At 42.8% G+C, this 115,256-nt stretch overlaps 1 protein-coding gene, 7 non-coding genes and 7 pseudogenes across 8 annotated transcripts; 4 read left to right on the forward strand and 11 right to left on the reverse strand.

Annotated features, from left to right (window-relative positions):
• Positions 1 to 15,055: 15,055 nt before the first annotated feature.
• Positions 15,056 to 28,106, forward strand: LOC117404695 (zona pellucida sperm-binding protein 3-like). Its single transcript, XM_034007606.3, has 10 exons — positions 15,056 to 15,160; positions 15,820 to 15,998; positions 18,730 to 18,836; positions 19,311 to 19,402; positions 19,807 to 19,987; positions 23,243 to 23,351; positions 25,828 to 25,919; positions 26,584 to 26,672; positions 27,130 to 27,219; positions 27,909 to 28,106. Exons 1-10 carry the CDS (start codon positions 15,097 to 15,099, stop codon positions 28,067 to 28,069), a joined length of 1,164 nt encoding a protein of 387 aa, XP_033863497.2. The 5' UTR covers positions 15,056 to 15,096; the 3' UTR covers positions 28,070 to 28,106.
• A 16,054-nt stretch (positions 28,107 to 44,160) lies between these two features.
• Positions 44,161 to 44,339, forward strand: LOC117414659 (U2 spliceosomal RNA; annotated as a pseudogene).
• Positions 44,340 to 45,662: 1,323 nt separating this feature from the next.
• Positions 45,663 to 45,853, reverse strand: LOC117414461 (U2 spliceosomal RNA). The gene has a single exon (XR_004546244.3). It is a non-coding gene; the product is annotated as a U2 spliceosomal RNA (small nuclear RNA).
• Positions 45,854 to 49,608: 3,755 nt separating this feature from the next.
• Positions 49,609 to 49,793, forward strand: LOC117414698 (U2 spliceosomal RNA). Its single transcript, XR_004546285.1, has one exon. It is a non-coding gene; the product is annotated as a U2 spliceosomal RNA (small nuclear RNA).
• Positions 49,794 to 56,991: 7,198 nt separating this feature from the next.
• Positions 56,992 to 57,097, reverse strand: LOC117414819 (U2 spliceosomal RNA; annotated as a pseudogene).
• Positions 57,098 to 57,607: 510 nt separating this feature from the next.
• Positions 57,608 to 57,806, reverse strand: LOC117414649 (U2 spliceosomal RNA). The gene has a single exon (XR_009330006.1). It is a non-coding gene; the product is annotated as a U2 spliceosomal RNA (small nuclear RNA).
• Positions 57,807 to 63,297: 5,491 nt separating this feature from the next.
• LOC117414704 (U2 spliceosomal RNA) lies at positions 63,298 to 63,468 on the reverse strand (annotated as a pseudogene).
• A 7,039-nt stretch (positions 63,469 to 70,507) lies between these two features.
• Positions 70,508 to 70,698, forward strand: LOC117414449 (U2 spliceosomal RNA). The gene has a single exon (XR_004546240.2). It is a non-coding gene; the product is annotated as a U2 spliceosomal RNA (small nuclear RNA).
• A 1,387-nt stretch (positions 70,699 to 72,085) lies between these two features.
• LOC117414679 (U2 spliceosomal RNA) lies at positions 72,086 to 72,265 on the reverse strand (annotated as a pseudogene).
• Positions 72,266 to 77,956: 5,691 nt separating this feature from the next.
• On the reverse strand, positions 77,957 to 78,136 carry LOC131738527 (U2 spliceosomal RNA; annotated as a pseudogene).
• A 5,690-nt stretch (positions 78,137 to 83,826) lies between these two features.
• Positions 83,827 to 84,011, reverse strand: LOC117414645 (U2 spliceosomal RNA). Its single transcript, XR_004546274.3, has one exon. It is a non-coding gene; the product is annotated as a U2 spliceosomal RNA (small nuclear RNA).
• Positions 84,012 to 91,446: 7,435 nt separating this feature from the next.
• On the reverse strand, positions 91,447 to 91,626 carry LOC131738528 (U2 spliceosomal RNA; annotated as a pseudogene).
• A 5,691-nt stretch (positions 91,627 to 97,317) lies between these two features.
• Positions 97,318 to 97,502, reverse strand: LOC131738520 (U2 spliceosomal RNA). The gene has a single exon (XR_009330003.1). It is a non-coding gene; the product is annotated as a U2 spliceosomal RNA (small nuclear RNA).
• Positions 97,503 to 104,855: 7,353 nt separating this feature from the next.
• On the reverse strand, positions 104,856 to 105,035 carry LOC131738529 (U2 spliceosomal RNA; annotated as a pseudogene).
• Positions 105,036 to 110,726: 5,691 nt separating this feature from the next.
• On the reverse strand, positions 110,727 to 110,911 carry LOC131738521 (U2 spliceosomal RNA). The gene has a single exon (XR_009330004.1). It is a non-coding gene; the product is annotated as a U2 spliceosomal RNA (small nuclear RNA).
• Positions 110,912 to 115,256: the final 4,345 nt, after the last annotated feature.

Below are 115,256 nucleotides of genomic sequence, written 5' to 3' on the forward strand. Positions count from 1 at the left end.
ACCTGTCTTTTTACAAAGCAAGGGCTGCATTAAAAAAACTAAATAATAACAAAATATACTTATCAATTGTTTATCCTAGTGTAAGCAGAAATATAAAGCTGAACAACATATAGCAGCAACGCGTGTTTATGGTAATAGATGTTTTAGTTGTATCATTTAAGAGAATTGGTAATACTGCATAAGCCTTGTTGCTTTTACTAGGGGAACTTAGGCTGGGACCAAATCAAAACTTTGCCAACCCGCTAATCGCACTTCACAAAACTGTATTTAATAGCGTTTTCTTTTTTTTTTTTGTAAGCATCTTATTTCTTCTACTCATAAAAAGAAAACTCTATTAAATACAGTTTAGCGGGTTGGCGGGTTGTCAAAGTTTTGATTTGGTCCGGGCCTTGGTCTAAAAAGTAAAGTTGTTTACTTACTGCATTGTTTGACAGGACGTTACTTCCTGTTTTGCTGTTGTGGTCGACACTGGAGACAGACACACAAGATGGCAATGTAAACAAGGTTGAACTGTTGTTGCAGGGGACTGTAGAATTTATTTCGGGTTAAATAAAACCTATTTCATTGATTAACGATGCACCAGAGTCCGACACAAGTTATGTATATAAATGTACACAAAATCTCAGACTCATCGTCGGTTGTACATCGAATTAAAAATCCAGTGTTTTGTGAAAAAACGACTTGCAAGTCCACTCATTTCAGAACCACATTCAACAACAGCTTGTCTTGTTTGAAATCCAGCAGTTTTTCAGTGGCAGTTTTCATAGTTCAAAACACAACTTGCAATACTGAGGTAAGCATATCTTGTTCTGTTCAAAATTAAATCCTGGGTACAATTTCCTCCACTTACAATTCCAACTTAAAGTTGAGCACAATGCTGTCATTCTGTGATTCTTGAAATGTGTATTTTGACAACTATAAGAGTTAAGTCACATTGGGTAAGGGCTTCTGGTATGAACTAAATAATAATTCAACAGGAATTAACAAGTTCTGTACTCGGTCTCCGTAAGTACACATAATTATAATTAAAAAAACAACATTTTGAAAAAAGAAGACTGAGGAGGGGCGGGCGTTAAAATAACACACACACACAATATGCTATGTTGGGTAAGGGCCTCGTCCCTATACTGTAGCATTTTGCTTACTATCGTGTGTGAGGTAATAATATTACCGTAATTATTATATATATATATATATATATATATATATATATATATATATATATACACACACACACATTATAATAATAATTTAAGAAAATGGCCACTGTAGGCTAAAAACGGGGGTCACAGATTACTGTACTGTGCAAGTTATTTGCTATGGAGATGTGCTCTCCAGTAATAACATTATGTGTGTCTGTAAAACAAACAAAAAATCCCAGTGAAAGGCTTTCACAGAAGTCACGTTTAGAGAGAATTCTGCATTTGGAGACGATTAAAAAAAAAAAAAACAACTTCAATGCGTTTCTAAAACTCAGATGTAGAAGACTAGTGACCCCCTTTTTATCACCAGCTACCCAATTTAATTTAAGAAAACTCGATATCCCATATGGCGCTGCGGTGGTCAAGTTAAGGTCATAAACGTATTAGCTGTGATCATGAGCAAATGAAAAATAAAAGTTTAATCAAACTTTAGGTAGTCAAATGCTGGCGATCAAATAATGTAGTGCCACATAGTAGTACAACTGTTGAACCTGAAATTGACACGTGGCTGTAAAATACGTGCATTATTAAATGTGAAAAGAAAACGTTTATGGTTAGCTTTTCTTCTGTTCTACTTCTACCATAATTTACACTGTGTACTGTTTCACATGTTAACTTTATTTCCTGGTATGTGTGGTTTAGTTCATCTTACATACAAAGCTTAACATGACCAATGGAATAGTCCAATCAATTATATATTTTTATACAAATATTGCAAGTCACTTTTTACAGCAGTTATTTGATGCATTTGTAAAGTATTGTTCCCTTCAACCTTTTGTTTTATTATTATTGTTATTCCAAATCCTTGCACAGACTCCACATAAGTAAACAGAACATTCAAATACATGGTCTATTAATGACAAGTCTATGTATAAATGTATAATGTATTTAAAATGTCAAGGGCGTAGGTTTGGTTTGAACATTGGTGGGGACACAATTTTTTAGGGGGGCGGAGTCACGGTCGCTAGGGGGGTTCAATGCATGCCCCCCCCCCCCCCGGGAAGAAATTTTTTAGGAGACAGCTGTTAAATGGTAACTTCTGGTGGCTTGAAATGAATGCTGGACATGAATCGAGGACAATCTGATTGACATGAAGTTGGCTGGTATACACTTAAAACACTATGATAAAGTGTCCCTCCTGTAAGCTGGTTTGACATGCCTGCTATAGAATTACTAATAACCTGAATTATAACCTATCCCAGCCTTACTGTAAGCTACCAATACCCCTGCCACTACAAGCATGAGCACATGCACGCTTACGTGCTCTGCCTGCCACTCCTGTGTCTGTGCTGCTGCTCGTACCTTGGTGCATTGCTTCATTCACCTGATAAAATAATAAATTGATGCATGCCATATAGAGAGAAAATATATGGCTATGCTAACTTTATTTGCTGAGTATTACTATACAGCATTAGCCTACTATCATATCACAATGTGCCTCAAACAATAATATATCTCAAAACTGAGTCTAACACTTTCACTGTTATAATCACTAAGCCATTACAGACCTCACCTGCGACCCTGTTGCTCCACCTGCCTCTGTACTGCTTTTACCAGGCTGCACTGCTCCACTCGCCTGATAAAATGATAAATTGATGCATGCTGTTTAGAGAGAAAGTATGACTCTGCTAACTTCATTAGTAAATTATTTTTTCATTTGCTATGAGAATCATTATCAATTGTGTTTATTACTTTAATAACATCTTCCTACTTACACTTTGACTTTTTGTAAAAAAAACTTCCTTATGTCCATCTTTCTTTGGTTGCTATTATGCTATCTCTTTGGTTGCTATTATGCTTTAGTCACCTAAAGCCAAATTGAAGTGATTAGCTAACGTTAGTTGGATGACGATATCAAAACTTGCTCACTCACACTCACACTCACACTCACACTCACACTCACACTCACACTCACACTCACACTCACACTCACACTCACACTCACACTCACACTCACACTCACACTCTCTCTCTCTCTCTCTCTCTCACACACACACACACACACACACACATAATGATTTAGCTGTGAAACAAGCTAGCTAGCCACCAAGGACGTGGGGTTAGCAGCTAGCAATGGGTCGCTAACGTAATAGGTAGGTAGGTAGGTCGGTAGGTTTATTCACTCAAACTATGTTGCTGACGAGCTGATAATACCTTCAGCCCCGACACCTGCCTTTCATTCAGTCAGTAGCTCACACTCCTATCAGACTGACCAGCAAGCGGCAACATCAGATGAGCGTCTTTCCAGAGTCCAGCCTAAGCCAGCGGGTCTCAACCTTTTTTTACTCACGCCCCACTGAAATGTATTTGTATATCTGTCGTCCGTCCTCCCCCCCGTTTAATTTGACTTTTTAATAGATATATTTTTATTACTGCCTATATAATATAGTGCATTTATTTAGCCACCTGGATAGTCACACTGTCCATTCAATCAAATACATATGTTCGTGTTCGCTTTTTACACACACGATACAAAAATATCAAGCAAGGAATAAGTTAGTTACAAAGGGAGGAAGGAGGAGGATAGAAATAATGTGACAACGCATTAACCAACAAACACAAACTAAGTATCGAATTTAACTGATTATATTTATTCTTATTTTTTAAAATAAATGTGAAAATTGTGGCACAATATACACCGTTTAAGAATGACTAGAATTTTTTTTTATTTTAAACCCGGAGATTTACCTTTCACTCCCGAGTCCTTGTGCACTTTCGCACTTCAATGAAAACAACACACTCTGCTGGTTCCTGACCTCAGCCACGCACTGAGTCCGTGTTACAGTGATGCATTATGGAAGGGCCTAAGCCAATCAAATTAGCGTTTTTTTTTTGTTAGTTTTTTTGGAGGAGGGAGGAGTAACGAGGGGGGGGGGGGGGGCGTGAGAGAGTTAACCCTTTGTGGAGCAGATAAAATGACTTGACAAAAGTCATCAGTTTCAGTTTTATCAAAATTATTGGTAGGGACAATTCAACGGTCACTTGACAAGTTGTCCCTACTGTCCCTAGCTAAATCTACGCCGGTGTAAAATGTGATCATACTTGGAAATGTTTGCTTTAATAATAGAGGATGTTGCAAATACTAAGATGGTTTGCAAACCTAAAACTTACACAGAGAAACCTCAATGGAAACAAATGATGCAATTTCCATTGCATATGTATACAGATATTTTAACTCAGCATTCCAGTAAAAAAAAGGAAATTAAAAACATAAAACTACGTTTTAAGTGACAGTAAGAGCTGACAAAGCCGAAAAAGATGTGAAATTGTCAGGTAAGACCACCACTGCGCGCTTACTTCACCCATGTTCTGACAAAGCTTTCAGCACACACTGCTTAACTGGTACAGTAGGTGGGTTCACTTCAGACAACATACAGTGCCGTGAAAAAGTTTTTGCCCCCGTCTGATTTTCTGCATTTTTGCACATTTTTCACATTGTATTTGGTCAGATTTTTTTGTGGGTTGTAGTAATATATAGAGGGAGTCTGAGAGAAAAAATGACACCAAAGTTTGGTGCTTCTTTCATTTGTTTGGTGTGCAAGGTAATCAAACATGCAATCTTCAGGTGTGAAAAAGTTATTCCCCCCTAGTTAACTCAACCCAATTAAAGGGATAATTAGGGTCAGCTGTTTGAGTACTTTGGTTAACAACCAGGCCTGATTTGGGGCAGCCCTGCCCAATATAAATCTGACTAACTATGGCCCTTACCATCAGAGTGAAGTTGTCAGCACACAGGTTCTAGAGGCACATCATGCCACGAACAAAAGAAATTCCTGAAGACCTCTGGAAAAAAGTTGTTGATGCCTACCAGTCTGGAAAGGGTTACAAAGCCATTTCTAAGGCTCTGGGGCTCCACCGAACCACAGTCAGAGCCATATTGTCCAAATGGAGAAAGTTTGGGACAGTAGTGAATCTTCCCAGGAGTGGCTGTCCTGCCAAAATCTCTCCAAGAGCGAGGCATAAAATCATCCAGGAAGTCACAAAGAACCCAAGAACCCCTGGGCCTCTCACTCACTTTCTGGATGAACTCGACTATCTACTCTCCTCCCTCCCCTCCCTGTCTACCCCGACTGTCCTGTTGGGTGACTTCAACATCCATCTCTCCAACCCCAGCCACTCTGCTGGATTCCTCCCTCTCCTGCACTCCTTCGACTTCTGTCTCTCTCCGTCCCCTCCTACCCACAAAGCTGGCCGTCAACTGGACCTCACCTTCTCCAGGGCCTGCTGCCCCTCCACCCTCTCTGTCACCCCCCTGGACCTCTCTGATCACTATTTCATCTCTTTTTCTCTGTCTCTCCCCCCTCTCCCTGCTCCTCCTACCCCCACTGTCACCTCTCGCCGTAACCTCCGCTCTCTCTCCCCCTCTGTCCTTGCCTCCACTGCTCTCTCTCACCTCCCTCCTATCGACTCCTTTTCACAACTCTCCGTAGACTCTGCTACCTCCACCCTCTTCTCCTCACTCACCTCCTCCCTCGACTCCCTCTGTCCCCTCACCTCCCGTCCTGCTCGCCCCTCCCCTCCCCATCCCTGGCTCTCCTCTGCGCTCCGCTCGGCAAGAATCACACTGCGATCTGCTGAAAAGAAATGGAAGAGAACCAAACTCCCTGCTGCCCTAGACCTTTACCGCACTCTCCTCTCCTCCTTCTCCTCTACTCTCTCCTCTGCTAAATGTGCTTATTTCCAATCTGTAATCCAAGCCTCCACTAACAACCCACGTAAACTATTCTCTACCTTCTCCTCCCTCCTTAACCCTCCTCTATCTCCCCTGATGACTTTGCCTCCTTCTTCTCTTCTAAAATTTCAGATATCCGCAAACTCTTTAACACCTCTCCCTCCCCCGCACCCCCTCCCGCTCCAACTCCTACACCCACTGCAACCCCTACTAACTCACCCTCCTTCTCCACCTTCTTGCCCCTCTCAGACTCTGACCTCTCCTCCCTGCTCCAGGGTCACAAACCCACCACGTGTGCCTTGGACCCCCTCCCCACTCACCTCTTTCAAGCTGCTGCTCCTGCTCTACTCCCCTTCATCTCCTCCCTCCTCAACACCTCTCTACTTTCTGGTATCTTCCCCTCTGCCTTAAAAAAAGCCTCTATCACTCCCCTCCTCAAAAAACCTACCCTCGACCCCACCTCCCTCCAGAGCTACCGTCCTGTCTCCCTCCTACCCTTCCTCTCCAAAACCCTCGAGCGGACTGTACACCGCCAGCTCTCTGCTTTCCTGTCCAACCACTCTCTGCTTGACCCTCTCCAATCTGGCTTCCGCTCTGCTCACTCTACTGAAACCGTCCTCCTGTCTGTCACCAACTCACTTAAATGTGCCCGAGCTGCCTCTCTCTCCTCTGTCCTAATTCTCCTCGACCTCTCTGCTGCCTTTGACACTGTTGATCACTCTATTCTACTATCATCTCTTGCTGACCTGGGGATCTCTGGCACTGCTCTGGCCTGGTTCTCCTCCTACCTCTCCAACCGCACTTACCAGGTAACCTGGCGTGGAGCAACCTCCACACCTCACCCTCTCTTAACTGGAGTCCCCCAAGGGTCAGTTTTGGGTCCTCTCCTAATCTCTCTCTACACCCGCTCCCTGGGCCCCCTCATCGCATCCTATGGTTTCTCATACCATTTCTATGCTGATGATGCTCAGATTTTCCTCTCCTTCCCCACCTCTGACTCCACCATCTCCTCCCGTATCTCTACCTGTCTGTCTGCTATTTCCTCCTGGATGCACTCGCATCACCTCAAACTCAACCTCTCTAAATCTGACCTCCTTTTCTTTCCCTCCTCCTCCCCCTCCTCTGATCTCTCCATCTCTGTTCCTCTGGAATCTACCACACTCTCTCCCTCTTCCTCAGCTAAGAACCTTGGAGTCACCCTGGACCCCTGCCTCTCTTATTCCCAGCACATCTCCACTCTGGCACGCACTTGCCGATTCTTCCTGAGCAACATCCGAAGAATCCGACCCTTCCTCACCAACTATGCTACCCAGCTCCTGGTCCAGGCCCTGGTACTCTCCCGCCTAGACTACTGCAACTCCCTCCTGGCTGGCCTCCCTGCGTCCGCCACCCGTCCGCTCCAGCTCATCCAGAACTCCGCTGCCCGCCTGGTGTTCTCTCTGCCTCGCTTCGCCCACGCTACTCCACTACTCCGCTCGCTCCACTGGCTCCCGATCACCGCTCGCATCCAGTTCAAGACTCTTGTACTAGCCTACAGATGCCTTGACCAGTCTGCACCCAGCTACCTCCAGACCCTCATCTCTCCCTACACCCCCACTCGACCTCTCCGCTCCGCCTGCACTAGAAGACTAGCTCTACCACCGCTACGCTCCCCTGCCTCCAAAGCCCGCTCCTTCTCCACCCTTGCTCCGCAGTGGTGGAATGACCTTCCTACAGATGTCAGGACTGCCCAGTCCCTGACCACATTCCGGCGCCTCCTTAAGACTCACCTCTTCAAAGAGCACCTGTAGAACTCCTCTGTTTGTATCCTGGGACACTATCACCCTTCATGTAAATGTGCTTTATTTTGCTCTTCTCAGCCCCTATTTTACTGCATTTACTCCTGTACTTCAGAATACTGTAATCTGCCAAGTTTTTAACCTGTAGTACTTTGTATTTAATCACATCCTGATGTAACTATCACTATTTAATCATATCCTGATGTAACTATCACTATTACCTGCTGTATTATTGAATTGTGGTTTGTCAAACTTGTACTTTACTTGAACAAAAATTATTGTATTTCTTGCTCTTATTGTATTACTTGTATTGTAACGCTTGAAATGTTTTTGCCTACGATTGTAAGTCGCCCTGGATAAGGGCGTCTGCTAAGAAATAAATAATAATAATAAGAAGAAGAACAACATCCAGGGATCTGCAGGCCTCTCTCGCCTCAGCTAAGGTGTTCATGACTCCACCATCAGAAAGACACTGGACAAAAATGGGATTGATGGCAGAGTAGCAAGGCGGAAACCATTGCTCACTAAGAAGAACATGAATGCTCATCTCAAGTTTGCCAAAAAGCACTTGGATGATTCTCAAGAGTTCTGAACAATATTCTATTGACAGATGAGTCAAAAGTGGAACTTTTTGGCCAACATGGGCCCTGTTATGTCTGGCGAAAACCAAACACTGCATTCCACAGTAAGAACCTCATACCAACGGTCAAACATGGTGGTGGTAGTGTCATGGTTTGGGGATGCTTTGCTGCATCAGGACCTGGATGCCTTACCATCATTGAAGGAACCATGAATTCTGCTCTGTATCAGAGAATTCTACAGGAGAATGTCAGGCCATCCGTCCGTGAGCTGAAGCTGAAGCGCAGGTGGGTCATGCAGCAAGACAATGATCTGAAACACACAAGCAAGTCTACATCAGAATGGATGAAGAACAATAAATTTAAAGTTTTGGAATGGCCTAGTCAAAGTCCAGACCTAAACCCCATTGAGATGTTGTGGCAGGACCTAAAACGAGCAGTTCATGCTCGAAAACCCACAAATGTCACTGAGTTGAAGCAGTTCTCCATGGAGGAGTGGGCCAGAAATCCTCCACGGAGCTGTGAGAGACTAATCAATAACTACAGGAAGCGTTTGGTTGCAGTTATTGCTGCTAAAGGTGGCGTAACCAGTTATTGAGTCTAAGGGGGCGATTACTTTTTCACACGGGGGTACTGAGTGTTGCATAACTTTCTTTAATAAATAAATGAAATATGTATCAAATTTCTGTGTTATTTGTTCATTCCAGGTCCCTTTAATCTAATATTAGGTTTTGGTTGAAGATCTGATAACATTCAGTGTCAAAAAAATGCAGAAAATCAGACAGGGGTCAAATACTTTTTCACGGCACTGTAGGTAGTCACCACCACTGGGCAGGTCAGTGGGTTGCTGAGGATTCAAAAGTTCTCTGAAACAGCCTAATACAGTAGATATCCTTTACAAGTTTTGAAGAGTCACTGTCCTTTGTGATTAAAACCAAAACAACTGTAGTAATGACTGCTGACTGACATTTGTTTTATCTCTTAATTTTTGTAAGTAATCCAGTGAAACTGTGTACTGTTCATTATGAACAACATTACACAACTATGTGTAATTTCCAATACAAAGATGACCATTCTATGGCAACCTACATACATGTTCAAGGTGTGTCCATTTCTGCTAAACCAACAAACAAAAAACAACTACTGCAAACATGAGTCTCTTCAGTTAAAAATCTCAAATAATTCAACAGCTTTGATTCGGCCAATTGTCCCTCTTAAAGAAACTATAGAAGCTTTATAAAAAGCACTAAATGATAGACTAGATAAATCAATACCAACAGCAGAAGTGCTGAACATTATTATTATTATTTATTTCTTAGCAGACGCCCTTATCCAGGGCAACTTACAATTGTTACAAGATATCACATTATTTTTACATACAATTACCCATTTATACAGTTGGGTTTTTTACTGGAGCAATCTAGGTAAAGTTCCTTGCCCAAGGGTACAGCAGCAGTGTCCCCCACCTGTGATTGAACCCACAACCCTCTGGTTAAGAGTTCAAAGCCCTAACCACTACTCCACACTGCTGCATGATCAATGTAGTTTTAGAAAACAGTTATTTTACATTTGTTGATAAGAATTACAAACAAAATGATGGTACAGCAATAGGATCTAAATTAGGAATGCATTTTTCCAGTACATGCATGGGGAAATGGGAAGAACAATTACTTAAAACACTGGAAAGAGAACCTTTTATTATTATTGATTTCTTAGCAGGTGCTCTTATCGAGGGCAACTTACAATTGTTACAAGACACCACATTATTTTTACATACAATTACATTATTATAATTTTTTTTTTTTTTTTTTTTGTACATACAATTGCCCATTTATACAGTTGGGTTTTTACTGGTGCAATCTAGGTAAAGTACCTTGCTCAAGGGTACAGCAGCAGTGTCCCCCAACCTGGGATTGAACATATGACCCTCCGGTCAAGAGTCCAGAGCCCTAACCACTACTCCACACTGCTGCCCTATATAGCAGATATGAGTTTGTAATGGAGGCTTGTCTCCTCTGATGAAAATAACGACCTGTCCAATTAAAACCCGTGCTCAGAGTGCGTTCTGCCGGGTTGTTGATAAGCAGTCAGCGCACCGGCCCCGCCCATCTCACCAGCCCGCCTTGGGACCCGCCATTACAATAGATATATAATTATATATATATATAATTTTTATTTATTTTTTACTTTAAAATTTTGAGGAGACAATCCTCCAGACCCTCCACTTATAAATACTTATTTGTATCTATAAGTTATATTCTTCTTGTCCTTTTATAGAGACAGTTTGCTTTAAAAAATGGTCACAAAATTTCAAAAAGAGTATTAGAAAAAAGATTTAGCTACCTATATTGTGTTGTAGTTTTTATCAATCATCTCCAGGCTTTATAAGCAGATAACTCACCTTTGTAACATGAATAGGATATGCAGGTTTTCTTCAGACAGTAAAAATCTGTTCCTAGCTGTGCCCCTGATGGTTCTCGGTCCTTCCAGTCCAGGTCTTTGTTTCAACCAGACTGTAAATGAATGACTGGTCCTTCTTATAAATCATTCAGGACCTCATTGGAAGTGAGGGCTACTGCTCTATAGGAATCAGCACTGAGTGTGAGGGTCCAGTGATCATTTTATAAAGGAAACATGTTTATGTGCCAACCTAAGGGGATGTCATCATGCGTTACTATGAGAATGAATGTGTGCCAAAGCAGATGTGTGCTTGTATTGAAATTCTCTGGAGACACAGCTACCATTTCATATAAATATATTTACATAAGAAAGGCAATAACTTACTTTAACTTAGTGATCCTTTGCTTCATAATATCCATGGAGTAACACCCTAAGGACGGCCAATAGAACCAAACTTAATGCAAGTAGCGTTCAGTTTGGTACCTAAATGCCAATCAATGAAATAGAATGCTTCAATAATGCTTTATGTGTGGTGTTTCTTTGCCTACAAGACTGACAGTGATTGGTATGTATAGGGTTTATTGTATCTCAATATAAAATAAACGTGGTTATCCTGCGTCAGTATATAGCGGTATTAACAATGTCTCTGCTAGCTGTCCGTGCATCTATTTATGGAGAGTGCTTGTGCTGGGTGATATTTCTGGTTTTGCTGCGCTGAAAAATGAATCCATTACAGAATAGCAAATTGATATTATTGTTAAAACTACAAGAAAACCGATGTTTAGCTTAGCAGTTAGAGACATCGTGTTTATTTAGACAAAAGCTCTAAAATTTTGTCAATAGTTATTGATGAAGAAAAAAAGGTAAAATCCCATGACATCGCAATATGGAAATTATTATCGATATCAAACAATATCGACATCAAAATATGTCGATATTGGTGCTCATCACTACAATTTATCCTCCACTATTAACACCGACTTATTTGTATTATATTTTCATGCAGTAGTATCTTAAGAACAAGACAAGGTAACAGTCATTATTATTAACACGTGTAACCATAGATATTCTTCCTCTTCTTACGTTTTCTAACAAAGATCAATTCAATATCAACATGTTTCTTTATTGCAAGAATGCGGGAAATACAACATGTTGCTAATCCTGCTGTGGAAGTGATGCGTCAGTCACCGGAAGATACTGGTGATTCCAGACTTGGAGAAGCCTGGAGACGGGGTTTGTAGCATTCTGTGGCCCCACAGTACATACAACACTGTATGTTAACTGCTTGAGCGGTTCGAAGCACGTTATTACTGTAAGTTAAGCATTAGGAAAACAAAATAAATAGCCATATTGCTATAATGTGTCAAGAAAGCAGGAAATACATCATGTTGTTAATGCTGCTGTGTGTAGGGTGTGTATGCATTGCTATGAGCTGCAGCCCCAATCACACACACCCTCTCCAGGATTGAATATGCATTGCTATGAGCTGCAGCCCCAATCACACACACCCTCTCCAGGATTGAATATGCATTGCTATGAGCTGCAGCCCCAGTCAATCAATCATAAATCATATATTTTTTCTATAGCGCCCCATATACATAATAAAATGTCTTAAGGCGTTTCTCAAAATCTACTTAATAACAAGAAAATATCTAACTATAATTAGGGTTGCTACTTTTCCATTGTAATTGGTAAAGTTCGTTAAACGTTGAATTCCCCCCAAAATATGAGTTTGACTGAAATAAATTTATATACGATAAACGTCGGTAAAACCACTCGCTGTTTTTTTTATTTTCTTACCAAAAATAATCATTAAAAATGATCTCTAGTTGGTGTAGTTTTTATACTTGCTGTCCCATCTCTGTTCCGCTCTGAATGGCTGGGGGTCGCTGTCAGTCATCTCAGTGGTCTGTTAGTACTATAGTTTCACCCTTTTCTGACAGATCTCGTTGACTGAAGCAGTGGTAGAATGCTCTCATTTGTTTAAATGACTGTCAATCATCAAGACCTGCACCGACTGTACACTTTCATTTGCAGGCTACAGCGCCTGTCATTCAAAGCGCCTACTTTGAAATTAGCAGGTTAAGGTGTACCTTATCTTTTGCTTTAGATATACAGTGACAGTTACTAGTTTGATTTGAAAATGGGGGCGCAAGAGAAAAACAATGAATATTGTGCAGAATACCCTGCCAATGGCTGAAGTCTCCGCGGCAGGACGAAGCAGGCCTGTCAGCCTTGCCTTCCAGTGACTCGGAGTCCAGCTGTGCTGAAGCAGGAGTGGGGTGGAGCTCAGACTCCGAATAATAAGTGCAAGTTAGTTTTGTTCAACTATCTAATGTTTTGTTTCATGTTGAATATGATAAAGGGGTTTTACTAAATGAGGCGTTTTTCAATGGCATAAAAAGGTTTTTTTTAAAACATAACGGTCGATTTCACCCATGCTCTGCTTGAATTGAAAAATAAAGATTAAAAAACCCTGTGAATTCTTTCTAAAATAAACATTCATATTAATCGTCGATTTGGCAGAATGAAAAACAAATCGAATAGTAGCAAGCCTAATTATAAGCCAGGTCGAACAAAAATGTCTTCAGTCTAATTTTAAACAAAGAGATAGTGGGAACACTCCTGATGTCTCTGGGAAGAGAGCTCCAAAGTTAAGGAATAAGACATGGAAAGGCTCGATTTGGGACATAACGCTGTGTAAGTTCAGACAAATAGTCTCTTCCTCTTTAGTTCAGACCGACTCCAGTTCAGTCTCTTCTTGTTTAATGCAGACAGACTCCAGTCCAGTCCATCCCTCTTTGATCTAAACAGGCTTCATCTTTGAACCAAGATAAGCCAGTTTCTATGTGTTACTTTGTTTTTCACTGGAACTATTTTCTTGTGCTTAATGTTTTTTTTTACTGTTATTGGTAACTTGGTACATCTTGAGGGCCAGAGTTGAGTACCACTGCTCTAGGGCAGGGGTCTCCAACCCTGGTCCTGGAGAGCCCCTATCCTGCAGGTTTTATAGATGTCTTTACATCATCAATGGCTAAAGATCTGGAACACCTGTTAATCTTGATTATTAAGTCAATAATTGGTTTAATTAAGTAACTGAGAGATTGGTTGAAACAAAAACCAGCAGCCACAGTAGCTCTCCAGGACTAGGGTTGGAGACCCCTGCTCTAGGGGATGGGTTCACGTGATATAACCACTTCGCGTCATGCCTTTTACCGCTTTAAGTGTGCAGTTATATGCCAACCCATCCTGTCGTGACTTAATACTTCAGTGGAACCCCATTCGTACACATACAGTACATAGGCTACTGTGCAGTTCTAAAGATAACCACTAGAGGGCAGTGACACTACAGTTATGCTGCACTGGAGTTAGCGAGAACAACTTTTTAATTTGTATTGCTTATTATGTTACAAGTTTAATAAAGATACGGGTTAAATATCATATGTAATGAATATGTTTTCAATGCGTAAAACACTTTACGTGATTTATGTGGATCGCTTTACATATTAGGCTATATACCAAAAAAAAAAAAAAAAAAAAAAAAAGGAATAAGGAAAAAAATAATGAATTACGCCAACCGGGAATCGAACCAGTGTCACAAGAATAGTAAATAGTAATGCTAATGCATTCATTAGAGTCAACGGCACCCGTGGTTTCTGATACACAAGTTAATGTAACGCACCCCATCGTGCATTCGGGACATTTCAGTGGTGATAACAGGCACACGGGGCATTAACACCAGTGGTATTAAGATGGTTAGATTACAATACCAGGGAGGGCAATAAGACTCCTGTTGCATAGCAGTGTCACCCATTCCAGGCTTTACTACGAGCTTGATTAGCCCCAGATAACAAGCTCAGGTGTGTTTTTATTAAACTCACAGTAAAACCAGTAATGGATCAAACTGCTATGAAATGCGTCTTTATTTTTTTTATCCCCCTGTAATTGTGATAGAGAAATCGAATTTTCTTTTTATTACAAAGCTTTCTCACCCAAAAACCACACATCCAAACACTGGATATTTACAGATTTTTAAGCATAATCATTTAGCATATTGGATTTTTTTTAATTTAAAAAAAGAAAAGTTTTTATTGCATATGTTATTAAATTGAAAGAATCAAAATAAAACGTCTAAATTATTATTATTATTATTATTATTATTATTATTATTATTATTATTATTATTATTATTATTAATTGTGAAAAAAATGTGTTTAGGAATACAATTAATATGATAACTCAACACCGGGAAAGACTTGGGAGTCGTTTGCAATTGAGCTTATTAAGTTTCTTTTAGCATTTCTGAAACTGACTTTTCAAACATGCAAGTGACTTTAGTAGTATATGGCCGGTTAAAACTCGTGTTGAATGGAGATTCCCCCTGTTCGGTTTAATTAATTTCAATTTGACCCTCTATAAAAACGCCCAGGTGTGTTCGTTCTATATCGCATCTGTGGTTTTCTAAAATGGCGCTATTGAAAGGCGTTCTGCTGTCCCTTTGCTGTTTCCTCTCCACCAGCGCACAGGACGGTAAGCTATCTTTTTATAGTGCGGGGTTCGCAATGCTCACCTACTGCTAACGTTTCATTAATTTGTTCTGCAGTTTCTTTGTTTGAAAATACTTGCTTTCGATATTAACTTTGATATATAACCTGTTTGTATGTGTCTGGATAACTTAGTAAAATAGTTTTATCCTTTAGCTGCGTGAAAACTTAATAAACTTGAGTATAGCTGACTTAATTATCTTGTGAGCCAATTTTTACGGTGGGGGTGCTGAAAGCCTGTATGGTGGAAGCCATGCGTTCGGTTGCTATTATGTTGATAACATGAATTGACGCCTGTTTAAGCACCACCCACAGTTAGCTGTATTGTGACGAACTGCTTTTCTTTTAAGGGGCATTTTAGTAAGTGTTCTACTATATACACACTTGCTTATACTGTCTTCAACTACTAATCAACACTCTCGTTTTATTGCCTCTGTGTGATTTATAAAATATCCTGCCCATATCCTGTTCAAAAGCAATGTAAAAAGGTGAAGTACTCTGCACATGCAGATCATGAGATTCACAAAACTACCAGGATTTTTCATTGCACCCCTGTACTTCAAGCCTGCCCAGGGTGTGCTGCGGTGCCTGATTTGTTTAGAATCCTGGTAACTCATCCATTTCAGTAACTTCTTTTCTCTCCAGCCGTGACTGTGAACTGTGGAGATGACATGATCACTGTTGGTGTTGAGCTTAACTTCTTTGGCTTGCCACTGGACCCCAACAGGCTCTCTCTGGGCAGCTGCCCCGTGTCCAGTGTGCAGGAGTCAAACCGCATAGCCTTCTTCAGCTATGGGAAACTTGACTGCAGGTTTATGCGTATGGTAAGTGTAACGCAGAGTATGTAATGTAAAACAAGCTAATGAATGTAATGTATGCTTGGGTTAGTTAATAACTGTAATTGATTACTAACTTACTGTATATCTCTACCTGAAACAAACACATCAACAAACACAAGTGTAGAAATCAGTTATCAAAAGTGCCCAGCCATTTCAAGTAGAGTTATCACACATGCCAAGTTTCAAGAAACCATTGGGGCAACCTTGCCCAGCACATAGTAGCACAACTGTAAAAGGGGTGCGGGGCGGGGTCAAATTTGCCTGTATTGTTTCTATTAACTTGGCTTGTGTTCAGGCATAATAAAAGCCAAGCTGGAAGAAACAATTGGGGCAACCTTGGCCCCATCGCTTTTACAGTTGTGCCTATTTGCTTTATGCTGGGCAAAGTTGCCCCAATGATTTCTTGAGACTTGGCTTGTGTTTTTGATATTTCCTCTTTAAATGGTTGGGCACTTTTTTGATAACTTGGCTTCTGGTGTGTGTCTTTGTGTGTGTGTGTTTTTTTTTTTCCCCCAATGGTAAAGTGTAATGGCAAAAGCATTTGGATGCAAAGTTATGCTATTCGTTGTGTGTGGTACAAAATACGTATATATAACCCGTGTGTGGGAATCTAACCCAAGACATGCTTGCATTGCAGACAATGTAGCTTTCAGCCACCAAGTTTGTCCTTCCACTTCAACATTTGCAAGTGTAGCAGTAAAGTTTAGTTTAATGAGTAACAAAACAAACAAGATTTTGTAAATTTATGTATTATCCTGATTTTTGTATTAAACTTTTCATCTGATTTTGCAAACTATCAAGCTTGATCTGTTCCTCTTTATTATATTAATTTTCATGTTTAGAAAGTAGGGAGATAGTGTTAAATTCTCATATGTATTTGAAACTAGAGGATTCCTGTCTAGGGGCTGGAATTCACGGCACCAAAGTAACCCAATATTTAGTCTTGGCACTTTTCAGTGGATATTCTCTCCGGTTGCACTTGGCTTCTCATTCAAGTTCCCCAGGCTCATGCACCCCTGTATATAACTTCCCACCGCTGTCCGGCTCATCAACCAGTTGCATCCATGCTCTGCAACTGCAAAACATTCTCCCCATTTATTCATGCACTCCCCCTTGCAACAAAGCAATTCTCTGGGTTGTTCCAATATATTTAATTTGAAAGTTAAAAATACAAAAGCATGACAACCTATGTACAAAAATCTTTACTAATATACAATTGAACAAGAACTGTTGCCTATTTTCATTTCATAGTTACATGGCAGTGTATCTGGTGAAGAAATATATAGATAGAGAAATGTCTATTGAATTTATGTATTTCTATATTGTGTATTTGTTCATTTACCTTATATATATATATTATATAAAAATACACACTATCCTTCACCATTACCTGATTCTCAGAAATGAATGTTCCTTTTTGTCCAATGGGGACCACAAATGGCGTTTCTCTCCAACCAGTAGAGAGGAAACTGTACTTCCTTGATCCAATAGGGATCTCAATGAATGTTAACCAGGTAACCAAAATTTCAGTTTCTGATCGTCTGCTTGAAAAATCTTCTATTTAACGGTCCCAAGCATCTCGGCTAGCTGACTTCATCTTTCAAAATACTCTGTTTTCTCAACTAATTGTGTGGCAGTAAGACAACTTGCAAACTCTAGGTTCAAAGCCCACATGTACCACTTTTTTTTTTTATATATATAAAGGTGTGTGGCTTTTTTTTTTTTTTTTTTCTTTAGGCAAATGTTCCATTTTAAAACTATAATCATTAATATAAATTAGTGCATTTATATTAATGTCCTTTCCATGTTGACAAAACAAATTGTCATTAAACTCTCATGTCCTGTAATGTGGAGAAGTGCCTGGGATCTGCAAAAACACCTTATTTCTCTTGCTGTATGACAAGTATTGACTTTTTTTTTGTTCTACAAATTGGTGAAATGGTGCTTTTGGCTGACTTACTTTTGCTGCACCGATACCCTGAATGCATAAACTATCCTTGCTGTATAGTCTGTCGGTTCTCGTGCTTCGCTGATAACTTGGCGCAAGGAACTACTGTTCCCCCTCTAGCTATTTGTAGCGTTCTGGTCAACTGCAAAAATACTTCAAATTGCAGCCCAGGGTAGGAAGACTAATTTCAGCGCTTTCGTGCACGTTTATTAAACTGGAACAACTGCTTTTACACAAAGCCAAACTACCATCTCTGTGCATAAAACAAACGCTACAGCCCTTGGATAGTGTGTGTTATGGCTTGGATAAATTAAATGCTGTGATTGGCTTGGCTGAGTGTTTAGGCAGTACATACCAGCAAATTTGTACCTTAAAATGTTTTGCGCTAGCGGAAGATTACATAGTTAACAGTTTTACAAAGATATATATTTTAACCATTTAGAACCACAACCCACTCCAGGGTATGCTGTGAGACATTATCTTGCTGTTTGTGTTACTTGCATAGACTTCAATTACTTTTGTATAACAGCATGTAGCTTTTTTTTTTTTTTTTTTTTTTTTTTTTTTTGGGGGGGGGGGGGGGTTAATGCTGCTAACCATTGTCAAGCCTTTTGTCTCTTTCTGCATTTTATCTTCAAGGTACGTGTATCCCACAAATAAAACGATGTTTGCATGAAGGGGGATGAGGGGTGGAAACTTTGTATCAAACACTTGGCTTATGCACATCGCCAACAAATTAGAGTGAATTAATTTTTTTAACTTATTCAGATCACTTCCAATATCAGTTACATGAATAACATGGTTTATGAGCCCACGCAAAGAGACGGCTTCTATCAAACTCCATTTGTTGCCCCTGTTCTGTGCATCTACAACAAGTGAGTATTAAGAGATCTCTGGCTGTCAACCCGTTAAGTGCCGTAGTCTACGTTTTGAGGACCGGCTACTTTTTGTAATGTTTGGCGCATTTAACTAGCATCTACCCATTTTAATTCTAACTATTGTGATAACTTGCTCTAATTAACTGCAAAAGTTGTTTAACAATTCTGTAAATAAATTTAGCCATTTATGGCATAATAAACCTTTTGAAGCCTGAAAATTGAGTAATTCTTGCTATTCCTACCCACAGTAATTAATTTTTTTCCCCCTATATTTTTTTCCCCCTACCTGTCTTGATGTATGTATAGACTAGTGACCATCTTTTCTGTCTCTAGAGCTCCCTCATACCCACTTGTATTTAATAGTTGACAATTAAGTATTAATTTGAGCAATGTGCTGCTAGACCTTGACACAAACCATAAGACTACTTGAATTCCTCAGCTGTTGTAAGCTTTCCTCTCCCTCCCCAACAGACCCTCTGCTTGGCTGCCCCCTGTCTTCAGCCCAGCCCTCGGAGATGCGGCTGGGATGGGAAAATTGGAATTCTCCATGAAAATCATGAATGGTGAGTGGCTTTCCAACCGCCCCCCCCTTTTATCTGCTAATTAACCAGTAATTAGCAAGTTGGTTTGACCTGGTACTAAAACCATGCTGTTTCGGATCTGCACCTAAATTGTGCAATGTTATTTGATCTTCTATCAAATGATGGCATTGGACTTAAAACTGTAACACAATATAAATATATTGGTTTATGGCTTGGTTCTTCTGGTTTTCCTTAATTCTCTTCGTGAACCAATTAATAGCTTTTATTTATTATTTCTCCAGGTCTTTGGCCGTTGATTTAGGACTCTGACGACTTGCAGATTGGCTCTCCAGGGGTTGACCACCCCTTCCTTGGCACTTGCATAGCAAGTGTGACTGGCCTTTTGCATTCAATATCTGGACTGACTTGTCGCCTGTTTGTTTCAGATGATTTCTCTGCCCCCCGTGTCTCCAACCTCTTCTTTCTGGGGTCCCCCATTCAAATCTCTGCCTCTGTGAATCCGCAGTCCCACATGCCGCTCATTCTCTACATGGAAGAGTGCCTGGCAGCTTCTACAGCTGAGCTGAGCGCTTCATCACAAACCTACCCCCTCATCACCAACCACGGGTACGGTACATCGGTAAAGGGATGAATAAGCCATAGGTGGCTGAAGTTGGCCCTTCCACTCCTGGTCAGACATAATAACTAAGAGGTCAGAGAGCAATTGACAAACTCAGACCACAACATGGTCTCCATTTTGAAGTGATTTTTAAAACCCAAAAAGCACTGACTAAAGCTAAGGTTTACAATTTTAGAAAAGCAAACTATGAAGGTATGAAACAGAAACTAACAAGTAGATTGGAGCAAAATAGAGACAACATCCACAGAAAAAGGATGGCTGTTTTTTAAAAATGTAGTACTAGAGGCACAAAACAATTGCATCCCAGAAGTAGGCTAATCTAAAACAAAATGGCCAAAAGTTTAAAAAAAAAAAAAAAAAAAAAAAAAAAAAAAACGGCAAAAAGGCACCTTGCAGAGCATTTAAAACTGACCAAAAACAAAGTGCACAGAGTATCTGGAACTGCAAACACAAGTCAAAAAGGAAGTTAGAAAGGCCAGAGAGATAGAAATCAATATTAAGGGGGCTAAAACCAATTCCAAAATGTTTTTCCAATATTATAACAGCAAGAGAACACAGAGGAGGTTAAATGTCTGACACAAATGGCAAAATCATAGACGGGGGGGGGGGGGGGGAAATAGCAAATATATTAAATGACTTTTACAGGAGGACACGGACAACAGGTGAGGATGCAACATCGACAAAGTATAATTCCAACGCATACGACATGGTTTCTTTAGATTTACAGAAAGCTTTTCACAAAGTCCAGTATAAAAGATTAATTCTCAAACTGAACACAGTAGGGATTCAAGGAAATGCATGCACATGGATTAGGGAGTGGTTAACATGTAGAAAACGAAGTACTGATTAGAGAAGTAACCTCAAAATGGAGCGAGGTAACCAGTGGAGTACCACAGGGATCAGTATTAGGTCCTCTGCCATTCCTAATCTACATTAATGATTTAGATTCTGGTATTGTAAGCACACTTGTTAAATTTGCAGACGACACAAAAATAGGAGTGGAAAACACTGTTGCAGCAGCAAAGGTCATTCAAAATGACAGCATTCAGAACTGGGCCAACACATGGCAAATGACATTTAAGAGAAGTGTAAAGTACTGCATGCAGGCAATAAAAATGTGCATTGTCAATATCATATGGGAGATACTGAAATTGAAGAAGGGATCTATGAAAGACCTAGGAGTTCATGTTTACTCAGAAATGTCTTCATCTAGACAATGTGGGGAAGCTATAAAAAAAAAAAAAAACAAGATGCTCGGATATATTGTGAGAAGTGTTGAATTTAAATCAAGGGAAGTAATGGTAAAACCTTACAATGGATTAATAAGACTTCACCTAGAATATTGTGTTCAGTTCTGGTCACCTTGTTACAAAAAGGATATTGCTGCTCTAGAAAGAGTGCAAAGAGGAGCAACCAGAATTATCCCAGGTTTAAAAGGCATATCGTATGCAGACAGGCTAAAAATTGAATCTATTCAGTCTTGAACAAAGACTACGAGGTGATCTGATTTCAAGCATTCAAAATTCTAAAAGGTATAGACAATGTCAATCCAGGGGAGTTTTTTGACCTGAAAAGAAACAAGGACCAGGGATCACAAATGGAAATTAGATAAAGGGGCATTCAGAACAGAAAATAGGAGGCCCTTTTTTACAGAGAGAATTGTGAGGGTCTGGAACCAACTCCCCAGTAATGTTGTTGAAGTTGACACCCTGGGATCCTTCAAGAAGCTGCTTGAGATTCTGGGATTGTGAGGTGTAAGTAATAATGGAATGTCCAGACAGCAATTTACGTGCAACCAAATATTTTGTTTTATTAATATTAGTTCCACGATAAATGAAAAAAAGAATGGCGTGAGGGAGGGGGTGCTGGAATAGATAACAAAAAGGGTTTGTAATCTCCTCGGTCCTCTTCACGATATCCCCGGACATAGATGGGATAAAAATAGAAAAAAAACATTATTGCGTATTCCAACACCGTGCAAAAATAAACTAACCAATCCAATGTTTAGTGTCTCCCTCGGGGCCCAGTAACCCCGCATTTGCTTTCAAGGACCAACCCCGAGCACAGTAGCACGTTTCCTTTAGTATGCAAAGCCCCGCCCTTGTAGTCAGTGGAACACCAATCCCAAACTGACATGTGTCCTTACAACTCCCTTGACTCCAGTGGCCGGAATTTACATACTTGCACTTCCGCCCCTCATAAAGATGACTTTCTTCATGGTCACAAGACCTTGGTAAGGGAAGTCCCAAGTTAGCTTGATGCCTTCTACTGACAGGAGGCTGAATTACAGACCAAAACCCCTTTGACTCATCACAGGGATCAATAAGCTACTAACAACCAAATCAGTAAGATGGGCTGACTGGCCTCCTCTTGTTTGTAAACTTTCTTATGGTCTGTTCCAGGCCCCTGTCCTAAATTGTGTAACTGAATCCATTAAACTTCCATCTAGACCCTGATGCAGTGTACCCTTAAAGGTACAAGGGATGTGTGGTTGTTGGGGGTTGTGTGTGGGGTTTTTTTTTTGTTATTTGTTATGAGGTGCATGAAAGTGGATCTGATCTTCCAAATTTAATTTCCACCTTTTGTAATACTTGAGTCGCACACAAATGTTAACTGTTTGACAGCTGTTTAGTTCCTTGTGTACTTGGATTATAGAATTACCTGTTAAACCTGGAGTTAAATTGTCTTCCAGAACTGTGATTGGACTTCCCTGGGCTAGACTCGGATGTGTCGAATGCTCTAAGCTGGGCTGTCCAGGGAATTGCTCTATAGATCAGTGGTGGGTAATCAAGGTCCTGGTGGGCTATGATTGCAGCCCAGGTTTAACGGGTAATGAGAATGAACTACTTTAGGGTCTGGATGGAGGTTGAATGAAACCATTTGGAACAGGGCTCAATCAAATCCCCAGTGCTTGAGTCACCAGCTCGTGTCAAACTCTGTGAAGCAAGGAATGGCTCAAACCTGCTGTGCAGTGGGAGTCTTCCCATTGCTGCATTGTAACTGCACTTTTTTTTTTTTTAATTACTATTGTACTGGAATTGCATTGTAGGGATGGGAATAAAACTCCTATTGCATAGGAGTTTCACTTCTTCCAGGTTGTACTATGTGCTTGATTAGCTCCAGTGTATAGGTAACAAGCTCGGGTGCATTGTATTGAACTCCAGAAATCGGCAGTGGATGAAACTGCTGTGCAGCGGGGGTATTATTGCTTCCATGACTTCCTGATCACCATTTTGTTGCAGATGCTTTGTAGATGGCCGGACTGCCAATTCCAGATTCCTGCCCAGAATCCAGACATCTGAGATTCGCGTTTCTATACAAGCATTCAAATTCACGCAAGACGACTCAGCCGTGAGTATTGAGCAGACTCCCCATGACATTAGGCACCCTGACCTGAGGACCCCTAACCAAAATGAATACTTGGTGAGGCTGTTTGTACTGATGGAAGTACTACTGCTTTTTTCAGTGTTTTTTGGTATCGCTTCTCTGTTTGAGAAACTGCTCTGTAATTAACATACTCTGAACCATGTGAATGGTATGATTTATGTAGGGGGAAGAAAACATACAAGAACTTCCAGACCGTGGCAGAAATCCTATCCATGCTGTTTTGGCTTGACAACAGATGTTAAAGTGCATTCATGTAATTGGCTAGTCTCCTTACAATCTCCCTGTCTTGCATACAATTCTGTCTGCAGAAATGTGTGATCAGTTTTGTGCAGTGCTGTCAGCTGGGTGGGTTTTCATTCTGTTTTGTGGGAGAGATGCTAGATGGGTTTTTTTTTTTTTTAATGAAATTTCTTTACATCTAAAATGGCAATTGTCAATCATGGCAGAGATCCTTTTTAGACAACATTGAATTAGAGTAAGGCCACACACAGCCCACTGCCCTGTTGGGTATTCACCAATAGGAGTTATTTATTTTGTGGGGGAGGGGGTGAAATGGACCAAGAAAAGTAAACCTCTTGAGTGATTTAATAAGAGACCCCCCTTGGCTCCGCCAAGAGGAAGATGCTGAAGTTGTGGTTAAAATATAAATACGTTCCTTCCTGGAACGGGAAGCAGTCTGTGGGGTAGTTTTATTTTTATTTTTTTATTTTTTTTTTAAATCGTGAGGATTTGTCTATTGGAGTGTGAGCCACACACTTGCTCTGACAGTAGCTGGCATTTAATCTGCTACACCCTTACGAACACGTCAGTTGCATTCTGGCTTTCTTGTCACTACAGATAGGTGGTTGTCAGCTGTGTTTTGCCAGTTTTTAAATGACATGGTTCCTCCAGTCTGTTTGTCTTGGTCTAAACACATTGAACTTGCAGTTTTCATTCGTCTTCGGCCAGTTCCTCTAGTTTTGTAAACTATTAACATGATTATTATTTAAATGTATTACGGTGATGGGAGTCTGAAACGTAACTCCTGATTTTGAACATGGAGCAGTCCGGTCACCCAATGAATAAATGTAAGCAGACTGATATGATTGCAGATTAAAAGCACTTGATAAGGCGTTGTTAGTGAGACCAGACCATGAGAGGGTGTGATGTAATAGTAAAAACCAGTTGCAGGGTTTTGCTGTGAAACTAAATGGGCATTTTTAATCGTCCAAGTCCTTGCTTGTTTTAAAAGCAGAATGAACAAGAAAATGAGTGCACAATTTAAGTGTAATACAATAAATTATTTACAAAAATGCACATTGTCTAAAGTTTAATAAATATTAGTCTCAATGTTGCACACGTTTGCATTCAGTTTCTATGTTCTACACTAAGCAACCTGTAAATTAAAACCATTATTTTACTACCACATTTCTCGGTTATAATAAAGACCTACAAATGGCTTAACGGGGATCAATTTAATTCTTAAAGGAGAATAAGTCTGGGGAAACTACAAAAAACAGCCACCCTAAAACTAATTACATTTGTGAGACTTCTTGGCCAGGTGTTCTTGCAAATGGAGAATTTGTTCTCGATAGTTTTACTTGATTTGTATTTCGGGTGAATGTTTTAGTAATTTAGACAACGCAATAAAGTACAACTGCAAATTCATGTAGTTGCTATTTGTTTACAATGGAGAACAGAGGTGATTTGACATCATAACTTGCTCCTGATTGGGCAGGTTTTTGTAAACGGTTGACATCCCTGATTTTGTGTTAAGGCAGGAGAAATGCACTTGAAGAAAATAAGATTAAGATGTGGCACCTGTGTAATAGGTTTAGATTTGTAACTTTTTTTTTTCTCTTCATAACCATTTTATATGCTGTATCTAATGCTAGAAAATTCATTCTGTAGTTTACACACATTTGACTGAAATTCAAAGCAGTTAAATCACAGCTCAAACTCTGTGTAGGTTAAAGGCTCTATAATCTGACTGCAGATGAACCCGGCTCTCGCATTGTGGGGAAGACTCTCGCTTGTGGTGCATGGGGCTGCAGGTTCATGCCCAGCCTCTGCCCTGTTGCATAGGGAAGGGTAAATATAAATGCGAAGCCAACCTTTTTGGCTAAACCAATTCACGGGGAACTCTTGGAACCATACTGAAAATAACAGACTTCAGTTTACTAAGTGTGCTCTAGTAGTTTTTATCTTCATTCAAGGTTGCAGGCTTGTTAACACCAATCTGCTGCATTTTGACTACTACAGGTTGTCCTGGCTATGTTTCCAAATCCATAAATCAAGTGGGAGACTTGAAAATTGGCAAATGACCCCAGCGCCATGTCTTGATCAGCGCTGGGTAGAAAAATGGCTATACAGTTCTCTAGTGGTGCTCGGATGCATACTACAATGCTTTGCCTGCCCCAACCCTGTTGCACGTGCTAAACTTGATCTCTTTGCTCCTCAGGTGTTTATACACTGTCAGATTCTAGCTTGGGACCCAGCTCAGCTTCAGGACCCCACAAAGAAAGCTTGTTCCTTCAACATGCAGACCAAAAAGTATGGACTCTGCCCTCTTCTACTCAACCTAGCATGTCCTCGCTATTCAATGATTGCCAGTACTAGCACCCTATAGACCCTTCAGATTAGTATAATATGGAACAGCCTCTCCAATTCTGTTCTCTTTTTGAATCTATTCCAACACATTTTGTCATTGATTTAGTCTGCTGGTCAATTTAAAATCTTCAAATTAAAGCAGTTGAACAATTGACTCAAATTCCAATTCCTTCAAAGGAATTGACCCCAACCCCGTACATGTCTGATTCTTCCATGACTGCATTTTATTGCAAGCTTCTAATCGTGGAGTTTGTTTTCGATATAATTACCATGCTTGTGAATACCCAATTGAGCCAATTTTGGTGTGTTGAACATACTTTTGTCAAGAGAAAGTTTGAAAACCAACAGTGGTGGTACTTGTAGGCTCATTTGTTGTAATGTAACTATACTTTTCATTTCTATTTAAACCTTCAGGTGTCCTGGTACAGAGTATCCACTTAGCTTTATTTTCTTCTGTATTGTACATTTATCTAATTTTATTTCTTCTAAAACTACAATTCTTTGGGTCTTCATGTTGGTGTTTTGTAAAGTCTTGAACATTATCTATGTACAAACAGCCTGGCAAGGATGTTCTTTAGCACATATTGAATCTTGTTTCTGGTTCTAGCTGGGAGCTGCTGGATAACCCTGACCAAAGCACATCGGTGTGTGGCTGCTGCAATTCAGTGTGCACCGCGAGGAGGAGGAGAGACACGGGTAACTGACTAGCAGGCTTCTCCCTAAAGTTAGATTTCCAGTGGTGTATGGGGTTTTTATTTTTGTAATGAAAAGGAGAATTACATTCAAATTAAGTAAATATTATGCTTCCTAGCTTGTGCCAAATTTATGTGCTTTTTGTTGCATTTTAAAGTTATGTAAATGTCCAGCTTGCTTGGATTAATCCTGTTCGGCCAACATTCATCTACAAAGCTGGTGTTTTGAAAGAAACTCCGAACCAGGTGCAAATCCTTGTACAAGATACATTTTTGCAGGGATGGAAGTAAAGGGGGAGGGGGTAAAAGATAGCAGTGCAATCCATGCCAGGCTTTTACTGTTTAGTAATAAGCTCCTGAGCTTGTTCCCTACACAGTGGCTAATCGAGCTTGTAGTAATAATGAATGGGTGAAACTGCCATGCAATGGTAGTCTTATTTCCGTCTCCCCCTCTTGTGCAGATGATGGACTGAGACGCACTGCTGTGCTGGGACCTCTGAGGATAGCTTCCAGAGAGCAGTCTACTAACTGTGATGATCCCCTGGACCAGGGTAAGTGATTGACCCCATTCTGTCAGTACTGGGCAGGTCTTAATCCTGCATCCTGTCAACATAAGAACAGGCTGTTCTGCCCATCTAAACTTGTCCGGTTCCTAGTGGCTGATTTGATCTTGGACCCTTATCAAGTAGTGTCCTTCTACGATTCTGCCTCGAGACTAGGTAACCCACTCTATACCCTCCTGCACTCTTGCCCTACATGTATATATTGTAATGGGAATTCTGCAGCAACTTGGACTTCTGCATGTAACACATAATGTATATGCATTTTGCAGCATATACAGTGTGCACATTTATTAGAACACCAAGATTTGCCATTTGTATCCTTTTTATATTGCTGTCTGCATGGTGGTTTTTTTTTTTTAAAAACAAAAGCCACTCCTGTGTGTTACACCACTTTGTACTTTTAATTGAGCATCTTAAGTGACTTGTAAAGTCGTGCATTATACCAGTTTGTGGCAGTGTTCCTTTTCTCTGTACTAAATTAAATTGCATGCATTTTGAGTGTCCATTAAAGTAATCCATTTATATTTAGGTTTTTTTTTGATAATTCAGAGATTTGTTTGACTTCATATGCATAGCATCAACTACAGAAGCAATGGGGTATTGTAATAAATTTGCACACTACTGCAGTAATCTTTAAATATGACTTACTTTTAGCATGATCTCCCTTGTTCCCACAGATGAGGACCTGAGCCTGGCTCTGCTGCTCATTGTCGCCACCCTGCTGGTGATGGCTGTGCTGGGGGCTCTGTCTCTGGGGTACTACTTCTGTGTGTGGAAAAGTGGAAGAGCCGGCCCCAAGACCAACTACGACCTGCTCGTCTCTCCACAGAAATCCTGACTGTTGTAATGTGAAGAAATAAATATTTCAAAGCTCATTCTTGGGTTATTTCAATCTGGTAGTCTAATCAGTGGTGTAGTCACACCAGAATTGTTCCAGTATTTTCTGTAGGCGGTGGTGTAGTCACACCGGTACATAGGAGTTAAGTCGCAAGACTCTTCTCCCACAGAACTGTCATTTTACAGTAGTCCTCTTGATGCAATGGAAACTGCATTAGGAACTTGTATAATGAATTTCATCTTAAAGGTTAAATTCTGACTAAGACAACAGTAACAGTGCATCGACTAATACTTGCAGGCAGAAGTTGCCTGTAAGCCCACCCATTGGCACCAGCACATCTGCTCTACAACACATTCACAAACTTCCTCTGCGTCGCTGTGTGAAGAGCTGTTAAAGCGGCAGCAAAGTGTTCTAGGATTGACCTAACGTTCCGGTAAGAAATAGGTGCACAACAATTTGTCCCTGATATTATGTACTTGGATAGTAGCAAGTAGGTAGCAAAATGGTGCTGTAGCTGTATTTTATAGGTGAAATAAAATCACTTGCCTACTGTTCATTTTAATCAAGACCAAGTTACCACATAATATTAAAATAACAAAGTTTCTTAGGACCACCTTCTATTGAATGAAGTGATTTTTATATGATTTGCCTTGTATAGTCATTTTGTAGATGTATATTTACATTTCCCTTTTTAAATTTACAGCTTGTTTTTTTTTTTTTTTTTTTAAAAAGGTAGCAGGCGATCTGATTCTATGCTTAAGTACTATATTTTAAAATGCAACGGTGCAATATGCATACTCACTCCTTTTCATATCTTCAGTGTGAATTTTTTTAAAATGTATTTTTGTCTTCTCTCCCCCTCCCCCAAAACACCAATGCTAAAAATGAACACAAAATAGGTAGATAATTATTACTTTCTCATTCTTGCAGGGGGGAGTTTAAATAAATAAATAGCGGCTCCCAGAGTTGAGCCAAATTTATAAAACATGAAAGTCAATGTAATTTATGCAAATTATTTATTCTGTTTTAGTTACAGTAATTAATTCATAATTGTACCTTATTGTATTTTGAGTTATGCTGTACTTTAAAAACGACTGAGTTATTGTTTATACTCGGGAGGCTGTGTGGTCCAGTGGTTAAAGAAAAGGGCTTGTAACCAGAAGGTCTCCGGTTCAAATCTCCTCAGCCACTGACTCATTGTGTGACTCATTGCAAGTCACTTAACCTCCTTGTGCTCCATCTTTCGGGTGAGATGTAATTGTAAGTGACTCTGCAGCTGATGCATCGTTCACGCACCCTAGTCTGTAAGTCGCCTCGGATAAAGGCGTCTGCTAAATAAACAAAATAATAATAATACTCTATCCGACTGAGTTGAATCTCCCGGCTCTTTCAGAAATGAAAACTGATTTAATTTAAACACACCGTATTTGTGTGCAATCACAGCCAGCGGCCAGATCAGCAACAGAGAACCTTTTCTTTCGTGGGTCATGGAGGATCCATCCACTTTGTATATTTTCCGTATTCAATGGAGCTTTGTCGTTTATCCTCTATACACCATTTTATATTAAACAATGTGCCATAGACACACAAAGAGATATTGTAAGTACACAGCAATAATAATGGTATATAAGTTAGACATTTTATCCAGTAGACAGTGGGTTTACTGAAACTTAAATTTTATTGTTTAAAAACAAGGCTTTTAAAGAGTGTGGGTTTTTTTTTTTCCTTCCTAACCCCAAGTATCTGGAAATCTGCCCCTTGCAACCACCAAACATGTTACAAACCCGGTGCCATATGGATATGTGTACATGTGAAGTAACAAATATGAACATGTATTCATGACTGCCATTTTGTTTCTCTACTGTTCTGTGCTAGAGGAGTATCTCTTGCATTCTCTGGTATAAAAATTCTCTGTTTAACCTGCAATTGTAATAATTGTAAGTCGCCCTGGATAAGGGTGTCTGCTAAGAAATAAATAATCCAGCTAAACTGATCAAAAGAATAATTAAGTAATCAACGTGTAACATTCTGCCTAATTAGAAAACACCCCCTAAACGAGGGATAATTATTGCCATTCTAGAAACTGATGCATTTAAAGAAAAAGCTTGCCTTGAGACTTGCTGTTTTAGAACAAATAGATCTGCCAACAAACTTAAAGCATTTCTTTGAGAGATTGCACGCATCAATGTCCACCTGGTGTGCTGCACACTGATGGGTATAACTTATTTTGAAAGCCATAACGTTAGAATTCATCAAACGTATTATAAAGTTGCAGAATTAATAAATGCATACAGAGCACTGGCATAAGAGCTGCACAGCACAGATGGCAGAAAAAACTTTTTGAAAAATTGATGAGTTTCTACAACCCTGATCAATGCAGAATAAAACCATGTTTTATTTAACCAGCTCGCAAGTTTCTGAAGACAGTAAGGATTTTAGACCCACACCATGCCTGTAATTTGGATAAAGAACCACTCCTGTTAGATTGCATTCCAGAGTTTGATACTCACTGTAAATCAGAAATGGAGGGATATCAGTTATATGCAGAAGAAAATTGTAGTGGAATTTCTTTGACCAAATTTTGGAGAAGTGCAGAAGAACTATTTCCCAATTTAGCAAGAAAGGCTAAAATATTTATCAGCTGTTACATTTTCACAGAGCAACACCAACCCATGAAAGAAGACCGGCTTAACCAACTGACGGTTCTTAAGTTTAACAGCAAAATATAATGAACTGAGACTGCAGGAAAGACAAAAAAACAAAACAAATAACACTTATGGGTGTCTTATGAACAACTTTTATTTTTTGTATTTTTTTTTTTTTTACATTATATTTAGGCCACCTGAGTTTTTGTCTTTTTAACTAACAGAAAAAAAAAACTTTTGTTTTGGTTTGGGTCTGGTGGGGGGAGGGGAGGGGATGTCCCTGGCTCTCTTTTTTTGTATTCAGGCTCTGCTCTTTCAATTTACCATCACAGAAAATAGATTTTGCACTGACAATGTCTCTTATACAGATGATATTCAAACATTTTCAAAGAATGCCCAAGCAACCACTGGAACAAAGGAACTGTGAATTGAATAGTGAAATAAGAACTCAAATAATAGCTCTTTGCAAAGAAATGTGCATCAAAGGAATATTGCAGAGCAGTGCAATTGAAACTGAAACACTACAGTTTAACCCCTCTTGAGTCAATGCACCCAAGGAAGACTTCTGGAAGGCCGGACTGTGTTATTTGCTCGTCAAAGGAGGATATCGGAAAGTGGTTTACATGGAAAAAATGCAGCCAAAAAAAACCTAATATGACCCCTACAAAAATGACAAAGAAACTGGAGCTTGCAATAAAACAGACTGGGTACAAATGTACAGGATAATGTTATTTAGCTAGATAGAAACATACATTGGGTTTACAGGGTAATCTAGCATTAGAAACAGTCCTTCTTGCATGTGCATTCAATTCATGAGAAGTGTTGAAACAATCAGAAATAGCTATTCCCCTAAAAACACAGCCCTACTTTCCACAGTCTCCTTGGGTGTCCTGGTTAACCCATTATGTTCCCCATAATGCTGCAATGTCTGTTGCACTGCACCCAAAGATTGTTCATGAAAAGTAGATCTGATCCCTTTATTCTTTGTTTTGGGTCGATACATTAATAAAACACTGGTCTGGAGCTGTGGGAAGAGTTATAGGAGGAGTCATATAGCCATATCCCAGATAATACTGGGGTGGGTCTGTATTTATCGTAGAGTGCTAATGGCTCTTCCTGAGTAGAACAGAAAGGGCTTTGCATATGAACAGCAGAGCTCATTGCTGAGAGAGGTTGTTAAGGGCTGTCACCCAAAGACTCTATTTTAGTTTCCTTATTGAAGAAAACAAAGGGGATGACACAAGGATGAGAGCCTTGTTTATTACACCATTATTTAAGAATACTAAATATAATATGTATATATAAATTACTTGTTTTATTCAATGTGAAATATATTTGAAATTAGAAGAATATCACATTTTATGAAAAGGTTTGTATTCTTTTGGGGAAAATATATATAATGTGTAATTGACATGAAATGCATATATGTGGGACACATGTAATTGGGTGTTTTATCATTTTTGTTTTTTAGGAAAAGGTTACTGAAGATAAACAGAGTGATTCTGCAGTCAAATATATAAGATGAAATGCGCATGCATTAAAGAGGCAGCCCCTGATCTCAAACCTGTCCACATTAAAGAAGAGGCCTCTGATCAGGAACCTGTCCAGATTAAAGAAGAGGCCCCTGATCTCAAACCTGTCCACATTAAAGAGGAGGCCTCTGATCCGGAACCTGTCCACATTAAAGAGGAGGCCTCTGATCCGGAACCTGTCCACATTAAAGAGGAGGCCCCTGATCTCAAACCTGTCCACATTAAAGAGGAGGCCTCTGATCAGGAACCTGTCCACATTAAAGAGGATGCCTCTGATCCGGAACCTGTCCACATTAAAGAGGAGGCCTCTGATCAGGAACCTGTCCACATTAAAGAGGAGGCCTCTGATCCAGAACCTATCCACAGTAAAGAAGAGGCCCCTGATCTCAAACCTGTCCACATTAAAGAGGAGGCCTCTGATCAGGAACCTGTCCACATTAAAGAAGAGGCCCCTGATCTCAAACCTGTCCACATTAAAGAGGAGGCCTCTGATCCGGAACATGTCCACATTAAAGAGGAGGCCCCTGATCCGGAACCTGTCCACATCAAAGAGGAGGCCTCTGATCAGGAACCTGTCCACATTAAAGAGGAGATCCCTGATCTGGAACCTGTCCACATTAAAGAGGAGACCCTTGAACTGGAACCTGTCCACTTTAACAAGGAGGTTCTTGAACTGATATCTATCCATGTTAAAGAGCAGCTTACTGAACTAAGCTCTGTCTTTCCTAAAGATAGAGTTAACCATTCTAAATGGTTTAATGAACCCGGACACACAGAGAAGCACCATCTAATTCACACAGGAGACAAACCATATTGCTGTACTAAAAGAAGTAAGATCTCCAAGGAGTAGGGCCCATTGACAAAACGCAATCACGTTCACAGAAGGGGCAAAACACATAACTGCACTGAATGTGGGAAGATTTTCAACCTGTTAGGAGACCTTAAGCGACATCAGAGAATTCACACAGGTGAGAAACCACATCACTGTATTGAATGTGGGAAGAATTTCAGTCGGTTTCAACACCTTAAACAACACCAAGTAATTCACATGGGAGAGAAATCCTATCACTGTACTGAATGTAAACAGTCGGTTAGGGAACCTTAAACGACACCAGCTGATTCACACAGGAGAGAAACCATATCAATGCTTTGAATGTGGGAAAAGTTTCATGCATTTAGCTGGTCTTAAAAAACACCAGCATATGCACACAGGAGAAAAACCTTATCATTGTACCAACTGTGGGAAGCATTTCCTTCACTCAGGAGACTTGAAAAGACACCAGTGAGTTCACACAGGAGAGAAACCGTATCACTCCAGTGAATGTGGAAAGAGTTTCAAGGAGATTGGCGCACTAAAAACACACCAGCAAATTCACACTGGTGAGAAGCCATATCATTGTACTGAATGTGGAAGTAGATTCAGGCATTTAGGAGGACTAAAGAAACACCAACGCATTCACAAAGGAGAGAAATGAAATCTCTGTACTGAAAATAGGAAGTGCTTTAACCAGATGGACAATTGTAATCACACCAGCAAATTAATAATGAAGAGAAATCATATTTCAAGTGATTTTAATGTGGAAAGTGTTTAACCTTTTCCAATAAACTGTAAATTCACTTTGGATGGCTGCATAAATAAATAGATACATTGCCGCTCACTGGCTGAAGACCTTTTACATAGATGTAAATATATATTTTGAAAACATGTGATGTAATACTATAGTTATACACATCTTTTTTAAGTAAATAGAAATTTCTATCAGCAAACTGTTTTTGGAAGAAATTATGTATCTAATTTTCTGAAAGAAAAGCAGACTTTTCTATAAATCTCTTTATATATATACATCAATGTATAGATCATTTGTATTTTTTTTTGCAAAGAACAAAGTTGATTTATTACTGCAGAATTAATTGGCTAATAAAAAGGAAACACTGAGATAATGTGATACTATTTTATCTATATTAATATTTTAGTTTCACTACATTGTTTTACTGTTTGATTTATATTTCTTCACTGGGAGAAGTATCTGTATTCTTACACAATTAAAAAAAAAAAAAAAAAATATTCTTGAGTTTTTATTGGCCCAAGAGTCAAAAAGTATGCATTCATTTTGTCATTTGACACTTCATTGAATACAGTAATGGTATTGTATTGGGAAACATTATTTTCAAGAACAGTTGGGTTGGGTTGGAGATTCTCACCTCCCTCACAAAACTCAGTGGCAGGTTGCCATCTGACATGCATTTTGAGAGCTTCATTTCTGCCTGGTGTTCCCTCTTCAACCGTGGCAAGCAGTGCATAACTTAGGTTGCCCCCATGCTCAAAAAAATCTGCACAATAATCTATATAATCTGCACAATAATGATGGAGTTCTTTGAAGCGAATGTGTCTCCATGTCAAATGTGTATCAAACAAATCTATGCATTTTTCCTACTGTATCATCATCTTGTTACATTTTCACTAGGTCAAAATCTGGCTTATCTGTATGAAGCTGTGTTCCTGTCTCAAGTTTTTCATTAGCTGCCTGCTGTCTCGTAATTACATTTATCTCAACTGTTTTTACTGTAGGACATTCCCAAAAATCACCAGTTAGAACTCCTTCTTTTGCTAAAGAATCAGCTAAAAAATGTCCCATTGTATCCGTTCCCTGCTTTGCAGAAGGACTTTGCACCCTTTCCCAGTAGATATTCAGACCATATTCTGAAACTAAGTGATCTTTGTGTTTTGAGGTTTCCATACAGCTTTCCAAACATGACAGAAAGATCTCTTTAACATAGTTAGAGTCTGTATAAATAACCAAGTTTTGCAAATGATATTCAATAGCACTTTGTATTGCAACCATAACTGCAGCTAATTCAGCATATTGGTTTATTTTAGTTCCAATTTGTAGTTTTACTACGTCACGTGGTACATTATCTTGTTACTTCTTTAGTTTTTTAAGGTATTTATTTATATGGAAGCTTCACCTATTGAAACAGAGGTCTAGGGGTTCCTGTTAGACGATAAAACAAATACATGCAACACAATAAATATATGTGTGCATCAAATGTAGTCAGCAGCCTACAAAAAAAGAACATAAATAAGACTCATCTATGTGTTAATGTGGACTAAAGGAAAAACAATGGCAAGAGGCTGTAAGCAATTACCAAATAAGAACATAAGAAAGTTTACAAACGAGAGGAGGCTATTCGGCCCGTCTTGCTCATTTGGTTGTTAGTAGCTTATTGATCCCAGAATCTCATCAAGCAGTTTCTTGAAGGATCCCAGGGTGTCAGCTTCAACAACATTACTGGGGAGTTGGTTCCAGACCCTCACAATTCTCTGTCTAGAAAAGACTGAACAGATTCAATTCTTTTAGCCTGTCTCCATACAACATGCCTATTAAACCTGGGATAATTCTGGTCGCTGTTCTTTGCACTCTTTTTAGAGCAGCAATATCCTTTTTGTAACAAGGTGATCAGAACTGAACACAATATTCTAGGTGAGGTCTTACTAATGCATTGTAAGGTTTTAACATTACTTCCCTTGATTTAAATTCAACATTTTTCACAATATATCTGAGCATCTTGTTGGTCTTTTTTATAGCTTCCCCACATTGTCTAGATGAAGACATTTCTGAGTCAACATAAACTCCTAGGTCTTTTTCATAGATTCCTTCTTCAATTTCAGGATCTCCCATATGATATTTATAATGCACATTTTAATTGCCTGCACGCAGTACCTTACACTTTTCTCTATTAAATGGCATTGTGTCTGCCCAGTTCTGAATGCTGTCTAGATCATTTTGAATGACCTTTGCTGCTGCAACAGTGTTTGCCACTCCTACTATTTTTGTGTCATCTGCAAATTTAACGAGTTTGCTTACTATGCCAGAATCTAAATCATTAATGTAGATTAGGAATAGCAGAGGACCTAATACTGATCCCTGTGGTACACCACTGGTTACCTCACTCCATTTTGAGGTTTCTCCTCTAATCAGTACTTTCTGTTTTCTACCTGTTAACCACTCCCTAATCCATGTGCATGCATTTCCTTGAATCCCTACTGTGTTCAGTTTGAGAATTAATCTTTTATGCGGGACTTTGTGAAAAACTTTCTGGATATCTAAATAAACCATCAAGCAGGTTAGTTAGACACGATCTCCCTTTCCTAAAACCATGCTGACTGTCCGTAAGTTTACATATAATAGAAATCAGGCTTATTTGTTTGTAGTTACCTGGTTCAGTTTTGTCTCCCTTTTTGTGGATTGGTATTACGTTTGCTATTCTCCAGTCTGTCGGTACAACCCTGTGTCAAGAGACTGTTGCATGATCTTGGTTAGCGGTTTGTAAATAACTTCTTTCATTTCTTTGAGTACTATTGGGAGGATCTCATCCGGCCCAGGGGACTTGTTTATTTTAAGAGCTCCTAGTCCCTTTAACACTTCTACCTCTGTTGTGCTAAAGTTATTTAAAACTGGATAGGAAAAAGGTTGACATGTGGGGCATGTTGTCCGTATCCTCCTTTGTAAAAACTTGTGAAAAATAATCATTTAATATATTTGTTATTTCTTTTCTTTGTTTATGATTTTGCCATTTGTGTCTCTTAGACATTTAACCTCCTCTTTGAATGTTCTCTTGCTGTTATAATATTGGAAAAACATTTTGGAATTTGTTTTAGCCCCCTTAGCAATGTTCATTTCTATCTCTCTCTTGGCCTTTCTAACTTCCTTTTTGACTTGTGTTTGCAGTTCCAAGTACTCTTTCTGTGTACTTTGTTTTTGGTCCCTTTTAAACACTCTGTAAAGTGCCTTTTTTTGCTGAATATTTTTTTAATTGATCTATTAAACCACTTTGGCCATTTTGTTTAGCTATAGATTGGTCTACTTTTGGGATGTAATTGTTTTGCGCCTCTCGTACTACATTTTTAAAAAACAGCCATTCTTTTTCTGTGGATGTTTTTTCTATTTTACTCCAATCTACTTCTGTTAGTCTCTGTTTCATACCTTTATAGTTTGCTTTTCTAAAATTGTAAACCTTAGCTTTAGTCATTACTTTTGGGGTTTTAAAAATCACTTCAAATGAGACCATGTTGTGGTCTGAGTTTGCCAATGGCTCTCTGACCTCTGTTTTATTTATTCTGTCTTCGTTATTTGAAAAGACTAAATCAAGGCATGCCTCCCCTCTAGTCGATGCCTTGACAAATTGCGTTAGGAAGCAGTCATTTGTGATTTCCACCATTTTAGTTTCGTCCGTCGTACTCCCCACTGGGTTTTCCCATTTTATATGGGGGAAGTTGAAATCCCCCATTAGTATGGCTTCTCCTTTGCTACACGCATTTCTAATGTCATTGTATAACAGATTAGTTTGCTCAGCTTCTGAATTTGGCGGTCTATAACATGCTCCTATTATTATGCCCTTTGAATTTTTGTCAATTATTCTGACCCATATTGATTCGGCGTTGTTTTCTTTTTCCAGATTTAACACCTGGGCTTCAAGACTATTTCTTATGTATAGCGCTACACCTCCGCCTCTTCTGTCCTGCCTGTCTTTCCTATACAGTGTGTACCCACTAATATTATATTTGTCTCTGTCACTCTCAGACAACCAAGTTTCTGTAACACCTATCACATCGTAGTTACTTGTTAGTGCAGTAGCTTCAAGTTCTAACAGTTGGTTTCTGAGACTTCTAGCATTTAGATAAATACATTTAATGGCTGTCTTACCTGAGTTGTTGCCCTTGTTTTGATGTGGTCTCCCTTCTGTTTTTTGTTTTCTCCCCCCTTCCTTTCTAGTTTAAATGCTTCTGAACATCCTCAAGGATCCTTTCTCCGAGTAGATTGGTTCCCTTTTTGTTTAAGTGCAGTCTGTCCCGCCTATATAGATAGTCCTTGTTGTAGAATGTGCTCCAATGTTCAAGAAAGGTGAAGCCTTCCTGTGTGCACCACGATTTCAGCCATGCATTCTGATTTTTTTATTTCCAGCTGTCCGTATGCTTCTTTGCAAGGTGCTGGCAGTATACCAGAAAATAACACACTTTTGGTCTTGTCTTTTAATTTCCTTCCTAGCTCTCTGAATTTGTTTTGCAGGGATCTTGGCCTGTCTCTTCCAATGTTGTTTGTACCGATGTGGACGACTACTACCGGGTCGTCTCCTGTTCGTTCTAGGAGCCTGTCCACGTTCTCAGTGATGTGACAGAGGCTCCTGGAAGGCACTGATCATATCTGTAGAAGAAAAGTACCCTGCTTTTGTACTTCTTCCAGACTGTTTGGTGTGCAACTCGCATTTCCTGGCTCTTTGTGAAGCTCCTGATTTTGACCAATAACAGGCCAAAATCTGAAACTTTAAAGTAATTAGGATGTTAAAAACAACATTATATTTTACAGGTAATTAGATTTGTATATATTCTATTAACCATTACTATTTTTCATGCACATAATGTCAAAACATTATTTTACATAGTTCATCAGTTTGCATGCAATTATGTAATATCAGAAAAATGACCTTATCTGTGCTTTCAATCCGAGTTCACCAAAACTGTCCTCTCCCCTATGACTGTTGTAACCGCGTAATCTTCCCCATGAGCACCATTTTTGGGAAAGATATCTTTTTTTTCAATTATTCGTGCAGCAATGACAGAAATATTATGATTAGGGCTTCTGATTTTCGTTTTTAACCAATAAAACACGTGTGACAGGCATGGCAGAAGCAGGAACTTAAAAACAATGACACCAAATACTGCAGTTGCAAAGAAAGACGCGGCTGGCCATCGTTTTATTTACATACAAAAATAAATAAAAAGGTTTTAACAAAAAGACTTGCTCACAGAGCGAAAACAAAACAGTAAACAAAAATAATCACAAACACAAAGTATAATAAGTAATACAGGTCAGGCTGGGCTGTAGCCTTCATTGTTCCTGTATCTTTTTTAGTTACGTTTTTCTCGCTCCTCGCTCTCTACTCTTGCTCCTCATACACCCACCACAAGTGCTGAGAGCTGCGAAAATGCGGCTGGGGGAGCTGGTCTCCTGACCTCCCCCCCTTTCTTCATGGCCGGCAGCTCCCCTTCATGGGGCTCCGGCCAAAGTGTAGCGACCCCAGGCGAAGCAGAGCCCCTGGCGACCCCAGGCGAAGCAGGACCCTCGACGACCCCAGGCGAAGCAGGACCTTCGACGACTCCAAGCGACAGCAGCAGCAGACCCTCGGGAGGCGACGGCGGCAGCAGCGGACCCTCGGGAGGCGACAGCGGCAGCAGCGGACCCTCGGGAGGCGACGCCGGCAGCAGCGGACCCTCCGGAGGTGAACTCGGGAGGGGAGCCCCTGGCCATGGAGGCGGCAGCGGGAGCTCCACTTCTCCCTCGTACCCTGTACCCTGTGCGGAGCAACAGGCAGTCCCAGGCGATGCGGAGCAACAGGCAGCCCCAGGCGATGCGGAGCAACAGGCAGCCCCAGGCGATCCAGGCGTGGCATCCCTGAGCGGAGCGGGCTTGGCATCCTTGGGCGGTGCGAGGCAGGCATCCTTGGGCGGTGCGAGGCAGGCATCCTTGGGCGGTGCGAGGCTGGCATCCCCGGGCGATGGCGAACTGGCATCCCCGGGCGATGCACGACAGGGCTGCAGCGGTCCCTCAGGAGGCGATTGCAGGAGGGGAGCCAGGACCATCGGTGGTGCTCGGGTTGGCCCTCTTCTCAGCCGCTGCGACCCGGCGGTTTTCCCCCTTGCTCTGCTCAGCACTGTGCTGTGGACCGCCAGCCTCCTGTTCCGGTCCATCCTGTCGTGAAGGGAGAGGCAGCTCCTGCTCCTCTCCCTCAGGTGGTGGTGGTGGAGGCAGAGGCAGTTCCTGCTCCTCTCCCTCAGGTGGTGGTGGTGGAGGCAGAGGCAGATCCTGCTGCTCTGCCCCTGGCAAAGGCGGCAGGGGCTCCTCCCCCTCTGGCTGCGAAGGCGACAGGGGCTCCTCCCCTTCTGGCTGCGAAGGCGACAGGGACTCCTCCCCTTCTGGCTGTGAAGGTGGTAGGGATTCCTCCCCTTCTGGCTGTGAAGGCGGCAGGGGCTCCTCCCCTTCTGGCTGCAGCGGGGAAACCAGCAGGCATGCTCCCTCTGCTGGTGGCAGCGATGGAGGCAGAGCCAGCAGGCATGCTCCCTCTGCTGGTGGCGGCGATGGAGGCGGAACCAGCAGGTACTCTACCTCTGCTGGTGGAGGTGGGAGCGGCAAGTACTCTCCCTCTGCTGGCGGATACCTGGGCTGTGGACGTTCGTCCTTCCCCCTCTTGGGCTGTGGACGCACCGACTCCCCCCTCTCAGGCGCAGGACGTGGCCGGGTCTGGTCCACTGCCCAGAACCACTGCAGCGTCCCCCACCAGACCCTGGTTCCACGCCTCTTCATACTGGGGGTCCCCGTAAGGGCAGTCCTCCCGGACGTGCCCAAACTCGCCACAGGAGCCGCACATGGGAGCCCCTTCCATCCTCCACTGCTCCTGTTCGGCTGCCCAGTCCGGGGGGCCAAACTGAGTTGGCACCCGGGACCACCACCTCTTATTCAGCTGCTGCTGCTGTTGTTGCAGCTCTTCCTCCTTTTTCCTCCCATCTTTCCTCCTCTTCCTCCAAAAAGTTATATAAAAAAAATGAAAAAAAACAAAACTGCAGTATCCTACTCTGCCTGCATCCAGGAGGCACTGGAGATCCCATGCAGGACACCACGTGTGGCAGGCTGGCTGGGCGGTGACGTCACGGCAGAAGCAGGAACTTAAAAACACTGACACCAAATACTGCAGTTGCAAAGAAAGACGCGGCTGGCCGCCGTTTTATTTACATACAAAAATAAATAAAAAAGTTAACAAAAAGTCTTGCTCACAGAGCGAAAACAAAACAGTAAACAAAAATAATCACAAACACAAAGTATAATAAGTAATACAGGTCAGGCTGGGCTGTAGCCTTCATTGTTCCTGTATCTTTTTTAGTTATGTTTTTCTCGCTCCTCGCTCTCTACTCTCGCTCCTCATACACCCACCACGAGTGCAGAGAGCTGCAGGCTTTTATATTAGTGACCGAGGGATTACCTACCTATTAATTATTTAATAATCCCCCGGTCACATTCTGCACAGGTTTTCTAATTATTCCTGGCAGCTCACGAGTACCCACTCTCGCCTCTGCCAGAACACATTTTAAATTAAAACAATAACAAAACCTGCGGCGCTTCGCCGTCACAGAATACAATAACTAAATACAGAAAACACGGCACCTCGCCGTCACAAATATAACACAATAATAAATCATAAAACAAAACAATAATCGGCACAGGGGTGGAGGGGGAAACCCCGTTCTAAAATAAACAAACCCTGTACAGGGCTGCTCGCCCTGTTATAAACCGATAAAAAAACCCCGATACAAAAAATAAATAAATCGGTGGATAGCCAATAAACACCGGAAAACACTGTAAAAATTATGGAAATGGTTAATCTATTCACGTTGATTTTACCATTTTCACATTAAAAAAATAAAACCTACTACAAAAATAATAATAAATACATTTCCCTGTGCTGCTGGGCAATGTCCCACCTTCCTGACTTGTATCTATCGTTGATTTGTTCTGAATATTTTGAACCCGTCCCAACTACTGAGTGACAGCGCATTCCACATTTCTATTGGAGACTCCGCTTGTGAGATTTAAAACCAGATTACAATCAGGATGGAGGTTTCTTAGTGGCATTTAAAGCTGTATTACAGTTAAGACACAGGATTTAAAACAGAATTGTGGCGAAATGTACAAAAATGCCTCCACACAAAAACCCCAGAAGAATGTGCCCATGACCATAGGGATTTCGTTGTGGAAGACAGCAAAGGAAAGAAGGTACAACTTAAGTGTGCAAGTACTGTGGAGTTACTATCATTTTTAGCCACCAAGTAAATATTTTGGACGGTTTTCAAAACAATTGTTGCTTTATTTTTACACGTTGGCGATTAATATGATAAACGAGTATATCTGCTTCAGGTTAAACGATGGCCCGTGTTACACAGAACACTACAAATAAAATGTCAAATATACACTATGTGGATTTGCTATGTTTTTAACTTATTTTAATACTGCACATAATTGTGTAGTTTAGAAAATGCTACTTACCAAAACCATGCTGCACGTGAACTGTATTGCATAATTTACTTTATTCTGATTCCAGTGGTGTTTTCTCAATGCAAGATATATTGTAGGCATATATACAGTGCCGTATAAAACCACATACACTGTATATATAACATTTTATCATGCTCGTTATAGGCCTACTGGCGAAATGGTCAAGAGACAGTTGGTGCTTAACACATACGGAATACTTTCCGCCCTGAATTTTAGCATTTTTGGTCATAGAAAAGACACATTTCACATATTTTAAAACGTTACCGTAGGCTACTTTTTTTTCTTTTTTTTAGGTAATGATGCGTTTTCGTTTCACAAATCTTCTGCAGACAGTATTTTTAAGCACAACTATATTTCAACAGTCACTGCCGAAGCTTATTAATTATTCTTCCAGAAGTAATGGTCGGGTGTAACGGATACGAGGTTATATTTGCGCCGGGCCATGTTGTTAGCAAGCCTGATGATGTTGTCCATGCTTTACTGTGAAACTGCCTGTGTAACCAGGGCGGGTGTGAGCTTAGGGCGGGAGTTTAATTATGAAAACGCAAGTGTAAACAAACAAGTAAAAAAAGATTAGCCTGTCGTCAGACATGTCATGGTAATACAACATACATTCATTTACTGCGTATTGGTATTGATTGCGTCTGGTCAGGGAAGGGGGACACACGAGCGCGTTAAGAGAATTTCAGCGGGACATTGGCGCAATGGCGCTAACACTGCGGATGCAAAGGTTTGAGCAGAACGTTGTAGTCGTGAAAGCGCAGCGGCAGAAGCTGTCAGGTTGCAAAGAATAAGGCGAGGGTGAAAGCTACAGCAGCACCGAGTACAGCCTCATAAAGCGGTCTGGGTTACCATGGTAACTGACACGCAACATGAAACTGAGGCGCTGAATGCCTGACTGTATTTACGTCGCTTACCACGGGATGAGAACGTTGCAGAGTCAATGAATCGAGAGGCTGGGCCGCTGATCTGATCAGCAGCAGTGACTCTGGTTTAGCGATCCCTTCTTTTAAAGAACGAGACGTTGTGTGTGACTTTAACAAAACCGATTTTTTTTTATAGTACAAACAGAAACGATCGTTACTAGTGACGATTCCACATTTTTTTTGTAGTCACTTTCAAAAAACATTCGCAAATTACGAGAGTGACGAGCGACAGCGAAACCCCTGATGACATTGCCTGGTTGTGTGCGCATGACAGACTCCTAGTGAGGGAACGATTACACAGACATGGATGTGCTAGATCAGCGGCTTGTCCTAGGGACTGTGGAGGGGTGGAAACAGCAAGGCACGTGTTCTGTGAATGTGTCTTTGCTATAAATTTTTGGAATTTGGCGTCTCAGTTTTTGAAAACTATAACTGATGTAGATATAATGTCTACTGATTGTATTTTGTTTGGGAAGGATTGGTATAAATGGGGGAAAAAAGAAAACTTCTGTTTGTACAGGTATTTGTAAATGTAGGGAAATGGGTGTTATGGGAAAAAAAGAAATGCATCTGTGGGAAAGTATAAATTGCAAACAGAAAAACAAGCGTTTTTTTTCTTTAAAGCTAAAGTACAAGAAATGATATTAATTGATAAACAAGTTTTGGGTTGGGAAAGATGCTCAAATAAGTGGGGTGAGTTAATGAAAATATTATAAAGGTAATGAAGCGTGTACGTTTAGATGTAAATTGCAAGTGTGTTAATGTAATGGATATGGTTTCTTTCTGTATTATTGTTTCGTAAATAATTTTCAATAAAAAATATTTTCATGTATTTTCTTTTGTGAATTTGTTTGATTGGATGTTCTGTATATTTGTTTGTGTGAAATAAATTATATATATATATATATAAAAAATCTGTTATCAGTTTAATATCTGATACGTCCCCTATCAGGGGACCATATATTAAATTGATTTTTGGAATCGGGAGATGGAACAGGGGCTTGCTCCGTCCACTCCACGCATCGGCCTGGTATTGCAGTACCTCCGGGAACGGTGCACACCTTTCTCTAACATTGGTCAAAGTTAGATCTGGATCTCTCCTGTGAGCATTTTGTCTACCCCTGCTGGAGGGAGAGTGCCAGTGTTGATGCAAGTTTTCCTGCCGTTTTTACTTCTTTCTTTCTTTCTTTCTTTCTTTCTTTCTTTCTTTCTTTCTTTCTTTCTTTCTTTCTTTGATTCACATGTGGTGATGATGTAGACAGCAGCAGTTTGTTTCCTGGGAGCATGCAGCTAACCAGACAAGTGTGGTGGAACATGTCCCTATGCCAGGTCCTTCTTAGCCAGCCAGCCAGCCAGCGAGGCACAGTTGTAGTTACTCAAGGCACCTTGCAGCATAGCAGCTTGGCATGACTATTTGTAAGACGCACTCCGCCAGTTTATGTTTTGTTTTTGGTGTTATGTGTGTGTTTTTGCTTTTGTTTTCTCCTGCTTAAATTGCACATTTCCCCTCTGGAAGCAGCAGCCAGTTTTTTTGGAGTCTGCTTGTGCTTGAAATTTAGCACCCACCTTTGAATCCCCCTGTGCCGTCCGGGCTGGGGGGCCCCGGTTGGCTCAGATCAAGTGTGTGTGGCATGACCGCAGCATTTGTTCACTAGAAGAAAGAGATGGCGGTGTGCAGGATGGCCTACAACAATCCATTTAGGTCAGCTGGTCGGGCTGGGCTTAGGAATACTGCGAGATTTTTGTGGAAGGGAAGAGCGGAGGAGGAGATGCTGGATAGGGAACAATTTACCGAGAAGTATTGCTGGGAGTTTTGAATTGAGCCGGAAGAAATTTTTTGTTTACAAAGGAATGGAACATCTAATTTTTTGGATGTCACTTTGCATAGCGCACAAGCCTTTCAGTATCTTCTTGATACTTGTACTGCTAAAGAGGATCAAGAGCCTTTATCTTTTTTTCCATGGAGTCCTTGGCTAAAACAAATTTCCAAATTATAACAGTACATATGTACAATCCATATGTGTCGGATTTAGCCATAAGTGCTTTCCTGTCCAGGTATGTGTATGTGATTTCCGGGGCAAAGTTAGAGACAACTATAAAATTTGGAACGGGAAGAGACAGTTTCAGGTGCTGCTTCAGCAAGAGGAGGGAGGATATGATGGGTTCCGTCATCCCCCCCACAAATTTCTTTATTGGAGCAGATAGGGGTTATCTGTTTTATTCACGGCAGCCCCTGTTCTGCAGAAAATGTTCCAGTTTTGGCCATATAGAGGTCGGGTGTACACAAGAGAGATGCAGAAACTGGCACACTGGCACTCTCCCTCCAGTAGGGGTAGACAAAATGCTCACAGGAGAGATCCAGATCTGACTTTGACCAACGTTAGAGAAAGGTGTGCACCGTTCCCGGAGGTACTGCAATACCGGGCCGATGCGTGGAGTGGATGGAGCAAGCCCCTGTTCCATCTCCCGATTCCAAAAATCAATTTAATATATGGTCCCCTGATAGGGGACGTATCAGATATTAAACTGATAAGAACAGATACTACACTTGATCTTAGCCAAAAGGCCGAGAAGCGATGGCGATCTGGCCCTTGCCCGGGGCCCCCCAGCCCGGACGGCACAGGGGGATTCAAAGGTGGGTGCAAAATTTCAAGCACAAGCAGACCCCCAAAAAACGGGCTGCTGCTTCCAGAGGGGAAATGTGCAATTTAAGCAGGAGAAAACAAAACAAAGCAAAAACACACACAACACCAAAAACAAAACATAAACTGGCGGAGTGTGTCTTACAAATTGTCATGCCAAGCTGCTATGCTGTGCAAGGTGCCTTGGGTCACTACAATTGTGCCTCGCTGGCTGGCTGGCTAAGAAGGACCTGGCTTAGGGACATGTTCCACCACACTTGTCTGGTTAGCTGCATGCTCCCAGGAAACAAACTGCTGCTGTCTACATCATCACCACATGTGAATTAAAACCTTTTATTTTCTGTTCTGTCTGTTAATTATTAAATGCTGAGCGAAAGCATTCGCTCAGCTTCACAAACCCCAAATCTCTGTCTGTTTATTTCCTGGCTCTGGTCTGACGCCACCCACTCCGGCTGTCTTTGTGACAGGGTGTTATTAAAGGACAAGGAGATGGAGGTAGTGCAATGCATTTTAGTACTGCCAGGGCGCATTCTGTGTGTGGATGTGAACTGGAGAGGTCAAAAGCTGAGACCGATTAATGTGTATGCACCTACTGATTTGGTTTCTAGAAATGACTGTTTTGTTGCCATAAAGGATCTCCTTGTGACAAATAGACACATAGTTTTGGGAGGGGATTTTAATGTATCATTAGATAAGGGGAATGTGCACGATTATAAGGTGGGGGTGTTAAAGGGTATTATAGTACTTTTTAGTTTGGTGGATAGTTTTAAAAAAATGTAATCCAGGGTTGGAAGGGATCACATGGTGAAATGCAAGGGGGGCAAAAAAGTAGATTATTTTTTTGTTTCAAATGTGTTGTCTGTTAGTTTTTGTAACACATCTCCATTATGGTTTTCAGATCACGATAGTTTAAAATATATTATTAGTTTCACAACACCGGTGTTTGGTGGGTTTTGGAAATTGAATTGAGGTATTGGAAGATAAAGCATTTAGGGAGCTTTTTGTATTTCATTTTAAGGGATGGGTTGAAATGTTGTGTTATTGTGATTCTGTTCTAGTTTGGTGGGAGGGGGTAAAGGGAAAAATTAAGATACTTAACAATTCTGCAGGGATAGAAGGAGGAAGGAGCAGAGAGCGGTTTTGGGGTTACAGAAGGAATTGGAGGGGGTGTATATAAGGAGAAACACAGGGGGTAATTTTGATTTTGAAAAGGCAAGGGAACTTAAGGATAAGATGAGGGTGGTGTGGGGAAAAAGGGCGAGTTTTTGTTTAGGTGTAAGGGGGATTTTTTAGAAAAACATGGAGACATGTAGTTCATATTTTTTTAAACAGGTGAAGGGTGAACAAAAAAAGAGGGTGATCAGGGGTTTAAAGGGGAAAGATGAGGTCACAGTGGTGGATACAGAGGGCATGCTAGACTGTGCTAGTAATTTATAAAGAATTATTTTCAGAAAAAGAGGTTAATGAGGAGGTTGGTGCCTCTTTTTTGGATAAAGTGCATGTCAGGCTGTCTGATGAGGTGAGAGAGAGTTTGGAGAGACCGGTCACTGTTGTGGAGTTGAAAAGTGCGCTTAATAAAATGGCAGATAGGAAAGTGCCAGGGGGAGACTGTCTCCCTAAAGAATTGTCACTTTTTGGGAGGTAATTGAGCCAGTATTATTAATGGTGGTGGGGGAAGTTTTTCGCACAGGGAGTTTGTCAAAATCTATGAGGAATGGTGTGATTTCTTTATTGTTTAAAAAAGGGGATGAGATGGACCTGAGGAACTGGAGGCCAGTCACTTTGTTAACGGTGGATTATAAAATAATCGCAAAGGTTATGACAGAGGTTAAAACAAGCAATGCCGTTAATTGTAAGTCAGGATCAGACCTGTGGGGTGGTGGGTAGATCGGTTCATTGGAATCTGATGTTAACAAGGGATGCAATTAGTTGGGCTGAGGATAGGAGGGTACCTCTAATGTTGGTGAGCCTGGATCAGGAGAAGGCGTTTTGATTGGGTGAACCAGGGTTTTTTGTTTAGAGTCTTGGCACATTTTGGATTTGGGGAAAAGTTTGAGGTGGTTAAAAATGTTGTACACTGAGGTGGGTAGTAGGGTGAATATCAATGGGCATCTGGGGGAATTCATTTCACAAGTTTCAGGGGTGTCCACTGTCTCCTCTGTTGTATGTTTTGTATATGGAACCTTTTGCGGAGGCGGTGAGAGTGGATGATGGGATTGAGGGGTTGTTGTTACCAGGGAGTGGCGGTGTCTCTGTTAAGATCTCGCAGTATGAGGATGACAACTCTTTTTTTGACATCAGACAGAAGTTTGGAAAGAGTTCTTCAGGACCTTGCACAGTTTGCCTTAGCATCAGGATCAAAATTGAACATGGATAAATCATCGGTCATGTTTCTTGGGGCCTGGGGGGATAGGTCTGATGCACCAGGGGGTTTACAGTTATGCACCGAGGGGTTAAAGTTATTAGGGATTTCATTCTATCACAAGGGGAGTGGGGTTAAGAATTGGGCGGATAAATTGGTAAGGTTAAGGGTGAAAATAGGATTATGGAAGTGTAGGAAGTTAACTTTTTTGGGGAAAGTGTTAGTGCTAAAAAGTGATGTTCCATTTTTATTGTATTTATCTTACATTTTTCCTTTACCATGTAAATTCAGAAAGATTTTGGTTAAAATGGTTTTTGATTTTGTTTGGGGGGGGAAATATGAATACATTAAGAGGGATGTCATGTATAGGAGGGTGGAGGATGGGGGGAGGGGTGTTCCTAACATCCCTCTTTAAATTGGACTATTTTTTTCATCCTTATGTATTGCTTTGAATCCAGTGGTTTTTCATAAATGTCAGTATTTTGTTTCATTATGGTTCTTTTACTATGAGAAATATTGTTGTCTGGTCGAATAATAGACCAAAGGCAGAGGTATTGCCAGAGCACTATCAGTGTGCAGTTGTTTTTTTAAAGAAACATCCAATTTGTAAAACGGAGAAATTATGTACACAGCACAAATTTCTGTATAAAAATATCATTGAGGGGGAGGGTTTGGAGTTGGTTGGGGGGGGGTCACAAAAGAGGTGTGGGGAAGGGTGCAGCCGAAAGGTTTAGATAATGGGTTAAGATTTAAATTGATTAGTGGTGCACAGGAGGTTACCTATAAGGGAAATTTTACATAAACACAAATTAACAAAGAATAAGTTCTGTCCTAGAATGTGTAGGGTGGAAGAGACTTTGAGTCATGTGTTCTGGGACTGTTTTTTTGTTAAAAGGGTTTGGGCACAAATGGAGAAGGTGTTTGATTTGATTTTGTTAGATTTTGCTTTGTCATATAGTATTGTGGTGGAGGGATTGGATTATAAAGGGATAAAGAAGGAGGTAGGGTTTTTATTGTGGTTAGTTATTAGTTTAGTGAAACAGAGTATCTGGGATGCAAGAAATGTTTTAGTTAAATCAAATACGAAATGGAAAGTACTGGGGGTGGTGAATAAGGTATGTGGGGATTTGAGGGGTAGGGTAAAAAGGGATGTGTTAAGGTGGGGATTTAATGCTGCAAAAGAAAAATGGAAGGGTTTGGTGTATTTGTAGTAAGATTTCTGTAAATAAGGGAAGGGGTTAGGTGTGACATGGGTTATGTATGGGATGGATTTGAGTTTATTTTGCGGGGTGAATACTCTGTATATTGTCATGTATTTTCTTTTGTGAATTTGTTTATTTGGAATAAATTATATATAAAAAAAATCTGTTATCAGTTTAATATCTGATATGTCCCCTATCAGGGGACCATACATTAAATTGATTTTTGGAATCGGGAGATGGAACAGGGGCTTGCTCCGTCCACTCCACGCATCGGCCCGGTATTGCAGTACCTCCGGGAACGGTGCACACCTTTCTCTAACGTTGGTCAAAGTCAGATCTGGATCTCTCCTGTGAGCATTTTGTCTACCCCTGCTGGAGGGAGAGTGCCAGTGTTGATGCAAGTTTTCCCGCCGTTTTACTTCTTTTTTTTATTTCTCTCTTTCTTTCTTTCTCTATTTCTTTCTTTCTCTCTCTCTCTTTCTTTCTCTCTTTCTTTCTTGCTTTCTTTCTTTCTTTTATTCACATGTGGTGATAATGTAGACAGCAGCAGTTTGTTTCCTTGGAGCATGCAGCTAACCAGACAAGTGTGGTGGAACATGTCCCTATGCCAGGTCCTTCTTAGCCAGCCAGCCAGCGAGGCACAGTTGTAGTTACCCAAGGCACCTTGCACAGCATAGCAGCTTGGCATGACTATTTGTAAGACGCACTCTGCCAGTTTATTTTGTTTTTGGTGTTATGTGTGTTTTTGCTTTGTTTTGTTTTCTCCTGCTTAAATTGCACATTTCCCCTCTGGAAGCAGCAGCCCGTTTTTTTGGAGTCTGCTTGTGCTTGAAATTTTGCACCCACCTTTGAATCCCCCTGTGCCGTCCGGGCTGGGGGGCCCCTGGCAAGGGCCAAGTTGCCATCGCTTCTCGGCCTCTTGGCTCGATTTTAAGTATGTGGCCTGCCCGCAGCTTTTGAGGATCAAGAAAGAGAAGGTGATGGCGTTTCGGAATTCTGCATCGGCCCCTGTGGCGCGACTATTGAACACCCTATGTTTCGTTGGAAAAGAAGTAGACAGAGAGAATCAGAATGGAAAGAAAACAACTTTTCTGATCCTATTCAGGATTTTTGGTTTGAACCTTTTTTTGCAAGAGAAACACGAATCCTGACTGTGCACATGTATAATCCTTACTGCAAAGAGCATGATATTGTTTACTTTTTAAAGCAATACTGTGAGGTAATAGGGATTGGAATTAAAAGCAAAGATGAGGATGAGCTATGGAATGGGAAGAGACAGTATGTGGTGAGGCTAAAACCAAGTCCAACAGGTGGGATAGTGCACCCTCCAGCTACTTTCTTTATTGGAGCAAATAAAGGGTACTTGTATTATGCAGGACAACCTTTGACATGCAGAAAATGTGGACAGACAGGACACATGGCAGAGAGGTGTGAACATTTTTTGTCGGAATTGTATGACAGCAGGACATATGGCAAAGGACTGCAATGTTCCAAAAGCATGTAACCTATGTGGGTCTAGAGAGCACATGTTTAAGGAGTGTTCACAAAGACAAAAAAAATATTCACTTAGGGACATTGAAGAGGTGATAGCAGAGATACTCACAGAGGAAGTGTCTGTTGCTGGTGTTGGAGCTGTCGCTGGCGCTGGTGCTAGTGGTGGCTTTGATACTGGTGTTGTCACTGATGCTAGTGCTGGTGCAGGTGATGGTGTTGATGCTGCCGTTGGTGCTCGTGAATCTTTGGGCCCTGTTCAGGAGGCTCTGCCAGCTACTTCGGAAGCTGAACCCCAGGAGACTGTGTTGCTGGAGGAGGAAGTATTGGGACACCGGCTGTTGTTGAAGCTGTGGTAGCTGAACAAGAGGATGCAGAGGAGATTGACTCATCCCCAGAGGGAACAGTCATCCCAGACACTGTTGAGGAGAGAAACGGGAGAGTGGAAAACAGCTAAGAGGAAGAAAGAAAAGATCAGAGGAAGAGGGAGGAGATAGAGGAGTTAAAATGGCAGTGATTGAGATCTCAAATCAATTTGGATGTCTGCAAGGAGGAGAGGAGAGTGAGGTAATAATGGAAAGTGACTGAGCTGGCCTCGATCCGTGTCCTCCCTTCTGAAGAGAAGGACAGTGTGAAGGAAATGACTGAGCATACAGAACAGCTGGAGAGCAGCAAAGAGGAGGAAAGCCACATAGAAGGGGACTCAAAATCAGACACAACGTCAGACACTGATTCGCAAGGATCAGGGTTCTTTTTGGAGAAGTGTTTATATGTGGATGTCAAGTTGGGTAATATGGAATTGAGAGTTATAAATGTTTATGCACCTTCAAATAGAACTGAAAGGTTGGGGGTGTTTAAAGAAACTCAAAATTTACTGTGCACAAATAGGGTGGTGGTAATGGGGGAGACTAACTTTAGATAAATTGGGTAAAAAGGAAGGAGGAGAGGTAGATTTTGCTACAAATTATTTGAAGTTGGTGTCTGATTTTTCTTTAATGGACATTGTAACAGGGCGAGCAGCCCTGTACATTGTTTATTTATTTTTAGATCGGGGTCTCCCCCTCCGCCCCTGTGCAGATTATTGTTTTGTTTATTGTGATTTATTGTATTTGTTGGCGAGCGCCGTGTTATTGTTTTGTTTATTTTTAAAACGTGTCCTGGCAGAGGCGAGATCGGTGCTCGTCCTCTGCCAGGAGTAATAATTAATAAACCCGTGCAGATTGTGGCCGAGGGTTAATAGGATGATTTACTAATTAGTTAAACCCCTCGGCCATGATATAAAAAGCCTGCAGCTCTCGACACTCAGTGTGGGTGTTTGGAGCGAGAGGAGAGAACGGGAGGAGAGAAACAAAACAAAAGTAAAAGTAAAAGGATCAGTGACAGCTATTTGCCCAGCCTGACCTTTGTTTATATATTTTGGGTTCGTGATTTGTGTTTGTTTACCATTTTATTTTGCTCGGTGAGCGAGTGTTTATTTTTGTTAAAATATTTATTTTTTGTTTGCTTTAAATAAAACGGCGCCCGCGCCACTGCACCATACCTTTTTGTTTTGTTGTTTCCTGCTTCTGCCTGACGTCAGACTACTCGTCCATTCCTGTCACACGTGGTGTCCTGCGTGGGATTGCAGCGCCTCCAGGACGCAGGCAGAAAAGGGTAATGCATCTTTTTCTTTTTTTTTCGTTTTTTTGTGTGTGGAGAGGAAGACTGAAGTAAGGAGGATGGGAGGAAGAAAGATGAGAGGAGAGAGGAGGAAGAGCTGCAGAAGGCAGCTGCAACAGCGGCCACCAGGGGTTGTTGTGGTGAAGGAGTGGTGCCCTGGTTGTGGGGAGTTTGGGCACACCGTGGCCATCTGCCCCACCCAATACCAGGGAGAGGAGTGGATGACCCAGATGGTCGACTGGGTCTACCAGGAGCGAGAGGGGAGAGAGCGGAAGGTGAGGAGAAGGAGGCAGAGAGGGAACACGGACCTGGAAAGAGAGGAGCCCGAGCGTCCTGCGCCTGAGTGGGAGGAGCCCGAACGTCCTGCGCCTGAGTGGGAGGAGCCCGAACGTCCTGCGCCTGAGTGGGAGGAGCCCGAACGTCCACAGCCCAAGAGTGGGAGGAGCCCGAACGTCCACAGCCCAAGAGGGGGGAGTCGGTGCGTCCACAGCCCAAGAGGGGGGAGTCGGTTCGTCCACAGCCCAAGAGGGGGGAGTCGGTGCGTCCACAGCCCAAGAGGGTGGAGTCGGTGCGTCCACAGCCCAGGAAGGGGAAGGCCGAAGGTCCACAGCCCAGGTACCTGCCAGCAGAGGGAGCGTTCCTGCTGGTTACACCTCCACCTCCGTGGGAGGACTGTGAGCCGCTCCCACCTCCGCCAGCAGAGGGAGAATACCTGCTGGTGCCACCTCCGTCTCCGTGGGAGGACTGTGAGTCACTCCCACCTCCACCAGCAGAGGGAGCATTCCTGCTGCTTCCACCTCCACCGCCCTGGGAGGACTGGGTGTCGTTCCTACCTCCGCCAGCAGAGGGAGATTACCTGCTGGTGCCACCTCCGTCTCTGTGGGAGGACTGTGAGTCGCTCCCACCACCACCAGCAGAGGGAGAATACCTGCTGGTGGCGCCTCCACCGCCGTGGAAGGATGACGTGTCGCTCCCACCACCACCAGCAGAGGGAGAATACCTGCTGGTGCCACCTCTGTCTCCATGGGAGGACTGTGTGTTGCTCCCACCACCACCAGCAGAGGGAGCATGCCTGCTGGTTCCGCTTCCTGAAGGGGAGGAGCCCCTGCCGCCTTGGCCGCCTGAAGGGGAGGAGCCCCTGCCGCCTTCGCAGCCTGAAGGGGAGGAGCCTTGGCCGCCAGAAGGGGAGGAGCCCCTGCCGCCTTGGCCGCCAGAAGGGGAGGAGCCCCTGCCGCCTTGGCCGCCAGAAGGGGAGGAGCCCCTGCCGCCTTGGCCGCCAGGGGAGGAGCCCCTGCCGCCTTGGCCTTCAGGAGGAGAGGAGCAGGAGCTACCTCTACCTCCACCACCACCACCATTGGGAGAAGTGGAGCTCCTGCTGCCGCCTTCATGGCCAGGGGCTCCCCTCCCGCCGTCAGCATCGCCTTGGGTCGCCTGTGTCTCCCTTGCGACTCCTAGGGTTGCTGCCGGTCCTGCGTCGCCTCCCGAGGGTCTGCTGCCGTCGCCTCCCGAGGGTCCGCTGCCGTCGCCTCCCGAGGGTCCGCTGCCGCTGCCTCCCGAGGGTCCGCTGTCGTCGCCTGGGGTCGCCAGGGATCCTGCTTCGCCTGGGGTCGCCAGAGATCCGGCTTCGCCTGGTTTCACTACGCTATGGCCGGAGCCCTACGGAGGGGAATGGATGGCCATGAAGAAAGGGGGAGAGGTCCGGAGACCAGCTCCCCCAGCCGCACTTTCGCGGCAGGATATTGTGTGGTCGGAGCCCCACGGAGGGGAACTGCTGGCCATGAAGAGGAGGGGGAAGGTCAGGAGACCAGCTCCCCCAGCCGCAATTTCGTGGCAGGAGAGAGTGTGGAGGGAGCCCCGGAAGAGGGAGCTGCCTGCCACGAAGAATTGGGGGGTGCCAAAAATTCCACCATGGCCACCCCCCAGAAGCAACTTGCTTCCCCCTCTTCCAGGACTTTGAGACTGAGGGGGGAGGTGGCCGTTGGGGCCATGTGTGCTTCGCACAAGGAGGGGGATATGTAACAGGTCGAGCAGCCCTGTACATTGTTTATTTATTTTTAGATCGGGGTCTCCCCCTCCGCCCCTGTGCAGATTATTGTTTTGTTTATTGTGATTTATTGTATTTGTCGGCGAGCGCCGTGTTATTGTTTTGTTTATTCAATAATCGGTGCTCGTCCTCTGCCAGGAGTAATAATTAATAAACCCGTGCAGATTGTGGCCGAGGGGTAATAGGATGATTTACTAATTAGTTAAACCCCTCGGCCATGATATAAAAAGCCTGCAGCTCTCGGCACTCAGTGTGGGTGTTTGGAGCGAGAGGAGAGAACGGGAGGAGAGAAACAAAACGAAAGTAAAAGTAAAAGGATCAGTGACAGCTATTTGCCCAGCCTGACCTTTGTTTATATATTTTGGGTTCATGATTTGTGTTTGTTTACCATTTTATTTTGCTCGGTGAGCGAGTGTTTATTTTTGTTAAAATATTTATTTTTTGTTTGCTTTAAATAAAACGGCGCCCGCGCCACTGCACCATACCTTTTTGTTTTGTTGTTTCCTGCTTCTGCCTGACATCAGACTACTCATCCATTCCTGTCACAGGTGTGTATAGAAAATGTAATAAAAGAGGATGGATATACTTGGGGAAATTCCCAAGGTCTAAAAAGTAGAATTGATTACATATTTCTATCCAGTAGCATTAATGTGAAATATTGTAAGGTGGCTCCCTTCTGGAGCTCAGATCATAGTATGATTGAAACATCTTTTGGGACATCAGCTACTATTATTGGTCCTGGATACTGGAAATTAAATATTAGTGTTTTAAAGATAAATGAATTCAGAGAGAAACTAATAGAGTTTTATAAAAGTTGGCAAAATATGAAGTTTTATTTTAAAACAGAAACAGAATGGTGGGAGGAGGTTAAAAGGAAACTGTGCATGTTTTGTCAGAAGAATTGTAAAAACTTGAAAAAGAAAGAAGGGATCTGAAAATATTGCAAAATCAATTACAGAAGGTGGAGTCTAAAATAAATGAGGGGAGTGGATTGGGAGGAGTATCAAACTTTAAAAAATAAAATAAAAAGGTATACAGAAGGCAAAGCTAGAGAATTTGCTTTCTTAGCAAAAGTAGAGGAGAAGGAGGGGGATGAAAAATGCTCCAGATTTTTTTCAATCAATAAAACAAAAGCAAAGAAGGGTGTTAATTAAGGGGTTTAAAGATGGTGGGGGTGCACTTAAAGAAGGGGCAGACATGATGGCGTGGGCAAGAGAGTATTATAAGAAGCTCTTTTCTGAAAGAGGTGTATGTGTAAAAGAAAGAAAGAAAGATGGTACTAGATAACTTAGATGCAAAAATAAGTAATGAGGAAAGGGAGGGTTTGGAGGGGGAAATAACAGAGGAGGAGGTAAAAGTAGCTTTGTTTTCTTTAGCAGATAATAAGACCCCGGGAGGAGATGGTTTTCCTAAGGAATTTTATGTGGCCTTTTGGGAAGTGATAAAAAAAGACCTAGTTAACATTTATAAAGAAATATATAAGGAAGGAATGTTGAGTGAGTCTATGAGGAAGGGGGTGATAAGTTTAATCTTTAAGAAAGGAGATAAGGAGGAAATAAAGAATTGGAGACCAATTACTCTCAACAGTAGATTACAAAATTTTATCAAAGATACTAACAAATAGACTAAGTAAAGTGATGTCAAAAATAATTGATGGGGATCAGACCTGTGGTGTAAAGGGTAGATCAAGCTCTATGAATCTGCAGCTTTATTAGAGATGTAATTTATTGGGTAACGGATAGGGGCCTTCAGCTAGGGATACTGAGTTTGGATCAGGAGAAGGCCTTTGACCGGGTAAACCATGAGTTTTGTTTTGAAATTTTAAAGAGGTTTAATTTAGGTGAAAGGTTCATATAGTGGATAAAGACTCTATATAAGAATGTATATAGTGTCATTAATGTAAATGGACATTTGAGCGAGCCAGTTATGCAAAGGGGAGGAGTAAGACAGGGATGTCCATTATCCCCATTACTGTATGTGATATTTATTGAACCTTTGGCAGAATTGGTGAGGAGAGATAAAATAATAAAAGGTATACATATTCCGGGAGATAAAGGACAGTTACTAAAAATATCACAGTATGCAGATGACACCACTCTCTTCCTGACAACAGAAAGGGGGATAGAAAGAGCTGTGGAATTAACAGAAATATATGGGAAAGCATCAGGATCAAAGGTTAATGTGGATAAGTCTTCTATTATGTTGTGGGGGATCATAATAAGATACTAACATATGGATTTGAAGTATGTAAAGATGGACTTAAAATATTGGGGGTGCAATTTTACAGGGAAAATGGGGAGAAAAAGAACTGGATAGAAAAATTGGCAAAAATTAGAACAAAAATGGATATTTGGAAATCAAGAAAACTAACGGATAAGAACAGATACTACACTTGATCTTAGCCAAAAGGCCGAGAAGCGATGGCGACTTGGCCCTTGCCCGGGGCCCCCCAGCCCGGACGGCACAGGGGGATTCAAAGGTGGGTGCAAAATTTCAAGCACAAGCAGACCCCCAAAAAACGGGCTGCTGCTTCCAGAGGGGAAATGTGCAATTTAAGCAGGAGAAAACAAAACAAAGCAAAAACACACACATAACACCAAAAACAAAACATAAACTGGTGGAGTGCGTCTTACAAATAGTCATGCCAAGCTGCTATGCTGTGCAAGGTGCCTTGGGTAACTACAACTGTGCCTCGCTGGCTGGCTGGCTAAGAAGGACCTGGCATAGGGACATGTTTCACCACATTTGTCTGGTTAGCTGCATGCTCCCAGGAAACAAACTGCTGCTGTCTACATCATCACCACATGTGAAAGAAAGAAAGAAAAAGAAAGAGGCAGGAAAACTTGCATCAACACTGGCACTCTCCCTCCAGCAGGGGTAGACAAAATGCTCACAGGAGAGATCCAGATCTGACTTTGACCAACGTTAGAGAAAGGTGTGCACCGTTCCCGGAGGTACTGCAATACCGGGCCGATGCGTGGAGTGGACGGAGCAAGCCCCTGTTCCATCTCCCGATTCCAAAAATCAATTTAATATATGGTCCCCTGATAGGGGATGTATCAGATATTAAACTGATAAGAACAGTTTTTTTTTTTTTTTTTTTTATTCCTTTAATACAACACAAACACAATACAGGAAAAAAACACACTGTATGTTACAATTCAAGAACTGCTCTCCATTTCTTTTTAACAAAATCTAACCCACACTTCCTTTTAACAAATAGTCCTTTAACAAAGACATTATTAATTTCTTACATGAACATACAGACAGATGTTTTCTTTTCATTATCAATACATTGCGAGCAGTCCACAATACATCTTTCAAACAGCAAGCTATTATCCAAGCACACATTCTATTCATTTCATCATAAGGCTGCTGAAGAATACCATAAAGAAGGAAATCCCCTGTTAAAACTTCCTTTGGTAAAAACTTTTCAAATAAACACTGTACACTAAACAGCACTTGTTTAGAAAAAAAACATTCAATAAATAAATGAAATAGTCTCTCCACATTTACATTCCTGTCGGGGACACATTTACAGAAGTGAGACCTCGTGCATGATAAAAAGCTCTAACAGGCAAACATCTGTGCACTGACATCCATGCTATGTCTTTCTGTCTGTTAATCAAAACTTTAGCAGACACATTCTCCCAAGTTTTTACTACTGTCTGCTCCACAAACACTCCTATCGGAACTACTTCATCATATCCATTAATCTTAGAAGTGACGATCCGGGGTTTCCAATCTTCCACTGATAAAGACTCAAGCTTGTTTTTGTAGACAAACTTCAAAACCGTATTTAAATAAAAAGGAACCGACCAATTGTGTGGTAATGATAATGACAAAGAAACCCAGCCAAACTTTCTCAAAGAAGCATACATATAAAACCTCAGAAAGAAGAAACATTTAGAAGACTTGTAACATGGGAGTAAACAAATCTGCAAAACATTACATACAAAAGTGCTCATAAGGATGGATACACAGGTCCGGAACATTTTTTACCCCCATTCTTTACAGACTTAAACACAATAGCCTGACCTGAGGCTATCCATTTTAGACCCCCCAAATAAAATGAAACACTGCCTTATTAATGGCCCTAATACAGGCATAAGCAAGGGCCACACTTGTGCAACATACAATAAAACAGGTAAAATGTCATTCCTGAGCACTAGAGCTTTACCTTCTAAGGTCAATACCCTTTGCTGCCACAAACCAAACTTTTGATTGACAACCTCTCCTCCCATGATTTTAAAATAGCCCCTTCACCCCCAAACCAGATCCCCAAAATTTTTATAAAGTCTGTTTTCACAGAAAAGGGTATTGAAATACCACTAGACCACAACCCAAAAATCATAGCTTCACTTTTCTCAAAATTAATCCTTGCCCCAGAAGCTTGACCAAACCAATCACACACCTGGATTTACTTATCTATTGAAGGCTGATCTCTACAAAACACAGACACATCGTCCATATAGAGGGAGCATTTAAGCTGAGTCCCCCCGCTTCCTGGAATCACAATGCCTTGAATACATTTATCAGCCCTTATAAACCCCGCAAACATCTCAATACAGCACACAAACAATAAGGGGGACAAAGGACACCCCTGTCGAACTCCCGATTTAACAAAAAAAGGGTCTGTTTTCCACCCGTTTACCAACACAGAGCTAAAAAGATCATTATATAATAACTTCACCCATTTACAGAACTGCTTACCAAAGCCTAAACTTTCTAAGACTTTAAACTTAAATGCATGTGATACACGATCATAAGCTTTCTCCTGGTCCAAAGAGACCAAAACAGATTCTACCTTACGGTCCTGTATATAACTAATAGCATCCCTGACCAGACAAAGAGTATCTGAAATTTTACGACCAGGGATGCCACACGTCTGGTCTGGATCAATCACTTCAGCAATTACCGTTTTTAATCTATTAGCCATTACCTTTGCTAAAAGTTTATAATCGACGCATAAAGTGATTGGACACCAATTTTTTTATGTCTAATCTATCCCCTTTCTTTTTATAAATCAGCGTAATCACACTTTCTCGAAGTGAAGCCGGCATTTTCCCATTATCCAAAAATTCATTATAAACTTCTAAAAGATTGGGCCCAATTACCTCCCACAGAGTCAAGTACAGCTCCACTGGCAGCCCATTACCACCAGGGGTCTTATTATTTTTACAGGACTTAATCGCCTCCCCCAACTCTGACAGAGAAAGTGGCCTGCCCAAAAAAGTTTTAGAATCCTCCTCCAAGGTGTTGGGAATCTTGGAAAAAAATAACTCACATAAATCTGGATTAGATGTTTTCTCAGAATACAAAGATGAATAAAAATCCCCAATAACATTTAGAATATTGGTCTTAGATTTCATTACATTCTGTTGGGAGTCATACACCTCAGAAACATGACACATTTGCATGGACCTTTTTAAAGAAATCTGCTACAAATTTAATCTTTTTCTAGTATTTCGACCTTAGATCTAAACATTATCTTTTTGGCTTCTTCTTGAAAAAACTTCTTTAACTCAGCCTTGGCACCCTCTATTTCTTCCCTCACCTCCCAACCAGACTCCAACAAAACAAACAAAGATTGTAACCAGGCTTGAATTTGAACAAAGCCTCTCTTTTTCAATTTATTTAACTGTTTACTTTTTTAAATAAAAAAAACTCTTAATTTTCATCTTCACATGTTCCCACCAATCCCCCAGACATTCAAAACAGCATTTAAGTGACCTCCAATTTACAAGATACTCCTTAGTTCTTTAACATTGCTCTCAGTCAAGAGGTCCACATTTAACTTCCAGACCCCACGCCCGAAAGAACAGGAGGAGGAAATATCAGCTGTAAAACATAAAGCTTTGTGATCTGAAAAGAAAACTGGTAAAGTAGAACAGCTTTGAACCTTAAACACAGGAGAAACAAAGAAATCAATACGTGACGCTGAAGACCCGTCTGCTCGGGCCCAAGTAAACATCCCAGCCTGTTTACCCACATCCACCAATCTAGCAGACTTCACCATGTCACTTAAAAAAGGGATGATTTATCCAGTTTAACACTAGATGAACCAGATCTACCATCTGAAAAAATTACACAACTGAAATCCCCCACCAGAATAACAGGCTTAGAAACCACCAAATAGGGAGGAACCAACTGAAATAAATCATATCTTTCATTTTTACAGGGGGATGCATATACATTAATTAGCCTGGAAGGGAAATCCTTGTACAGAATATCAACTAATAGACGGCCAGGTACCACTTCTTTCCTTTCCAGAATGTTGAAATCTTTCCCCTTAAAAAGAACTGCCACCCCCGAGGATTTACAATCATTCCCCCCAGACCAGATGGAAGGCCCATAAGACCACCACTTAGACAGATTCCGAGCCCCATGAGGAATGGAACACTCCTGTAAAAAAAAAGACATCACAATTCTGAGAAGCCAAAAAAGAAAGAACAGAGACCAACCTAACAGTGCTTTTTACACTGCGAACATTAATGGACATATACTGTAGGCTGATCATTAATAAGGAAAAAAACACAAAATGTTAAGAGTCTGGCCTACCCGGGCCATCTTTAGGCATACCGGTGATGCTACAGAAAACCTCTACATTCCCGAAACACATGTCCTCTGAGTCCACGGAGGCAGGGGAGAAGGCATCAATTTCAAGACCTGGACTGGCACCTCCACCCGAGCCAACTGAAGAGTCAGAAGTCCCGAAGGACTCAAAAACCTGAGAACATCCTGGCACCCCCCAGAGTCTGAGGACTCCGTAAAGTCTGAAATATCCACGTTACCAACAACATCAGCAGAAACTGACACTCTGGAATCAGATCTGCTGATTTTTGTAGGCTGTTCATCCTCCAAGACTATCTCCTTCCTCCTGCTCTTCACTCTGGGATCACGAAGCACTGAAGAATACATCACTGTTGAATCCTGGGTCACCAGCAACCCCAGCCGCAAGGACACGGGAAGCCTGGCTGAGATCAGCATCCTTACCAGACACAACAGTACCAGCCTCAGCCACGATGCCAGCGGTACCTGCAACAGAAACAGAAACCACAGGGACCACGGCAGCAGCAGAAGCAACAGGAACCGCTGGAGCAGCCACTGGAGCAGCAGGAGGAGCAGCAGCAGGACCCGCAGACAGACTAGCAACCGGAGCAGCGCCCACAGCATTGGACACCTCTCTAGATATGGAAGTCCGAGCAGCTGGAACAGAACAGGCAGCCTTTGGAACCTCCGAAGCCGAACGAGCAGCCTCCGCATAACTTCGAACCCTGGATGGACAGTTCTTAAAAACATGCTCCTGAGAACCACACAGATTACACTCCACAGGAGCCGCACATCCAGATGCTGTGTGTCCCTCCGTCTGGCATTTGCTGCAGAAATCAGCCACAAAGGCCTCTGCGGTATGTCCCTCCCTTCCACACTTCCGACATCTTATCGGCTGACCCGGGTAGTATAAATACCCCCTGTTCCCGCCAATTGAGAAAGAGGCTGGTGGATGTATCACCCCTCCTTCCACTGTACTGCAGGGCCGTAGCCTTACACGGAACTGTGTCAGCGTTCCAAATCCCCAGTGTGTCTCTAATTTTGGAACCGGAGCTTAAAACATTACAACCTTTTCAAAAAGGTGACAATATCTTGTAATTAGGGGTTGTACATGTGAACAGTTAAAGGTCTAATCTCCCTTACAAACAGTGGCTCAATCACAAAATCCGACAAAGGAACAGAGTTTTTACCTTCAAGGCATCGCTTACATACTGTTGAGCAGGTACTTGCAGTTGCAAAGTCATGTTGAAAATCCCACGAGAGGTGACATCCTGGAGGAAGTAGATATCAGCGGTAGAACATCCAAGATTTTCCAGCACAATCTTTTTTGCAAAATCTGTCCTTCCCAGCACCGGTAGCACTCCATCTTTCTTCTTCAGGTTAAACCTCACCGTGTTCAGCAATCGCACCCCTTGCACCGATTAATCTTCCGCCGTCGCCATCGCCTTCACACAATCCTCTGCTGCGGTCACGCCACATACATTAGATCTGAGCCAAGAGGCCGAGAAGCGATGGCGACTTGGCCCTTGCCCGGGCCCCCCAGCCCAGACGGCACAGGGGGATTCAAAGGTGGGTGAAAAATTTCAAGCACAAGCAGACCCCAAAAAAACGGGCTGCTGCTTCCAGAGGGGAAATGTGCAATTTAAGCAGGAGAAAACAAAACAAAGCAAAAACACACACATAACACCAAAAACAAAACATAAACTGGCGGAGTGCGTCTTACAAATAGTCATGCCAAGCTGCTATGCTGTGCAAGGTGCCTTGGGTAACTACAACTGTGCCTCGCTGGCTGGCTGGCTGGCTAAGAAGGACCTGGCATAGGGACATGTTCCACCACACTTGTCTGGTTAGCTGCATGCTCCCAGGAAACAAACTGCTGCTGTCTACATCATCACCACATGTGAATAAAAGAAAGAAAGAAAGCAAGAAAGAAAGAGAGAAAGAAAGAAAGAGAAAAAAAAAATTAAAACGGCGGGAAAACTTGCATCAACACTGGCACTCTCCCTCCAGCAGGGGTAGACAAAATGCTCACAGGAGAGATCCAGATCTGACTTTGACCAACGTTAGAGAAAGGTGTGCACCGTTCCCGGAGGTACTGCAATACCGGGCCGATGCGTGGAGTGGACGGAGCAAGCCCCTTTTCCATCTCCCGATTCCAAAAATCTATTTAATATATGGTCCCCTGATAGGGGACGTATCAGATATTAAACTGATAACAGATTTTTTTTATATATAATTTATTTCACACAAACAAATATACAGAACATCCAATCAAACAAATTCACAAAAGAAAATACATGACAATATACAGAGTATTCAACCCGCAAAATAAACTCAAATCCATCCCATACATAACCCATGTCACACCTAACCCCTTCCCTTATTTACAGAAATCTTATTACAAATACACCAAACCCTTCCATTTTTCTTTTGCAGCATTAAATCCCCACCTTAACACATCCCTTTTTACCCTACCCCTCAAATCCCCACATACCTTATTCACCACCCCCAGTACTTTCCATTTCGTATTTGATTTAACTAAAACATTTCTTGCATCCCAGATACTCTGTTTCACTAAATTAATAACTAACCACAATAAAAACCCTACCTCCTTCTTTATCCCTTTATAATCCAATCCCTCCACCACAATACTATATGACAAAGCAAAATCTAACAAAATCAAATCAAACACCTTCTCCATTTGTGCCCAAACCCTTTTAACAAAAAAACAGTCCCAGAACACATGACTCAAAGTCTCTTCCACCCTACACATTCTAGGACAGAACTTATTCTTTGTTAATTTGTGTCTATGTAAAATTTCCCTTAGAGGTAACCTCCCGTGCACCACTAACCAATTTAAATCTCTTAACCCATTATCTAAACCTTTCGGCTGCACCCTTCCCCACACCTCTTTTGTGACCCCCCCCCCAACCAACTCCAAACCCTCCCCCTCAATGATATTTTTATACAGAAATTTGTGCTGTGTACATAATTTCTCCGTTTTACAAATTGGATGTTTCTTTAAAAAAACAACTGCACACTGATAGTGCTCTGGCAATACCTCTGCCTTTGGTCTATTATTCGACCAGACAACAATATTTCTCATAGTAAAAGAACCATAATGAAACAAAATACTGACATTTATGAAAAACCACTGGATTCAAAGCAATACATAAGGATGAAAAAAAAATAGTCCAATTTAAAGAGGGATGTTAGGAACACCCCTCCCCCCATCCCCCACCCTCCTATACATGACATCCCTCTTAATGTATTCATATTTCCCCCCCCAAACAAAATCAAAAATCATTTTAACCAAAATCTTTCTGAATTTACATGGTAAAGGAAAAATGTAAGATAAATACAATAAAAATGGAACATCACTTTTTAGCACTAACACTTTCCCCAAAAAAGTTAACTTCCTACACTTCCATAATCCTATTTTCACCCTTAACCTTACCAATTTATCCGCCCAATTCTTAACCCCACTCCCCTTGTGATAGAATGAAATCCCTAATAACTTTAACCCCTCGATGCATAACTGTAAACCCCCTGGTGCATCAGACCTATCCCCCCAGGCCCCAAGAAACATGACCGATGATTTATCCATGTTCAATTTTGATCCTGATGCTAAGGCAAACTGTGCAAGAACCTGAAGAACTCTTTCCAAACTTCTGTCTGATGTCAAAAAAAGAGTTGTCATCCGCATACTGCGAGATCTTAACAGAGACACCCCCACTCCCTGGTAACAACAACCCCTCAATCCCATCATCCACTCTCACCGCCTCCGCAAAAGGTTCCATATACAAAACATACAACAGAGGAGACAGTGGACACCCCTGAAACTTGTGAAATGAATTCCCCCAGATGCCCATTGATATTCACCCTACTACCCACCTCAGTGTACAACATTTTTAACCACCTCAAACTTTTCCCCAAATCCAAAATGTGCCAAGACTCTAAACAAAAAACCCTGGTTCACCCAATCAAAATGCCTTCTCCTGATCCAGGCTCACCAACATTAGAGGTACCCTCCTATCCTCAGCCCAACTAATTGCATCCCTTGTTAACATCAGATTCCAATGAACCGATCTACCCACCACCCCACAGGTCTGATCCTGACTTACAATTAACGGCATTGCTTGTTTTAACCTCTGTCATAACCTTTGCGATTATTTTATAATCCACCGTTAACAAAGTGACTGGCCTCCAGTTCCTCAGGTCCATCTCATCCCCTTTTTTAAACAATAAAGAAATCACACCATTCCTCATAGATTTTGACAAACTCCCTGTGCGAAAAACTTCCCCCACCACCATTAATAATACTGGCTCAATTACCTCCCAAAAAGTGACAATTCTTTAGGGAGACAGTCTCCCCTTGGCACTTTCCTATCTGCCATTTTATTAAGCGCACTTTTCAACTCCACAACAGTGACCGGTCTCTCCAAACTCTCTCTCACCTCATCAGACAGCCTGACATGCACTTTATCCAAAAAAGAGGCACCAACCTCCTCATTAACCTCTTTTTCTGAAAATAATTCTTTATAAATTACTAGCACAGTCTAGCATGCCCTCTGTATCCACCACTGTGACCTCATCTTTCCCCTTTAAACCCCTGATCACCCTCTTTTTTTTGTTCACCCTTCACCTGTTTAAAAAAATATGAACTACATGTCTCCATGTTTTTCTAAAAAATCCCCCTTACACCTAAACAAAAACTCACCCTTTTTTCCCCACACCACCCTCATCTTATCCTTAAGTTCCCTTGCCTTTTCAAAATCAAAATTACCCCCTGTGTTTCTCCTTATATACACCCCCTCCAATTCCTTCTGTAACCCCAAAACTGCTCTCTGCTCCTTCCTCCTTCTATCCCTGCAGAATTGTTAAGTATCTTAATTTTTCCCTTTACCCCCTCCCACCAAACTAGAACAGAATCACAATAACACAACATTTCAACCCATCCCTTAAAATGAAATACAAAAAGCTCCCTAAACGCTTTATCTTCCAATACCTCAATTCAATTTCCAAAACCCACCAAACACCGGTGTTGTGAAACTAATAATATATTTTAAACTATCGTGATCTGAAAACCATAATGGAGATGTATTACAAAAACTAACAGACAACACATTTGAAACAAAAAAATAATCTACTTTTTTGCCCCCCTTGCATTTCACCATGTGATCCCTTCCAACCCTGGATTACATTTTTTTAAAACTATCCACCAAACTAAAAAGTACTATAATACCCTTTAACACCCCCACCTTATAATTGTGCACATTCCCCTTATCTAATGATACATTAAAATCCCCTCCCAAAACTATGTGTCTATTTGTCACAAGGAGATCCTTTATGGCAACAAAACAGTCATTTCTAGAAACCAAATCAGTAGGTGCATACACATTAATCAGTCTCAGCTTTTGACCTCTCCAGTTCACATCCACACACAGAATGCGCCCTGGCAGTACTAAAATGCATTGCACTACCTCCATCTCCTTGTCTTTTAATAACACCCTGTCACAAAGACGGCCGGAGTGGGTGGCGTCAGACCAGAGCCAGGAAATAAACAGACAGAGATTTGGGGTTTGGTGAAGCTGAGCGAATGCTTTCGCTCAACATTTAATAATTAACAGACAGAACAGAAAATAAAAGGTTTTAAACACAAAACAGGACACGGCACTTGCGGCAAAATAAATAGACAAACAAAACGTACTAAACACTTAACAAACGGTGCACGGAGAGACAAACAAACACGGTGAGTACAAACACTTCTAGATTTCACTTTACTACATTCCTCCTTCTCCTCACCCGTTCTCCACTCTCGAACACCCAACCTCGAGTGAATGCTACGTGTCTCTATATATACACTGTTGTGCTGGGATTCAATTACTACTTAATTATTCACTTGAATCCCAGCACGTGAATTAATTCTGTGCAACCCCGTGCTTACATATTACATTTAACCGGCACGTGAAGTGATTTGTGCCCTCCTCGTTGCTAAATACAAATCTACACTTTTTAAATCACACGTGAAACACAGACCCGTTTATATCCCGTGTACCAATGACTATACACCAACATTAACACACGCACGCAACATACAACACATAACACACAAAATACACACAGGGGTGGGCACTTCGTCACATATACCCTCCCCTGTGCAAAGCACACATGGCCTCAATGGCCACCTCCCCCCTTAAAAATCCAGCAGTCCAGAACAAAGTCTCGGGCTGGGAAGGGAGGCTTCAGTGGGCCCATGGCTGGCCATGCTGTCAGCACCCCTGCCGGTAGTGGCACGGCTGACAGCATGCTGGTCCACTCCTGCAGCGAAATTGCTGCGGGGGATGCTGGTCTCTTGACCTCTCCCTCTTTCTTCGTAGCCGGTAGCTCCCCTTGGTGGGGCTCCGACCACAGTACTTCCTGCAGCGAAGAAGCTGCAGTGGGAGCAGGTCTCCAGACCTCTCCCACGATCTCCGGCAGCGAAACTGCTGCAGTGGGAGCAGGTCTCCAGACCTCCTCCCCTTTCTTCGTGGCCGACAGCTCCCCTTTTTGGGGCTCCGGCCACCGTACTCCCTGTGGTGGAAGTACGGGAAGCAGAGACAGCTCCTGCTGTTCTGCTTCTGGCAGTGGCGGAGGCAGAGGCAGCTCCTGCTCCTCTGCTCCTGGTGGTGGTGGAGGCAGAGGCAGCTCCTGCTCCTCTGCTCCTGGAAGTGGCAGAGGCAGCTCCTGCTCCTCTGCTCCTAGTGGAGGAAGCTGTGGAGGTGGCGGAGGCAGAGGCAGCTCCTGCTGCTCTGCTCCTTGCGGTCGAGGCAGAGGCCATGGGGCTGATGCTGGCCACTCGAGGGAGGCTGTGGCGGTGCTGGCTCCCTCTGCTGTGGCGGCTGGGCTGGTGTGCGCCGTGCTCCCTTCAGCAGCATAAATAGAGGCTGCTGGGGGACACCAGCATCCTGCCCTTCTCCCCCCCAGAAAAATTCAGGGGGTTGCGCCTGTAACTCCTCCCCTTCTGGCTCTTGGGACGGCAGCGATGGCTCCTCCCCCTTTAGCTCTCGGGATGTCCATCAACCGCAGGAACCGGACGGCTACTGGTATCGACTGGGCCTCCAGCCCTGCAATTTCCCGGATCCAGTCCCGCAGTTTGATGGCGTCTTCTGCCATATTTCCTCTTTTTTTTTTTTTAATCCAAATATGCGGTTCCTGCTCTGGCCTGAGTCCTGGAGGCGCTGTAGATCCCATGCAGGACACCACGTGTCACAAAGACGGCCGGAGTGGGTGGCGTCAGACCAGAGCCAGGAAATAAACAGACAGAGATTTGGGGTTTGGTGAAGCTGAGCGAATGCTTTCGCTAAGCATTTAATAATTAACAGACAGAACAGAAAATAAAAGGTTTTAAACACAAAACAGGACACGGCACTTGCGCCAAAATAAATAGACAAACAAAACGTACTAAACACTTAACAAATGGTGCACGGAGAGACAAACAAACACGGTGAGTACAAACACTTCTAGATTTCACTTTACTACATTCCTCCTTCTCCTCACCCGTTCTCCACTCTCGAACACCCAACCTCGAGTGAATGCTACGTGTCTCTATATATACACTGTTGTGCTGGGATTCAATTACTACTTAATTATTCACTTGAATCCCAGCACGTGAATTAATTCTGTGCAACCCCGTGCTTACATATTACATTTAACCGGCACGTGAAGTGATTTGTGCCCTCCTCGTTGCTAAATACAAATCTACACTTTTTAAATCACACGTGAAACACAGACCCGTTTATATCCCGTGTACCAATGACTATACACCAACATTAACACACGCACGCAACATACAACACATAACACACAAAATACACACAGGGGCGGGCACTTCGTCACACACCCCTACCCCAGATGAATGCACCCCCCCCCCACACTCCACCTTGACTCCCCTCCCCCCCAGTCTTTTGTGTACAAAGCAATATCAGAAGCATCCCTTAAATGAACCTCCTGCAAAAAAGAAAATGACAAAGAATTTAAATAAGGAAATACACAAACTCGCTTATTATAATCCCTCAAACCTCTTACATTCATAGAAATAAAAGATAGACATAATGCACTAAAAAAGAAATGAAAAACAAAAACATTCACAAGTGAGAACCACAAAAAAAACCTCAAACCATTAGTCCCAAAAACTCTAGCCCTAGAAAGGGCCCATACCTTCTGTGTCCACATAACTCCTCTCATTTTGCTCCTCTGGTAACCCCATGCCTGAGTCATAAGGACCTGGACTCACCAGTGAAAGACATAAGACTGCAGCACCTCTTCCTCCAAACCAGTGTCCGGTATCATGGAAGATGATGAAGAAACCGATCCAAATACCTCCTCTGCAGTCCCTGACTCCACTAAACTTAACTGCTGGGAAGAAACGGCCTCTAAGTCCTTCGGTACATCCATGCGCTGCACGCCCACTATCTTCTTTGGAGTCCCCTCTAAACCAGCAGACGCTGTCTCATTCTCCACTTCTTTGTTCCTCTTCCTCCCCTTTCCCCTTCCTTTTCCCTGAACCAAAGGCTGCTCCGTCGTATCAGTCACGCCGTCAGGGGTATCTCCCCACGACACCCCTTCCATTTCTTCCTCACCACCTTTTGCCTTATCACCTGCTGCTGCCCCTCCGTCAGGCACAGCAATGTGCCTCATCTCCTTCAATACTTTTTCAATTGGAGGCATGTCATCCACCACTTCCATTCCATCTGTCTCACGGCCCCGTGCAACATCAGCATATGTCTGCTTCCGCACTTAGGACAATTTTTAAACAAATGCCCTTCTCCACAGACAATACAGCTCTAATTTTTCTGACAGTCTTTTGAAACGTGTCCCTTTCTCTCCTTTCTTTCTTTCTTGCTTTTATTCACATGTGGTGATGATGTAGACAGCAGCAGTTTGTTTCCTGGGAGCATGCAGCTAACCAGACAAGTGTGGTGGAACATGTCCCTATGCCAGGTCCTTCTTAGCCAGCCAGCCAGCCAGCGAGGCACAGTTGTAGTTACCCAAGGCACCTTGCACAGCATAGCAGCTTGGCATGACAATTTGTAAGACGCACTCTGCCAGTTTATGTTTTGTTTTTGGTGTTGTGTGTGTTTTTGCTTTGTTTTGTTTTCTCCTGCTTAAATTGCACATTTCCCCTCTGGAAGCAGCAGCCCGTTTTTTTGGGGGTCTGCTTGTGCTTGAAATTTTGCACCCACCTTTGAATCCCCCTGTGCCGTCCGGGCTGGTGGGCCCGGGCAAGGGCCAAGTCGCCATCGCTTCTTGGCCTTTTGGCTAAGATCAAGTGTAGTATCTGTTCTTATCAGTTTAATATCTGATACGTCCCCTATCAGGGGACCATATATTAAATAGATTTTTGGAATCGGGAGATGGAACAGGGGTTTGCTCCGTCCACTCCACGCATCGGCCCGGTATTGCAGTACCTCCGGGAACGGTGCACACCTTTCTCTAACGTTGGTCAAAGTCAGATCTGGATCTCTCCTGTGAGCATTTTGTCTACCCCTACTGGAGGGAGAGTGCCAGTGTGCCAGTTCCTGCATCTCTCTTGTGTACACCCGACCTCTATATGGCCAAAACTGGAACATCTTCTGCAGAACAGGGGCTGCCGTGAATAAAACAGATAACCCCTATCTGCTCCAATAAAGAAATTTGCGGGGGGATGATGGAACCCATCATATCCTCCCTCCTCTTGCCGAAGCAGCACCTGAAACTGTCTCTTCCCGTTCCAAATTTTATAGTTGTCTCTAAGTAACTTTGCCCCGGAAATCACATCCACATACCTGGATAGGAAAGCACTTATGGCTAAATCCGACACATATGGATTGTACATATGTACTGTTATAATTTGGAAATTTGTTTTAGCAAAGGACTCCACGGGAAAAAAAAGATAAAGGCTCTTGATCCGCTTCAGCAGTACAAGTATCAAGAAGATACTGAAAGGCTTGCGCGCTATGCAAAGTGACGTCCAAAAAATTAGATGTTCCATTCCTTTGTAAACAAAATTTCTTCCAGCTCAAAATTCAAAACTCTCAGCAATACTTCTCGGATAAATTGTTCTCTATCCAGCATCTCCTCCTCCGCTCTTCCCTTCCACAAATATCTTGCAGTATTCCTAAGCCCAGTCTGACCAGCTGACCTAAATGGATTGTTGTAGGCCATCCTGCACACCGCCTTCTCTTTCTTCTAGTGAACAAATGCTGCGGTCATGCCACACACACTTGATCTGAGCCAAAAGGCCAAGAAGCGATGGCGACTTGGCCCTTGCCCGGGGTCCCCCAGCCCGGACGGCACAGGGAGATTCAAAGATGGGTGCAAAATTTCAAGCACAAGCAGACTCCAAAAAAAGCTGGCTGCTGCTTCCAGAGGGGAAATGTGCAATTTAAGCAGGAGAAAACAAAACAAAGCAAAAACACACACAACACCAAAAACAAAACATAAACTGGCGGAGTGCATCTTACAAATAGTCATGCCAAACTGCTATGCTGTGCAAGGTGCCTTGGGTCACTACAACTGTGCCTCGCTGGCTGGCTGGCTAAGAAGGACCTGGCATAGGGACATGTTCCACCACACTTGTCTGGTTAGCTGCATGCTCCCAGGAAACAAACTGCTGCTGTCTACATCATCACCACATGTGAATAAAAGAAAGAAAGAAAGCAAGAAAGAAAGAGAGAAAGAAAGAGAGAAAGAGAGAAAGAAAGAAAGAAAGAGAGAGAGAGAGAAAAAAAGTAAAACGGCGGGAAAACTTGCATCAACACTGGCACTCTCCCTCCAGCAGGGGTAGACAAAATGCTCACAGGAGAGATCCAGATCTGACTTTGACCAACGTTAGAGAAAGGTGTGCAACGTTCCCGGAGGTACTGCAATACCGGGCTGATGCGTGGAGTGGACGGAGCAAGCCCCTGTTCCATCTCCCGATTCCAAAAATCAATTTAATATATGGTCCCCTGATAGGGGACGTATCAGATATTAAACTGATAAGAACAGCTTTTTTATTATTGTATTAATTAAATATTCACAATACCGTATCAGTTACAATACCCTCTAGACAAATCAGCACATATCAAATCACAATTCATTTCCATATATCCTTTTATATTACTAAATACGGACATATTACATAATTATACATACATTCCATCCACATAGTTCCAAAACATTTTGTACAGGCAAGTGTATGTCCTTAAAGAACATCCTTCACCCTGACCCCATGAAACCACACCCAGACCCATCAGCCAGCCCGGTGACCCAATCCATCCCATCTTCCCATTGTTCCAGATGCCATTCCATCTTCACCTTCTCCAGGTCTCCAGCAGACACATCTTGCAATACATAATCTTTCACAATAGACAGCGCAAGTTGTTTTGTTTCAATTAGTCAAAAGTTTATTTTGCAGCACCAACAAGTTCCTTACTTTCCAGATTGCATCCTTTACACAGGTAATCACAACCCATATTTTGAACCAAAGTCCTTTGGGAAAAACTTTTTTACTTATCCCGTTGAGCACCATCATATCATCCAAGATATTACTATCCAGAAACAGGTCAGTGAAACCTACTACTTCTCTCCATAGATCTGTTGCAAAATGGCATTCTCGAAACAAATGCAGGCATGTCTCCTCCGCCCCACAGCCCTCTCTGGGGCAGGTTCTTGAGAGATTCCTTGCATTCAACATTACTCTCACACGCAGGATATCATGGGCCACCAGCCAGGACAGGTCACGATGCCGGTTTACTAGGCCAGGATGGGCCACGTTCCTCCACACCCCCTTTGGGTCGGCAACAATAGCACCCTTGACTGGACACATTTGTTCCCTCCTGTACAAAAACAGATTTTTTTTTATTATTTAAAAACACATTCTTCCCACACTTCTCCATATCTCAGTCTTTTAATAATCTTTTAATAATTGCATAGTGATACAGTATCTCAAACTCAGTGGGAACAGTCAATGAGATATTAATTATTTTCAGACTCCTGAGATACAATCCCAAAAAAAACCTAACAAAAAATGCCCCCTTACAGACTCCATTTACGCACATATCAAAATGAAGACATACATACTTAATCATTAAAAACATGAATATATCTGGCAACCCTTTACCGCCCTTTATCTTCCCTTTACCCACAATCTCCCTTCTCAATCTCTCCCATTTTGATCCCCAGAAGAACTGGAACAGCTCTCTCCTGAGAACACAAACCGTCTGCTTGGCTGGAGGAAAAATCATAGAGGTATACAACAAAATAGGCAAAATGACAGCTTTTAACAATCAGAACCTTCCCTTCCAGTGTGAGGTTCCGCAACTTCCAGTATCCCAACTTCTTGACCTTTCCACCCACCTCCTCACAATTCTTAGTTCCATCACCTACAGCCCCAAAATTGACCCCCAATATTTTAATACAGTCTCTCTTTACATTTAAGTCCTTCCCGACCGCCGTATCCCACTTCCCATAAAACATAATTTCACTCTTCTCTTTGTTTAGCTTGGACCCAGAAGCCTTACAAAATTGTTCTGTTATAGCTAAAACTTTACTCACAGATGGTTCGTCAACACAAACAACATTCACATCGTCCATGTAAAGGGCACACTTGACTTCCATCCCCCCACTCCCTGGGATTCTAAAACCAGTGATATTTTTCTCCTTTCTCAGAACCTGCGCTAGAGGTTCCATACAGCATATAAACAGTAAGGGGGATAACGGACACCCTTGCCTAACACCACAGTTTATTCCAACTGTTTTTGACAAAACCCCATTTATCAATATCCTGCTCTCAATCCCTTTGTACAGCAGACTCACACAGGCTAGAAACCTCTCCAGAAACCCCATCTTTAGCAGAATATGAAACATAAACTGGTGCGAGATCCGATCGTAAGCCTTATCCAAATCTAAATTTAATAAACAGATCCTCATATTTCTGTCTCTCGCGTAACAGATGGTGTCACGAATCATTACCAGACTGTCCGTGATCCTCCTTCCAGGCACAGCACAGGTCTGATCCGGGTCTATCACTTCCTCTAATACATTTTTCATCCTAAGAGTTAAAATCTTACTAAATTTTAAAATCCACATTCAATAGACCAATAGGCCTCCAATTCTTCAAATCTTGTTTATCGTTTTTTTTTAAATCAAAGAATTATCCCTTGTCTGAAACTTTCAGGCAAGATCTCTTGTTTCCCAAACTCTCTTTAAAAACCAACAGAATATCCTTTGCTATAATATCCCAGAATTTCAAATAAAACCCCAAAGGAAGTCCATCACTCCCTGGGACCTTCCCTCTTTTAGAACTTTTCATTGCCTTCCCCACCTCCTCTAGAGTTAAATCTTCCTCCAGGTGTTTCCCATTAACCACTTTCCCCTCCAAGGCCCTCTCCAGCTCCTCCATTTTATCTTTCTCCACCTCTCTCCCCATATAGTTCTTTATAAAACCCCTCAGCCACACCCAACTCATCTCCTCAGTAGTTGAGACCACAACACCATCCTTCTTCAACCCTCCCATTGTTTTGCTCCCCTCAACAACCTTTTTGTAAAAGAAACGAGAACATGTTTCATTTTCTTCCAACACCTTAACCCGACTCTGGAATGATTTTTTTACGTTCTCTCTCAAAAATGTCTTTTAATTATTTTTTTTTACCTGATTTATTTCTTCATTAAAGTCAAAACCCCTCTCCCTCAATCAATAATATTGGTTTAATCTTTTACTTAACCCTCCAATTTTCCTCTTTTCCTTTCCAGCCTTCCTCTTGCCCACCATAATAAAGAATTCTTTAATCCTTTTTTTAACTTCTTCCCACCACTGCCCTTCTGTTTCAAAACACCCCTTCAGAGATCTCCATTCCTCATACCTCACCTGGAATAAGGCTTCTATAGCCTTATCCTCTAACAGTGAAATATTTAGCTTCCACACACCCTTCCCCAAAGTGACACATGCAACCAAATCAATTTTTACATTTAAAACCAAGTGATCCGAAAAGAAGACTGGACTCACTGCCGACTCACAAAAACAGTCAATTCTCGAACTTTGTGTTCCATTATCCCTCACCCATGTGAACCCCTTATCATCAGGCTTGTGCTTACGAAATAAATCAATCAATTTAAAATCTTTAACAATCTCGTTTAGTACCAGCGAGGATTTATCCAATTTGAAGCCATCCTTTATAGGTGCTTTCTCCTCCTTCCTAAGAACACAATTAAAATCACCTGCTAATACCGCTGTTTTATTCCTCACTAAAACACCTCTTAAATCATTGAATAACTCAGTTCGCTCATGTACATTTGGTGATGCATATACATTAACAAAAACACAATCTTTCCCCATATAACAAATGTCTACTTTTAAAAGTCTCCCAGACTTCACCACAGTACTCCCTTTCACCACCAAATTCCTATTTTTAATTAAAATGGCTACCCCATCAGATTTATTTTCATCAGACCACTCCAAAAGGATGGCCCATATTTCCTTTTTTTCCATGTCCAAATAATTCTCCTTTAAAAGGAAAACCACAGTCCTGTAACATAAACACATCAAAATTCTGACTGCCTAAAAAGGACAAAACAGCCTCACCCCTCAAGCTGCTCTTCATACTCCTTACATTTATAGTAGCCACTGAAAGCACCATAATAAAAATAAATAAACATCCATTTTAAATCCTGTTCTTTCACAGGATAGTCCTCTCTTTCTGAACCTGAGGGGGAAGACACACCCTCAACCCCAACATCACAACACACCACCCCATCATCCTGAGTCACAATAATTTTTTTTCTGATCAGTTTCCTCAAAAGAATCATATTTCCTTTTTGTTGAATTTTCCAGTTCCTTCATTTCAAAGTCCCTGCTTTCATCCTCGCTCCCCAATGAGGACTCCAAACATAGCAATGAATCACTTGCAGTACTACAAGGACTGCTGGGAATTATGCACCCCTCCTGCTGCAACTCTCCACCAGCCAGCGCCCTACCAGGCCCCGCCTCTGGCTTCTCACTTTCAGCTGCACCTGTTTCATCCTCAATTACCTTCTGCCCCTCAAGACCAATCACCTTAGCATTCCCCAAATTTGAATCTGACTCCACCCTATCCTCTTCCACCTCCTCACCTGATGAAGACACAACCAAATCCTCAACCAAACACCCTTTCAAAACGACTTTGTCCTTGTCCTGAACCTCTTTCCCTACATCCTCAGTATTACTTTTTTCCCCAACCTCACCATCTTTAACCACCGCCACACCTGCATTGTTGTAATCCTCTTTCAACATGTTAACATATGATTTGGGGCAGTTCCTAAACAAATGAGATGTTTCACCGCACAAATTGCACTTCCTTTTATTCGTACATTCAGCATAGACATGGCCGACACCCCTACACTTTTTGCATATTATCTGTTTACAAGCCTCACAAAGGTGCCCCATTTCTCCACAGTTTCTACACAACTTTGGCTGACCCTGATAGTATACCAGCCCTCTATTTTCACCAAGCACAATAGTCTGAGGAATATGCTCCAAACCGCCATACCCCCCCCCATAGTCTGGTCTCTGTACTACTGGAATCTTCCAGGAACAAGTCCAAATCCCCTCTGCATCCATCACATTCACAGGTGACCCTTTAACTGTACAAAAACGCGCTAACCAAGTAGCCACATCCTCTGCTTCCACTAGCTCATTGAACATCTTTACAAACACAGTTTTCACCCCAGTGTAACTTAACCTCTCTACATTAAACTCACTCAACAAACCCTCATATCTCTCTTCCTCATACCTTCTCCAAAAATATTCCATGACAGAAGAACTCACATCCCACCCCCTCCCTCCTGGAAGATTAATAAGACAAAAGATATCACCAGGCTTAAGGCCCAGCTCTTTCTGTAAAACCCCCTTGGAAAAATCAGTTCTAGTGACCTCTAAACGCTCACTTTCTTTCAAACAAAACCTAGCACAATGGTCCCTCCGCACCCCTACCCTAGTAGCGGCCATCACCGCAAAATTAGAAGAAAAAAAACGCCACCAAAAAAAGATAAGCCCCCGAAGGGACTTACCCCCCCAGCTTCCTTCCTCTGTCCTGTCCTACTCTCTCCTCACAGCAACAGCAAAGAACCAAACCAGAACCTGGGGGAACAAAACAAAAACAAATTATATAACACAAAAATATACAATTTTCAAATAAGTTTCCGCAACCAAATGCTATCGCTTCCAACCAAGAGATTCCCCACACGCAGGTACTTCACTTGATCTGAGCCAAGAGGCCGAGAAGCGATGGCGACTTGGCCCTTGCCCGGGGCCCCCCAGCCCGGACGGCACAGGGGGATTCAAAGGTGGGTGCAAAATTTCAAGCACAAGCAGACTCCAAAAAAACAAAACAAAGCAAAAACACACACATAACACCAAAAACAAAACATAAACTGGCGGAGTGCGTCTTACAAATAGTCATGCCAAGCTGCTATGCTGTGCAAGGTGCCTTGGGTAACTACAACTGTGCCTCGCTGGCTGGCTAAGAAGGACCTGGCATAGGGACATGTTCCACCACACTTGTCTGGTTAGCTGCATGCTCCCAGGAAACAAACTGCTGCTGTCTACATCATCACCACATGTGAAAGAGAGAGGAAAAAAAGAAGTAAAACGGCGGGAAAACTTGCATCAACACTGGCACTCTCCCTCCAGCAGGGGTAGACAAAATGCTCACAGGAGAGATCCAGATCTGACTTTGACCAACGTTAGAGAAAGGTGTGCAACGTTCCCGGAGGTACTGCAATACCGGGCTGATGCGTGGAGTGGACGGAGCAAGCCCCTGTTCCATCTCCCGATTCCAAAAATCAATTTAATATATGGTCCCCTGATAGGGGACGTATCAGATATTAAACTGATAAGAACAGCTTTTTTATTATTGTATTAATTAAATATTCACAATACCGTATCAGTTACAATACCCTCTAGACAAATCAGCACATATCAAATCACAATTCATTTCCATATATCCTTTTATATTACTAAATACGGACATATTACATAATTATACATACATTCCATCCACATAGTTCCAAAACATTTTGTACAGGCAAGTGTATGTCCTTAAAGAACATCCTTCACCCTGACCCCATGAAACCACACCCAGACCCATCAGCCAGCCCGGTGACCCAATCCATCCCATCTTCCCATTGTTCCAGATGCCATTCCATCTTCACCTTCTCCAGGTCTCCAGCAGACACATCTTGCAATACATAATCTTTCACAATAGACAGCGCAAGTTGTTTTGTTTCAATTAGTCAAAAGTTTATTTTGCAGCACCAACAAGTTCCTTACTTTCCAGATTGCATCCTTTACACAGGTAATCACAACCCATATTTTGAACCAAAGTCCTTTGGGAAAAACTTTTTTACTTATCCCGTTGAGCACCATCATATCATCCAAGATATTACTATCCAGAAACAGGTCAGTGAAACCTACTACTTCTCTCCATAGATCTGTTGCAAAATGGCATTCTCGAAACAAATGCAGGCATGTCTCCTCCGCCCCACAGCCCTCTCTGGGGCAGGTTCTTGAGAGATTCCTTGCATTCAACATTACTCTCACACGCAGGATATCATGGGCCACCAGCCAGGACAGGTCACGATGCCGGTTTACTAGGCCAGGATGGGCCACGTTCCTCCACACCCCCTTTGGGTCGGCAACAATAGCACCCTTGACTGGACACATTTGTTCCCTCCTGTACAAAAACAGATTTTTTTTTATTATTTAAAAACACATTCTTCCCACACTTCTCCATATCTCAGTCTTTTAATAATCTTTTAATAATTGCATAGTGATACAGTATCTCAAACTCAGTGGGAACAGTCAATGAGATATTAATTATTTTCAGACTCCTGAGATACAATCCCAAAAAAAACCTAACAAAAAATGCCCCCTTACAGACTCCATTTACGCACATATCAAAATGAAGACATACATACTTAATCATTAAAAACATGAATATATCTGGCAACCCTTTACCGCCCTTTATCTTCCCTTTACCCACAATCTCCCTTCTCAATCTCTCCCATTTTGATCCCCAGAAGAACTGGAACAGCTCTCTCCTGAGAACACAAACCGTCTGCTTGGCTGGAGGAAAAATCATAGAGGTATACAACAAAATAGGCAAAATGACAGCTTTTAACAATCAGAACCTTCCCTTCCAGTGTGAGGTTCCGCAACTTCCAGTATCCCAACTTCTTGACCTTTCCACCCACCTCCTCACAATTCTTAGTTCCATCACCTACAGCCCCAAAATTGACCCCCAATATTTTAATACAGTCTCTCTTTACATTTAAGTCCTTCCCGACCGCCGTATCCCACTTCCCATAAAACATAATTTCACTCTTCTCTTTGTTTAGCTTGGACCCAGAAGCCTTACAAAATTGTTCTGTTATAGCTAAAACTTTACTCACAGATGGTTCGTCAACACAAACAACATTCACATCGTCCATGTAAAGGGCACACTTGACTTCCATCCCCCCACTCCCTGGGATTCTAAAACCAGTGATATTTTTCTCCTTTCTCAGAACCTGCGCTAGAGGTTCCATACAGCATATAAACAGTAAGGGGGATAACGGACACCCTTGCCTAACACCACAGTTTATTCCAACTGTTTTTGACAAAACCCCATTTATCAATATCCTGCTCTCAATCCCTTTGTACAGCAGACTCACACAGGCTAGAAACCTCTCCAGAAACCCCATCTTTAGCAGAATATGAAACATAAACTGGTGCGAGATCCGATCGTAAGCCTTATCCAAATCTAAATTTAATAAACAGATCCTCATATTTCTGTCTCTCGCGTAACAGATGGTGTCACGAATCATTACCAGACTGTCCGTGATCCTCCTTCCAGGCACAGCACAGGTCTGATCCGGGTCTATCACTTCCTCTAATACATTTTTCATCCTAAGAGTTAAAATCTTACTAAATTTTAAAATCCACATTCAATAGACCAATAGGCCTCCAATTCTTCAAATCTTGTTTATCGTTTTTTTTTAAATCAAAGAATTATCCCTTGTCTGAAACTTTCAGGCAAGATCTCTTGTTTCCCAAACTCTCTTTAAAAACCAACAGAATATCCTTTGCTATAATATCCCAGAATTTCAAATAAAACCCCAAAGGAAGTCCATCACTCCCTGGGTCCTTCCCTCTTTTAGAACTTTTCATTGCCTTCCCCACCTCCTCTAGAGTTAAATCTTCCTCCAGGTGTTTCCCATTAACCACTTTCCCCTCCAAGGCCCTCTCCAGCTCCTCCATTTTATCTTTCTCCACCTCTCTCCCCATATAGTTCTTTATAAAACCCCTCAGCCACACCCAACTCATCTCCTCAGTAGTTGAGACCACAACACCATCCTTCTTCAACCCTCCCATTGTTTTGCTCCCCTCAACAACCTTTTTGTAAAAGAAACGAGAACATGTTTCATTTTCTTCCAACACCTTAACCCGACTCTGGAATGATTTTTTTACGTTCTCTCTCAAAAATGTCTTTTAATTATTTTTTTTTACCTGATTTATTTCTTCATTAAAGTCAAAACCCCTCTCCCTCAATCAATAATATTGGTTTAATCTTTTACTTAACCCTCCAATTTTCCTCTTTTCCTTTCCAGCCTTCCTCTTGCCCACCATAATAAAGAATTCTTTAATCCTTTTTTTAACTTCTTCCCACCACTGCCCTTCTGTTTCAAAACACCCCTTCAGAGATCTCCATTCCTCATACCTCACCTGGAATAAGGCTTCTATAGCCTTATCCTCTAACAGTGAAATATTTAGCTTCCACACACCCTTCCCCAAAGTGACACATGCAACCAAATCAATTTTTACATTTAAAACCAAGTGATCCGAAAAGAAGACTGGACTCACTGCCGACTCACAAAAACAGTCAATTCTCGAACTTTGTGTTCCATTATCCCTCACCCATGTGAACCCCTTATCATCAGGCTTGTGCTTACGAAATAAATCAATCAATTTAAAATCTTTAACAATCTCGTTTAGTACCAGCGAGGATTTATCCAATTTGAAGCCATCCTTTATAGGTGCTTTCTCCTCCTTCCTAAGAACACAATTAAAATCACCTGCTAATACCGCTGTTTTATTCCTCACTAAAACACCTCTTAAATCATTGAATAACTCAGTTCGCTCATGTACATTTGGTGATGCATATACATTAACAAAAACACAATCTTTCCCCATATAACAAATGTCTACTTTTAAAAGTCTCCCAGACTTCACCACAGTACTCCCTTTCACCACCAAATTCCTATTTTTAATTAAAATGGCTACCCCATCAGATTTATTTTCATCAGACCACTCCAAAAGGATGGCCCATATTTCCTTTTTTTCCATGTCCAAATAATTCTCCTTTAAAAGGAAAACCACAGTCCTGTAACATAAACACATCAAAATTCTGACTGCCTAAAAAGGACAAAACAGCCTCACCCCTCAAGCTGCTCTTCATACTCCTTACATTTATAGTAGCCACTGAAAGCACCATAATAAAAATAAATAAACATCCATTTTAAATCCTGTTCTTTCACAGGATAGTCCTCTCTTTCTGAACCTGAGGGGGAAGACACACCCTCAACCCCAACATCACAACACACCACCCCATCATCCTGAGTCACAATAATTTTTTTTCTGATCAGTTTCCTCAAAAGAATCATATTTCCTTTTTGTTGAATTTTCCAGTTCCTTCATTTCAAAGTCCCTGCTTTCATCCTCGCTCCCCAATGAGGACTCCAAACATAGCAATGAATCACTTGCAGTACTACAAGGACTGCTGGGAATTATGCACCCCTCCTGCTGCAACTCTCCACCAGCCAGCGCCCTACCAGGCCCCGCCTCTGGCTTCTCACTTTCAGCTGCACCTGTTTCATCCTCAATTACCTTCTGCCCCTCAAGACCAATCACCTTAGCATTCCCCAAATTTGAATCTGACTCCACCCTATCCTCTTCCACCTCCTCACCTGATGAAGACACAACCAAATCCTCAACCAAACACCCTTTCAAAACGACTTTGTCCTTGTCCTGAACCTCTTTCCCTACATCCTCAGTATTACTTTTTTCCCCAACCTCACCATCTTTAACCACCGCCACACCTGCATTGTTGTAATCCTCTTTCAACATGTTAACATATGATTTGGGGCAGTTCCTAAACAAATGAGATGTTTCACCGCACAAATTGCACTTCCTTTTATTCGTACATTCAGCCTAGACATGGCCGACACCCCTACACTTTTTGCATATTATCTGTTTACAAGCCTCACAAAGGTGCCCCATTTCTCCACAGTTTCTACACAACTTTGGCTGACCCTGATAGTATACCAGCCCTCTATTTTCACCAAGCACAATAGTCTGAGGAATATGCTCCAAACCGCCATACCCCCCCCCATAGTCTGGTCTCTGTACTACTGGAATCTTCCAGGAACAAGTCCAAATCCCCTCTGCATCCATCACATTCACAGGTGACCCTTTAACTGTACAAAAACGCGCTAACCAAGTAGCCACATCCTCTGCTTCCACTAGCTCATTGAACATCTTTACAAACACAGTTTTCACCCCAGTGTAACTTAACCTCTCTACATTAAACTCACTCAACAAACCCTCATATCTCTCTTCCTCATACCTTCTCCAAAAATATTCCATGACAGAAGAACTCACATCCCACCCCCTCCCTCCTGGAAGATTAATAAGACAAAAGATATCACCAGGCTTAAGGCCCAGCTCTTTCTGTAAAACCCCCTTGGAAAAATCAGTTCTAGTGACCTCTAAACGCTCACTTTCTTTCAAACAAAACCTAGCACAATGGTCCCTCCGCACCCCTACCCTAGTAGCGGCCATCACCGCAAAATTAGAAGAAAAAAAACGCCACCAAAAAAAGATAAGCCCCCGAAGGGACTTACCCCCCCAGCTTCCTTCCTCTGTCCTGTCCTACTCTCTCCTCACAGCAACAGCAAAGAACCAAACCAGAACCTGGGGGAACAAAACAAAAAAAATTATATAACACAAAAATATACAATTTTCAAATAAGTTTCCGCAACCAAATGCTATCGCTTCCAACCAAGAGATTCCCCACACGCAGGTACTTCACTTGATCTGAGCCAAGAGGCCGAGAAGCGATGGCGACTTGGCCCTTGCCCGGGGCCCCCCAGCCCGGACGGCACAGGGGGATTCAAAGGTGGGTGCAAAATTTCAAGCACAAGCAGACTCCAAAAAAACAAAACAAAGCAAAAACACACACATAACACCAAAAACAAAACATAAACTGGCGGAGTGCGTCTTACAAATAGTCATGCCAAGCTGCTATGCTGTGCAAGGTGCCTTGGGTAACTACAACTGTGCCTCGCTGGCTGGCTAAGAAGGACCTGGCATAGGGACATGTTCCACCACACTTGTCTGGTTAGCTGCATGCTCCCAGGAAACAAACTGCTGCTGTCTACATCATCACCACATGTGAAAGAGAGAGGAAAAAAAGAAGTAAAACGGCGGGAAAACTTGCATCAACACTGGCACTCTCCCTCCAGCAGGGGTAGACAAAATGCTCACAGGAGAGATCCAGATCTGACTTTGACCAACGTTAGAGAAAGGTGTGCACTGTTCGCGGAGGTACTGCAATACCGGGCCGATGCGTGGAGTGGACGGAGCAAGCCCCTGTTCCATCTCCCGATTCCAAAAATCAATTTAATATATGGTCCCCTGATAGGGAACGTATCAGATATTAAACTGATAAGAACAGATTTTTTTTATTATAAAAATTCCACACATTTATTATACAAACAATTTTCCAAATATATAGTCACATACATCAATAATTACAATATAAACAAACCCTTCCACCTTTCTCTTGCTGAATTATACCCCCATTTCAACACATCCCTTTTAACTCTACCCCTTATGTCACTACACACACTTTCAATTATTACCTCCCCTTTTATCTCTGTTATTTTTAATCAGTTTATTTCTACATTCCCATAATTCAACCTTAATTAAACTGAGAATTAACCATAACAGCCATTGTTTTGTTTTTGTGGCACTCTTCACAAACCCTTTCAATATTACATCGTATGACAGCTTCGTTCCTGGTACCACCTTGTCTATGATCACTCTGGTTTTATTCCATACTGTTGCTGCAAATGGACATTCCCAAAACACATGTTCCTGTGTTTCTTCCACAAAACATGTTCCCCTAGGACAAAAAGCATTTCTGGTCAGTTTATGTCTGAATAACACCTCCCTTACAGCCATCCTGTTATGAAGCATCATCCAATTTAAATCTTTTAGGTTATTATCTAGCCCCTTTGGCTGAATATTTCCCCAAGTCTCAGGGGTCACTGAACTGTATTCGTTATTATAAAATACTTTCACAGATTTCTTTATACAGTTCTTTATGCTCTGTGCAGATCTCTACCTCTTTACAGACTGGATTCTGCTTCAGCCACTTCACCGCATGTTGATAATGTCCTGGTAATTGCTCCGCTCTTGGTCCCATGTTATTTATTTTAACAAAATGTCTCATTGTAAATGAAAACCATAATCTAACAAAAAACTGAAAATTATGTTTAAATTCACCTTGCAAAGCTTTACATAAATTTGCCACAAATAAACAATCTAATTTCACAGGAATGTGAGGAACATCCCTCCCTCCTTTCTCCACAGCCTTATACATCTCCCCTCTCTTGATGTACTCATATTTCCCTCCCCACATAAACTCAAATCATACGAATAACACTTCTCCTATATCTTGGAGGCAACGGATATACATACGCTAGGTACAACAGAGAAGGTAACACATCTGTTTTTAGAACCAACACCTTCCCCATATAGGTCAGTTTCCTTGCTTTCCACATATTTAACTTTTTATTCATTTTAACAATTTTGTCTGCCCAATTCTTTAAATCACTACCCCTTTGATAGAAATTAACCCCTAATCTTTAAATCCCATCTGAAACTATGTTCAATCCCAAAGGTGTTTCCTTCCTGTTTTCCCAAGCTCCCAAGAACATGACTTTTGTTTTACTCAAGTTTACCTTTGAACCTGATGCTAAAGAAAACAAGTCCATTAACTGAAATGCTCTCCTTATATCATTATCAGACTCTAAGTATAAACTTGTGTCATCTGCATACTGTGCAATTTTTAATTCCACACCCCCACTCCCTGGAATAATTAACCCCTTCACTCCCTTATCTGCTCTCAGTGCTGCAGCGTAAGGTTCCATGAACAATACATAAAGTAAGGGGGATAGCGGACACCCCTGTCTCACCCCCGACCTTTGTTGAATTAGCTTCCCCAAGTGCCCATTCACATTGACTTTACTCACTACATCTTTATACATTATTCCTAACCGTTTGATTAAATGACACCCAAAACCTAACCTCTCCAAAATTCTAAATAAAAACCGGTGGTTGACCCTATCAAATGCCTTTTCTTGATCAAGGCTCACTAAAATTAATGGAATATTCCTGTCCTGTACCCACCAAATTACATCTCTAGTCAATTGCAAATTCCATTGCGCTGATCTTCCCACTACCCCACATGTCTGGTCTTTATGTACAATGAAACCCATCACCCCCCTTAACCTATTAGTTACTGTCTTTGCTAAAATTTTATAATCCACATTTAATAAGGTCACAGGCCTCCAGTTTTTCAAATCCTTAATGTCCCCCTTTTTATATAATAAAGAATTAATCCCTTCCTTCATTGATTTTGACAATTCTCCTCTGTCAAACACTTCCTTTATTACCTCTTTAAACACTGGACCAATAATGTCCTAGAAAGCCCAATAAAACTCTCTAGGCAGTCCATCTGACCCTGGCCCTTTATTGTTTTTCATCTCATTTACAGCTGCTGTTAACTCGCTCAACTCAATAACCTTCTCCAATTCAATTTTACTCTTTTCCGGCACTCTAGATCCCAAATTATTTAAAAATGTATCTCCTGCTTTATCATCTATTTTCCTTTCTGAAAACAACTCCTCATAAAAATAACTTGCACTATCTACCATAGACTCATTATCCGATACCTCCCTTCCATCTTTATCTCTTAATGCCTCAATCATTCTTTTCTTTTGTTTCTCCCTCATAGGCTTGAAAAACTGATGACAACATTTTTCATTAGTCTCATAAAAGACTAGTTGGCTTCTAAACATGAATTTAGCAACTCTGTTACTATAAATCTCCTTTAACCTCTCCTTACAAAAACTATACTGCTCCCAATCCATATTCCCCTGTGGCAATGCGCCCCGCCCCTGTGTGCATTTGTGTGTTGTGTTGTATGGTGCGTGTGGTAATGTTGGTGTATAGTCATTGGTACACGGGATATAAACGGGTCTGTGTTTCACGTGTATTTAAAAATGTATAATTGTATTTAGGCACGGGATTGCACATCACTGCACATGCATTTAAAGTAAGTAATATGCGCGCACGAGGTTGTACGTAATTCATTCACGTGCTGGGATTCAAGTGAATAATTAATTAGTAATTGAATCCCAGCACAACAGTATAAACAGATGCACGTTTCATTCACTCGGGGTGGTGTGTTCGGTGAGTGGAGAACGGGATTGGAGATGGAAGTAATTGTTAAGAATAGAAGCTCACCGTGTTTGTCTGTGTAGTCCGTTTTGTTTGTCTCTTTATTTTGGCGTGAAGTGCCGTGTCCTGTGTTTTGTGTTCAACCCTTTTATTTTCTGTTCTGTGTAGTTATTAAATGCTGAGCGAAAGCATTCTCAGCTTCACCAAACTCTGCATCTCTCTCTGTTTATTTTCCTGTTTCTGGTCTGATGCCACCCACTCCGGCCGTCTTTGTGACACGTGGTGTCAGAACCGGGACGACAGCGCCTCCAGGACTCAGGCCAGAGCAGGAACCGCATTTTTTGGGGGAAAAAAAAAAATTGATTACAAAAATATATATATATAAATAAATAAAATGGGATGGAAGGAGGATAAAGAGGTGAAGGACAGGGAGGAGGAGTGCCGCCTAAGGGCCTGAGTGGGAGGAGCCCGAGCGTCCTACGCCTGAGTGGGAGGAGCCCGAGCGTCCTAAGCTCAAGAGGGGGGAGTCGGTGCGTCCACAGCCCAAAAGGGAGGAGTCGGTGCGTCCACAGCCCAAAAGGGAGGAGTCGGTGTGTCCACAGCCCGAAGAGAGGGAAGTCGGGGCTTCCACAGCCCTAGGACCCAAGCTGCCAGCAGAGGGAGAATGCCTGCTGGTTCCACCTCCACCAGCAGAAGAACAATGCCTGCTGTCCCCATCTACACCAGCAGAGGAACAAGGCCTGCTGTCCCAGTGTCCACCAGCAGAGGAAGCATGCCTGTTGGTTCACCTGCTGCTGCCGTCCCAAGAGCCAGAAGGGGAGGAGTTACAAGCTCAACCCCCTGAATTTTTCTGGGGGGGGGAGAAGGGCAGGATGCTGGTGTCCCCCAGTAGCCTCTATTTATGCTGCTGAAGGGAGCATGGCACACACCAGCCCAGCCGCTACAGCAGAGGGAGCCAGCACAGCCACAGCCTCCCTCTGAGTGGCCAGCATCCGCCCCATCGCCACTGCCGCCACACCAGTCCCCTGCAAGAGAGGCAGAGCCACACCAGTCCCCTGCAAGAGAGGCAGAGCCACACCAGTCCCCTGCAACGTCAGGAGACTACACGCTGCTCCCCACCTCCATCGTCAGGAGACTACACGCTGCTCCCACCTCCACCGCTTCCGCCACTAGGAGCAGAGCAGCAGGAGCTGCCTCTGCCTCCACCACTGCCAGGAGCTGAGCAGCAGGAGCTGCCTCTGCCTCCGCCACCTCCACCGGCAGGAGCAGAGCAGCAGGAGCTGCCTCTGCCTCCGCCATATCCACCAGCAGAGGGTGAATGCCTGCTGGGTCCCTGTCCACCAGCAGAGGGTGAATACCTGCTGGGTTCCCGTCCACCAGCAGAGGATGAATACCTGCTGGTATCACTTCCCCCACCAGCAGAGGATGAATACCTGCTGGTATCACTTCCCCCACCAGCAGAGGATGAATGCCTGCTGGTATCACTTTCCCCACCATCACGAGGAGAGCAGCGGGAGCTGCCTCTGCCTCCATCACCATCAGGGGGAGAGTAGCAGGAGCTGCCTCTCCCTTCACCAGAAGGATCAGGATTAGATGCTGGCGGTCCTCGGCAGCCCTTACATAGGCTGCTGAGGGAAGCACGGGGAAGAACCGCCCGGCCGCAGAGGTCGAGAAGAGGGCCAACACCCGCACCCCAGCTTGTCCTGACTCCCTGCCTCGCTTCGCCCAAGGATGCCTGCCACGCTTCGCCCAAGGATGCCTGCCACGCTTCGCCCAAGGATGCCTGCCACGCTTCGCCCAAGGATGCCTGCCATGCTTCGCCCAAGGATGCCTGCCACGCTTCGCCCGGGGTTGCCAGCCACTCCGCATCGCCTGGGGTTTCCAGCCGCTCCACATCGCCTGGGATTTCCAGCCGCTCCGCATCGCCTGGGGTTGCCAGCCGCTCCGCATCGCCTGGGGTTGCCAGCCGCTCCGCATCGCCTGGGGTTGCCAGCCGCTCCGCATCGCCTGGGGCTGCCAGTTGCTCCGCATCGCAGCAGGAAGTACTGTGGCCGGAACCCCACCAAGGGGAGCTGCTGGCCACGAAGAAGGTGGGGGAGGTCAGGAGACCTGCTCCCACTGCAGCAGTTTCGCTGCCGGAGATCGTGGGGGAGGTCCGGAGACCTGCTCCCACTGCAGCAGTTTCGCTGCCGGAGATCGTGGGGTAGGTCTGGAGACCTGCTCCCACTGCAGCTTCTTCGCTACCGGAAGTACTGTGGTCGGAGCCCCACAAAGGGGAGCTACCAGCTACGAAGAAAAGGGGAGAGGTCAGGAGACCAGCATCCCCCGCAGCAATTTCGCTGCAGGAGTGGACCAGCATGCTGTCAGCCATGCCACTACCAGCAGGGGTGCTGACAGCATTGCCAGCCATGGGCCCACTGAAGCCTCCCTTCCCAGCCCGAGACTTTGTTCTGGACTGCTGGGTTTTTAAGGGGGGGAGGTGGCCGTTGAGGCCATGTGTGCTGCGCACAAGGGGGGGTATATGTGGCAATGCGCCCCGCCCCTGTGTGCATTTGTGTGTTGTGTTGTATGGTGCGTGTGGTAATGTTGGTGTATAGTCATTGGTACACGGGATATAAACGGGTCTGTGTTTCACGTGTATTTAAAAATGTATAATTGTATTTAGGCACGGGATTGCACATCACTGCACATGCATTTAAAGTAAGTAATATGCGCACACAAGGTTGTACGTAATTAATTCACGTGCTGGGATTCAAGTGAATAATTAGTAATTGAATCCCAGCACAACAGTATAAATAGATGCACGTTTCCCAGGAAGGGAAAGGCAGATTCTGTAAGCGATCAAACCTGTTTCCATGCTCTATCCCCTCCCCTTCCTTTGCTTTCTTCACTTTTGCTAGCTTTTGTTCAGCTGCCTTCCTCTCATTCCCAGAATCTTTTTTCCTTTTCCCACTTTTCTTGTCCACATCCATCCAGCCCTCCTCCTTGCTTGTTTCTTGGTTCAGCTCCACCTTTTCCTCCTAGCATTTCCCTACTCGCCTCAATCTCCTCCCGCTCAGCCTCTTGAACAGTTTGCCGAGCTTCCTCTTGGCCAGGCACTCTGCTTAACTCTGACTGAACCCCACTGCCACTTGAAATCACCTTATGCACAGCCACATTTTCCTCCTGTGCTTCGCTTACATCAACGGGACCACCCCTTGGCTCTCCCCCATCTTGCTGCTCGTTTTCTGGTTCCTTTTCTTGGTCCTCTCTAATCACCTCTGCAAAGGACCTTTTCTTCTGTGGGCATTGTCTAAAGAGATGCTCATCAGATCCACAAATATTAAATTTTTTAACAAACGGACAGTCCTTTGTTTCATGGCCCAACTCCTCGCAGTTCCTACAACGAACTTGATTACAATGCATTTCTGTGTGACCAAAGGACATGCATTTTCGGCAGTATAGCGGTTGGCCAGAATAAAACAAGTAGCCTCTGTTGGGCCCAATAGAAAAGTTTGCCAGAGGGTGCCTATACCCATCGAAACCCTTGGCGTCTTGCCTTAATAACACTTTGAATTGTCTCTTGTCATTCCAGATTCCCAATAGATCTCTCTGATAAACTGCACTCACTAGTACATCGCAGTATTTCCCCAGAAAAGCTTCAATATCCCAGTCAGATGCATAAGGATTAAACATGTGGACTGTTATAACTCTGAAATTGCGATTCCATAATGATTCAGCAGCATAATCCTTCACAGGAGCTTTCATTGAGTACACTTTGTATCTATCCCAAAATGTCATAAAGATCTTCAGAGTCAAAAGTAACATCTACAAACCTTGCCGCTGAATTCATCTGGATACAAAAGAAATCCATAGCTTCAAATCCAAGGCTCGCCATCAAAATCTTCTCCACAAATTCTATTCTTCCTGGGAAATCCACTCCCATATCTCCTCTCCATCTCAACCGAACTGTGTTCCATAGTCCAGCCCTTGAAGCCGACCGATTAGCAGATGTCTTGTCCATCCTCTCCTCCTCGTATCACTCTCTTCTATCACTCTCTGCGGTCATGCCACATGAAAACGATCTTAGCCAAGAGGCCGAGAAGCTATGGCGACTTGGCCCTTGCCCGGGGCCACCCAGCCCGGACGGCACAGGGGGATTCAAAGGTGGGTGCAAAATTTCAAGCACAAGCAGACTCCAAAAAAAAACCGTCTGCTGCTTCCAGAGGGGAAATGTGCAATTTAAGCAGGAGAACACAAAACAAAGCAAAAACACACACATAACACCAAAAACAAAACATAAACTGGCGGAGTGCATCTTACAAATAGTCATGCCAAACTGCTATGCTGTGCAAGGTGCCTTGGGTCACTACAACTGTGCCTCGCTGGCTGGCTGGCTAAGAAGGACCTGGCATAGGGACATGTTCCACCACACTTGTCTGGTTAGCTGCATGCTCCCAGGAAACAAACTGCTGCTGTCTACATCATCACCACATGTGAATAAAAGAAAGAAAGAAAGCAAGAAAGAAAGAGAGAAAGAAAGAGAGAAAGAGAGAAAGAAAGAAAGAAAGAGAGAGAGAGAGAAAAAAAGTAAAACGGCGGGAAAACTTGCATCAACACTGGCACTCTCCCTCCAGCAGGGGTAGACAAAATGCTCACAGGAGAGATCCAGATCTGACTTTGACCAACGTTAGAGAAAGGTGTGCAACGTTCCCGGAGGTACTGCAATACCGGGCTGATGCGTGGAGTGGACGGAGCAAGCCCCTGTTCCATCTCCCGATTCCAAAAATCAATTTAATATATGGTCCCCTGATAGGGGACGTATCAGATATTAAACTGATAAGAACAGCTTTTTTATTATTGTATTAATTAAATATTCACAATACCGTATCAGTTACAATACCCTCTAGACAAATCAGCACATATCAAATCACAATTCATTTCCATATATCCTTTTATATTACTAAATACGGACATATTACATAATTATACATACATTCCATCCACATAGTTCCAAAACATTTTGTACAGGCAAGTGTATGTCCTTAAAGAACATCCTTCACCCTGACCCCATGAAACCACACCCAGACCCATCAGCCAGCCCGGTGACCCAATCCATCCCATCTTCCCATTGTTCCAGATGCCATTCCATCTTCACCTTCTCCAGGTCTCCAGCAGACACATCTTGCAATACATAATCTTTCACAATAGACAGCGCAAGTTGTTTTGTTTCAATTAGTCAAAAGTTTATTTTGCAGCACCAACAAGTTCCTTACTTTCCAGATTGCATCCTTTACACAGGTAATCACAACCCATATTTTGAACCAAAGTCCTTTGGGAAAAACTTTTTTACTTATCCCGTTGAGCACCATCATATCATCCAAGATATTACTATCCAGAAACAGGTCAGTGAAACCTACTACTTCTCTCCATAGATCTGTTGCAAAATGGCATTCTCGAAACAAATGCAGGCATGTCTCCTCCGCCCCACAGCCCTCTCTGGGGCAGGTTCTTGAGAGATTCCTTGCATTCAACATTACTCTCACACGCAGGATATCATGGGCCACCAGCCAGGACAGGTCACGATGCCGGTTTACTAGGCCAGGATGGGCCACGTTCCTCCACACCCCCTTTGGGTCGGCAACAATAGCACCCTTGACTGGACACATTTGTTCCCTCCTGTACAAAAACAGATTTTTTTTTATTATTTAAAAACACATTCTTCCCACACTTCTCCATATCTCAGTCTTTTAATAATCTTTTAATAATTGCATAGTGATACAGTATCTCAAACTCAGTGGGAACAGTCAATGAGATATTAATTATTTTCAGACTCCTGAGATACAATCCCAAAAAAAACCTAACAAAAAATGCCCCCTTACAGACTCCATTTACGCACATATCAAAATGAAGACATACATACTTAATCATTAAAAACATGAATATATCTGGCAACCCTTTACCGCCCTTTATCTTCCCTTTACCCACAATCTCCCTTCTCAATCTCTCCCATTTTGATCCCCAGAAGAACTGGAACAGCTCTCTCCTGAGAACACAAACCGTCTGCTTGGCTGGAGGAAAAATCATAGAGGTATACAACAAAATAGGCAAAATGACAGCTTTTAACAATCAGAACCTTCCCTTCCAGTGTGAGGTTCCGCAACTTCCAGTATCCCAACTTCTTGACCTTTCCACCCACCTCCTCACAATTCTTAGTTCCATCACCTACAGCCCCAAAATTGACCCCCAATATTTTAATACAGTCTCTCTTTACATTTAAGTCCTTCCCGACCGCCGTATCCCACTTCCCATAAAACATAATTTCACTCTTCTCTTTGTTTAGCTTGGACCCAGAAGCCTTACAAAATTGTTCTGTTATAGCTAAAACTTTACTCACAGATGGTTCGTCAACACAAACAACATTCACATCGTCCATGTAAAGGGCACACTTGACTTCCATCCCCCCACTCCCTGGGATTCTAAAACCAGTGATATTTTTCTCCTTTCTCAGAACCTGCGCTAGAGGTTCCATACAGCATATAAACAGTAAGGGGGATAACGGACACCCTTGCCTAACACCACAGTTTATTCCAACTGTTTTTGACAAAACCCCATTTATCAATATCCTGCTCTCAATCCCTTTGTACAGCAGACTCACACAGGCTAGAAACCTCTCCAGAAACCCCATCTTTAGCAGAATATGAAACATAAACTGGTGCGAGATCCGATCGTAAGCCTTATCCAAATCTAAATTTAATAAACAGATCCTCATATTTCTGTCTCTCGCGTAACAGATGGTGTCACGAATCATTACCAGACTGTCCGTGATCCTCCTTCCAGGCACAGCACAGGTCTGATCCGGGTCTATCACTTCCTCTAATACATTTTTCATCCTAAGAGTTAAAATCTTACTAAATTTTAAAATCCACATTCAATAGACCAATAGGCCTCCAATTCTTCAAATCTTGTTTATCGTTTTTTTTTAAATCAAAGAATTATCCCTTGTCTGAAACTTTCAGGCAAGATCTCTTGTTTCCCAAACTCTCTTTAAAAACCAACAGAATATCCTTTGCTATAATATCCCAGAATTTCAAATAAAACCCCAAAGGAAGTCCATCACTCCCTGGGTCCTTCCCTCTTTTAGAACTTTTCATTGCCTTCCCCACCTCCTCTAGAGTTAAATCTTCCTCCAGGTGTTTCCCATTAACCACTTTCCCCTCCAAGGCCCTCTCCAGCTCCTCCATTTTATCTTTCTCCACCTCTCTCCCCATATAGTTCTTTATAAAACCCCTCAGCCACACCCAACTCATCTCCTCAGTAGTTGAGACCACAACACCATCCTTCTTCAACCCTCCCATTGTTTTGCTCCCCTCAACAACCTTTTTGTAAAAGAAACGAGAACATGTTTCATTTTCTTCCAACACCTTAACCCGACTCTGGAATGATTTTTTTACGTTCTCTCTCAAAAATGTCTTTTAATTATTTTTTTTTACCTGATTTATTTCTTCATTAAAGTCAAAACCCCTCTCCCTCAATCAATAATATTGGTTTAATCTTTTACTTAACCCTCCAATTTTCCTCTTTTCCTTTCCAGCCTTCCTCTTGCCCACCATAATAAAGAATTCTTTAATCCTTTTTTTAACTTCTTCCCACCACTGCCCTTCTGTTTCAAAACACCCCTTCAGAGATCTCCATTCCTCATACCTCACCTGGAATAAGGCTTCTATAGCCTTATCCTCTAACAGTGAAATATTTAGCTTCCACACACCCTTCCCCAAAGTGACACATGCAACCAAATCAATTTTTACATTTAAAACCAAGTGATCCGAAAAGAAGACTGGACTCACTGCCGACTCACAAAAACAGTCAATTCTCGAACTTTGTGTTCCATTATCCCTCACCCATGTGAACCCCTTATCATCAGGCTTGTGCTTACGAAATAAATCAATCAATTTAAAATCTTTAACAATCTCGTTTAGTACCAGCGAGGATTTATCCAATTTGAAGCCATCCTTTATAGGTGCTTTCTCCTCCTTCCTAAGAACACAATTAAAATCACCTGCTAATACCGCTGTTTTATTCCTCACTAAAACACCTCTTAAATCATTGAATAACTCAGTTCGCTCATGTACATTTGGTGATGCATATACATTAACAAAAACACAATCTTTCCCCATATAACAAATGTCTACTTTTAAAAGTCTCCCAGACTTCACCACAGTACTCCCTTTCACCACCAAATTCCTATTTTTAATTAAAATGGCTACCCCATCAGATTTATTTTCATCAGACCACTCCAAAAGGATGGCCCATATTTCCTTTTTTTCCATGTCCAAATAATTCTCCTTTAAAAGGAAAACCACAGTCCTGTAACATAAACACATCAAAATTCTGACTGCCTAAAAAGGACAAAACAGCCTCACCCCTCAAGCTGCTCTTCATACTCCTTACATTTATAGTAGCCACTGAAAGCACCATAATAAAAATAAATAAACATCCATTTTAAATCCTGTTCTTTCACAGGATAGTCCTCTCTTTCTGAACCTGAGGGGGAAGACACACCCTCAACCCCAACATCACAACACACCACCCCATCATCCTGAGTCACAATAATTTTTTTTCTGATCAGTTTCCTCAAAAGAATCATATTTCCTTTTTGTTGAATTTTCCAGTTCCTTCATTTCAAAGTCCCTGCTTTCATCCTCGCTCCCCAATGAGGACTCCAAACATAGCAACGAATCACTTGCAGTACTACAAGGACTGCTGGGAATTATGCACCCCTCCTGCTGCAACTCTCCACCAGCCAGCGCCCTACCAGGCCCCGCCTCTGGCTTCTCACTTTCAGCTGCACCTGTTTCATCCTCAATTACCTTCTGCCCCTCAAGACCAATCACCTTAGCATTCCCCAAATTTGAATCTGACTCCACCCTATCCTCTTCCACCTCCTCACCTGATGAAGACACAACCAAATCCTCAACCAAACACCCTTTCAAAACGACTTTGTCCTTGTCCTGAACCTCTTTCCCTACATCCTCAGTATTACTTTTTTCCCCAACCTCACCATCTTTAACCACCGCCACACCTGCATTGTTGTAATCCTCTTTCAACATGTTAACATATGATTTGGGGCAGTTCCTAAACAAATGAGATGTTTCACCGCACAAATTGCACTTCCTTTTATTCGTACATTCAGCATAGACATGGCCGACACCCCTACACTTTTTGCATATTATCTGTTTACAAGCCTCACAAAGGTGCCCCATTTCTCCACAGTTTCTACACAACTTTGGCTGACCCTGATAGTATACCAGCCCTCTATTTTCACCAAGCACAATAGTCTGAGGAATATGCTCCAAACCGCCATACCCCCCCCCATAGTCTGGTCTCTGTACTACTGGAATCTTCCAGGAACAAGTCCAAATCCCCTCTGCATCCATCACATTCACAGGTGACCCTTTAACTGTACAAAAACGCGCTAACCAAGTAGCCACATCCTCTGCTTCCACTAGCTCATTGAACATCTTTACAAACACAGTTTTCACCCCAGTGTAACTTAACCTCTCTACATTAAACTCACTCAACAAACCCTCATATCTCTCTTCCTCATACCTTCTCCAAAAATATTCCATGACAGAAGAACTCACATCCCACCCCCTCCCTCCTGGAAGATTAATAAGACAAAAGATATCACCAGGCTTAAGGCCCAGCTCTTTCTGTAAAACCCCCTTGGAAAAATCAGTTCTAGTGACCTCTAAACGCTCACTTTCTTTCAAACAAAACCTAGCACAATGGTCCCTCCGCACCCCTACCCTAGTAGCGGCCATCACCGCAAAATTAGAAGAAAAAAAACGCCACCAAAAAAAGATAAGCCCCCGAAGGGACTTACCCCCCCAGCTTCCTTCCTCTGTCCTGTCCTACTCTCTCCTCACAGCAACAGCAAAGAACCAAACCAGAACCTGGGGGAACAAAACAAAAACAAATTATATAACACAAAAATATACAATTTTCAAATAAGTTTCCGCAACCAAATGCTATCGCTTCCAACCAAGAGATTCCCCACACGCAGATACTTCACTTGATCTGAGCCAAGAGGCCGAGAAGCGATGGCGACTTGGCCCTTGCCCGGGGCCCCCCAGCCCGGACGGCACAGGGGGATTCAAAGGTGGGTGCAAAATTTCAAGCACAAGCAGACTCCAAAAAAACAAAACAAAGCAAAAACACACACATAACACCAAAAACAAAACATAAACTGGCGGAGTGCGTCTTACAAATAGTCATGCCAAGCTGCTATGCTGTGCAAGGTGCCTTGGGTAACTACAACTGTGCCTCGCTGGCTGGCTAAGAAGGACCTGGCATAGGGACATGTTCCACCACACTTGTCTGGTTAGCTGCATGCTCCCAGGAAACAAACTGCTGCTGTCTACATCATCACCACATGTGAAAGAGAGAGGAAAAAAAGAAGTAAAACGGCGGGAAAACTTGCATCAACACTGGCACTCTCCCTCCAGCAGGGGTAGACAAAATGCTCACAGGAGAGATCCAGATCTGACTTTGACCAACGTTAGAGAAAGGTGTGCACTGTTCGCGGAGGTACTGCAATACCGGGCCGATGCGTGGAGTGGACGGAGCAAGCCCCTGTTCCATCTCCCGATTCCAAAAATCAATTTAATATATGGTCCCCTGATAGGGAACGTATCAGATATTAAACTGATAAGAACAGATTTTTTTTATTATAAAAATTCCACACATTTATTATACAAACAATTTTCCAAATATATAGTCACATACATCAATAATTACAATATAAACAAACCCTTCCACCTTTCTCTTGCTGAATTATACCCCCATTTCAACACATCCCTTTTAACTCTACCCCTTATGTCACTACACACACTTTCAATTATTACCTCCCCTTTTATCTCTGTTATTTTTAATCAGTTTATTTCTACATTCCCATAATTCAACCTTAATTAAACTGAGAATTAACCATAACAGCCATTGTTTTGTTTTTGTGGCACTCTTCACAAACCCTTTCAATATTACATCGTATGACAGCTTCGTTCCTGGTACCACCTTGTCTATGATCACTCTGGTTTTATTCCATACTGTTGCTGCAAATGGACATTCCCAAAACACATGTTCCTGTGTTTCTTCCACAAAACATGTTCCCCTAGGACAAAAAGCATTTCTGGTCAGTTTATGTCTGAATAACACCTCCCTTACAGCCATCCTGTTATGAAGCATCATCCAATTTAAATCTTTTAGGTTATTATCTAGCCCCTTTGGCTGAATATTTCCCCAAGTCTCAGGGGTCACTGAACTGTATTCGTTATTATAAAATACTTTCACAGATTTCTTTATACAGTTCTTTATGCTCTGTGCAGATCTCTACCTCTTTACAGACTGGATTCTGCTTCAGCCACTTCACCGCATGTTGATAATGTCCTGGTAATTGCTCCGCTCTTGGTCCCATGTTATTTATTTTAACAAAATGTCTCATTGTAAATGAAAACCATAATCTAACAAAAAACTGAAAATTATGTTTAAATTCACCTTGCAAAGCTTTACATAAATTTGCCACAAATAAACAATCTAATTTCACAGGAATGTGAGGAACATCCCTCCCTCCTTTCTCCACAGCCTTATACATCTCCCCTCTCTTGATGTACTCATATTTCCCTCCCCACATAAACTCAAATCATACGAATAACACTTCTCCTATATCTTGGAGGCAACGGATATACATACGCTAGGTACAACAGAGAAGGTAACACATCTGTTTTTAGAACCAACACCTTCCCCATATAGGTCAGTTTCCTTGCTTTCCACATATTTAACTTTTTATTCATTTTAACAATTTTGTCTGCCCAATTCTTTAAATCACTACCCCTTTGATAGAAATTAACCCCTAATCTTTAAATCCCATCTGAAACTATGTTCAATCCCAAAGGTGTTTCCTTCCTGTTTTCCCAAGCTCCCAAGAACATGACTTTTGTTTTACTCAAGTTTACCTTTGAACCTGATGCTAAAGAAAACAAGTCCATTAACTGAAATGCTCTCCTTATATCATTATCAGACTCTAAGTATAAACTTGTGTCATCTGCATACTGTGCAATTTTTAATTCCACACCCCCACTCCCTGGAATAATTAACCCCTTCACTCCCTTATCTGCTCTCAGTGCTGCAGCGTAAGGTTCCATGAACAATACATAAAGTAAGGGGGATAGCGGACACCCCTGTCTCACCCCCGACCTTTGTTGAATTAGCTTCCCCAAGTGCCCATTCACATTGACTTTACTCACTACATCTTTATACATTATTCCTAACCGTTTGATTAAATGACACCCAAAACCTAACCTCTCCAAAATTCTAAATAAAAACCGGTGGTTGACCCTATCAAATGCCTTTTCTTGATCAAGGCTCACTAAAATTAATGGAATATTCCTGTCCTGTACCCACCAAATTACATCTCTAGTCAATTGCAAATTCCATTGCGCTGATCTTCCCACTACCCCACATGTCTGGTCTTTATGTACAATGAAACCCATCACCCCCCTTAACCTATTAGTTACTGTCTTTGCTAAAATTTTATAATCCACATTTAATAAGGTCACAGGCCTCCAGTTTTTCAAATCCTTAATGTCCCCCTTTTTATATAATAAAGAATTAATCCCTTCCTTCATTGATTTTGACAATTCTCCTCTGTCAAACACTTCCTTTATTACCTCTTTAAACACTGGACCAATAATGTCCTAGAAAGCCCAATAAAACTCTCTAGGCAGTCCATCTGACCCTGGCCCTTTATTGTTTTTCATCTCATTTACAGCTGCTGTTAACTCGCTCAACTCAATAACCTTCTCCAATTCAATTTTACTCTTTTCCGGCACTCTAGATCCCAAATTATTTAAAAATGTATCTCCTGCTTTATCATCTATTTTCCTTTCTGAAAACAACTCCTCATAAAAATAACTTGCACTATCTACCATAGACTCATTATCCGATACCTCCCTTCCATCTTTATCTCTTAATGCCTCAATCATTCTTTTCTTTTGTTTCTCCCTCATAGGCTTGAAAAACTGATGACAACATTTTTCATTAGTCTCATAAAAGACTAGTTGGCTTCTAAACATGAATTTAGCAACTCTGTTACTATAAATCTCCTTTAACCTCTCCTTACAAAAACTATACTGCTCCCAATCCATATTCCCCTGTGGCAATGCGCCCCGCCCCTGTGTGCATTTGTGTGTTGTGTTGTATGGTGCGTGTGGTAATGTTGGTGTATAGTCATTGGTACACGGGATATAAACGGGTCTGTGTTTCACGTGTATTTAAAAATGTATAATTGTATTTAGGCACGGGATTGCACATCACTGCACATGCATTTAAAGTAAGTAATATGCGCGCACGAGGTTGTACGTAATTCATTCACGTGCTGGGATTCAAGTGAATAATTAATTAGTAATTGAATCCCAGCACAACAGTATAAACAGATGCACGTTTCATTCACTCGGGGTGGTGTGTTCGGTGAGTGGAGAACGGGATTGGAGATGGAAGTAATTGTTAAGAATAGAAGCTCACCGTGTTTGTCTGTGTAGTCCGTTTTGTTTGTCTCTTTATTTTGGCGTGAAGTGCCGTGTCCTGTGTTTTGTGTTCAACCCTTTTATTTTCTGTTCTGTGTAGTTATTAAATGCTGAGCGAAAGCATTCTCAGCTTCACCAAACTCTGCATCTCTCTCTGTTTATTTTCCTGTTTCTGGTCTGATGCCACCCACTCCGGCCGTCTTTGTGACACGTGGTGTCAGAACCGGGACGACAGCGCCTCCAGGACTCAGGCCAGAGCAGGAACCGCATTTTTTGGGGGGAAAAAAAAAATTGATTACAAAAATATATATATATAAATAAATAAAATGGGATGGAAGGAGGATAAAGAGGTGAAGGACAGGGAGGAGGAGTGCCGCCTAAGGGCCTGAGTGGGAGGAGCCCGAGCGTCCTACGCCTGAGTGGGAGGAGCCCGAGCGTCCTAAGCTCAAGAGGGGGGAGTCGGTGCGTCCACAGCCCAAAAGGGAGGAGTCGGTGCGTCCACAGCCCAAAAGGGAGGAGTCGGTGTGTCCACAGCCCGAAGAGAGGGAAGTCGGGGCTTCCACAGCCCTAGGACCCAAGCTGCCAGCAGAGGGAGAATGCCTGCTGGTTCCACCTCCACCAGCAGAAGAACAATGCCTGCTGTCCCCATCTACACCAGCAGAGGAACAAGGCCTGCTGTCCCAGTGTCCACCAGCAGAGGAAGCATGCCTGTTGGTTCACCTGCTGCTGCCGTCCCAAGAGCCAGAAGGGGAGGAGTTACAAGCTCAACCCCCTGAATTTTTCTGGGGGGGGGAGAAGGGCAGGATGCTGGTGTCCCCCAGTAGCCTCTATTTATGCTGCTGAAGGGAGCATGGCACACACCAGCCCAGCCGCTACAGCAGAGGGAGCCAGCACAGCCACAGCCTCCCTCTGAGTGGCCAGCATCCGCCCCATCGCCACTGCCGCCACACCAGTCCCCTGCAAGAGAGGCAGAGCCACACCAGTCCCCTGCAAGAGAGGCAGAGCCACACCAGTCCCCTGCAACGTCAGGAGACTACACGCTGCTCCCCACCTCCATCGTCAGGAGACTACACGCTGCTCCCACCTCCACCGCTTCCGCCACTAGGAGCAGAGCAGCAGGAGCTGCCTCTGCCTCCACCACTGCCAGGAGCTGAGCAGCAGGAGCTGCCTCTGCCTCCGCCACCTCCACCGGCAGGAGCAGAGCAGCAGGAGCTGCCTCTGCCTCCGCCATATCCACCAGCAGAGGGTGAATGCCTGCTGGGTCCCTGTCCACCAGCAGAGGGTGAATACCTGCTGGGTTCCCGTCCACCAGCAGAGGATGAATACCTGCTGGTATCACTTCCCCCACCAGCAGAGGATGAATACCTGCTGGTATCACTTCCCCCACCAGCAGAGGATGAATGCCTGCTGGTATCACTTTCCCCACCATCACGAGGAGAGCAGCGGGAGCTGCCTCTGCCTCCATCACCATCAGGGGGAGAGTAGCAGGAGCTGCCTCTCCCTTCACCAGAAGGATCAGGATTAGATGCTGGCGGTCCTCGGCAGCCCTTACATAGGCTGCTGAGGGAAGCACGGGGAAGAACCGCCCGGCCGCAGAGGTCGAGAAGAGGGCCAACACCCGCACCCCAGCTTGTCCTGACTCCCTGCCTCGCTTCGCCCAAGGATGCCTGCCACGCTTCGCCCAAGGATGCCTGCCACGCTTCGCCCAAGGATGCCTGCCACGCTTCGCCCAAGGATGCCTGCCATGCTTCGCCCAAGGATGCCTGCCACGCTTCGCCCGGGGTTGCCAGCCACTCCGCATCGCCTGGGGTTGCCAGCCGCTCCGCATCGCCTGGGGTTGCCAGCCGCTCCGCATCGCCTGGGGCTGCCAGTTGCTCCGCATCGCAGCAGGAAGTACTGTGGCCGGAACCCCACCAAGGGGAGCTGCTGGCCACGAAGAAGGTGGGGGAGGTCAGGAGACCTGCTCCCACTGCAGCAGTTTCGCTGCCGGAGATCGTGGGGGAGGTCCGGAGACCTGCTCCCACTGCAGCAGTTTCGCTGCCGGAGATCGTGGGGTAGGTCTGGAGACCTGCTCCCACTGCAGCTTCTTCGCTACCGGAAGTACTGTGGTCGGAGCCCCACAAAGGGGAGCTACCAGCTACGAAGAAAAGGGGAGAGGTCAGGAGACCAGCATCCCCCGCAGCAATTTCGCTGCAGGAGTGGACCAGCATGCTGTCAGCCATGCCACTACCAGCAGGGGTGCTGACAGCATTGCCAGCCATGGGCCCACTGAAGCCTCCCTTCCCAGCCCGAGACTTTGTTCTGGACTGCTGGGTTTTTAAGGGGGGAGGTGGCCGTTGAGGCCATGTGTGCTGCGCACAAGGGGGGGTATATGTGGCAATGCGCCCCACCCCTGTGTGCATTTGTGTGTTGTGTTGTATGGTGCGTGTGGTAATGTTGGTGTATAGTCATTGGTACACGGGATATAAACGGGTCTGTGTTTCACGTGTATTTAAAAATGTATAATTGTATTTAGGCACGGGATTGCACATCACTGCACATGCATTTAAAGTAAGTAATATGCGCGCACAAGGTTGTACGTAATTAATTCACGTGCTGGGATTCAAGTGAATAATTAGTAATTGAATCCCAGCACAACAGTATAAATAGATGCACGTTTCCCAGGAAGGGAAAGGCAGATTCTGTAAGCGATCAAACCTGTTTCCATGCTCTATCCCCTCCCCTTCCTTTGCTTTCTTCACTTTTGCTAGCTTTTGTTCAGCTGCCTTCCTCTCATTCCCAGAATCTTTTTTCCTTTTCCCACTTTTCTTGTCCACATCCATCCAGCCCTCCTCCTTGCTTGTTTCTTGGTTCAGCTCCACCTTTTCCTCCTAGCATTTCCCTACTCGCCTCAATCTCCTCCCGCTCAGCCTCTTGAACAGTTTGCCGAGCTTCCTCTTGGCCAGGCACTCTGCTTAACTCTGACTGAACCCCACTGCCACTTGAAATCACCTTATGCACAGCCACATTTTCCTCCTGTGCTTCGCTTACATCAACGGGACCACCCCTTGGCTCTCCCCCATCTTGCTGCTCGTTTTCTGGTTCCTTTTCTTGGTCCTCTCTAATCACCTCTGCAAAGGACCTTTTCTTCTGTGGGCATTGTCTAAAGAGATGCTCATCAGATCCACAAATATTAAATTTTTTAACAAACGGACAGTCCTTTGTTTCATGGCCCAACTCCTCGCAGTTCCTACAACGAACTTGATTACAATGCATTTCTGTGTGACCAAAGGACATGCATTTTCGGCAGTATAGCGGTTGGCCAGAATAAAACAAGTAGCCTCTGTTGGGCCCAATAGAAAAGTTTGCCAGAGGGTGCCTATACCCATCGAAACCCTTGGCGTCTTGCCTTAATAACACTTTGAATTGTCTCTTGTCATTCCAGATTCCCAATAGATCTCTCTGATAAACTGCACTCACTAGTACATCGCAGTATTTCCCCAGAAAAGCTTCAATATCCCAGTCAGATGCATAAGGATTAAACATGTGGACTGTTATAACTCTGAAATTGCGATTCCATAATGATTCAGCAGCATAATCCTTCACAGGAGCTTTCATTGAGTACACTTTGTATCTATCCCAAAATGTCATAAAGATCTTCAGAGTCAAAAGTAACATCTACAAACCTTGCCGCTGAATTCATCTGGATACAAAAGAAATCCATAGCTTCAAATCCAAGGCTCGCCATCAAAATCTTCTCCACAAATTCTATTCTTCCTGGGAAATCCACTCCCATATCTCCTCTCCATCTCAACCGAACTGTGTTCCATAGTCCAGCCCTTGAAGCCGACCGATTAGCAGATGTCTTGTCCATCCTCTCCTCCTCGTATCACTCTCTTCTATCACTCTCTGCGGTCATGCCACATGAAAACGATCTTAGCCAAGAGGCCGAGAAGCTATGGCGACTTGGCCCTTGCCCGGGGCCACCCAGCCCGGACGGCACAGGGGGATTCAAAGGTGGGTGCAAAATTTCAAGCACAAGCAGACTCCAAAAAAAAACTGTCTGCTGCTTCCAGAGGGGAAATGTGCAATTTAAGCAGGAGAACACAAAACAAAGCAAAAACACACACATAACACCAAAAACAAAACATAAACTGGCGGAGTGCATCTTACAAATAGTCATGCCAAACTGCTATGCTGTGCAAGGTGCCTTGGGTCACTACAACTGTGCCTCGCTGGCTGGCTGGCTAAGAAGGACCTGGCATAGGGACATGTTCCACCACACTTGTCTGGTTAGCTGCATGCTCCCAGGAAACAAACTGCTGCTGTCTACATCATCACCACATGTGAATAAAAGAAAGAAAGAAAGCAAGAAAGAAAGAGAGAAAGAAAGAGAGAAAGAGAGAAAGAAAGAAAGAAAGAGAGAGAGAGAGAAAAAAAGTAAAACGGCGGGAAAACTTGCATCAACACTGGCACTCTCCCTCCAGCAGGGGTAGACAAAATGCTCACAGGAGAGATCCAGATCTGACTTTGACCAACGTTAGAGAAAGGTGTGCAACGTTCCCGGAGGTACTGCAATACCGGGCTGATGCGTGGAGTGGACGGAGCAAGCCCCTGTTCCATCTCCCGATTCCAAAAATCAATTTAATATATGGTCCCCTGATAGGGGACGTATCAGATATTAAACTGATAAGAACAGCTTTTTTATTATTGTATTAATTAAATATTCACAATACCGTATCAGTTACAATACCCTCTAGACAAATCAGCACATATCAAATCACAATTCATTTCCATATATCCTTTTATATTACTAAATACGGACATATTACATAATTATACATACATTCCATCCACATAGTTCCAAAACATTTTGTACAGGCAAGTGTATGTCCTTAAAGAACATCCTTCACCCTGACCCCATGAAACCACACCCAGACCCATCAGCCAGCCCGGTGACCCAATCCATCCCATCTTCCCATTGTTCCAGATGCCATTCCATCTTCACCTTCTCCAGGTCTCCAGCAGACACATCTTGCAATACATAATCTTTCACAATAGACAGCGCAAGTTGTTTTGTTTCAATTAGTCAAAAGTTTATTTTGCAGCACCAACAAGTTCCTTACTTTCCAGATTGCATCCTTTACACAGGTAATCACAACCCATATTTTGAACCAAAGTCCTTTGGGAAAAACTTTTTTACTTATCCCGTTGAGCACCATCATATCATCCAAGATATTACTATCCAGAAACAGGTCAGTGAAACCTACTACTTCTCTCCATAGATCTGTTGCAAAATGGCATTCTCGAAACAAATGCAGGCATGTCTCCTCCGCCCCACAGCCCTCTCTGGGGCAGGTTCTTGAGAGATTCCTTGCATTCAACATTACTCTCACACGCAGGATATCATGGGCCACCAGCCAGGACAGGTCACGATGCCGGTTTACTAGGCCAGGATGGGCCACGTTCCTCCACACCCCCTTTGGGTCGGCAACAATAGCACCCTTGACTGGACACATTTGTTCCCTCCTGTACAAAAACAGTTTTTTTTTTATTATTTAAAAACACATTCTTCCCACACTTCTCCATATCTCAGTCTTTTAATAATCTTTTAATAATTGCATAGTGATACAGTATCTCAAACTCAGTGGGAACAGTCAATGAGATATTAATTATTTTCAGACTCCTGAGATACAATCCCAAAAAAAACCTAACAAAAAATGCCCCCTTACAGACTCCATTTACGCACATATCAAAATGAAGACATACATACTTAATCATTAAAAACATGAATATATCTGGCAACCCTTTACCGCCCTTTATCTTCCCTTTACCCACAATCTCCCTTCTCAATCTCTCCCATTTTGATCCCCAGAAGAACTGGAACAGCTCTCTCCTGAGAACACAAACCGTCTGCTTGGCTGGAGGAAAAATCATAGAGGTATACAACAAAATAGGCAAAATGACAGCTTTTAACAATCAGAACCTTCCCTTCCAGTGTGAGGTTCCGCAACTTCCAGTATCCCAACTTCTTGACCTTTCCACCCACCTCCTCACAATTCTTAGTTCCATCACCTACAGCCCCAAAATTGACCCCCAATATTTTAATACAGTCTCTCTTTACATTTAAGTCCTTCCCGACCGCCGTATCCCACTTCCCATAAAACATAATTTCACTCTTCTCTTTGTTTAGCTTGGACCCAGAAGCCTTACAAAATTGTTCTGTTATAGCTAAAACTTTACTCACAGATGGTTCGTCAACACAAACAACATTCACATCGTCCATGTAAAGGGCACACTTGACTTCCATCCCCCCACTCCCTGGGATTCTAAAACCAGTGATATTTTTCTCCTTTCTCAGAACCTGCGCTAGAGGTTCCATACAGCATATAAACAGTAAGGGGGATAACGGACACCCTTGCCTAACACCACAGTTTATTCCAACTGTTTTTGACAAAACCCCATTTATCAATATCCTGCTCTCAATCCCTTTGTACAGCAGACTCACACAGGCTAGAAACCTCTCCAGAAACCCCATCTTTAGCAGAATATGAAACATAAACTGGTGCGAGATCCGATCGTAAGCCTTATCCAAATCTAAATTTAATAAACAGATCCTCATATTTCTGTCTCTCGCGTAACAGATGGTGTCACGAATCATTACCAGACTGTCCGTGATCCTCCTTCCAGGCACAGCACAGGTCTGATCCGGGTCTATCACTTCCTCTAATACATTTTTCATCCTAAGAGTTAAAATCTTACTAAATTTTAAAATCCACATTCAATAGACCAATAGGCCTCCAATTCTTCAAATCTTGTTTATCGTTTTTTTTTAAATCAAAGAATTATCCCTTGTCTGAAACTTTCAGGCAAGATCTCTTGTTTCCCAAACTCTCTTTAAAAACCAACAGAATATCCTTTGCTATAATATCCCAGAATTTCAAATAAAACCCCAAAGGAAGTCCATCACTCCCTGGGTCCTTCCCTCTTTTAGAACTTTTCATTGCCTTCCCCACCTCCTCTAGAGTTAAATCTTCCTCCAGGTGTTTCCCATTAACCACTTTCCCCTCCAAGGCCCTCTCCAGCTCCTCCATTTTATCTTTCTCCACCTCTCTCCCCATATAGTTCTTTATAAAACCCCTCAGCCACACCCAACTCATCTCCTCAGTAGTTGAGACCACAACACCATCCTTCTTCAACCCTCCCATTGTTTTGCTCCCCTCAACAACCTTTTTGTAAAAGAAACGAGAACATGTTTCATTTTCTTCCAACACCTTAACCCGACTCTGGAATGATTTTTTTACGTTCTCTCTCAAAAATGTCTTTTAATTATTTTTTTTTACCTGATTTATTTCTTCATTAAAGTCAAAACCCCTCTCCCTCAATCAATAATATTGGTTTAATCTTTTACTTAACCCTCCAATTTTCCTCTTTTCCTTTCCAGCCTTCCTCTTGCCCACCATAATAAAGAATTCTTTAATCCTTTTTTTAACTTCTTCCCACCACTGCCCTTCTGTTTCAAAACACCCCTTCAGAGATCTCCATTCCTCATACCTCACCTGGAATAAGGCTTCTATAGCCTTATCCTCTAACAGTGAAATATTTAGCTTCCACACACCCTTCCCCAAAGTGACACATGCAACCAAATCAATTTTTACATTTAAAACCAAGTGATCCGAAAAGAAGACTGGACTCACTGCCGACTCACAAAAACAGTCAATTCTCGAACTTTGTGTTCCATTATCCCTCACCCATGTGAACCCCTTATCATCAGGCTTGTGCTTACGAAATAAATCAATCAATTTAAAATCTTTAACAATCTCGTTTAGTACCAGCGAGGATTTATCCAATTTGAAGCCATCCTTTATAGGTGCTTTCTCCTCCTTCCTAAGAACACAATTAAAATCACCTGCTAATACCGCTGTTTTATTCCTCACTAAAACACCTCTTAAATCATTGAATAACTCAGTTCGCTCATGTACATTTGGTGATGCATATACATTAACAAAAACACAATCTTTCCCCATATAACAAATGTCTACTTTTAAAAGTCTCCCAGACTTCACCACAGTACTCCCTTTCACCACCAAATTCCTATTTTTAATTAAAATGGCTACCCCATCAGATTTATTTTCATCAGACCACTCCAAAAGGATGGCCCATATTTCCTTTTTTTCCATGTCCAAATAATTCTCCTTTAAAAGGAAAACCACAGTCCTGTAACATAAACACATCAAAATTCTGACTGCCTAAAAAGGACAAAACAGCCTCACCCCTCAAGCTGCTCTTCATACTCCTTACATTTATAGTAGCCACTGAAAGCACCATAATAAAAATAAATAAACATCCATTTTAAATCCTGTTCTTTCACAGGATAGTCCTCTCTTTCTGAACCTGAGGGGGAAGACACACCCTCAACCCCAACATCACAACACACCACCCCATCATCCTGAGTCACAATAATTTTTTTTCTGATCAGTTTCCTCAAAAGAATCATATTTCCTTTTTGTTGAATTTTCCAGTTCCTTCATTTCAAAGTCCCTGCTTTCATCCTCGCTCCCCAATGAGGACTCCAAACATAGCAATGAATCACTTGCAGTACTACAAGGACTGCTGGGAATTATGCACCCCTCCTGCTGCAACTCTCCACCAGCCAGCGCCCTACCAGGCCCCGCCTCTGGCTTCTCACTTTCAGCTGCACCTGTTTCATCCTCAATTACCTTCTGCCCCTCAAGACCAATCACCTTAGCATTCCCCAAATTTGAATCTGACTCCACCCTATCCTCTTCCACCTCCTCACCTGATGAAGACACAACCAAATCCTCAACCAAACACCCTTTCAAAACGACTTTGTCCTTGTCCTGAACCTCTTTCCCTACATCCTCAGTATTACTTTTTTCCCCAACCTCACCATCTTTAACCACCGCCACACCTGCATTGTTGTAATCCTCTTTCAACATGTTAACATATGATTTGGGGCAGTTCCTAAACAAATGAGATGTTTCACCGCACAAATTGCACTTCCTTTTATTCGTACATTCAGCATAGACATGGCCGACACCCCTACACTTTTTGCATATTATCTGTTTACAAGCCTCACAAAGGTGCCCCATTTCTCCACAGTTTCTACACAACTTTGGCTGACCCTGATAGTATACCAGCCCTCTATTTTCACCAAGCACAATAGTCTGAGGAATATGCTCCAAACCGCCATACCCCCCCCCATAGTCTGGTCTCTGTACTACTGGAATCTTCCAGGAACAAGTCCAAATCCCCTCTGCATCCATCACATTCACAGGTGACCCTTTAACTGTACAAAAACGCGCTAACCAAGTAGCCACATCCTCTGCTTCCACTAGCTCATTGAACATCTTTACAAACACAGTTTTCACCCCAGTGTAACTTAACCTCTCTACATTAAACTCACTCAACAAACCCTCATATCTCTCTTCCTCATACCTTCTCCAAAAATATTCCATGACAGAAGAACTCACATCCCACCCCCTCCCTCCTGGAAGATTAATAAGACAAAAGATATCACCAGGCTTAAGGCCCAGCTCTTTCTGTAAAACCCCCTTGGAAAAATCAGTTCTAGTGACCTCTAAACGCTCACTTTCTTTCAAACAAAACCTAGCACAATGGTCCCTCCGCACCCCTACCCTAGTAGCGGCCATCACCGCAAAATTAGAAGAAAAAAAACGCCACCAAAAAAAGATAAGCCCCCGAAGGGACTTACCCCCCCAGCTTCCTTCCTCTGTCCTGTCCTACTCTCTCCTCACAGCAACAGCAAAGAACCAAACCAGAACCTGGGGGAACAAAACAAAAACAAATTATATAACACAAAAATATACAATTTTCAAATAAGTTTCCGCAACCAAATGCTATCGCTTCCAACCAAGAGATTCCCCACACGCAGGTACTTCACTTGATCTGAGCCAAGAGGCCGAGAAGCGATGGCGACTTGGCCCTTGCCCGGGGCCCCCCAGCCCGGACGGCACAGGGGGATTCAAAGGTGGGTGCAAAATTTCAAGCACAAGCAGACTCCAAAAAAACAAAACAAAGCAAAAACACACACATAACACCAAAAACAAAACATAAACTGGCGGAGTGCGTCTTACAAATAGTCATGCCAAGCTGCTATGCTGTGCAAGGTGCCTTGGGTAACTACAACTGTGCCTCGCTGGCTGGCTAAGAAGGACCTGGCATAGGGACATGTTCCACCACACTTGTCTGGTTAGCTGCATGCTCCCAGGAAACAAACTGCTGCTGTCTACATCATCACCACATGTGAAAGAGAGAGGAAAAAAAGAAGTAAAACGGCGGGAAAACTTGCATCAACACTGGCACTCTCCCTCCAGCAGGGGTAGACAAAATGCTCACAGGAGAGATCCAGATCTGACTTTGACCAACGTTAGAGAAAGGTGTGCACTGTTCGCGGAGGTACTGCAATACCGGGCCGATGCGTGGAGTGGACGGAGCAAGCCCCTGTTCCATCTCCCGATTCCAAAAATCAATTTAATATATGGTCCCCTGATAGGGAACGTATCAGATATTAAACTGATAAGAACAGATTTTTTTTATTATAAAAATTCCACACATTTATTATACAAACAATTTTCCAAATATATAGTCACATACATCAATAATTACAATATAAACAAACCCTTCCACCTTTCTCTTGCTGAATTATACCCCCATTTCAACACATCCCTTTTAACTCTACCCCTTATGTCACTACACACACTTTCAATTATTACCTCCCCTTTTATCTCTGTTATTTTTAATCAGTTTATTTCTACATTCCCATAATTCAACCTTAATTAAACTGAGAATTAACCATAACAGCCATTGTTTTGTTTTTGTGGCACTCTTCACAAACCCTTTCAATATTACATCGTATGACAGCTTCGTTCCTGGTACCACCTTGTCTATGATCACTCTGGTTTTATTCCATACTGTTGCTGCAAATGGACATTCCCAAAACACATGTTCCTGTGTTTCTTCCACAAAACATGTTCCCCTAGGACAAAAAGCATTTCTGGTCAGTTTATGTCTGAATAACACCTCCCTTACAGCCATCCTGTTATGAAGCATCATCCAATTTAAATCTTTTAGGTTATTATCTAGCCCCTTTGGCTGAATATTTCCCCAAGTCTCAGGGGTCACTGAACTGTATTCGTTATTATAAAATACTTTCACAGATTTCTTTATACAGTTCTTTATGCTCTGTGCAGATCTCTACCTCTTTACAGACTGGATTCTGCTTCAGCCACTTCACCGCATGTTGATAATGTCCTGGTAATTGCTCCGCTCTTGGTCCCATGTTATTTATTTTAACAAAATGTCTCATTGTAAATGAAAACCATAATCTAACAAAAAACTGAAAATTATGTTTAAATTCACCTTGCAAAGCTTTACATAAATTTGCCACAAATAAACAATCTAATTTCACAGGAATGTGAGGAACATCCCTCCCTCCTTTCTCCACAGCCTTATACATCTCCCCTCTCTTGATGTACTCATATTTCCCTCCCCACATAAACTCAAATCATACGAATAACACTTCTCCTATATCTTGGAGGCAACGGATATACATACGCTAGGTACAACAGAGAAGGTAACACATCTGTTTTTAGAACCAACACCTTCCCCATATAGGTCAGTTTCCTTACTTTCCACATATTTAACTTTTTATTCATTTTAACAATTTTGTCTGCCCAATTCTTTAAATCACTACCCCTTTGATAGAAATTAACCCCTAATCTTCAAATCCCATCTGAAACTATGTTCAATCCCAAAGGTGTTTCCTTCCTGTTTTCCCAAGCTCCCAAGAACATGACTTTTGTTTTACTCAAGTTTACCTTTGAACCTGATGCTAAAGAAAACAAGTCCATTAACTGAAATGCTCTCCTTATATCATTATCAGACTCTAAGTATAAACTTGTGTCATCTGCATACTGTGCAATTTTTAATTCCACACCCCCACTCCCTGGAATAATTAACCCCTTCACTCCCTTATCTGCTCTCAGTGCTGCAGCGTAAGGTTCCATGAACAATACATAAAGTAAGGGGGATAGCGGACACCCCTGTCTCACCCCCGACCTTTGTTGAATTAGCTTCCCCAAGTGCCCATTCACATTGACTTTACTCACTACATCTTTATACATTATTCCTAACCGTTTGATTAAATGACACCCAAAACCTAACCTCTCCAAAATTCTAAATAAAAACCGGTGGTTGACCCTATCAAATGCCTTTTCTTGATCAAGGCTCACTAAAATTAATGGAATATTCCTGTCCTGTACCCACCAAATTACATCTCTAGTCAATTGCAAATTCCATTGCGCTGATCTTCCCACTACCCCACATGTCTGGTCTTTATGTACAATGAAACCCATCACCCCCCTTAACCTATTAGTTACTGTCTTTGCTAAAATTTTATAATCCACATTTAATAAGGTCACAGGCCTCCAGTTTTTCAAATCCTTAATGTCCCCCTTTTTATATAATAAAGAATTAATCCCTTCCTTCATTGATTTTGACAATTCTCCTCTGTCAAACACTTCCTTTATTACCTCTTTAAACACTGGACCAATAATGTCCTAGAAAGCCCAATAAAACTCTCTAGGCAGTCCATCTGACCCTGGCCCTTTATTGTTTTTCATCTCATTTACAGCTGCTGTTAACTCGCTCAACTCAATAACCTTCTCCAATTCAATTTTACTCTTTTCCGGCACTCTAGATCCCAAATTATTTAAAAATGTATCTCCTGCTTTATCATCTATTTTCCTTTCTGAAAACAACTCCTCATAAAAATAACTTGCACTATCTACCATAGACTCATTATCCGATACCTCCCTTCCATCTTTATCTCTTAATGCCTCAATCATTCTTTTCTTTTGTTTCTCCCTCATAGGCTTGAAAAACTGATGACAACATTTTTCATTAGTCTCATAAAAGACTAGTTGGCTTCTAAACATGAATTTAGCAACTCTGTTACTATAAATCTCCTTTAACCTCTCCTTACAAAAACTATACTGCTCCCAATCCATATTCCCCTGTGGCAATGCGCCCCGCCCCTGTGTGCATTTGTGTGTTGTGTTGTATGGTGCGTGTGGTAATGTTGGTGTATAGTCATTGGTACACGGGATATAAACGGGTCTGTGTTTCACGTGTATTTAAAAATGTATAATTGTATTTAGGCACGGGATTGCACATCACTGCACATGCATTTAAAGTAAGTAATATGCGCGCACGAGGTTGTACGTAATTCATTCACGTGCTGGGATTCAAGTGAATAATTAATTAGTAATTGAATCCCAGCACAACAGTATAAACAGATGCACGTTTCATTCACTCGGGGTGGTGTGTTCGGTGAGTGGAGAACGGGATTGGAGATGGAAGTAATTGTTAAGAATAGAAGCTCACCGTGTTTGTCTGTGTAGTCCGTTTTGTTTGTCTCTTTATTTTGGCGTGAAGTGCCGTGTCCTGTGTTTTGTGTTCAACCCTTTTATTTTCTGTTCTGTGTAGTTATTAAATGCTGAGCGAAAGCATTCTCAGCTTCACCAAACTCTGCATCTCTCTCTGTTTATTTTCCTGTTTCTGGTCTGATGCCACCCACTCCGGCCGTCTTTGTGACACGTGGTGTCAGAACCGGGACGACAGCGCCTCCAGGACTCAGGCCAGAGCAGGAACCGCATTTTTTGGGGGGAAAAAAAAAATTGATTACAAAAATATATATATATAAATAAATAAAATGGGATGGAAGGAGGATAAAGAGGTGAAGGACAGGGAGGAGGAGTGCCGCCTAAGGGCCTGAGTGGGAGGAGCCCGAGCGTCCTACGCCTGAGTGGGAGGAGCCCGAGCGTCCTAAGCTCAAGAGGGGGGAGTCGGTGCGTCCACAGCCCAAAAGGGAGGAGTCGGTGTGTCCACAGCCCGAAGAGAGGGAAGTCGGGGCTTCCACAGCCCTAGGACCCAAGCTGCCAGCAGAGGGAGAATGCCTGCTGGTTCCACCTCCACCAGCAGAAGAACAATGCCTGCTGTCCCCATCTACACCAGCAGAGGAACAAGGCCTGCTGTCCCAGTGTCCACCAGCAGAGGAAGCATGCCTGTTGGTTCACCTGCTGCTGCCGTCCCAAGAGCCAGAAGGGGAGGAGTTACAAGCTCAACCCCCTGAATTTTTCTGGGGGGGGGAGAAGGGCAGGATGCTGGTGTCCCCCAGTAGCCTCTATTTATGCTGCTGAAGGGAGCATGGCACACACCAGCCCAGCCGCTACAGCAGAGGGAGCCAGCACAGCCACAGCCTCCCTCTGAGTGGCCAGCATCCGCCCCATCGCCACTGCCGCCACACCAGTCCCCTGCAAGAGAGGCAGAGCCACACCAGTCCCCTGCAAGAGAGGCAGAGCCACACCAGTCCCCTGCAACGTCAGGAGACTACACGCTGCTCCCCACCTCCATCGTCAGGAGACTACACGCTGCTCCCACCTCCACCGCTTCCGCCACTAGGAGCAGAGCAGCAGGAGCTGCCTCTGCCTCCACCACTGCCAGGAGCTGAGCAGCAGGAGCTGCCTCTGCCTCCGCCACCTCCACCGGCAGGAGCAGAGCAGCAGGAGCTGCCTCTGCCTCCGCCATATCCACCAGCAGAGGGTGAATGCCTGCTGGGTCCCTGTCCACCAGCAGAGGGTGAATACCTGCTGGGTTCCCGTCCACCAGCAGAGGATGAATACCTGCTGGTATCACTTCCCCCACCAGCAGAGGATGAATACCTGCTGGTATCACTTCCCCCACCAGCAGAGGATGAATGCCTGCTGGTATCACTTTCCCCACCATCACGAGGAGAGCAGCGGGAGCTGCCTCTGCCTCCATCACCATCAGGGGGAGAGTAGCAGGAGCTGCCTCTCCCTTCACCAGAAGGATCAGGATTAGATGCTGGCGGTCCTCGGCAGCCC

Source organism: Acipenser ruthenus, chromosome 10 (assembly GCF_902713425.1).
Source record: "Acipenser ruthenus chromosome 10, fAciRut3.2 maternal haplotype, whole genome shotgun sequence".
In the NCBI taxonomy this organism is placed as follows: Eukaryota; Metazoa; Chordata; class Actinopteri; order Acipenseriformes; family Acipenseridae; genus Acipenser; species Acipenser ruthenus.

Bases quoted from the DNA above. Each gene is read 5' to 3' on its own strand.
- LOC117404695 (XM_034007606.3), top strand. From the start codon at position 15,097: ATGGCGCTATTGAAAGGCGTTCTGCTGTCCCTTTGCTGTTTCCTCTCC. The intron at 25,920-26,583 runs GTATGGACTCTG...TTCTGGTTCTAG, and splicing joins TTCAACATGCAGACCAAAAA to CTGGGAGCTGCTGGATAACC. The intron at 26,673-27,129 runs GTAACTGACTAG...CCTCTTGTGCAG, and splicing joins GAGGAGGAGGAGAGACACGG to ATGATGGACTGAGACGCACT.